The 125314-nt window shown below is 41.8% G+C and overlaps 2 protein-coding genes and 1 long non-coding RNA gene across 9 annotated transcripts; 2 read left to right on the top strand and 1 right to left on the bottom strand.

The window, feature by feature from the left end:
• The first annotated feature begins 26838 nt into the window (after positions 1-26838).
• On the top strand, positions 26839-52008 carry Gbp6 (guanylate binding protein 6). 7 transcript variants are annotated; one of them, XM_006534687.3, is made up of 11 exons: positions 26840-27096; positions 31684-31873; positions 33656-33783; positions 42146-42255; positions 42439-42635; positions 44768-45013; positions 45803-46083; positions 46751-46957; positions 47899-48001; positions 48330-48523; positions 49423-52008. In XM_006534687.3, the coding sequence occupies exons 2-11, from the start codon at positions 31690-31692 to the stop codon at positions 49606-49608; spliced, it is 1836 nt and encodes a 611-aa protein (XP_006534750.1). In that variant the 5' UTR covers positions 26840-27096; positions 31684-31689; the 3' UTR covers positions 49609-52008. The 7 variants fall into 7 exon arrangements, with proteins under 7 accessions (XP_006534751.1, XP_006534750.1, XP_006534753.2 ...); XM_011249385.3 differs by lacking the exon at positions 26840-27096 and adding an exon at positions 28824-29084 and having other exon boundaries at positions 31666-31873; NM_194336.2 differs by lacking the exon at positions 26840-27096 and adding an exon at positions 29011-29084.
• A 31168-nt stretch (positions 52009-83176) lies between these two features.
• Gbp10 (guanylate-binding protein 10) lies at positions 83177-107011 on the top strand. Its single transcript, NM_001039646.2, has 11 exons — positions 83177-83238; positions 86552-86759; positions 88612-88739; positions 97947-98056; positions 98240-98436; positions 100565-100810; positions 101604-101884; positions 102551-102757; positions 103699-103801; positions 104130-104323; positions 105220-107011. Exons 2-11 carry the CDS (start codon positions 86576-86578, stop codon positions 105403-105405), a joined length of 1836 nt encoding a protein of 611 aa, NP_001034735.2. The 5' UTR covers positions 83177-83238; positions 86552-86575; the 3' UTR covers positions 105406-107011.
• Gm31785 lies at positions 104789-124279 on the bottom strand. The gene is made up of 3 exons (XR_389448.2): positions 124214-124279; positions 121439-121646; positions 104789-104900 (listed from the first exon to the last, which is right to left on the bottom strand). It is a non-coding gene; the product is annotated as a predicted gene, 31785 (long non-coding RNA).
• Between the last annotated feature and the right edge of the window lie 1035 nt (positions 124280-125314).

The following is a 125314-nucleotide window of genomic DNA, read 5'->3' as shown; positions in this document are numbered from 1 at the left end:
ACCAGGAAACAACATTTATAGATTAATGATGTTTTCTTTGAGGCTTTGCTTTTTTAAAAATAATTTAAATAATGCATTTTATGTAAACCAATATATCAAAATATTATTTCCACAGGCGGTCAATACAATTTATGCATGCTGTTTTTATATCATATTTATTTATTTGTAAAGTAGCAGGGAAACTGTATTAAAAGAGAAATGATTGTATAGAGTATAAGAGAGTCCATGGGGCACATGGGAGGTGGACAGCTCAGAGATGGCTCAGTGGTCAAGAATGCACAATGCTCATCCAGGGTAGCTCGGTTCCTGGGGCAGGTAACAACTACCTGTGAATGCAACTCCAAGGGATCTGACTTCCTTTTCTCAAACCCAAGGACCCCTGGTGCTTCCATCACATATCCCAAGGTTATATGTATACATACTTATAAAGAAGATTAAAAGGAATACACTGTTAACATTGATAATGGGCCGTATGAATAAAGAGACCCAAGAACCCCTATTAGTGCATTAATGAATATAATATATTTAGAGTATACCCACCCCCAGCTCCTCTAAGTCACCCTCAAATTCCCCTCCCATCTGCATGTCTCCCCCTCCCCTACCTCTTCCTCTTTCTTCTTACTGTGACTAAATTAATCCTGGCCTCATGTCCCTGGGCATTAGACACCATCTACCAGACCATGGACAATTGATCATGACCAATACCCCCATAGAAAACACACTCTCCCTCTCCTAGTGACCAGATATCAACTGCTAGTAGTTCCTCAGCTAGGGGTAGGGTCTCATGAGCTCACTGCCTCTCCACAGTGGATGTTGACTGGCTTGATCGTGTGTAAATTGTGCCAACAACCATAGCTACTGTCATAGCCCCGTCATATCCAGAAAATATTGTTTTAGAACAATATGATCTGTTTTTAAAAGTACTTACATTTATTATTTCAAAATTAAAGTATAGACATTCCTATGATTTCTAGAATCTTGGAGAAGCTTACTTTCTCTCTCTTCATGTCTTATAAGATGTCATGTTCAAAAAAATGAACTGTGTAAAGGAGACATCTTGGTGCTGTTTTATTGGGAGCCATTTTGTTTGCTTCAGTAAAAGCCTGCCTGCCAGGCACAGTCAAGGCAGGTCAGGGTCTACTGGCAGATTTCTTGGCTTGCTGACTCATGGAACAATAAGAGGAAATACACATGGGGTTAAAGGCAAGGGGATGAACATTCTATGAATCTTGGAGTAAGGAACAGGAAAGCCTCTGGATGGGAAGAGATATCCTGTTTGTACATCACCCATTGTTTCTGCTACCTTGCGACTTTGTTTCCCACAGCACTGAGAGATATAAGAAGGCTAATAAAATAAAGTCGAGGCTGATGTGGTATTCACCTTCAGGCTTCCCAATTCTAATTCTTGTCTCTGAGTCTTCTTTCTGACTTTCCTATAATCATCCTCACTCCCCATTCAGAGGCTGCTTGACTTTGGGTTGAGGGGACAGGCACAGCCATTAATTTTGGTAGTGACTTTGTCGAGGTGGCCAGAAACATGTCCTGTCAAAAGTAGATCTGTGATGGGGAAGGAGAGTTGCAGACACAGGAACATTCAGGAAAAGAAAAAATAAAACTTCAAAAAAACATTGACCAAGTATAATGTCAGATGTGGTCCTCACTAACACAAAATTAAACATCAGGCCTTGTTAATATTTTAGATTTTAGTCTGGTGCCTCAAAATGGTTTTGAAAGAGTGAAACTGCAAGAGCTGAAACAGTGTGCTAGGTTCGTCAGAAGGTATCAGCTTCTGGGACAGGCAGGAGCCACAGAGCTTCTGAGGCAGCGCCCTTTTCAGGCTCCAGACATCTGGCCACCTTCCCGGCCAGAGTATAGGTGTCCACCCAGCCCTGGAGGGCTTTGCCTCAGCATTGGCAGAAGACATCTTGGTTCCAAGACTCTGCCGAAAGTAGTCTGCACAGGTGAGAGTGTGGACTACAGAAGCTATCCGCTTCTGTGACAGGCCAAAGCAACACAGCTTCTGGGATAGGTCCTGTTTTGAGCCTTCATCTTCGGCCAGGAGGGAGGTCCGAACGCCAGATATCTGTGCACCTTCCCTGTAAGAGGAGAGCTTGCCTGCAGAGAGTGCTCTGACTACTGAAACTCAGAGGAGAGAGCTAGTCGCCCACGTCTGCTGATAGAGACTAACAGAATCAAGAGAGGAACAATCTCTAACCAGAGACAACTACAACAACTGACTCCAGAGATTACCAGATGGCAAAAGGTAAACGTAAGAATTTTATTAACGGAAACCAAGACCACTCACCATCATCAGAACCCAGCACTCCCACTTCGCCCAGTCCAGGGCACCCAACACACCCGAAAAGCTAGACCCGGATTTAAAAGCATATCTCATGATGATGGTAGAGGACATCAAGAAGTTTAATAATTCACTTAAAGAAATACAGGAGAACACTGCTAAATAGGTAGAAGACATTAAAGAGGAAGCACAAAAATCCCTTAAAGAATTGCAGGAAAACACAACCAAACAGGTGATGGAATTGAATAAAACCATCCAAGACCTAAAAAGGGAAGTAGACACAATAAAGAAAACCCAAAGTGAGGCAAAGCTGGAGATAGAAACCCTAGGAAAGAAATCTGGAACCAATAGATGTGAGCATCAGCAACAGAATACAAGAGATGGAAGAGAGAATCTCAGGTGGAGAAGATTCCATAGGGAACATCAGCACAACAATCAAAGAAAATGGAAAATGCAAAAAGATCCTAATTCAAAACATCCAGGAAATCCAGGACACAATGAGAAGACCAAACCTACAGATAATAGAAGTAGATGAGAATGAAGATTTTCAACTCAAAGGACCAGCAAACATCTTCAACAAAAGTATAGAAGAAAACTTCCCAAACCTAAAGAAAGAGATGCCCATGAACATAAAGAAGCCTACAGAACTCCAAATAGACTGGACCAGAAAAGAAATTCCTCCCAACACATAATAATCAGAATAACAAATGCACTAAATAAAGAGAGAATACTAAAAGCAGTAAGGGAAAAAGGTTAAGTAACATATAAAGGCAAGCCTATCAGAATTACACCAGATTTTTCACCAGAGACTATGAAAGCCAGAAGAGCCTGAACAGATGTTATACAGACACTAGGAGAACACAAATTTCAGCCCAGGCTACTATACCCAGCCAAAGTCTCAATTACCATAGACGGAGAAACCAAAGTATTCCACGACAAAGCCAAATTCACACATTATCTTTCCACAAATCCAGCCCTTCAAAGGATAATAACAGAAAAAAACCAATACAAGGACGGAAATCACATCCTAGAAAAAGCAAGAAGGTAATCCCTCAACAAACCTAAAAGAAGACAGCCACAAGAACAGAATGCCAACTTTAACAACAAAAATAATAGGAAGCAACAGTACTTTTCCTTAATATCTCTTAATATCTGTGGACTCAACTCCCTAATAAAAAGACATAGACTAAGAGATTGGCTATACAAACAGGACCCAACATTTTGCTCCTTACAGGAAACTCATCTCAGAGAAAAAGATAGACACTACTTCAGAATGAAAGGCTGGAAAATAATTTTCCAAGCAAATGGTATGAAGAAACAAGCTGGAGTAGCCATTCTAATATCGAATAAAATTGACTTCCAACCCAAAGTCATCAAAAAAGATAAGGAGGGGCACTTCATACTCATCAAAAGTAAAATCCTCCAAGAGGAAATATCAATTCTGAATATCTATGCTCCAAATACAAGGGCAGCCACATTCATTAAAGAAACTTTAGTAAAACTCAAAGCACACATTGCACCTCACACAATAATAGTGGGAGACTTCAACACACAACTTTCACCAATGGACAGATCATGGAAACAGAAACTAAACAGGGACACAGTGAAACGAACAGAAGTTATGAAACGAATGGATCTAACAGATATCTACAGAACATTTTATCCTAAAACAAAAGGATATACCTTCTTCTCAGCACCTCATGGTACCTTCTTCAAAATTGACCATGTAATTGGTCACAAAACAAGCCTCAACATATACAAAAATATTGAAATTGTCTAATGTATCATATCAGATCACGATGGACTAAGGCTGATCATCAATAACAAAATAAATAATAGAAAGTCAAGATTCACGTGGAAACTGAACAACACTCTTCTCAATGATACCTTGGTCAAGGAAGGAATAAAGAAAGAAATTAAGGACTTTTTGGAGTTTAATGAAAATGAAGCCACAACATACCCAAACTTATGGGACATAATGAAAGCATTTCTAAGAGGGAAACTCATAGCTCTGAGTGCCTCCAAGAAGAAACAGGAGAGAGCACATACTAGCAGCTTGACAACACAGCTAAAAGCTCTAGAAAAAAAGGAAGCAAATTCACCCAAGAGGAGTAGATGGCAGGAAATAATCAAACTCAGGGGCAAAATCAACCAAGTGGAAACAATAAGAACTATTCAAAGAATCAACCAAACAAGGAGCTGGTTCTTTAATAAAATAAGCATGATAGATAAACCCTTAGCCAAACTCACTAGAGGGCACAGGGAAAGCATCCTAATTAACAAAATCAGAAATGAAAAGGGAGACATAACAACAGATCCTGAAGAAATCCAAAACCCCATCAGATCCTTCTACAAAAGGCTATACTCAACAAAACTGGAGAACCTGGATGAAATGGACAAGTTTCTAGACAGATACCAGGTATCAAAGTTAAATCAAGATCAGGTTAATGTTCTAAACAGTCCTATATCCCTTAAAGAAATAGAAGCAGTCATTAATAGTCTCCCAACCAAAAAAACCCAGGACCAGATGGGTTTAGTGCAGTGTTCTATCAGACCTTCAAAGAAGATCTAATCCAAGTTCTTCACAAACTATTCCACAAAATAGAACAGAAGGTACTCTACCTAACTCACTCTATGAAGCCACAATTACTCTGAAACCTAAACCACAAAAAGACCCAAGAAAGATAGAGAACTTCAGACCAATTTCCCTTATGAATATCGATGCAAAAATCCTCAATAAATTTCTCACTAACCAAATCCAAGAACACATCAAAACAATCATCCATACTGACCAATTTGGTTTCATCCCAGGGATGCAGGGATGGTTCAATATACGGAAATCCATCATCGTAATCCAGTATATAAACAAACTCAAAGACAAAAACCACATGATCATCTCGTTAGATGCAGAAAAAGCATTTGACAAGATCCAACACCCATTCATGATAAAAGTCTTGGAAAGATCAGGAATTCAAGGCCCATACCTAAACATGATAAAAGCAATCTACAAACCAGTAGCCAACATCAAAGTAAATGGTGAGAAGCTGGAAGCAATCCCACTAAAATCAGGGACTAGACAAGGCTGTCCACTCTCTCCCTACCTATTCAACATTGTACTTGAAGTCCTAGCCAGAGAAATTATACAACAAAAAGAGATCAAGGAGCTACAAATTGGAAAAGAAGAAGTCAAAATATCACTTTTTGCAGATGATATGACAGTATATATAAGTGACCCCAAAATTCCACCAGAACTCCTAAACCTGATAAACAGCTTCAATGAAGTAGCTGGATTTAAAATTAATTCAAACAAGTCAATGGCCTTTCTCTACACAAAGGATAAACAGGCTGAGAAAGAAATGAGGGAAACAACACTCTTCTCAATAGTCACAAATAATATAAAATATCTTGGCATGACTCTAACTAAGGAAGTGAAAGATCTGTATGATAAGAACTTCAAGTCTCTGAAGAAAGAAATTAAAGACGATCTCAGAAGATGGAAAGATCTCCCATGCTCATGGATTGGCAGGATCAACATTGTAAAAATGGCTATCTTGCCAAAAGCAATCTACAGATTCAATGCAATCCCCATCAAAATTCCAACTCAATTCTTCAACGAATTAGAAAGGGCAACTGGCAGATTCATCTGGAATAACAAAAAACCTAGGATAGGAAAAATTCTTCTCAAGGATAAAAGAACCTCTGGTGGAATCACATATCTGACCTAAAGCTGTACTACAGAGCAATTGTGATAAAAACTGCATGGTACTGGTATAGCGACAGATAAGTAGACCAATGGAACAGAATTGAAGACTCAGAAGGAACCCACACACCTATGGTCACTTCATCTTTGACAAGGGAGCTAAAACCATCCAGTGGAAATAGACAGCATTTTCAACAAATGGTGCTGGCACAACTGGCGGTTCTCATGTAGAAGAATGCGAATTGATCCATTCCTATCTCCTTGTACTAAGGTCAAATCTAAGTGGATTAAGGAACTCCACATAAAACCAGAGACACTGAAACTTATAGAGGAGAAAGTAGGGAAAAGCCTCGAAGATATGGGCACAGGGGAAAAATTCCTGACTAGAACAGCAATGGCTTGTGCTGTAAGATCAAGAATCGGTAAATGGGACCTCATAAAATTGCAAAGCTTCTGCAAGGCAAAAGACACCATCAATAAGACAAAAAGACCACCAACAGATTGGGAAAGGATCTTTACCTATCCTAAATCAGATAGGGGACTAATATCCAATATATATAAAGAACTCAAGAAGGTGGACTCCAGAAAATCAAATAACCCCATTAAAAAATGGGGCTCAGAGCTGAACAAAGAATTCTCACCTGAGGAATACTGAATGGCAGAGAAGCAAATGAAAAAATGTTCAACATCCTTAATCATCAGGGAAATGCAAATCAAAACAACCCTGAGATTCCATCTCACACCAGTCAGAATGGCTAAGATCAAAAATTCAGGTGACAGCTGATGCTGGCGAGGATGTGGAGAAAGAGGAACACTCCTCCATTGTTGGTGGGATTGCAAGCTTGTATAACCACTCTGGAAATCAGTCTGGCGGTTCCTCACAAAATTGGACATAGTACTACAGCAGGATACCGCAATACCTCTCTTGGGCATATATCCAGAAGATGTCCCAACCGGTAAGAAGGACACATGCTCCACTATGTTCATAGCAGCCTTATTTATAATAGCCAGAAGTTGGAAAGAACCCAGATGCCCCTCAACAGAGAAATGGATACAGAAAATGTGGTACATTTACAAAATGGAGTACTACTCAGCTATTAAAAAGAGTGAATTTATGAAATTTCTAGGCAAATGGATGGATGTGGAGGGCATCATCCTGAGTGAGGTAACTCAATCACAAAAGAACTCAAATGATATGTACTCACTGATAAGTGGATATTAGCCCAGAAACTTAGGATACCCAAGATATAAGATACAATTTGCTAAACGCATGAAACTCAAGAAGAATGTAGACCAAAGTGTGGACACTTTGCCCCTTCTTAGAATTGGGAAGAAAACACCCATGGGAGGAGTTACAGAGACAAAGTTTGGAGCTGTGACGAAAGGATGGACCATCTAGAGACTGCCATATCCGGGGATCCATCCCATAATCAGCTTCCAAAAGCTGACACCATTGCATACACTAGCAAGATTTTGCTGAAAGGATCCAGATATAGCTGTCTCTTGTGAGACTATGCTGGGGCCTAGCAAACACAGAAGTGGATGCTCACAGTCAGCTATTGGATGGATCATAGGGCCCCAATGGAGGAGCTAGAGAAAATACCCAAAGAGCTAAAGGGATCTGCAACCCTATAGGTGGAACAACAGTATGAACTAACCAGTACCCCGGAGCTCTTGACTCTAGCTGCATATGTATCAAAAGATGGCCTAGTTGGCCATCACTGGAAAAAGAGGCCCCTTGGTCTTGCAAACTTTATATGCCCCAGTACAGGGGAACGCCAGGGCCAAAATGTGGGAGTGGGTGGGTAGAGGAGTGGGGGGGAGGGTATGGGGGAGATTTGGGATAGCATTGGAAATGTAAATGAGGAAAATATCTAATAAAAATATTTAAAAAAACATAGGTAGTTGACTCATTGTGAACCCCAGTGTATCTACTGAGATGTCACCAGTTCTTTAATATATACACTTCACATCTCAGTCAGGCGTGTGCACTCACACACACACACACACACACACACACACACACAAACACACACCATTTCTGACTTGCTGGTGTGGTAAGCAGAGAATATCTCCAACTGGGTCTCAGCAGACTTCTCCAAGAATCAGGTAGGCAGATATTAAGCAAATTTTACTTTTTGTTACTATTCAGTGGACATTAGGTCCAATTAAATATCTGTTACCACCTCCAGACATAAGTGCTAATTATAGCAGTTGAGGACATCCTACCTGGCCTGTGATTACGGAGAACATAGCTATATGTATATATTAAACTGAGTTATGTTACAGGGGATGATAGTGTCCCCACCTCAAGACTTGTAGTCTAACAAAGGTGTTTGTTTACTAATTCAGGTTTAACAACTTTAAATGGAATAAAACTGATTGCCACAGGCATCCAACAATTCATTGGGAGTGGATTTGAACTCTTGAGAGTCATGTCTGTTAGCAGAGATATAGTGCCACTCTGAGAAGTGTGATGCCATCCCTGGTCTCTGATGCAGGAGGTCTGGATCTTTCAGTGAGTTCTTGTCTGTCGACAACAGGAATAGAAGCAGAGGCTGAGGCAAGAGCCTGTGCCCAGGTGTTCAATTATGAGACAAATGCTGAAGCTCCAGTGAGCTCTAGCTAGTGGGAGAAGCCTGAGGCTCTCCCTTCTCTCAGATTTAGTTACTTTTTCTCAGGTTTAGTCTGTGCCTGGTCAGTCTTTTTTTTTTCCTGAAAAGTTCTATGTATTCGTTCATTTTTGTGCATGCACGTGTATACACATGCCACAGTGTATGCTGTTCCAGTCAGAAGACAGATTTAAGGATCACTTGGGTCCAGATTGTCTGAATGTGAACATATAAAGAAAGTAAGACCAGGCAGGGAAGACTGTCCCAGCCTAAGCCCTCTGCAGATGCTTGTCACAGGTTTCTAGGAGTTCTGGGTGCTACTGTGGTCTTTGCAGCCTGCTGCCTGTTGCTTCCTTCTGTAGTGCAGGATTTTGCTCAGCCTGGGCTTTTGTTTCTTTTGATATGGCTACTGCTACTGCACAAAGGATGCTCTGTGGTTGGTTTGTGGAGCTCCAGCCTACCTCCCAGCTCTCAGAAAGGTGTTAGAAAGCTCAGGGTAGGGCTACTGACTGCCTTTTTCCATGGCAGTGTACATATCACTATGGGAGGAAATCCTCAGAGGGTAGGCTGCGACATTAGGGGAATTTCCCAAGCACTCCACCTAGATGAAGATCTATAGGCAATCAATGCTGCTGAGAGGGAGAATCTGTGTTCTCCAAGTAGGAGTCCCCTGTTAGATTATCCAGTCATAAGTGGTCAGCCCTAAATACATACACATATAGCAATACCAAATAGACTCGATACATCACATGCCCATGTGCACATGCACACAGATGTGTCCTTACATCCCTCAGAGAAAGACATCCTGTCATGTAGCTATGGAAACTACTCATAGTCAGTCCTTGCAAATTTCTGAGGGAAAACTGGCTTAAAGTCCCAAAGTATGTGATTTTTTTTTTTTGACAGCATGCCTCAGTGATCAAAGAACGACATAACCAGAATATAATTTCCTCCATTACTTGTTGATGTTTAGCAGCTATGCTGACCTCTCTTGGACTGACGTTTTGAATACAGTGGGTTAGTCTTCAAGATAAGTCAGTAAATTCTTAGCAACAAGAATGAATCAGTTCTCTAGTCATTAGACACCGCACATGGCTTCAATTATATTTCCACCAGAGTTTCTTCATAATAATTGTACCAAAGTATCAGCTCATCAACCCATTTCAAGTAATGCCCAGTGTGCACAAAGTCACCTTCAGTATCATAGATACAGCCACTTCAGACCTATGTCTTACTTATATGCTACTAGGGGTCTTATATGGCTGAATCTACATTCATTTTCTCTGGAATAGTTACTCCAGATTTTCAATTTATCTTCAGTGTATTCTGCTGACTTTCCCTGTGAAAATATGAAGGTACCTGAAATGGAAGAGCATGCAAATCCAGCTGAGACAGAAAGTGGAAGTGTCTAGAGCCATTTGCCCTAGAGGCTGACTCATAAGTTGATATTTGTTCTGCCCAAACAAAACTGAAGTCCATAGTGGCCTCCGTAAAACCCTTTCATATCATGAAACCAATGTCCCAACATCACTTCTGTGGGTGCTGTTGGATCATATTCTCCCTCAGGCATCTTTCAGTATCTCATGGACCCCCAAATACTTGCTGGCTGTCTTAGGGTTTTACTGCTGTGAACAGACACCATGATCAAGATAAGTCCTATAAAGGACACCATATATTTGGGTCTGGCTTACAGGTTCAGAGGTTTAGTCCATTATCATCCAGATGGGAGCATGGCAGCATCCAGGCAAGCATGGTACAGGATGAGCTGATAGTTCTACATCTTCATCTGAAGGCTGTTAGCAGAATACTGACTTCCTGAATGCTAGAATGAGGGTCTTAAAGTCCACACCCACAGTGAGACACCTACTCCAACAAGGCCACACCTCCTAACAGTACATTCTCTGGGCCTATCATATACAAACCATCATACTGGTAATGGCAGTGTTCACTTGGTTAGGAATGAAGAAAAAGAAGCCTTTAACACTGCAACACTGCTCAGTGTAACTCCCTTTCCCTCCTCCTCAGGAGGCAACCCCAGAGCTGAAAGCTTCAACATGTCCACAGAGAATACATTTTTACTCTCCAGATTGGCAAGTTCTGTCTTTCACCATCCAGTATTTTAAAAAATATATTCTATGGCGTAGTTATCTGAAAACAATCATGATACAAACATTTACAGCAATCCAATGTTTTCTGCTCTTACATCTTCACTAGCACAAGGCTCAGGATGGGGAGTCAAGGTCACAGGATTTGTGAGCCTCCTTTTAAAATCTTACTTCTGTGTGGTGCTCTGCATTGAGTATTTCATTGTAGTACATTATTCAGTACTCTGGTTTCATTCTATACAGAAATATTTGATAATATTCATGTCTTAGTAACTTTTCTAGTATTGTACTAAGGTACCATGACCAAGGCAATGTACAGAAGAAAGAATTTATTTGAAGCTCATTGTTTCAGAAGGTGATTCTGTGACCATGATGGCAGGGAACATGTGCACAGGTGAGCAGTAGCTGAGGTCTTACTTTCCTCTCATGCACAAGCACAAGGCAGAGAGAAAGAGCTATATGGGAATTTGAGTCTTTTGAAATCTCAAAGTCCACCCCAGTGACACCAATTCCAACAAGGACACACCCCCCAATCCTTCCCAATCAGTTCTATCAACTGTAGACCAAGCATTCAAATCCATTATTCTAAGGATAAAATCACTACATTGTTATGCCATACTGAAGTATCTGTTCATGCTTACAACTTCTCAGAATGTTGCTCGCATCATGTATCTCCACATGTATGACAGTCCCCATCTTTAATGAAATAGCATTAACTCAAAAAATATCAGAACACATTTTTTCTTCAGTGAAGTTACACAAGTGATTTCTTTTTACAACATTATTTAGATTTGCTTTTTATTTTTTGTATATGGGGACTTTTCCTGCATTGCCTTTGGAGTCCAGTAGAGGGCTGCAGACGTCCTGAAATTGGAATTAGAGATGGTTGTAAGCCTCCATGTGTGTGCTGGGAAGAGAGTCCATGTCCTCTGCCAGAGACAGTGTTTTTAACCTTTGACCATCTCTGTCTTTCTAATAGAGAAGTTATTTCTTAAGAAGACCACTGGGAGTTCTAACCATGCCAGAGGAAGTGTCAACTTACAAGGTCCTAAAAATATTCATATGCTTCATGACTTTAAATGAACACAGTGTGGCTTCACCTGCCAACTCTGTCTTATCCCCTCAAATTTTATGTTAATATGGAAGTATTTTTTTGTGGACAACTTGATGATTTTAGAAAGTTGATAATTTATTTTCTATCAGTGTTGGGAACTAAAGGGGGGGCGGTCCAGGGGAGAGGGGGACGGGGAAGACCCACACCCCGCCAGAGTTTTACCTGTTTATTCTCTGGTCTTTCGGGCATTGGAGGGCTGCTTTCTACCTTCCACTCATCCACGGGTGGGCATCTAAGCCTCTGACCCACTCTTCAGGGGGTGGCAAGGGGCAGCCCTACCTGGGATTCCCAGAGCTACTTTGCTAAAGCCATCAGGCTTATGGGAGAGAGGGATGAGGGAAGAGAGGTTCCCATCACCTGCGAGAGTGAGGGCAGCAGATCTTGACTGGAGCACAGGAAGGCCTTCTACCAGGAGATTAGAAACGGCTCATTGTGAGAAAGCCTGTCCCATCCTCCAAGCACAGTGGGCCTTGATGAGCAGAGACATTCTATGGTTTTAGAGCTTTATCATAGAAAGGCAGGGAGAAAGGGAGAAGGTAGAAAGGGGGGGGCTAGAGAGTAAGAGAGAGGAGAGAAGACAAAGAGAAAGGAGAGAGGGGGTGAGAGTGGGGGGAAGAGGGAGATAAGAGAGTAAGAAGTAAGAGAGTGAGGTGGGGCTGAACAGCCCTTTTAATGGTCTTTACTGTTTCTAGGTAACTGGGGAAAAGTTTAGCCTAAAGGTCAGAAGCTAGGGCCATTGCCTATGTGACTTCTAGCCATGCTTCTCTTGTGGGGGCTGTTGGGGGTGGTAACTTAGGCAGGAGCCAGAGTTCCAGGAGCATGAGGGAATGCCTACCATGTCATGAAGGTGAATTATCACCCTTCGGGGTTCAGACCTTAGCTCAACTGGAGACCAGCCTGCAATTCCCCACACTATCAGTTCATCAGTTCTCTGAAAATTTCACACAATTGATTTTGATCCCATCTCCACTGACATTCCTTCCTTCTCCACCCACCCAACTTCCTATCTTTTCTCTCAGTCCCATTAAGGACAGATTGTGCTGCCCATATACTCTTCAGGGGGTTCATCCCACCAGAGGCTACAACATTAAAGAATAAAAATATGACTCTTTTCCCCAGTAATTATGACTCCTTAGCTAGGGATGAAACTGTGTGTCCCTGTTTCCTCCCCACACTGGATTTCCTTCTGGCCTGGACCAACAGACATGATAACTGATGTTTAATGATAGAATCCATGGAAGAGTGCAATGAAGTGTAAACCTGAACATGCAGGCTCTGACAGAATAAGTATAGACATGCATGTTTTCGTGTCTTTTGGAGCTAGGATTAAATAAAACCCACAAACAAAGAGGATACATGTAAAAATAACAGAAAATTGTTTCATAGCTTTGGACCCTGGGACTTCAAAATCAGAGTGCCAGCATGCTGGTGTCTGGGGAGCTGTCATTTAGGTCAATGAGCACTGACTTATGGTGTCTCCTCACACTATGGGAGGGCCAGTGAGTTGTCTGGGGAGATTTTGTAAGAACAGCAGTTACAGCCACAAGACCTCTGCACTTCCCACTTAAACATCTCATGAAAGGCTCCACATCCTGTGGAGTTGAGTGTAAGTACTGAATTTTTGAGTAAGGCAAACGTTTACTCCATTTCAGTGAGTGTTTGTGATCTTAGACTCAAGCTCAGAGCCATGGATCTTACTGAGTTGGAGATTTGATATTTACCCATCTTTTCACAAAATTCACAAAGGATTTGAGGACTCAGGTGACCACCTAGGTGGATGCCATTAACAATTTAGCAGTTGTAATAGAAAAGTTATTTCTGTCACAGAAGTGGTAGAAATACTATCACTGTTGTTGGTCCTGGCTAGATGGAAGGGGACACAGAACTCCACTTCTAGCTAAGGAATCATAGCTACTGGTCGGGGTTGGGAAGTCATGTTTTTATTTTTTAGTGTTGCAGCCCCTGGTGGGATGACCACCATCCAGTGAATGTTATACACCCAAGAGTGTATGGGCTGCCCAAACTATACTTAGTGCCTTGTCTGGGGACAACTCTAGTCCTGCATGAGAACTCAGTAGCTGTGGAGAAGGCACAGTGACTGAGGCTCCCCTCAGACATGCTCCAGAGGCTGCTCATGGTCACACAGCCTGTGAGAAGGAAGTCATTGTTGTCTTTTCAGTTGTGAGTAAGTCACATTTTTGATTCTTGACTTATTCCAAGTCTTAATACACCAGAAACTGTTTCTCATGAGAGGTAGTCAAACTGACTTTTTTACTCGGTTCTTTGAAAGTTCCTTTCTGTTTTTTATTTCCATTTGGTCACATCTTGTACATTTTTTCTTGTAGGAAACAGTAGCATATAAGGTGGGGCATTGTTTAAAATAATGAAGAAACATCTGTGAACACCGAGGGAGAGCTGGATCTGCTTTAAAGGGCTCTCACAGAGAGAATTCAGCCCCTAAGGTTTCAGTGTCTGGAGGTCATGAGGGAGAAGTCTGAGCATGACTATTGGAGGTTGTTCAAGAAAGGAGTGAAGGTAGGGAGGTGGGAGCATGAAAGAGGAGTAAAGGTGAGGAACAGGGAGCCCAGGAGAGGAGTGAGGGTGAGGAGCAGGGAGCACGGTAGAGGAGTGAGAGTAAAGAGTAGGGAGCATGAAGAGGCATGAGTGTGAGGAACAAGAAGCATGGCGGAGGAGTAAGGGTGAGGAACAGGGAACACAGGAGAGGAGTGAGGGTGAGGAGCAGGGAGCACGGAAGCTATGAGGTGAGCATGAGGAGGTGTCTGATGGTGTTGACACACTACAGCTCCTGAAAAACCTGAGAAAACAAAGCACCTTACCCTCTTTTCAGCCTTGGGAACCAAACTCAGGGACCTGAATGATGACCTATTTATTATACCACCCAAGATCATGTATGTGCATGTGTGTACATGTATGTGTCGGTGTGGGTATGCATTTCTGTGCACTGTGTTATGTGTGTATGTATGTGTGCGTGTGCATGTGTTTGTGTGTGTGTGCATGTCTGTACACTGTAATATATGTGCATATGTGTGCACGTGTGTGTGCCTGTTCATGCTCATGTATGCAGCAGGCCTGTCTACATGCAGTTGAAATATAGAAAGATTTTAAGTGTGTCATACATACACCTGCCATGAAATCGTGTGTCTGGGGTTTGACCTTTGAGAATTTACCATCCAAACTGAATGCACTTTCAGCTTAGCAGGGTTGCTGTGCAGCCAGAGAGACAACCCTGACACAGCTCAGCCCCTGAAAGGAATTTCCTGGAACATGATTCTCATTGAAACTGAAAGGAACTGAGCTCTTCTGTAATCTGCTGCAGACTGGCCTCAGTTGTCCCCCTTCAATTCATGGGAAAAAAATCAGGGACCTGGTTACAGGCAAGCAAGGAGTTGGTGTGGATGGGTGACAAACAGACACGGACAAAGAGAGTGTATCTGAATGTATTTTTGTCAAAGTGAGCATCAGCCTTTTATATTACAGGAGACAAAGAAGTTAATTGATACATTAAGGCCATTCAAGGTACATTGAAATTATCTGATGCAAAATTACTTTTACAACAAAACAGAGGAATGCATACTTAAAAGCTAACAGGAACCAACTGGGATAAAATCAATGTTAACAACTGGGATCAAAAGCAGTCCCACCTAAGGCCAGCTTAATCTTAAAAGCCAGGGGTAGGGGCTTCATGCCCTTGCCATAGTTCAAATTCTAGTCTATTGTATAGTCCACCTTCCCTCTAGGCCATTGCAAATTCCTGTGTATGGGAGTGGCTCAGCTATCTATAGTTCTAAATATTTACTCTAGTTCCTTCTTAAACCACAACCTTCCTTCTTCCTAGATAATGCCTGATTTCTTTCAATATCTCTCTCACAATACTAGAGCTAAATCTGAATGTAACTGTATAGGTAACATTCTTACTGAATTCCAAGCCCAGGGTCAGCTCAAGGACTGCCTAGGTAGGACATTAGAACACTGGTGGAGGCTAGCCTAACTTAGCTATATGTCAAAATCAGTCCTTAGAGGCACTTAAAATAAAGCAATATTGAGGGAAAGCACACAGATCTGTTCACCGACTAAAGAAAGGACAGATTTGGAGCATTCGTTATTACAGGATGCCACGGGTCAGGAGACTAAATTTCCTTGAATTTTTCTTTTCTTTTTCTTTCTTTCTTTCTTTTTTTAGTATTCAGAATCCTTCCCTTGTTTTTATTTTATTTATTGAAAATTTCTTATATTTCAATGTTGGATTATATAAGACAAAGAAATAAAAGTGTTCTTTGATTGCAAATTAGTCCATAGGCTATGATGAAACTACTACCCACAATTCTGTTATGATGATTCATCCCCAAAGCATTAGTCACCCTACTTCAAAGGATGTCTCTGCAAACAGAAGCTCACTTTAGTATTATTAGGTTTTTTTGTTTTGTTTTGTTTTTTTGATATTTTCTTTATTTACATTTCAAATGTTATTCCTAAAGTTCCCTATACACTACCCCTGCCCTGCTCTCCTACCCACCCACTCCCACTTCTTGGTATCATTGGGAAGAGAGGCCCCTTGGTATTTAACTTTTCACCTTGGGACTGCGTCCAGGCTTTTGGGCCTGTCACATGAGTCACTACTGGAGTGGATGTGGTAACTGAGGCATTTCTAGAAACTCAGTTGATTTTTGTGTCAGCAAAATAGGAAAGTGATTTTTTTGAAGGCTCCACCAAGGTAGCCAACTACAAAATTAAAGTACAAAGGTTATTAAATTTCTTACTCCTGTGGTATTTTTCTTGTTTTTAAAAAGTCTCTGTGTCTTTCTCTTTCTCTGTTCTGTCTCTCAGTTTCTTTCTTACTGACTCTGTCTCTATGTGTGTGTGCATGCTGTGTGCACAACACATTTGTATGAATGCGTGCATGTTCATGTGTGCCACACTGTGGTGGAGCTCCTTGCTCTCCATGCTGTGTGAGGCAGGGCACCTCTTTTGTTTCTCAGTATCTTCTGCCGCTGTCACGTGCCTTGCCACACTAGCACTGAGGTTGCATCTGCACACTGCAGCCTCACATGGCCTCACATGGGATCTAATCTCAGGTCCTCAGGCTTGAATGGCCAGGGATCTACAAACTAAGCCATGTGTCCACACCCCGGGCACTTCTGCAGAGTGCTTGTAGACACTGCATTTTACACTGTCATACCTGTGTCACATCTAGAAAGGCTTCCTGGCATGGGTGGTGGTTTGGGTTGAAAACTTTACTGAAGTCTCAGAACTGTCATTGTGACTCTTCAGTGTCTGCTGTTTCCCTGCCCTCCACAGTTAAAGCCTCCCACAGGGCTTCCAAAGTCAGTGTGGCTGTGTGATTTTCAGCTGTTTGTGTTTGTGCACAGTCTTCCTGTCATCTGTCAGAGAATAGCTACTGAGAAAACATAGTAAAAATGCAATATCAGAAGTTTGTTATTTTAAGACTCTATGAAAATTCTTGATGAAAATGTTTATAAAAAGATTTATAAAATCTCTCGACATACCTTCAGAGCAGGGCAGGGGCATAAAGAAGAATATGAACACCAGAAGAGACCTGAACAACGAAAGAGTGACACTACAGTCCCATTAGAGAATGTCTTCATGGTCAGCAAGAGTGGAAGTGTAAGGTAAAGGAGAGTGTGTAGCCAAGTGTAAGGGGTTGAGAGCCTGTGGGTTCCCTCACTTGTGACAGTTAGCATCTTTAGAAAAATGGCATTCCAGATCTTCAGTGAGATTCTCACACTAGTCTTTGAGTTTTGGGGTCTCCCATTTGGAAGTGAGGTTCTCACAAATAATGAACCCAGTTCTGTGTCAGCTGATGCCACTGTTTCCAAGCCCAGGGCCACACTCCTGAGCACAACATCTTTTCTGCTGCAACAGGCTTCAGATCTGGACCCAGCAGCTTCTGAGTCAGCCTTTGAGCTCACTCAAGTACCACAGGAAAATGGAGGAGTCTTCGATTTGCCTTTGCTTTGCTGGGCATGTACTTAGAGACTGCATGTTCAAGTTAGAAACAACTTGGACTCAGTAGATGAGATAGTCCTTGGGAAACAAGATGTTAGTGTAGTTCTGAGAGCAACATCCCAGGAAGGGGAGGATAAGCCCATCACAGGGATGCTAACTCTGCCTGAAATTGGCTGTACATGTGGGGTAAAATTACCTGTTGTGGAAAAAAGTGCTTTGTTGGTCTCCTTGTGTTCTCACAGAATCTTTGGAAACAAAACAGAATAAAGAAAGAAAAAAATTAAATAAAATATAAGAAAAGAAAACACGCTACCCCCACACCATAAAAATGAAACCAAACAAAAACAAAGCAACTTGAGGTAAAATGTCTACACAAATACCATTGATCTCCTTTTGTGTTAGCTATCATATGCTGGGCATGGGTTCTACCTGTAAGTGTGGTTAATTACCCACTGAGTACTTTGGAGAAAACAGATGTTTCCTTTGCAAACAGTTGTCAGTTGGAGATATCTTCTTGGTTAGGCATAAAGCCTGTGTTCAGGACCCATCTCAGCACTGGGATCCCCTCTGACTTACACCTGTGCAGGTCCTGTGCATGCTTCAACTGTCTCTGTGAATTTATATGTGTGTCAGTCTTGTGTCTGAAAGACATTCATTTCCTGTTGTCTTCCATCACCTCTGGATCTCACAATCTTTCTGCCTCTTCTTCCAAGTAGTTCCCAGAACCCAGAGAAGAGCATTGTGATGAATTTGTCCCAGTTAAGACTGAGAGTTCCAAACTCTCTCCCTGTCTGCACATTGACCAGTTGTAGGTCTCTGTGCTGATTTCTATCTACTGCAAGAGAAAGCATCTCTGAAGTGGACTGAACGAGGCTAGGGTACCCCATGGGACCTTACTCCATGGTCAAAGTAGTATGTCTTAAGGAGTCACTTTATTGCTGTAGTCTTCTGTAGGAACATCAGTATTTGATTCTACCCTAGACCTATGGCATAAGAATTCAGGTTCGGGTCTCTTTAGTAATGCCATGTGTAGGCTCCATGTCATGGAGTGGCCTTGAATCCAATGAGAAAGTGAATGGTTACTCCTAAGTGCACAATCTACAGTATTGTAATCATGGTTGTTATAATTAACTCAACAGGAATACAGAAAAACCTAGTGATGTGCTGAATGCTGAATGTGCTCCATCTCCTTCCCAGCTGGGAGGTAGTGCTCCGTACCACCTGGCACACAATGAATAGAAACAATTGTATCATTTTTACTTACTGAATATAGGGTTAGGAATCACTTTACTCAGACATAAGGAGGTTTTGGAGAACTGAGAATGGACTGTCCAATAACCAGCTTTGGGACTCCTCTCTCTCATTTTAAGGAAGGGTGTGATTGCCTCCTGCTCCCACATATCTGTTTAGAATTTGAAATACGATGAGAACTGAGGAAAGTATCACAGTTTCCCCATAAGAACTTCAAACCCCAGGGCAGGGAGAGAAGGAGCAGCATGATTAACCTTACACATGATGAAATTATCTCAGGAAAGGGAGGCAGATGTGGAAGTGGCAGGAGTAGAGGAAGAAAGTGTGGAAGAGGCAGGTATGGAAGAGGCAGGTGTAATACAAAAACATGCTATTGTTCCTGTCTTTAAGAGTTTTTCTAAATGAGCCTATCTAACTACCTGGACAAGAAAATATCGCTCAAAAAGTTGTCAATTAAAACACATATTATACTCAAACATAATTATAGATGGTACTATTAGTGTAGTTGTTAGTCAACCCTCAGTTAGAATGTGTAACTCTTTCTTTTCTTTCTTTGTTTTTTCAGAGGGAGGAGGTACCAGTCCAAATCCATAGCCTGCTGTCCTGATGTGAGGCAGTGGGCATGCTCATTCTCTCTCTCTCTCAAAAAACATCCCTCCCCCATTTTCACTTAGCAACTCCCACTGTTGGTCTTCCCTGCTTTCTTGGTCTACAACCAGAAAGCATGACCCACTCTCCTTCCTCTTGGTCTGCTCCCCCTCTTCTGTGTAGCTGATGAGGTTTGCAGCCTGTTTGCCCCCTTGCTCTGGAACACCAATAAAATTGTCTCTCTGTTTGTTCCTAGGCCCATTCTTGATTTCCTTTATGTGAGGAATTTAAGAACCCACGAAAGGGACCCTATGTGCCCTGGCCACTCTACTAACAAGGTAATAAATTTTATTCCATGTGAATGCAGCCTCAGTTGGTATCTGTTTGCACTCCTATGCTGGGCTCATCATGGGACCACTGAGCCCCTCCCACTGCTACATAATGTAGTCTATAAATCAGATCCTTGGCTTTATAAAGCACCTCATTTGGTGCTGAAACTTGAATTTACAAATGGGTGGTTCCCATTTCCCACCACTTGCACATGGATTTTCCAACCATTGGATTGCTAGACTAATCACTGGCAGATCGGTAAGCTCCTCTCACCTCTAGTCAGCTTAAATGGCTCATGGTCTCAAAGGAGGGCCATTGAATTCATAGCAACCTTCTGGTGCCCTGATGGAGGTGTTCACAGTCATGACTGGCCTTCCTGATGACTCATCAACTTTTCCCTTGGCTGAGATGTTTTTCTCTCCTTGAGATGGTTTCGCTGCTGTAAAATCCTAGGCCTAGGTAAAGCGTTCTCCTTCCACTGTGGTGCTGGCCCAGAGTTCAGTCTCTAGTTTCACTTCATGAAGGCCTGATGATCTGGCCTCGATGCCTGCTCCTAGTTATTAATTTACCTTCAGGACTGGGAGGGATAATGGCTAACTTCTATTCTCACTCAAAAGGGAAAGTCTTTCTTGTTACTTCCAGACTCCCTACTGAGATACCTCCCAGTCTTAAAGGCCTCTGAATTCTCAGACTAAATTAGCCTCTAATACCCACTAAGTGAAAACTCTAAATGGTTGCGTTATGGGCTTAAAAAGTAAAAAACTTTTACAATCCTCAGCAGTGATCCAGAAAATGAAAAGATTTCTATGTCCATGCTTCTCCCCACCTGTGCTCCAATTAACTTGCTTTCTGCCCCTCCCCTCCTGCTCTCTTGCTCCCTGCCCTAACGAGCAGCTACAGTCTGCCACCACCGCTGCCAGCTCTTGCTCCAGTCTTAGATTTCTACTTCCTGGGAAAGTTTATCTCTGGTTTCTTTCCATTCTGGCCCTTGACAGCTGTGACTAAAGAAGAAGCAACCAAGCTGCACTGTGTACCACTGAGCCCCACCTCTCTGCCACTCCAAGCACAGTGGCAGGGGCTGCCTGCAGTGACAGGGAGAGGCTGCCTCACATGCACAAGTTGCCCTGTCCAGTAGAGACAATGTGTCTATTTGTCCCTGCTGATACATGGCCACACTTCTGCCATTCTATTTTAAGGTATGACAGACACAAGATTTTCCCCTGACAGGCAGAACTATCATGTTAGTGCTATCTTATCTAATGCAGTCACATGGATAGCTGTAGTTCACTGCCATTCTTTGTTAAAAGCAGTCACATGGCTATCTGCCATCTTTGGTATGGGTAGTTCTTCACTGTCTTCTTATTTTAGAACAGCCTGATTTAAGGTCTCCAAAGACACATTTCAATTAAGATAAAGTTTTCATAGAATTATTATCCTGGGAAAAAGGAAAAAGCCTTTCTTCCTTCTTCGGCTCCACTAAAGTTTCTTGTCTTCCCTAAGCTCACCTTAAAAACTGTTCATGCTCTTAACAAATTTCTCTTTTACAAACTTATAAGCTCCAAGAAATGCACACCTCTACCTCTCGTGGACCAAACAGACTCCATCTGGATAAATATACCTGCTAATCAATAGCCTAAGTTTCTAACTGTTACCTATTCCAGAGGGTGGGATTCCTCCCCTGTTCCCTGGTTTTGGGCCTCCCCTTACTTCAACCACAAGACCTAAGGGTCTCAAACATACACCTAAGAAAAGTCTTTCCTCCAAACCTACTAAACTTTATTTTCTATATATATATGGGTGTGTGTGGGGGTGTTTGTTCCAGGACAACTCCAGAGAAGCAACCCAGAAACACTCGAATCTACTCTCACAGACACAGACACTTCTACTGGACCTGCTCCTTCCTATCCACAGATGGTTCCACAGACCCTGGAAAAGCAAAGAAACAGCTAACTCTGAGACTGGACCTACATTCTCACCCCCATTTTCTTAGATTTCCCAGAGACACATTGCCCAAAGTCAGCAGAAAACAACTAAAGATCAGGACGACCTTATTCCTGCTTCACCAGAACCTCTCTCTAGTTTCTCCTTTTTTGATGTCAAACCAAAACGGAGGAATGTTGGCATATCTTCTAGGCTCTGCCCAACAGTTACCTAGCAACAGCCAGGTAGGCCTAGCTTGCTATAAAAGAGACTGTTGGCATCTCTGACTCTCTCTGACTCTCTGATCTCCTTTTGCTCTCCCTAACCCCTTTCTCCCTCTCTGCCCTTCCCCTTCCCCTCTCTCTCCACATGTCCTCCTCCTCTTCCTCCTCTTCCTCCTCCTCCTCCTCCTCCTCCTCCTCCTCCTCTTCCTCCTCCTCCTCCTCCTCCGCTTCCGCTTCTTCACTCTCTGTCTCTATGTTTGTGTGCAGGTGTGTGAGTTTGTGTGTATCTTTGTCTCCTCACTTTTCCTGTCTCTAATCCACTCTCAACTCTCCTTCCCATGGCCCAGTATATACTCTATTCTACACTAGACTCCTTCTATGGCTGGTAACTGGGGAATGGGCAGGGATGCCTGAGCTTGGGCCTGCTGAGGTACCCTCTTCCCACCACACCATACAGCGCTCTATAAAACATATCCTTGGCTTTATAAGACACATCAGTATTTGCTTTCAAACCAAAGAAAATACCACCCTATTTCACAAGAGATAAAATAAACTATGCCAAAAACAATTTTTAAATAATAGTAAAAAAATTCTCTTTCTGCAACTATGGGCTACTTCTGTGAAAGCCTGGCAGTGACTTCCAAATCTTCCATCTGACAACCTTGTGGAAATCGCCTTAACTGTGTAGGCTCAATTTATTTTGTAGTCTCTGTTTGCTTTGTAGTTTAGAAAGTCCTGTTGGCTTCCATGGTTAAGGTTCTCTGAATATGAGAGAGCTGGGAGGAGAAGGGAGTTTCCAGTATTTATCAGAAACAAACACAGCTCAGTATGGGAATAACGGTTGGCACCCTTGCCAAGCCCTCTTCAAAGAAAACTTGCCTTCGCTTTAAAAAAAACACCCGTAAAACAGTTGATTACTGCTGAAACTGCTTTTACACATTATGCATACAAACTCATAACCTAGTGGAGATATACTTTTCTCTTACGTAAGTATGTCTGAGAGAAATGGGTCGGGCTATTGTGAAAAAAAAATCCCCAGTTAATGAAAATACATTATTTCTCAAATATAATAAACACTGATTGCAGTTTCCCCTCCCCATTCTCCTCCCTATCTCCCCTCTCATTAGAAAACAAACAGGCTTCTAGGAACAATAATAAAATAAAGTAAGAGAAAGCAAAAACTAACACATCAGAATAGAACAAAACAAACAGAAGGGAAAAGATACCAAGAGAAGGTACAGGAAACAGACCCACTCCTTCACACACCCAGGGACCCCAGGAGAGCAGCTTTCTTGCCAGCTTTGCACTCTGCCTGTGAAGTAAAAGTCCTAGGTGGGAAGAGACCGTTGCGATTTAGTCTTACCATATTCTATCCAGGTTAGAAGGCAGCCAGACCTGGGATGTGCAGTCCTTGTTACAAGTTACATTTTGTCATTATCAGAGAAGCAGGGTTGCTCATCCAGATAAGGATTGGGAGAGTTCATTCATTGTCTGGTTATTGTTAGTACCAGGACACTCCAAGCCCTGGCCTAACTATGTGACCCTTGACTGTGTTGCCAAAGCAATGACCCTCAATCCCACAACCCATTTGGCTCAGTTCCCACCCTCACTGGTGTGATGTCATTTCTGTATAAATTAGGAAGTCACCCCCTCCTCCTTCTCTTTTTCCTCTTCTATGCCCTTCTACCTGCTTCGCCGCCCCCTCCCCCATCCCTGCGCAATAAACCTCTCCCATGTGGCATCACCTTGGCCTGGTCTGCTGCTTGGTTTATCCGCTCAAAATGTATAGATTAATATTATCTGATATTAATTAACATATCAGTTATATTTGCTTCCTGAGGGTGAGAGGCCAGCATAGGTAGGGTCTAATTCAGAGGTTAAAATACCTCCCAACTCCTTTTCTCATGTTGCTGTATTTGAACCCCCTGGTGTCCCTGATTGCTGCTCAGTTTACCCCTTTCTTTGTAAAATCTGAAGGAGCCTTTCTGGGTTGTGGCCTGAAGGGTTTAAGAGTGATGCTGGTACCATTTGCCTGAGGAAGAGTGAGGAATGAGCTGCAGTGTAAGAGCTAGCATTGATGAATTCAGGACAAACGTGAGACAAGGAAAAGGTGACAGGTCAGCCCCTAAGAGAAGCTTCCCGAGGTGGGGTGGACTGTGAGGTGCAGTGCACCCTGAGGGAGTGTGGGTCTCCTTAGAGACTGTCCTCACTCCCTCTGTGCTTTTCTGTGGTGGCACTTTATGGTTTTCACTCCTTTCACATTGGGTTCTGTCTCTGATTTCTTAACAGCCTTAGCAGGTGGGTCATTCTTACAAATTTCCACTGAGCTACTCAAAAACATTTTATTCCTCTGCTTTTTCTAATCACACACCCAAAGTGGTACAAATTAAGGGAAGCCCAAGTAAGAATAACGAATGTATACAGCCTAAAGCTTCGCTTAGAAGGTTGGCTTTCTTCCAGAAACCCCATCCCAGCATCTCAGCATCTTCTCTCCCATTTCTTGGTGCTTTTCTTCACAATAGTGTTCCCAAGCCGCCCCCTGAAAGTTCAATCATTTTCTTTGAAAAAATACTTTATATTATTTGTGGGTGCATGCCTGAGTGTATGTATGTGTACTACATGGGTACGGGTGTCCACAGAGGTGAGGAGTGGGTATCACAGCCATTGGAAATGGGGTGTAGGCATTGAGAGCCACCAGATGTAGGTGCCTGAGAACCAAACTCAGGCCTTTTACAAGAGCAGCAAGTGTTTTTAAACTGTGAACCTGCTCTCCACACAAGCCCTGCCCCCTTTTTCATGCCAGTAGTTGCGCTGATGTAAACACATATTTATTTATTTACTCCTGACATGTAAGAAGCAGGCTGGCAGAGCTGAGTTTTGTCATAACATGATTTTCCTGTGTCTATCTATAAAGTATTTAAAAGGCTACAGGGTCAAAAATATGGTGGGACTACTGTCATTTGCTATTTCATACATACATATATGTGTGTGTGTGTGTGTGCATATACATAGATATAGGTATGCAGATATAGATATCTATAATTATCAGAAAAGTTAGCAATACTAAGGGGTCACTTGTTACCAGGTTCAGTCAGTAAAATATCTTTCCCTATATTTTAGCAATTCCAGGCCATACCACCTCTTCCCCTATAGATAAAGTAACATCATAGACATGGCCCCAGAGATCCATATGGAAGAACCCACAAGTATCATCCTTAACAACTAGGAACGGCTAGTGGCCAGTCTGAAAAAAACTGGAGATCTTGTCTGCCATTATGCAGTCACTGGTGGTGGTGGAATTGTGAACCTCTATCACACGGGCAAATCTTACTGGAGGACCAAGCTAACTGGGAAGACAAATGGTTAGTACCACCAGGCAGGCCTTCCTGAGTCCCATCTCCCTAGCCACAAGGCAAGCCTGGAGTGTGAGGAGAGATAGATTCGGCAAGCCTGGAAAGTCAGAGCTGGCCTTTGTGCCTCAGCTGCTGTTCATGTTTCTTGGTAGATAAAGGGACTTTTTCTAAGACTCCATATCTGCTTATTCCTTAACATCTTCCTGGAAAAGGCCAAACATGTTCCCCTGATAAGGAGTAGGACAAGGGTGAAATAATTTCATGCATTAACTATTAAACTTTTAGTGGTGTGATGTTGTTGCTTGTGTCCTGGACTACCCACTGCTGGATCCTATCTGCTCTTGGGGGGTAGGAGGTGAGATGGCATGGGCGTCAACAACACAGACTCCAGGAGCAAGTGAGAAACTGCACAAGCTTTTTTAATACCTTCCTCCTGAGCCACATTGGTCCCAAGCAAGCATCTCTTCTACACAGCAGCTCCCAATTGGCTGGCATTGTCTGCACCAGCAATCCTTGGCCCCTCAGGCAGTCTTCAATTAGGTCCTCCTGTAGGAGATGCTTTTGTGATTGTTTGAGGCTCCCAGCATTACACAGAGGTGGCCCAGGTTTCCCGCTACAGTGTGATATGCTATTTTTAAAAGAAACATTAAACCTGACTTTCCATGCTTAGTATTTGCCCATCCCTCTTTTGCTGGTTCGGTTATTACTTATGGCTCCTACTGCCTCCATCTTGTCTCCCTCATCAGCTTAGTTATCAAGGGAATAGTGGATTCCAGACCCCTCCTTCATTGCTACTGTTCTGCTTTTCAGGTTGTTGTTTAATCTGCAGTGCAGTTTCACAGCAGAGGCATCCACACAGCATCTTTGTATACAATACCATGGGCATAACTGGTCAGAGGGCTATTCAGCTATGACGCTAATTCTAATTGGCCAGGAGACTGTACACCTACTACGTGTCGTTTTGTGGTCCAGGATGGCACCACACTAAGGAGAGCAAGCAGCTTGTGTGTCTATGACACCTTGTGGATTCATAAAAATTCAAATTAAGGGCCTAAGGAGATGCCTTATTCCGTGAAGGGTCTGTTATGCAAGCATGGGGATGTTAATTTGGATCTGCAGTGAAAAGCTGGGTATGGCAGTGTGTGCCTGTAATCCCAAGGCTGGGGTGGGGTCAGAGACAGCAAGGCCCTGAGGCTCAGCAATCAGCTAGTATGGCAAAGCAGAGAGGTCCTGATTCTGTGAGAGGCACTGTTTCAAAACCTCAGCAAATATGTACATTGGCACGCCTGTGCTTGAGCACACACACACGTGCACACACAAATACACACACACACAGCGTCTCTCTCTCTCTTTCAATATAATAGAGGCAGCCTCCCTCCTGCTGTTCCTTGCAATCCTGTCTCAGCAGTGCCACTCAACTGACAGAAGTTGGACACATCCCTGCTTTGCTCCAGACCAGGGACTCCTCTGGCCTTCTTGGAATTCAAGAACCTGCTGACATGAACTTCTTCCCAGTCCTGGTGTGGACTCTGTGAGCGTTCTACCTGGGCCTGCAGATGGGTGGCCGTGCTGACACATCAGATGAATAGCCAGAGTTCACTGAAGTTGAAACAAGGTAAGAGTTTATCTCCATGCCACTGACCTGCTCCTTTGTCCCTTCATCACTCTGAGCTCTGCACCTAATGTCTAGGAGAATAAATTAAGGACCTTGAAGCTAGGTGCCTGGATATGGCCCAGTCTGATGAGTTAGAATGCCGGGTCTAGTCTCTACAGCACACTAGGCCAAGGCAGTTCCATGTGGAAGAGGTTTTATTGTAAGGGAGAGACAAGGTAGTGGCAGAAAGAGAAGGGTGAGAGAGAGTGAGGAAGGGGCGTTCTCCTCATTTATATGGAAAATGATGTAACACAGGTGAGTCAAGTGGATGTTGGGAATATGGTGCCTGTTGTCTTGGCAACCAGTCAGAAGGTAGCAGGTCATGCTGTCGCCTATGTGATGTCACAGGTTTGGGATGTCCTGATGCCAACACCGCCTCTAAGGGGTACTCCCTTGTTTAATCCTTCCTGTGAAATCACAATGGATCACTCTACAGCTCCCCCCTGCTTTGTGTTTCATCCTTTACAAATGGTGTTCAATCTCCCATCAGGGACAAAGTTCAGACCCCAGTCTGCCTCCCTAAGGGCTCAGAAATTAAAGCTTTCATTTTTCAGCTTCCATCTCTGAAGTTTTCTTAGCTTCTATATTGAACACAACTCCTACTTACTATTCTTTAATTGCTTCTTTTAAAATCAGGTTTTAAAATTGACTGTTGTGTTTTATGAAAAGAAAAAGAAGTCAGGTATATGTTTGGTGGCTGTCTGGTGTCTTAGTTAGGGTTTTACTGCTGTGAACAGACACCATGACCAAGGCAAGTCTTATAAAAAAACAACATTTAATTGGGGCTGGGTTACAGGTTCAGAGGTTCAGTCCATTATCATCAAGGTGGGAGCATGGCAGCATCCAGGCAGGCGTGGCACAGGCAGAGATGAGAGTTCTATGTCTTCATCCAAAGGCTGCTAGTGGAAGACTGACTTCCAGGCAACTAGAGTGAGGATCTTAAGCCCACAACCACAGTGACACACCTATTCCAACCAGGTCACACCTATTCCAACAAGGCCACATCTCCAAATGGTGCCACCCTCTGGTCCAAGAATATACAAACGTCATACCTGGTATGTTGAGGTGAAAAGGGGTACCTCTGAGGGCCAGTGTTGAAGCATTACCTTCTTCCTGAGGTACCAGCCACACAATTGTATAGTATAGAATACAGTTTATTTAAGACATGGAGAGGGGAGTTGAGGGGTTAGTAGAGACAAAGAAAGAGGGATAGAGAGGGGAGGAAGGAGGAGGAGGGACAGAGAAGAAAGAGGGTAAAAAAGGAAGAGAGGACAATTGAGCAAGAGAGGGGGGTATGTGAGGGTACAAGCAGCCCCTTTTATAGTGAGTCATGCCCACCTGGCTGTTGCCAGGTAATTGTGGGGCAGCCCAGAAGAAATGGCAACAGGGATGGTTCCTGCTTTAGAAAACACATGTTTAAAACATTAAACATGTTTGATCAGAAAGCACTGGGAATTTCCCCTGAGAGAAGCACACTTGCAATACTCCCGGATTTTGTAATTTCCACTGATGGCTGCCTGGGTTTTACTGTGCTTTATCTGTGCCAAGAAGGCTGGAGGAAACTGGAAATGGGTTCCAAGGAAAGAGAAGGTAAACAGATTCCACAGTGGAGGCCTGCTGTCCCTTGGCTGCAACAGAGTATCACACTGGCTTTTCGGGATAGACAGGAACCTCTGACCTCCCTTTCCAGTCTTGGCCAAGTTAACATGGCCTATTTTATTTTACTTTCAGTTTTGTTTCTGCTGCAGCATGTGATTTCTTTTAACTCCTTCTCTCTCTCTCTCTCTCTCTCTCTCTCTCTCTCTCTCTCTCTCTCTCTCTCTGTGTGTGTGTGTGTGGTCAGCTTACATAAAAGAGGAGCAAAGAGAGCAGGAGGGAGGAGAGCAGAAGGGAGCCTGAGGAGGCAGCAGCAGCTGAGAACTGCACTTGGACCTGTGCTGTGGGACCAGGTATATTTACTTTTCCTTTCTTTAAGGAGCAACTTAGTCTGGACCTCAGCTTGATTTCCAAGTCAAAGGGGCAACTGAGGGAGGGGGAAGGGAGGCAGATTATGAGCTCTCTGGTCTGCAGGGGGCTGTGGCTGGCTTTAGGTCTAGGAGGTCAGTTTCTTTCCTCTGATAAAGGACAGATACAAAGTGGCAGCCTGACACTGCTGGCTGCCCTGCTCTGTTAGACAAACTATGGGAAGAGCCCTGGTCCTGCCTCAGCTGGGACCACAACAGCTCCTGCCCTGGTTCACAGGCAACTGTAGGCAGAGGAAAGTCTCTGTGGAGGAACCGTGTGAGGAAAACTCAGCACAAGAGCTTGGCAAACATCTATCTGGAAATAACTTAGTTCCTACCTCACTGACTTTGAATTAAGTGTAAGAAGATAATCCAGTTCTATATTGATGTTTATGTTGTATGTGAGATGTAGAGATTACGTAGTGCTATGTGCATTTTGTTTGGGCTGCTAGTCTTATTTCATACATGGAACTAAGCTGCAGAGAGCCTGGTTTCTGGAGTTAAGTGACGTCACCTGTATCTAACTTCTGGAGATTCTGCACATTCTCCTTCCTTGGCATAATGTCCTCATGCTCATCTGGGACTGAGGGCAGGGCAGGGGAGGCAGGTTATGTGTTGTCTGACCTGTAGGAGTCTGTGTCTAGCCTAAGTCTATTAAGGTCTACAAAGTTGTGTACAGTAGTTAATTTTATTCCCTTCTTTGGCTGAATAATATTCTATTGTGCACATTGTCAGACTGTGTTAATGTATGCATCTGTTGGTGATCTGTTGGTGGGAGTCTGGGCTGTCTCCACAATGTGGGTATTGTGAACACAGCTGCCATGATCACTACAGCTCAAAGGTCCATCCAAGTCCTTCTTTGCTATTTTGTTTGTGTTGTAATCAAAGAAGAGCTGTTAGATCAGACATAAGTATTGATTTTCTCAAAAGCGAGGACTGTTTCCCATGAGGTAATATTCTGTATTCTTAGCCACAGAGTACAGACACCTGAGTTGTCTAAATTCTGGGTTACATGGATTTGTTTTTGCTTTGTGTGGTAGCTGTCCTTGTGTGTATGGTTTGATTGGCACTTCCTCAATATTTGTCAAAGACATGTTATAAGAAACAATGGGTCTATAGAATTGTTGTGCAACAAAAACAAGTAGTTCTTAAAAATAACAGCATTCATGCTTAAACTGTAAACATCAGCAAAACTAAGTAAACAATTTCAAATAAATATGTATGTTAACCCAAAGCAAGCTTCAGCCTCAGTAAGCTCTAAGAAGCCAAATCACACATGATCATGTGACTCTAGACTCTTACACCATGTCCCTCAGCATGGCAAAACAGAAATAGTGTAACGGAAAGTTTCTTCATTTTGCATCCATGTTTCCCTAATAAAACCTGATTGCCATTCTGTCCTGGGAACAGAGACACTTCACCTTTCACTCTGGTACATCCCAATTTGGACATTACATCTTTTTCAAGTAAGTTTATTTAAAAATTTTATAGTTTTCTCATACAAGGTGATTTGCAATATTGAGTACTATCTTGTGTGCTCATGGACATTTGTAAGCCTTCTCTGAAGAAATTTCAACCCAGTGCTTTTCTCAGTTTAGAACTGAGGTGTCTGTGATGAATTGTAGAGCCACTTTGTTTCAGATAGTAACCCTTTATCACACATGTGATTTACTACAGGTCTTCGTCACCCATTCTTGGGTTGCCTTTTTACACGCTGTATAGAATGCTCTGGTGCACGAATTTCTTAACTTTACAGAGTGGATTTTTTTCTATTTATTTGCTCATGTTGAGATTTTGTTTTCATGTTCAAGAAATAATCCCTACTTGAAACACAAGTTAGGTAAGACTGAAACCAGGTTAGCCCCAGGTTAGCCTGCTGTAGTTAAGGTCTGCATTGCTTCCTGCAGTCAGAACCTGTGTCAGGTGGGGTGCAGGTAGGCAGTAAAAAGTCAAACAAGGACTCATGTAAGTCCCACCCTTTAGTCAGCTGCACATCTCAGTGTTCATGTAATTCATGGGAACTGTTCACAGTTTCTACATATTTTTAGCCATCTTAAAATCTATTCATGGAGATACCAAGGGCCTAGAGCTCACGAGGCTGCCATTTTGCTGTGCTATTCTGGTTTTGGCAACTTGCTTTTCTCATTAGCAGCATGGTAGAATAATCCATAACATGTAAGGACTTTAAGGTTTTTGAGGTCACATACTAAGGGTGCTCATTACAGGGCTTAGCATATAGCATGCAGTGACCTTGCTTAAGGCCATTATTTTTTGGATTTTATTCCACTGAAGCAAAACTTTATAGATGAGAGCAGCCCATGTGTTATTAAAGCTTCTTTAGAACTTTGAAGAATAATGAAGAAAGAGAAGCAGGCCCTCTGTACTGCAGATTCGAGGTTACATGCTGCCATTTGAGGCTATGCGCTGCCAACAGGAAACCTACAAAGGTCACCAACTGGTCTTAGCTGCTGAGCCATTGGGTGTCTGTGAGGCAGAGAATGACTTTAAACTCTTTCTCCTATCATGGATTCATCTACGTTGGCAGGTTGCTATGACCCAACCACAAATGGCTCCCATTTGCCTTGTGGAAAACCACAATGAACAGCTGTCAGTGAACCAGGAAGCCATAGAGATTCTGGACAAGATTTCTCAGCCAGTGGTAGTCGTGGCTATTGTTGGATTGTACCGTACAGGGAAGTCCTATTTGATGAACTGTTTGGCGGGACAGAATCACGGTGAGTGGCATGCTGCCTACCAGCCAAAGGTTTGACTGTCTCTATCACTTTTCCTTAATTTGTATTCCCAATTATAACAATGGACAGTAGAACTCCTTTTTAGCAAAGCCACCCCCCCATGCTAAATTGAATCCCTTCATTGCTGCTCCCCAATAATCTCTCCTGTGCTCTTCCCTTCCATTCTGTTAAAGAAAATCTCCCTTCTGAGTGCTCAAGATGAGGCCTTTTCTGATGCCCAGAACAATGGGATCCTGCGCCTCAGTCCCCTGTTTCCTACAGCAGGTTCTCCTTTCTAAATAAGATATTTCCATCAGGATAGAAAGTCTTTGAATACTTACGACTTAAAAATTTTCTGATAGGTAGAGATGGAGAGTTGGTCCAGTGGCTAAGAGCTCTGATTGCTCATGCAGGCAAGGTTTGGGTCTGCACACCCACATGGTGACTTATATTTTTTTAGAAAGTCCAACCTGAGAGGAACTGATGCTCTTTTTTTGGCTACAATAGGCACCAGGCATGCTCGCGGTACACTCATATACACATTGGCAAAATTCTCATATTCATTAAATGAAATTTGTAAATCTTACGAATACTTTTCTTAGAAATAAATAAGTCTTGAAAAAACTTCAAAAATGACTTTATACCCTTTATAGCAGCACACTTCTGTCTTAATCATTTTGGGTGCAAAAACTATCAAAACTATTTCCTTTTTCTATTTTTTGTATGTGTCTTTGTCTTGGAGCCCATGCCGGTTTCCCAACATTTGCAAAAATACCTTTGGGTTTTTTGTTATTGTTGTGTGTGTGTGTGTGTGTGTGTGTGTGTGTGTGTGTGTGTGTGTTTTGTTGCTATTGTTGTTGTTCGCTTTCTCTTCCCTTCTCTTCTTTCCCCTTCCCTTCTCTCCCCTCCCCTGCCCTCCCCCTTCCCTTTTCCTTCTTTCCTTCTTTCCTTCTTCCCTTCTTCCCTTCTTCCCTTCTTCCCTTCTTCCCTTCTTCCCTTCTCTTCTTTCCTTCCTTCCTTCCTTCCTTCCTTCCTTCCTTCCTTCCTTCCTTCCTTCCTTCCTTCCTTCCTTCCTTTTTTGAAAAGTCTTGTTGGTCATCTTGGCTCTATTCATGGGGTCCTAGTGGCTTCAAACTACTGGCAACCTTCCCATGTGTGTCTCCTGCCTATTGGAATTGCAGGTGTGTAAAACCATGGCTGCTCCAAACACTCCGTGCAGTTGCCAGAAAGCTCCATGTTTTCTGCCTTGTGGGTGCCTCTTTGTTAACATCTGGAGTCCTTGTGTGCCTTTGTTTCCTTATTAAATGTTGCATATAGCTTGGAATTGATGACTTATAAAGGAAGGGACTCTCAAGGGGAGATGGGGCACCATTTCAAGTGCTGAGGTATTCACAACACTCCTTCCATTCTGCTGCTAGAACCAATTTTCATGGGCATAGCTCCCTCTTTGTACGTTTTCAAGGCTGTGACCAAAACACTCAAGAAGAAACCTTAATGAGGAGGCACTTATCCTGACTTAGATTTTACTCCATAGTTCTTGGTTCATTGATCTTGGGACTGGCTTCACAAAAGAGACAGGCAGAAACTGAGGGAGGAAATGGAGACTGAGTTATAACCTTCAAAATCCCTTCTCTAGTTACCTGCATCCTCCACTGGGCTTCAAGTCCTAAAACCTTCAGAATCCCTCACAATAATGCTGGCAGCTACGCACTGAGGTTTTAGCACACAAGGCTACCTGTGCAGGACATTCACATCCTGACTTTCCTCCTCCTCTCTTCCCTTCAGGCTTTCCTCTGGGCTCCACCGTGCAGTCTCAGACCAAGGGCATCTGGATGTGGTGCATGCCACACCCCACCAAGCCAGAGCACACCCTGGTCCTCCTGGACACTGAGGGCCTGGGGGATGTGGAAAAGGTAGGATGAGGCTCAGGCTGGCCCTTCTGTGCCCTTGTTATCGAACTATGATCTATGTGTGAATTCTGACTGAACTGCAACCAGTGTTATAAAGAGTGTTTTATTTTGTGTTCACTCTCAGATAAAGTTATGTGTATCTTAATAGGCAAAACATGCTTTTATTTCTTGCCATTTGGGCAAATGATTTGATTGAGATTGGTAGAAGTTTATTCAACAGTTAAAATTCCTGGGTTCCAGGCATAGTAGTTAGATTTTAGTGGACAAAATAAAGGTTCTTCCTTCTAATTCGTGTTTTGTCCAATAGAGTGCAGGGTCTGTTTTTAAACTCCCTTCATCAAAACTTGTTATCTATTGTTTTTTAGTGGCAGGTGCCCTAAGATGGTGATGATGCCCTTCTCAGTTTGACTCCATTCCCCTGAGCATCAATGATGTTCACTGTCTGTTCGTAAACTTATCAACCACTTGTGTGCTTTCATTTCAGAAACATATGTTCAAAGTCTTCCTCATATTTAGTAGGTGTATTGGATTTGTTTTGTTGTTTGGTTGCATGTTACCTTTATATGTTTAGAATGTCCCCTGGAGGACATGTGGTTTGCAAACATTGCTTTCCTGTTCTGTTGTGTATTTTTGATTGGTTATTTTGTTTTCTGGCAAGAAGCTTTTTGGTCAGGTTCTGCCTCACTTGTCAAATTTTGAGTTTGTTTCTCCTACTTTTTGCATCATAGCTAACATTGCTGTTATCCATATTAATGATGAGAAACCCAATTTTCCTTCTCGGTGTTTCATGTTTTCTGTTAACTTTATTATGTAACTGAAATTTTATAGATTTTTGTCTAGTTTCTTCTGTAGTGCTACCCTTCTCAGGACACTGGGAACCAGCACTGTGTTCTTTCTATTCAACTTTTTAAGATTTGTATGTGAGTTGGGTCTTGTGGCATTTGTTTCTCTATGCCTGGTCATTCTATTTTCCTAGATGCATGCTATACTCATTCACACATTTATACCACAGGATTCCTTCCATCCTTTTTTCCTTCCTTCTTTCTTTCCTTCATGCTGACCTGTCTCTTCTCTCTTTCTTCCTGTCTGTCTTCTTTCTTCTTCCTTTCTTTCTTCCTTCCTTTCTCCCTCCTCTCTCTCTCTCTCTCTCTCTCTCTCTCTCTCTCTCTCCCTTCATCCCTCCTTCCCTCTCTCCCTCCCTCCCTCCTTCCTTCCTTCCTTCCTTCCTTCCTTCCTTCCTTCCTTCCTTCCTTCCTTCCTTCCTTCCTTCCTTCCTGTGTCTGTGTCAGAGGCCATTCCACATGTGTGATATATTTTCTCTATCCTCACCTACTTCATGATGAGTCCACGCCTTGGCGGTTGAGCACTGCAGCTGTGCTGTTGGGTGCTACTTTCACTGCCTTTGCATCTACACACTGCTGAGGTTGCTGTACAAAATCGCACATCTTGCTTTTAACTCTCTATTTTTGCTGACTTGGGTATATGTGCATAGGATCTAATTTTGCTGTCTGCATATAGATGCCCTCTTTCCCCAGCACTCTTTGTTGAAGACACCGTCTTCCTGCATTGTGTGTTCCTGACACCCCTGCAAAGATCATTTGACAGTTAACTTGTGGGTTTATTTTGGAGCCTTTTATTCTGCTCCATTAGTGCATATCCTTGTTTTTGTTATTATCATACTTTAAGAATAGTCAATGATACATGGGTACATGTTAATTGTACAAGGTAATGGGATTCACTATGATATTCCAAGACAGACAGTGTCCACTGCTATCTCCTTATCTGTTAACAGCACTTGGGCTGAGCAGTGGTGGTGCATGCTTTTAATCCCAGCATTTGGTAGGCAGAAGCAGGCAGACTTCTGAGTTTGAGGCCAGCCTGGTCTGCAGAGTGAGTTCCAGGACAGCCAGGACTACACAGAGAAACTGTGTCTCGAAATAAAAATAAAAAATTTAAATTAAAAAAAATAAGGAAAGAAAAAGATTTTCATATAAACCATACTGTTCTGATTAATATAGCCTGATGACTTGTTTTAAATCAGAATGTGTGTTTCTGTTCTTGGAAGCTTAATTTTGTTAAAAGTGGTGTGTAATCTAGGGGACCAGCTGTGGTCCATGCCCTCCAATTTATCGTTCTCAGGGTGTCCAGACTTGCACACTGGGCAGGAAATTTCAAGGGGAGTCCAGAATGGGTGGAGCTCTGCAGGATCCTGTTCTGGCTGGGAGTAAGGGTGTGGGAAGAGAAGGCCTTCTCCAAGGATCTTAGTGTTAGAGCTCTTTTAGGTGAAGGCCTTCTCTGATAATCTTCAATGAAATACCTCTTAGGCAAGTTTAGCTTGTACACATACTTTTATTTGGAGTTGGGGATGGGCTTGAAAGCATACACTTTATTCAGGGTGAACCAGGGGCTATATATGGATTTTATAGACTGGGGAGGAGTTTTCAGGGCAAATGAAAATCATTGGCTATGGTTTAAAGTTCTTTGTGTACCTCATTTGCATGGAGAAGCAGTCTAGGAATCCCAGGTACTTGCTTGGTGAGTTCTGATGGGAGAGTGGAAGGTGAGGAAATTTGTAGTTCTGCCAAGGGCTGCTCAACCTTTTCCTCTCCCTACCCCACCTACAGGGATGTGGGGAGTAGGGATCCCCAGACAAGGTCAGAGAAGGGAAAGACCTGCTGGTAAAAGAAGTCCTCCATTTTGTACCAGACTCTAGAAGTCCTCCATTTTGCACCAGACTCCAGTAATCTATACTAAGGAATTCCCCTGTTCCTAAATCCTTATTGATGGAATAACTTGGACACAAATGTTCATAGGTCTTGGACTTTAAGGGTCTTATATGTTGTATCTGGACCACAGTCCTGGTTTTCAGTCCTGGGCCATATGCTCAATAAACTATCCTGTCAGACTGAGACCAGTGTTCATGTGGTTTGTCAGACGATTCCATGGACATCAGCATTTTCTAATTCCATTCATTTGACTGCAATTTCATGATGCCTTGTTTTTAATAGCTGAATTGTATTTCATTTTATAAACCAACCACAGTTTATTTGTCTATTCTTTTTTTTTTTTTTTTTTTTTTTGAGGAACATCTAGGTGGTTTACAGTCTCTGACTATTCTGAATAAATCTGCTATGAACATAGTCAAGCAAAGGTCCTTGTGGTATAGTGGAGCATTGTTTCAGTATATGCCCACGAGGGGTATAGCTGAGTCTTGAAGTAGAACTATTCCCAGTTTTCTGAGCAACCACTATATTGATTTCCAAAGTGGTTGTACATTTTTATACTCCAACCAGCAATGAAGGAGTGTCCTCTTGGTCTATGTCCTCACCAGCTTGTACTGTACCTTGAATTTTTTATCTTAGCCATTCTGACAGGTATAATATGGAATCTCAGAGTCATGTTGATATACATTTCTTGATGACTAGGGACATTGAACATTTCTTTGAGTGCTTATTGGCCATTAGACATTCCTCTGTTTCGAGGAATTTTCTATTTAGATATGTACCCCATAATAAAATTAGGTTATTTGGTTTGTTCATGTATAATTTCTTGAGTTCTTGGTATATTTTGAATATTAACTTTCTGTCAGATATAGGGCTGGTGAAGATCTTTTCCCATTCTATAGGTTGCCATATTGTCCTATTGATGGTGTCCTTTGCCTTGCAGAAGATTTTGAATTTCATGAGGTCACATTTATTGATTGTTGGCCTTCCTGCCTGAATTGTGGGTGTTCTGTTTAGGAAGTTGTCTCCTGAACCAACTGGTTCAAGGATATTTTCTATTTTCTCTCCTATTAGATTTGGTGTATCTAGTTTTATGTTGAGGTCTTTGACCCATTTGGTTTTGAGTTTTGTGCACTATTTGCATTCTTCTAAATGCACCATTTGTTGAAGATGCTTTCATTTTTTCCATTGTATGGTTTTGGTTTTCTTTTCAAAAACCAAGTGTCTGTAGGTATGTGGGTCTTTGATTCTATTTCACTGATCAATCTGTTTTTATGGCAATACCATGTGGTTTTTATTACTATTGCTCTGTAATAAAAGCAATGGCTTGAAATCAGGATTGGTGATACATCCACAAGTTCTTTTATTATACAGAACTGTTTTCTCTATCTTTAGTTTTTTGTTTTTCCAAATGAATTTGAGAATTTCTCTTTAAAGGTTTGGAAAGAATTGTGTTGGAATTTTGATGAGAACTGCATTAAATCTGTAGATTGCTTTTCAGAAGATGGCCATCAACATATAAACAAACTAAAAGAAAAAACTGTGCTATCATATCATTAGATGTTGGAAACCCTATCAATCCATGAGCATGAGAGATTTTTCTATCTTCTGATACCTTCTACAGTTTCTTTCTTCAAAGAATTGACATTTGTGCCATACAGGTCTTTCACTTGCTTGGTTAGTGTTACACCAAGATATTTTAAATTATGTAAGACTATTGTAAAAGGTAGTGTTTTCCTGTTTCTTTTCTCAGTCTCTCATTTGTATTTAAGAGGGCTACTGATTTATTGTAGTTAACCTTGTGCCCATCCACTTCACTGGAAGTGCTTATCAGCTGTCTAGCTTCCCTAGTGGAATTTTTTAGAGCCACTCATGTATATTATCATATCATCTACAAATAATGGTGTTTTGATATCTCCCTTTTCAATTTGTATCCCCTTAATCTCCTTTAGTTTTCTTGTTGGTCTAGGCAGAACTCCAGGTAGTATATTGAATAGATATGGAGAGAGTAGACAGCTTTGTCTTGTTCCTTATTTTACTAGAATTGCTTTAACTTTGTCTCCATTTAATTTGATGTTGGTTATTGGCTTGCTGTATATTATGTTTAGGTATGGAAATTTTACCCCTGATATCTCCAAGACTTTTATCATGAAGTTATGTTGGCTTTTGTCAAAGGCTATTTCCAACATCTAATGATATGATAGCATAGTTTTTTCTTTTAGTTTGTTTATATGTTGTATTACATTGATGGAATTTTGTATGTTAAGACATCCCTGTATCTCTGGATGAAGCCTACTTGATTATGGTGGATGATAATTTTGATGTATTCTTTCATTTGGTTTGTGAGTATTTTATTGATTATTTTTGCATCAATGTTATTAAGGGAAATTGATCTGAAATTCTTACCTTGGTGAGTGTTTCTGTGGATTTAGGTATCATGGTGACAGTGATCTTTTAGAATGAGTTTAGCAATGTTCCATCTGTTTTCATTTTGTGGAAGTTCGAGGAGTGTAGGTATTAGCTCATCTTTGAGAGTTTGGTAGAATTCTGCACTAAAACCATCTGGACCATTGATGAATCAGTTTCTTCAATTTTATCTTCTATATTTGGTGTGTGGATCTATCTCTGAGTCATTGATTCTATTCCACTGTTCAATTTGTCTGTTTTTATTGCAATATAGTATGTTTTTTATTATTTTTCCTCTGCAGTACAGCTTGAAATCAGGAATGGTGATACTTCTAAAAGTTTTTTGATTGTACTGAACTCTTTTCATTATCTTGGGATTTTTATTTTTCCATATGAATTTGAGAATTGTTCTTTAAAGGTTTGGAAAGAACTGTGTCAGAATTTTGTTGTGAACTGCATTGAATCTGTAGATAGCTTTTGGTAAGATGGCCATTTTCACTTCATTAACCCTACCTATCCATGTGCATTGGAGGTCTTTCTATTCTCTAATACCTTCTTCAATTTCTTTTTTCAAAGACTTGTCATTTTTGTCACACAGGTCTTTTACATGCTTGGTTAGAGTTACACTGCGATATTATGTAAGGCTATTGTGAAAGATAGTGTTTTCCTGTTTCTTTTCTCAGTCTGTCATTTGTATATAGGAGAGCTACTGATTTGTTGTAGTTAACCTTGTTCCCATCCACTTCAGTAAAAGTGATTAACAGCTGTATTTGTTCCCTAGTGGAATTTTTAGAACCACTTATGTATACTATCATTTCTTCTACAAATAATGGTGTTTTGACATCATCCTTTTCAATTTGTATTCCCTTGATCTCCTTTAGTTTTCTTATTGCTTTAGGTAGAAATCCAGACACTATATTGAATATATATCCATATTTTAGTAGAGTTGTTATAAGTTTGTCTTCATTTAATTTGATGTTGGCTTTTTGCTTGCTGTATTTTCTGTTTGTCTATGCGCCTCATATCCCTGATATATCCAAGACTTTTATCATGAAGTGATGTTGGATTTTGTCAAAGGCTATTTTCAGAATCTAACGATGTGATAATATGGCTTTTTCTCCCAGTTGGTTTATATGTTGTGTCACATTCATAGATTTTTGTATGTTGAGACATTCCTGCATGTCAGGGATGAAGCCTACTTGATCATGGTGGATGATATTTTTGATTGTTCTTGGATTAGGTTTTCAAGTATTTTATTGATTATTTTTGCATCAATGTTCTGAAATTCTTACTTTTATGAGTCTTTGTATTTTATGTATCTGGGTGAAACTGACCTCATAGAATGATTTTGACAATGTTTTTTCTGTTTTCATTTTGTGGAATAGTTTGAGGAGTGTTGGTATTAACTCATCTTTGAAAGTTATAGAATTCTGCACTAAAACTATCTGGCCCGGTGATGTATTCATTTCTTTTATTGTATCTTCTATTCCTGAGATTCCTTCTTCCATCTCTTGTACTCTTTGGGTGATGCTTGCATCTTTTGCTCCTGATCTCTTCCCTATGTTTTCCATCTCCCAGATTCCCTCAGTTTGTGTTTCCTTTATTGTTTCTATGTACATTTCCAGGTCTTGAACAGTTTTATGCATTTCCTGTTTGATTGTATTTCCCTGTATTTCTTTAATGGATTTATTCATTTCCTCTTTAAAGGCCTCTAAATTCTTTTATAAGATTGGGTTTACAGTTATCTTCTTGTGCTTTGGCTATATTAGGATATCCAGGGCTTGCTGTGGTAAAATAGCTGGGCCCTGGTGGTGCTATATTGCCCAGGCTCTTTCTGGTTGTGTCCTCATGCTATAGCTATCTGGTTGGTACTGGTGTTAGCTGGATGTTCCTGCTGCTGACAGGACTCCTCAGGGAGGCATGCAGAGCCTTTGGACTGACAGTGGAGCTCAGGAAACAGTGTGCAGCTCACCTATGCTGGCTGTGTCCCAGTTGGACACCAGAGAGGCTCGCCTTTTATTTGTTCCTTGGCCACATGTGTCTCATTGTTTCAGAACTCTTCTATATTTACTTCTATCACTAATTTTAAATTGGGACATTTATTTTTATTTATTTTCTTAATATTCAGTTTTTTTATTGGATTTTTTTCTATTTACAATTCAAATGTTATCCCCTTTCTCGGTCTCCCCCCCCCCAGCCTCCCTGAAACTCCCTCCCACCCTCCCCCTCCTCCTGCTTCTATGAGGGTGCTCCCCACCCTCCTACCCACTCCTGCCTACCCACCTTTGAATTCTCCTACTCTGGAGCATGGAGCCTTCACAGGACCAAGGACCTCTTCTCCCACTGATGCAAGATAAAGCAATCTGCTACATTTGTGGCTAGAGCCATGGGTGACTCCATGTGTACTTTTTAGTTGGTGGTTTAGTCCCAGGGAGCTCTGGAGGTTCTGGTTGGTTGATGTTTTCCTTCTTCCTATGGGGTTGCTAACCCCTTCAGCTCCTTCAGTTCTTTCTCTAACTCCTCCATTGGGGAACCTGTGCACAGTCCCATGGTTAGCTGAGAGCATCCAACACTGTACTTGTTAGGCTCTGGCAGCGCCTCTCAGGAGACAGCTGTATCAGGCTTAGAAGGAGTAACAAAATATGAGAACAGATAGGGAGAAAAATTATGGAACGGAGACTAAAGGAAATGCCATAAAGAGCCTGCCCCTCCTGTGGATCCATCCCACATACAGTCACCAAATGCAGACAGTATTGTGGATGCCAAGAAGTGCATGCTGTCAGTTTTGTTTTTGTTTTGTTTTGTTTTTTCAAGTTCTGTATATGTTCTGGGTAGTAACCATCTATGAGAAATATAGATGTTAAATACCTTTTCCTATTCACAAAGCATTATTTATTTATTCTTGTCTTTAGCATCTGTGTGATCTGTGTCCTGTTAAGAAAGTCTTCCTGTGCCAATGATTTTAAGTTTATTCTCCTCCCCTTGCCTATGAAATTCAGTGTGCCTGATCAAACATTGAGATGCTTGCTCCAGTTGACATTTTTGTTCTATGCAGGGTAATATAGGTTCTACTAAGTTTCTCAGGTTGACTTCACATTCTTTCTTTAACCAGGTAAAGGGCTTTTGCTCCTCCTGCTTTGGCCCCCAGAGTACCTGGAGTAATAAGGCCACAGGACCAGCCCAAGTCCCTTCTGAGGAGTGCTCTGCTCAGACCTCTTCCTTCACATATTTTCTAGGGTGATCCTAAGAACGACTTGTGGATCTTTGCCCTCAGCGTGCTTCTGAGCAGCACCTTCATCTACAACAGCATGATCACCATCAACCACCAGGCCCTGGAGCAGCTGCAGTATCCTTCTGGGATCTGAGCCACCATTTTTCATTGAGTGCTCTGGAATGAATATGAACTCACTGCCCTGCCCTGTCACTCTCTGGCTTTTGTTGGGGCAAAGCAGTGTTTAGAATGATTTATTTTAATAAGAGAACCATGAGAGTGTGTGCATGATGTCCCTTTTCCTTAGCCAAGTGCCAGTTATGTCACAGAACTCACAGAGCTGATCAGAGCAAAGTCTTCCCCAAATCCTGCTGGAATAAAGAATTCCACAGAGTTTGTGAGTTTCTTTCCAGACTTTGTCTGGACTGTTCGGGATTTCATGCTGGAGCTGAAGTTAAATGGGGAAGACATCACAAGTGATGACTACCTGGAGAATGCCTTGAAGCTGATCCCAGGTACAGGAGGGCTGTGGTGGGAAGGCTGGGGAGTTTTGTCATTTGCTGAGTGCCTCCCATCCTTGGTGGAGTCTTCCCAATGGGATGGAGTTCTGCAGAAGTGATGCTAGGTCATTGGTTGATATTGTTTGGATGTGGTGTTTAATTTTATTTGGAAAGAGTAGAGCCCAAAGCTCAGCAAAGTTATTCAAGGTGACATTCTTTTCAGTTTTTTTCATGCATCTAGAGACAATGCATGCTCAAGTGCAGATATTTGTACTGTCTGTTTTTGTGTTGTCCTTCCTTTAAGAAACTTTTGGCTGCCTAATTCTTTTTCATGAATTTATTGTATGTGCCCATCTTAAAATACATTTCACAGAGATATACATTGTTCTCCTTATAGATGAACATAGGTTTTTAATGCTGCCTTGATTTTCTTGTCTGCAAAAGCAGCTGCAAGACATGTGTCTTCTTACGTTATGCCTTCTCCAGTCAGTATAGTTTATCCTGAGTCTATTTGACTGTCATAGCTACCCATTTTATTCATGCCACAGTGTCAGGATCAGGTATATTCATGGTCTGTAAACCATTAGCATGGGCTTTGTCAGCCCAAGTGTGAAGTTGATAGAGCCTTGTGAGTCACACCAATTCTGGAATGCTCACTGCTCTCATTTTCTGTCTGCTTTCTCTAAATATTGGACATGTAGTTGGTAGAGGGCTGCCCATGAAATCAGTGCAATTATTCATCTCAGAGAATTTCTGGAGTAGGCACAGTCTTACAATTTAGATCTTCAAATATTGTTTAATTTTAAACAGGATGTTACTGTGTTGCCCTAACTGGTTGGTTATTGCTATGTAGACCAGATGGGCTGGCCCGGAGCTCACAGCATATCTCTTGCCTCTTTCTCCTATCTATCAGTATTAAAGATGTGTGCCACAACCTACTAGTCCGCCCTTCCTTCCTTCCTTCCTTCCTTCCTTCCTTCCTTCCTTCCTTCCTTCCTCCCTCCCTTCCTTCCCTCCTTCCTTACTTTCTTTTTGGAAGACATGATCTCATAGTGTAGACTTTGCTATCTTGGAATACCCTGTGCAGACCATAGTAACCTCAAACTCATGGATAGCCTCATAATTTTTGATGAAAAAGGTTAACAGCGCTGTATACAATTTTCTTCCTTGTTGACCTTGAGCTTTGTAACTAAATACTATAGAACACATGTAGGTACTAAGGCAGTGGTTACTCAGTAGAACAGATGATACATCTATCACCTCACATTGCTAACTTTCCATGAACAAGTAAAATTGTTTCAGGAAAAATCCCAAATATATGGGCCAGTAGGTGACTCCATACTTGAAGCACAGTCACCCAGGTGTGAGGACTGGAGGTGAGATTTCCAGAATTATATTAATTCTGGGTGGATATGATAGTCTACCTTCAATCCAGTGCACAGGCTGAGGACACAGGAAAGCTCTGGAGCATGATGGGTAGCCAGACTGGCTGTATTAGAGAGTTCCACTTCACCTGAGAGACCCTTTGCCAGTAAGGTGGAGAATGACTCTTTCCACATGCACCCACAGACAAGCAGACATGCATACATACACAAGACATACATACACAACACATACATTCACATTTTCATGACTTTCTGTCTTAGTTTACATATAGCTCTTTGAGTGTATATTTGACTTTTACAAAAATGAGTTCTGTGTAGCCTCAAAGTAGTTCTAGTTCTGTAACTATGGAGTCAATCTTAGATTTGCCAATGTTCCTATTTTTAATACATGGTTACCTTTTATTTTGGCTCTGATTTTTCTTGTCCTATAACTCTTTTTCTGCAAGGAGTGATTAGGCCAGAAATCACTTTTAGCCTCTTGTTGTTCAGTCACCAGGACACCACAGCTACAGTATGCTTGATGCCATGTTCAGGTCTGTGGATTTCAGCCATAGGCTTCTCCACTGAAGTCAAATAACTCCTGAAATATTTCATGAGACTTCTATCAAGTACAAACTTGTTATACCTTTGACATGCAAAGAAATGTTGCAGGATATGGTAAAGAGTCTGTAAGTGCAGAACATTTCAAGTAGATCAGGGCCTCCTTCATCTTTTCTCTGTGCTTAGGTGACTCCTGTAATTTTGTGTTTCCTCCAACACTAGGTGACAAACCCAGAATGCAAGCATCCAATTCATGCAGGGAATGCATCAGACTTTTCTTTCCTAACCGGAAGTGTTTTGTCTTTGACCGGCCAACGCATGACAAAGAACTTTTACAAAAACTTGATTCTATCACAGAAGACCAACTGGATCCTAAGTTCCAGGAAGTAACAAAGGCTTTTGTTTCTTACATCTTCACTTATGCCAAGATCAAGACCCTAAAAGAGGGAATTAAGGTCACTGGGAATAGTGAGTTTTTTTGTTTTCTGTTTTGTCTTCAAATCACACTTCTTTAGAGAGTAATATATGTTGAACTTATTAGCATGTAAGTTTTTAATTTTATATACTATGGTAGTATGCATGTATCCCAATTCTAAAAAGTATATATTTTATAACTGTAGATTAGAAACCCTTCTTTAAAAATGCAGACGACATCATTAGTATTTACAGTTGCAACATACCTGTATAAAATTCTCAACTGATAATGAAATCACCAGTGAAAAGGTCCTTAATATATTATAGAATTAGTGTTTAAACCACTAAAGCTGATCCCTTCTGCTTTTACAGGGGATAACTTGTATGTTATATTTTAGAATGACTAAGTGAAATATAATTTGGATATTTAAATAGCTCCAATATAAATAGTAGTATTTAAACAAACCTATATTTTTATAATAGCCACAGAAATAATGTGACATACCTTTCCTTGTTAGTTCATGCATTTGTATTCCTTCAAAGTATTAAATGCAAAATTATATTTTCATAGACAGTTGAATTTATTAGGCGAAGATGGATATTAATTTTTTTAACATCCTGAACTAGAAAACCAAAGAAATGAAGTAAGAATAGGACAAAGAAAATGATAGCTTGCTGAAGGAGGTTTTGTGTGTGTGTGTGTATGTGTGTGTGTATGTGTGTGTGTGTGTGCATGTGTGTGTATTTGTGCGTGAATGAGTTGTGAGAAATTTTGAAATATAGTTTTAACATCTTGGATCCCATGCACTATTATTTATCCCTTAAAATTCCCAATTCACAAAGGACTAGGGATTCTGGTGACAACCTATGTGAATGCCATCAACAGTGGAGCAGTGCCTTGTCTGGATGATGCTGTGACAACTCTGGCCCAGCGTGAGAACTCAGTAGCTGTGCAGAAAGCAGCCGACCACTATAGTGAGCAGATGGCCCAGCGACTGAGGCTTCCTACAGAAACGCTCCAGGAGCTGCTGGATGTGCATGCAGCCTGCGAGAAGGAAGCCATGGCTGTCTTCATGGAGCATTCCTTCAAGGACGAAAATCAGCAATTCCTGAAGAAGCTGGTGGTAATCTGTTGATGGCATTAACTGTCATGGTGCTACCTTTTCAAGATGGTAGTGTTGATGAGCCTTCATTTGCCATATGTGCATTTATTATTCAAAGATATGTGTTTCAGAGTATCATGAAGAATACAGTTATGAATGATTGCATGTCCCCTTCCCAAATTTCCAGTATTTTTATTCTAGTAATGTCTAACAGATGGAATAATGAGTATATAGTGTCCTAAGTCCTTTACCCAGTTAATGTTTGTGGACTGTGATCCTGCTCAGGACATCTATAGTACATCCTTGAACCTGCTATAATCTTCTGTTCCTAAGAAACTGTTTCTCACTGGAGTCTCTGTAGACCACACCGTTCTTCTGTGGTTCCTTGTTATATCATTGTGTCCTTGAAGATAGAATTTCAGGATGTGACACCCACAAGGAACCAGAGTTTATAGGATGGTCTTTTCAGAAGGTTTTGAGGACCAGGAACCTAAAGAACATTTAGTTTAGGCTTCCACATCTTTTTGAGCATCTGAGTTCAGGTTTTAGCACTTCACATTCCGTGAGGTCTTATTACCCTGGAATGCTTTCTCATTGGAAATAAGTTGGCTCTTCTATGATGTTTCTTGGAATTTTTTTCCCTTCTATTCCTTCAATTTTGTCAGATCTCTGTACATGTCCCTTATAGGAATTAATAGGAGAGAACAAAGAGCTTTTCCTGTCGAAGAATGAAGAGGCATCAAATAAATACTGTCAAGAAGAACTGGATCGACTTTCAAAGGATTTTATGGAAAATATTTCAACATTTTTTGTTCCTTGTGGACACAAGCTTTACATGGACAAGAGGGAGAAGATTGAACATGACTACTGGCAGGTTCCCAGGAAAGGGGTGAAGGTAAGGAGCAGGGAGCATAGGAAAGGGGTGAAGGTGAGGAGCAGGGAGCATAGGAAAGGGGTGAAGGGGAGGAGCAGGGAACATTTCCAGGCTGTGAATGGGTTGAAGATAAGCAGGAAACATGGAAACTTGATGAAGATGAGGAGCAGGGAGCATGGGAGTTTAGTGCAGAGGGAAGGGCATGTCATAAAACATGAACACATAACACTGCTTAAGAGGAGTCAGAATACATGAAGACTGACTGGTACCTTTAGCTTTATGTTGGTGTTGGTGACCAAAGTCAGGGCTTTGCAAGGCAAGGCAAGTGCTTTACCTTGACCATGCTTGGTGCAAAGTGGCTCCTATTTAGTAAGAATTCTTAGAAATATTCTCACAAAGCATTCTGAGTGATAACTCTATAAGTCTGTCAGGATGATCTACCTATGCAGTAGTGAGTGTAATAACATAGCTAAAATATTTCTCTGTTATTGTCAGTGATACCATTGTAAGTACTTTCTTGAGGCCTTTCTTTAGTTATTTAAATGCACTGAGCAGTGTCCCTACTACTGTGCACAGTCACACATCTCTACCACAAGGCTTGGGCAGGTAAAGTGATTTGAATACCCTATGAATACACCCAGCAAGAGAGAAGGAAGTGGCTTATACACAATCATGTAGTATTTTACAGTGGAATACAATATCCAAAGGCATGATAGGTTGCAGCATGCACAGCTGCACATGGCATGGACAGGCTGCATCTGAGCGGATGCAGGCATCTCTAGTAGAGGTTACTGGACTAAGTCACAGAGCAGGAAGTATCCAGGGTCACTGAAGAGCTTGGGCCATCTGCAGGCTTCACTGTGTCATTTAACAATGAGGCACAGTGAGGACTCTGTTGAGTCTCATGGGTCCTCACTCTCTCAGGATATTTCAGGGTTCTTTGCTCTCTCTTGGTCCTACAGGCAAGTGAAGTCTTCCAGAGCTTTCTGCAGTCACAGGCCTTCATCGAGAGTTCCATCTTGCAGGCAGATACAGCGCTCACTGCTGGGGAGAAGGCCATTGCAGGTACAGGAACATGTCTCTTGGCTCTCAGGAGAGGTCAGATTCCTACCATGGCTTTCTGATGGAAGCCATAGTAAATCCATGCCAGATCAGTCGCTTTCTATCTTTCTGTGAATGCCCAATCTGTATGCCACAGGCAGTCTTGGCTTTGTTTCAGTCACATGGTCAGGGTTTCTCCATCAATGTCAGAAACATGCTCTCCAGGTGAGGACCAAGGGGCAGTCTGGTTTCCTATGCTCCCTTTGAGATTTGAATTGTTCTTTGGGTTCTGGAATATTGACATTTTACTTGACCCGTCACTTTCTTCTCTCCTGGAATCTTCCTGGAGCAGAGGAGCGTGCCCAGAAGGTGGCGGCAGAGAAGGAGCAAGAGCTGCTAAGACAGAAGCAGAAGGAGCAGCAGGAGTATATGGAGGCTCAAGAGAAAAGTCACAAGGAAAACCTAGAGCAACTGAGAAGGAAGCTGGAGCAGGAGAGAGAGCAGGACATCAAAGACCATGATATGATGCTGAAGAAGCTAATGAAGGTGGGGGTCTTCATCCTCATGGTGGTTCTTGTACCCCAGGCAGTGGGAGAAAGTTGTCAGCCAGGCCATATGAAGAACACAATCATAATATATTATTGCTAAGCAGTACCCCCCCCCCCCGATTGTTATATAGCCTTTGAATTTTGCTCTTTATGTAGACTCTGGGGACATCAGGTTTTCTTTTGCTCCTTCAGGGTTTTAATGACTACAGTGGTTTGGCTTACAGACTTGTAATATTTAAAAATAATCTTATAAGGGTTCACTAAATAAACTTCCCAAGCAGGTAGTGTATTAATGCCAGCAACTGGTCTGGGTTGTCCAGGTCATCAGGCACCTGTCTGTTCCCCACAACCATACCCATCCAACCCCATCCTGCCCAGGATGATCTATGTTGACATTAAACTGAAGAAATGTCCAGCCTCAAAGGCACAGTGAACCGGCAGCTTCTGCAGGTTATGTAGCTTTCCCTGGGGTAGAGAGCCTCCTGGAAGAAGCGTTTGACATTGGAGCGATTTCCATTGTCCATCTGCAAGTGAGATGGTAATCGGCTTCTTCAGTATCCAGTGAGTTATCCCCCGTCTGTAAGATATAGTTATCACACAGTGTAAGTGGGTTGAGTGCTGTGCAATCAGGCCAGTGGCATTTTTTGGGCATGAACATAAGCCCATCTTCACAGCTCTGCTAGCATTGCAGCTGGAACAAACATGGTGGATCAAGATTAGTAAAATTTCAACCCTACTTCCTCATAATGTGTAGGTCTATCTTTCGTGCATCTTCTTCATGGTAAGGGAAAGTTTTTAGGAATGCACTAAGGACTGCTTGCTAAAGTTTTGAAACTTTAAGTCATACAATGTTGGGACTTGGCACTATTTACTTCTTTGTCATGTTCACTGTTTTAGGATCAAAAGGCTTTCCTTGAGGAAGGATTTAAGAAGAAAGCTGAAGAAATGAACAAAGAGATACAGCAACTGAGAGATGTCATCAAGGATAAGAAAAGAAACACTGATCGAATTAAGGAGGCTCTCTTAAATGGATTTTCTACAGTTCTTTTTCATTACCTTGTCCGTTATCTAAAGCATTTATGATTGAGTCCTTCACATTTGTGGAAATGATAGACTGTGAAATACACTTTGTTTCATACATGCCTGCAAAGACAATGTTAGCCTTTAGAGGACACATTTTTGAAATGAGTCCTATGGAAGCTATGCAAGTAGTAATTACATGTGATTACTGTTGGCCAATTTGACTGCATAGAGAATCAGCAAGGAGACAAGGTTTTCTGTACTCCTATGAGGACCATGTAGCCCAGGTTAGCTTGTGGGGGACTGTCTCAGGTTAATATTGTAGGAAACACATCCTACGGGTGGGCAGCACTGTTCCTGTGGACTGAAGAAACAGAGAAAGATGAAAACAAATGGCCCTACCACTTGTGGCTTCCTGACTGTGGATGCTATACAACAAGCCAGGCTCAACTTCTCTCAGAATGCATTCTCCAGCCTTGACACAATGTATCATCATGATTCATAGACCCCAACAAACCCTTTCTTAAGTTGGTTTTGTGAGGGTATTTCATCTCAGCAAGAGGAAAAGTCATTGATATCATAATCGTGATAATCCTGGAAACTACTTAAACATCACTTGTTAGATTGGCAATGAAATTTAATATGACTTGATCTTGGCGTACTATATAGTCAAGAAACAAATGTCAGTCAAGCTATCTGTAAAATGATCTGAATTGTACTAAAATGTACCCAAAAGATAAAGTCAAAACACCATACAACTGTGTGATTATTATTAGAAATGCTACTATCCCATGCAAACATACAAGAACACAAATGAAATGCCCTCTGGAAGATTAGTAAAAAGCCTGGTCTACTGGCTTCATCTAGAGAGATTAAGTTGGAGCCAAAAGTTGAAGGGATGTGTGCATTCCATGACGTTCTCAGTCTTACACATTTCATGAAGAGTGCTGGGAAAGTGACAGTGATAGTGACAATAAGTTAAAACTCACCACTGCATGATGAAACATCTGCTTCTAGAAATGGTATAAGCCACTAGAAGTCACCCAAGAACAAGACTTGAGTACCAGGAAGCATAACATTTGCAGCTTAATGATGTTTTCCTTTAAGGCTTTCCATTTTTAAAAGTAATTTAAATAGTGCATTTTTTTGTAAAACCACATATCAAAATGTTATTTCAACAGGCAATCAAAATAATTTATGCATGCTTTTTACATCAAATTTATTTATTTGCAAAGTAACAGGGAAACTGTATTAAGAGCCATATGATAATATAGAGTATAAGAGAATACATGGGGCACATGGGAGGTGGAGAGCTCAGAGATGGCTCTGGGTCAAGAATGCACAATGCTTATCCAGGGTAGCTCAGTTCCTGGGGCAGGTAACAACTACCTGTAAATCTAACTCCAAGGGACCTGACTTCCTTTTCTCAAACCCAAGGGTCACTGTTACTTCCATCACATATCCTCAGCTTACACATATACATACTTACAAGTAAGATTTAAAGGAATATACTGTTAACATTGATAATGGACCATATGAGTAAAGACACAAGGACACTTATTAGTGCATTAATGAATATGATTTATTTAAGGTGTACCCACCCCAGCTCCTCTAAGACATCCTCAAATTACCCTCGCACCTTCATGTCTTCTCTTCCCCCACCTCTTCCTCTTTCCTCATACCCTGAATAAATTAATGCTGCCCTCATGTCCCTGGGCATTAGACACCATCTACCAGACCATGGACAATTGATCATGACCCAAACCCTCATAGAAAACACACTCCCTCTCCCAGTCACCAGATATCAACTGCTAGTAGTTCCTCAGCTAGGGGTGGGGTCTCATGAGCTCACTGCCTCTCCACACTGGATGTTGACTGGCTTCATAGTATGTATCTTGTTTCAACAAATATCACTATTGTCGTAGCCCCATCATATCCAGAAAATATTATTTTAGAACAGTATGGTCTTATTTTTATGCTTAAATTAATTATTTCAAAATTAAAATGTAGACATTCTTAAGATTTCTGGAATCTTGGAGAAGCCTACTTCGTCTCTATTAATGCCTGTGAAATGTCAAGTTCAAAAGAATGAACTGTGTAAAGGAGAGAGAGAGATCTTGGTGCTGTTTTATTGGGAGCCATTTTGTTTGCTTCAGTGAAAGCTGACCTGCCAGGCACAATCAAGTCAGGTTAGGGTCTGCTGGCAGATTTCCTGGCCTACTGACTCATGGAACTACAAGAGGAAATACACTTGAGGCTCAAGGCAAGGGGGTGAAAGTTCAATTCATCTTGGTGGTTGGAACAGGAAATCCTCTGGATAAGAAAAGATGTCCTGTGTGTACATTAGCCATTATTTCTGCTACCTTGTGACATTGTTTCTCATGATACTGAGAGATATAATAAAGCTAAGAAAAATAAACTTGAGGTTGATGTGGTATTCACCTGCAACCTTCCCAATTCTAATTCTTTTCTCTGAGTCTTCTTTCTGTCTTTTTTTTATAATCATCCTCACTCCCCCTTCCAAGACTGCTTGACTTTGTACCTTTGGGACATCCACACTCTAATTTAGGTAGTCACTTTGCTGAGGTGGCCAGAATTATATCTTTTCAGAACTAGATTTTTTGATACGGAATGAGAGTTGCAGGAATATTCAGAAAAGGAAAAAATGTTTTGATCAAGTATAATATCAGATGCGGTCCTGACAATTTAATGCATAAAAGTAAACATCAAGCTTGTTAATATTTGGTATTTCAATCTAGTGCCTAAAAATGGTTTTGGAAGAATGAAACTATAAGGGCTGAGATGACAGAGTGCTGGGTTGGTCAGTACTTGGACATTGAAGGCCTGGTAAGTGGCAATAATAGTTATGGTAAGAAAAGTAGGACAAGTCTAACATTAATCACCAATGTGGAATGGAAGAACAGTGTCTTTACTGAGGATAATATGAGAAAGGAGAATGGATATCTACCATCACTGAGATACTTCCAGGGAGAGAGAAGAAGAGGTGTGAACTGAGACAGCAGATCAGGGGGCTCCTACCATGTGTTTAGATGGAAGGAAGGTAGAATTTCCAGGGTCTGTTTTAGATAACTTTCAGAAAGCAAAACCATCAAAGGACCAAGAAGTTTCTATCGTGCCCAAGTCTACAAGAAAGAGGTGTGCTGGTGATGAGTATTTTCCCAAAGGCGCAGAGAAGACAATTGTGAAGATCTATCCTGACTACATACATACCAGTCTCTAAAAACACAGGAGGTGGACACATTGTGAACCCAAGTGCATTCACTGATATGTCACCAGGTCTTAAACATATATTCTCCACATCTAAGTCAGTCAGTCAGTCAGTCAGTCAGTCAGTCAGTCAGTCAGTCAGTCAGGCACACACACACACAACACACACACCTTTCCTGAGCTGCGGATGTGGTATGCAGAGAGTACCTCCCACTGGAGTATCTCAGCAGCCTTCCCTAATAATGAGGTAGTCAGCAAAGCAAATTTTACTGTATTTTGTTACTATTTAGTGGACATTAAATTCAATTAAAATCTGTTGCCACCTTAAGATTGCAGTTGAGGACATCCTACCTGGCCAGTTAATGTGGAGATCATGGGATATATGTATATATTAAACTGAGTTATGCTACATGGCATGATAATGCCCTCACCTGAAGACTCATAGACAGTCTAACAAAGGTGTTTGATTACTAACTCATGTTTAACAACTTTAATGGAATAAAACTAATTGCCACAGGGATTCAACAATTCATTTGGAGTGGATTTGAACTCTTGGGAGTCGTGGCTGTCAGCAGAGATCCAGTGCCACTCTGAGAAGTGTGATGGCATCTCTGATCTCTGATGCAGGAGGTCTGGATCTTTAAGTGAGTTCTTGTCAGTAGACAACAGGAATAGCAGCAGAGGCTGAGGCAAGAACCTGTCCTCTGGTCTGCAATGTAGGATAAGTGCTGAAGCTCCAGTGAGCTCTAGCTAGAGGGAGAAGTCCTAGGCTCAGGGGTCCTTTTTCTCAGGTTTAGTCTGTGCCTGGTCAGTCTTTTCTCCTGAAAAAAAGTTCTATGTATTCGTTTATTTGTGTGCATGCGTGTGTATACATAAGCCACGGAATATGATGTTCCAGTCAGAAGACAGATTTCAGGATCACTTGGGTCCAGATTGTCTGAATGTGAACATACAAAGAAAGTAAGACTAAGCAGGCAAGACTGTCCCAGCCTAAGCCCACTGCAGATGCTTGTCACAGGATTCTAGCAGTTCTGGGTGCTGCTGTGGTCCTTGCAGGCTGCTGCTGCTGCTTTCTTCTGTAGTGTAGGAGTTTTGCTCAGCCTGGGCTCTTTCTTCTGATATGGCTGCTTCTACTGTACAAATGATGCTGTGTGAATGGTTTGAGGAGCTCCAGCCTGCCTTCCACCTGTCAGAAAGATGTTAGCAAGCTCTGGGTTGGACTGATTTTATCCCTGGCAGTGTATGTAGCACTATGGGAGGAAATCCTCAGTTGGGAGGCTGGCGCATTAGGGGAATTTCGTAAGGCCTTCACCTAGATCAATATCTATAGGCAATCAATGCTGCTGAGCGGGAGAATCAGTGTTCTCCAAGTAGGATCCCCCTTTTAGATTATTCAGTTATTAATTGTTAGCTCTAAATAAATATACATACAAATCACCTTGATAGGTCACATGTTCATGTGCACATGCACACAGATGTGTGTTTACAACCCTTCAGAGAAAGATATCCTGTCGAGTACCTATGAAAACTACTTCTAGTCATTCGGTGAAATTTTCTGAGGGGAAATTTGCTAAAAGGCCCAAACTATGGAACATTTTTTTTTTGACAACATGCATCAGTGATCAAATTTTGACTTAACAAGATTATAACTTTCTCTCTTACTTGTTGGTGTTTAGCAGCTATGTCCCCCTTGGCTGAAGTTTTGAATAGAGTGGGTTAGTCTTCAGTATAAATCAGAAATTTCTTTTCAACAGGAATGGGTGAGTTCTCAGTCATTAGAAATAGCACGTGACTTCAATTATATTTCAACCACTTAGATTCTTCTTATCAATTTTACCAAAATATCAGCTCAGTACTTCCCGAGTTGAGCCAAACTCTTGTGGCAGGTAATTCTACCCATGTCAACAATGCCCAGTGTGCACATGGTCACCTTCAGTATCATAGATACAGCCACACCAGAGCTATGTCTCATTTATATACTACTAAGGGTCATGAATGGCTGAATCTACATTCATTTTCTCTGGCATAGTTACTCCACATTTCCTGCTTTATCTTCAGTGTACTCTGCTGACTTTCCATGTGAAAATATGAAGGTACGGAAATGGAAGAGCATGCAGCTCAGACAGAAACTGGAAGTGTCAAGAGCCATTTGCCCAAGAGGTAGACTCCTAAGTTGATATTTGTTCTCCCCAAACAAAACCAAAGTCCATAGCAGACTCTGGAAAACCCTTTTATATCATGAAACCAATGACCTGACATCACTTCTGTGGGTGCAGTTGGATCACATTCTCCCTTGGGGATTGTTCAGTATCTCATGGACCATAAACACTTCCAAGCTGCTGTATTTTACTGCTGTGAACAGACACCATGACCAAGGTAAGTCTTATAAAGGACAACATATATTTAGGGGTAGCTTACAGATTAAGAGGTTCAGTCCACTATTGCCGAGGTAGGAGCATGGGATTATCCAGGCAGGCATGGTGCAGGAGGATCTGAGAGCTCTACATCATCATCTGGAGGCTGCTAGAGAATACTGACTTCCAGGCAGCTAGGATGAGGCTCATAAAGCCCACATCCACAGTGACTCACTCACTTCATCAAAGCCACCCCTATCCCTTCAAGGCCACACTCACTCCAACAAGGCCACACCCACCACAAAAAGCCACACCCAGTGCAACAAGGCCACAACCACATTGAACACATACTCCAAAAAGACAACACCTCCTAACAGTACCAATCTGTGGGCTTAGCACAAATAAACCATCACAATGGTAGAGGCAGTCTCTACCTGGTTAGGGATTATGAAAAGGAGGCCTATAACACTGCAAGACTGCTCAGTGTAACTCCCTCTCCCTCATCCTCAGGAGGCAACCCCAGAGCGGAAAGCTTCAACATGTCCACAGACAATACAGTTTTACTCTCCAGAGTGGAAAGTTCTGTCTTTGACCACCCAGTATTTTTTTAAAAAAATATTCTATGGCATAGTTTTCTGAAAACAATCATGATACAATCATTCTAGAGCAATCCAGTCATTTCTGTTCTTACATCATCACTAGCCAAGGCTCAGGACCGGGAATCAGAGTCACAAGGATTTCTGAGCTTCCTTTTTAAATCATATTTCTTTGATGTACTATGTGTTGAGTATTTCATTATAGCACATTATTTAGTACTTTGTTTTCTTTCTATACGGAAAAAGGTATTTGATAATATTCATGTCTTAGTAACTTTTCTAGTATACACTATTAAGGTATCATGACTGAGGCAATGTACAGAAGAAAGAATTTATTGGAGGCTTATAGTTTTAGAGGGTGATTCCATGACCATGATGGCAGGAAACATGTGCACAGGCGAGCAGGCATGCCCTGGAGCAGTAACTGAGATCTCACTCATCTCTGATCTAAAAGCACAAGGCAGACAGAAAGAGCTATATGGGAATGTGAGTCTTTTGAAATCTCTAAGCCCACCCCAATGACACCAACTCCAACAAGGACACACCCCCTAATCCTTCCCAACCAGTTCTACCAACTGGGAACCAAGGATTTAAATCCATTATCCTAAGGATAAAATCACCACATTGGTATGCCATATTGAAATATCTGTTCATGCTTACAACTTCTCAGAATGTTGGTCGCATCATGTATCTCCACATGTATGAAGGTCCCCATCTTTAATGAAATAGCATTAACTCAAAAAATATCAGAACACATTTTTTTCTTCAGTGAAGTCACACAAGTGATTTCTTTTTAAAACATTATTTAGATTTTTTTTATTTTATGCATATGGAGACTTTTCCTGCATTGCCTTTGGAATTCAGTAGAGGGCTTCAGATGTCCTGGAATTGGAATTAGAGATGGTTGTAAGCCTCCATGTGTGTGCTGGGGACAGAGTCCATGTCCTTTGCCGGAGCCAGTGCTCTTAACCTTTGACCATCTCTGTACCTCTAATAGAGAAATTATTTCTTAAGAAGACCTTTGGGAGTTCTAACCATGCCAAACCCGTACCAACTTACAAGGTTCTGAAAATATTCATATGCTTTATGTATTTAAATGAACTTCATGTGGCTTAGCCTCTCAACTTTGTCTTTTCCCTTCAAATTTCATGTTAATGTGGAAGTGTTTTTTGTGAACTACTATTATTATTTTCAAAAGTAGATAATTTGTTTTCTACCAGTGTATTAGTTCTCTGAGAATTTTATACAATTGATTTTCATCCCATATCAACTCACCTTCATCCTTTCCCCACCCACCCAACTTCTTGTCTTTTCTCTCCATCCCATGAAGGACAGGTTGTGCTGTCCATATACTCCAGGGTGCATTTTATTCTCTAGAGTGTGATCAACCCACCAGAGGCTGCAACATTAAAGAATAAAAATCTGACTCTTTTCCCCAGTTACCATGACTCCTTAGCTAGGGGTGAAACATTGTGTCCCTGTTTCCTCTCCACACTGGATTTCCTTCTGGCCTGGACCAACAGAGGTAATAACCTATGTTTAATGTTAGAGTCCAGGGAAGAGTGGAATTAAGTGTAAACCTGAACATGCAGGCTCTGACAGTCAGAGTAAGTAGAGCTATACATGTGTTCATGTCTTTTGGTGTTAGGATTAAAAATTACCAGAAACAAAGAGGGTGAACTTAAAACTAAAAGAAAATTGTTTCTTAGCTTTGGACTCTGGGACTTCAAAATCAGAGTACCAACATGCTGGTGTCTGGGGAGTTGTCATTTAGGTCAATGACCACTGACTTATGGTGTCTCCTCACACTATGGGAGGGCCAGTGAGTTGTCTTAGAAGCTTTTGTAAGAACAGCAATTCCAGCCACAAAACCTCTGCACCTGCCACTTAAACATCTCATGAAAAGCTCCACATCCTGTGGAGTTGAGTCCAAGGACTGAATTTCTGAGGAAGACATATTTTTATTCCATTTCAGTGAGTGTTTGTGATCTTAGACTCAATCTCAGAGCCATGGATCTTACTGAGTTGGAGGTTTGATATTTATATATCTTTTCACAAAGTTCACAGAGGATTTGAGGACTCAGGTGACCACCTAGGTGGATGCCATCAACAGTGGAACAGTTGTAATGGAAAAGTTATTTCTGTCACAGAAGTGATAGAAATACTATTGCTGTTGTTCCAGGACAGATGGAAAGGGACATAGAGTTCCACTTCTAGCTAAGGAGTCATAGCTACTGGCAGGGGTGGAGTGTGGGGATGGAATCGGTCTTTTATTTTTTAATGTTGCAGCCCCTGGTTGGATGACCACCCTCCAGTGTGAATGTTATAGTACCAAGACTGTATGGGCTTCACAAACTATACTTAGTGCCTTGTCTGGGGACAACTCTAGTCCTGCATGAGAACTCAGTAGCTGTGCAGAAGGCAGCTGACCACTACAGTGGGCAGAAGGCCCAGTGACTGAGGCTCCACTCAGACATGCTCCAGAGGCTGCTGATGCTCACACAGCCTATGAGAAGGAAGTAATTGCTGTCTCCTTATTTGAGAATAAGCCACATTTTTGATTCTTGACTTATTCCAAATCTTAATATACTAGATTATGCTTCTCACAAGTGGTAGTCAAACTGACTTTTCTACTGGTTTCTTTGAAAGTTCCTTTCTGTTTTTTCCACTTGGTCACATCTCTGTACATTTTCCTTGTAGAAATCAGTAGCAGATAAGGAGGTGATTTGTACAGAAGAATGAAGAGACATCTGTGATCACTGAGGGAGAGCTGGTCAGTTTCACTGCTCTCACAGAGAGTATTTGGTCCTCATGGTTTCAATGTCTAGAGGTCATGAGGGAAAAGATTGAGCGTGACTATTGGAGGCTGTTCAAGAAAGAGTGAAGGTAAAGAGCTGGGAGCATGGGGGAGGAATAAAAGTGAGGAGCAGGGAGCACGGGAGAAGAGTTAGAGTGAGGAGCAGGGTGGACTGGAAAGGAGTGAGAATTAGGAGGGCAGATCCTGGCAGAGGAGTGAAGGTGAGGAGCAGGGAGCACGGAGGTCATGAGATGAGCATGAGGAAGTTTCTGATGGCGTTGGAATACTGCAGCACTTCAAATACCTGAGGAAACAAGGTACCTTAGCTTCTTTTCAGGGTTGGGAATCTAACTCAGGGACCTGCAATGATGGCCTATTACACCACCCTAGATCATGTATGTGCATGTGTGAATGTGCATGTCTATGCACTGTAATGTATGATCTTGTGTGCACCTGTGTGTTTGCATGTATGTATGTGCATGTTCCTGCTTGTGTGTGCTGCAGGCCATTATATATGCTGTTGAAATATAGAAAGACTTTTAGAGTACATACATACACCTGTCCTGAATCGTAGGTCTGGGGGTTTGACCAATGAGGATTCACCCTCCAAACTGAATGCACTTCCAGCTTAGCAGAGTTGCTGGGCAGCCAGAGAGACAACCCTGACAAAGCTCAGCCCCTGAAAGGCATTTCCTGGAACATGATTCTTATGGAAATTGAAAGCAACTGGGCTCTTCTATAACTGAGGCATTTCTAGGAACTCAGTTGCCTTCTGTGTCAGCAAAATAGTAAAGTGATTATTTAAAAGAGGTATCCAACTACAAAATTAAAGTACAAAGACAATTGAGCTATTTACTCCTGTGGCATTTTTCTTATTTTTTAAAAAGTCTTTCTCTCTTTCTCTGTTCTGTCTCTCAGTTTCTTTCTTCCTGACACATGTTTGTATGAATGAGTGCATATTCACGTGTGCCTCACTGTGGTGGAGGTCCTTGCTCTCCATGCTGTGTGAGGCAGGACACCTCTTTTGTTTCTCAGTATTTTTTTTCCTCTGTCACGTGCCTTGCCACACTAGCACTGAGGTTGCATATGCACCTTGCAGCACATGGCCTTCACATGGGTATCTAAACTCAGGTCCTCAGGATTGAATGGCCAGTGATCTACAAACTAAGCCATGTGTCCACACCCCAGATATTTCTGCAGAGTGCTTGTAGACACTGCATTTTCCCATTGTCATACCTATGTGTCACATCTAGAAAGGCTTCCTGGCATGGGTGGTGGTTTTGGCTGAAAACTTCACCGAAGTCTCAGAACTGTCATTGTGACTCTTCAGTGTCTGCTGTCTCCCTGACCTCTACAGTTAAAGCCTCCCACAGGGTGTCCAAAGTTACTGTGGCTGTGTGATTCTCAGCTGTCTGTGTTCTCTCACAGTCTCCCTGTCATCTGTCAGAGAATAGCTACTGAGAAAACATAGTAAAAAGGCAAAAGCAGAGGTTTAATATTTTAAGACATAATGAAAATTCTTGTTAAAAAGGGTTGTAAAAAGAAATTTTTAAAATCTCTTCACATAACTTCAGAGCAGGGCAGGGGCATAAATAAGAATATAAACACCATAAGAAACCTGAACAATGAAAGAGTGACACCACAGTCCCATTAGAGAATGTTTTCATGGTTTCCAAGAGTGGGAGAATAAGGTAAAGGAGAGTGTGCAGCAAAGTGTAAGGGGATGAGAGCCTGTGGGTTCCCTCAATTGTGACAGTCAGAGTCTTTAGAATAAATGGCATTCCAGACCTGCAGTGAGATTCCCACATGAGTTTTGGGGTCTCCCATTCAGAAGTGAAGTTCCCACAAAGCACTGAACCAAGCTCTGTGTCAGGTGACACTACTATTTCCAAGCCCATGCCACACTCCTTAGCACAGCATCTTGTCTGCTGCAGCAGGCTTCAGATCTGGACCTAGCAGCTTCTGAGTCAGCCTTTGAGCTCACTCTGACACCACAAGAAAATGGAGGAGCCTTTGATTTGCCTTGGCTTTGGTGGGCATGGACTTCGAGACTGCATGTTCAAGTTAGAACAGTGGATGAGAAAGTCTCTGGGAAACAAATGTGTTAGTGTTGCTCTGAGAGCAACATTCCAGGAAGGGGAGGGTAAGCCCATCACAGGGATGCTAACTTGGCTTGGAACTGGCTGCATACAGGGGCTGAAATTGCCTGTTGGGAAAAAAAGTGCTTTGCTGGTCTCATTGTGTTCTCACTGAGGCCCCTGGAAGGAAACTAGAATAGAAAAAGAGAGAAAAAAAAGAAAAAAGAAGAGAAGAATAGAAAAAGCACCACATTACACACACACACACACACACACACACACTGACACCACATTATACACACACACACACACACACACACACACAGACACCACATCATAAACATACACATATAGAGACACCATATCATACACACACCACACACACACAGACACTACATCATATACACACACACACACACACTGACACCACATCACACACATACACAGACACCACACACACACACTCACACACATACACACAGAAACCATATCATAAACATACACACACAGAGACACAACATCATAACACACACACAGATACCACATCATACACACACACATACACAGACACCACACCATACACACACACACACATACTGACACCACATCATACACACACACAGACACCACACACACACATACACACACACACACACAGACACCACACCATACACACACACACATACACTGACACCACATCATACACACACACACAGACACCACACACACACACACACACTCACACACACACACACAGACACCACATCATAAACACACACACACACACACAGAGACACCACATCATAAACACACACACACACAGACACCACATCATACACACACACACACACACACACAGCCACCACATCATAAACACACACACACAGACACTACATCATACACACACACACACACACACACACACACACACTGACACCTCATCATACACACACAGACACTACACACACACACACACAGACACCACATCATACACACACACACACACACACACACATAGATACTACATCATATAGTCCCCCACACCACACCTCACATCAACCCCATAAAACATAAACAAACAAACTAACGAACAAAATAACATGAGGTAAAATGTCTATACAAATAGCACTGATCTGCTTTTGTATTAGCCATCATATGCTGGGCATGTGTTTTACCCATAAGTGTGGTTTATTACCCACTGACTCCTTTGGAAAGAACAGATGTTTCCTCTGCAAGCAAATGTCAGTTAGCGATACCTTCTTGGTTAGGCATAGAGCCTGCTTTCACATCTCATCTCAGCACTGGGATCCCCTCTGATGTACACCTGTGCACGTCCTGTGCATGCTTCAACCATCTCTGTGAGTTTATATGTGTGTCAGTTTTGTGTCTGAAAGACATTCATTTCCTGTTGTCTTCCATCACCTCTGGATCTCCCAATCTTTATGCCTTATCTTCCACATAGTTCCCAGAAACCTGAGGTGAACAGTTTGATAACTATGTCCCAGTTAAGATGAGAGTTCTGGGCTGGGTGTGGTGGCACACGCCTTTAATCCCAGCACTCGGGAGGCAGAGGCAGACAGATTTCTGAGTTCGAGGCCAGCCTGGTCTGCAAAGTGAGTGCCAGGACAGCCAGGGCTATATAGAGAAACCCTGTCTCAAAAAACCAAAAAAAGTGTCTCCTTGTCTGCACATTAACCAGTTGTAGATCTCTGTGTCAATTTTCATCTACTGTAAGAGGTTGTCTGTCTCTTTGTTGATTTCTATCTACTGCAAGAGGAAGCATCTCTGAAGTGGACTGAACGAGGTCAAAAGTACCCCATGGGACTTTACTCCATGGGCAAAGTAGTATGTCACAAGGAGTCACTTTATTGCTGTGGTCTTCTGTCAGAGCATCAGAATTTGATTCTCTCCTAGGCCGATAGCATAACAATTCAGGTTCAGGGTCTCTTTAGTAATGCCATGTGTAGTCTCCATCTCATGGAGTAGACCTTAAATTGAATGGAGAACTGAGAATGGACTGTCCAATAACCAGCTTTGGGACTTCTCTCTCTCGCTTTGTGGAAGGGTGTGATTGCCTCCTGTTCACACATGTCTGTTTAGAATTTGAAATGCCATGAGAACTGAGGGAAAGTATCACAGTTTCCCCCATAAGAACTTCAAACCCCAGGGCAGGAAGGGAAGAAGCAGCATGATTAACAGTACTTATGCTGAAAATATCTTAGCATATTTTCAAGCTTCTGGGACAGGCAGAAGTGACTCAGCTTCTGGGACAGACCTCGTTTCAGGCTCCAGACATCCAGGCACCTTCCCCGCCAGAGAAGAGTTGTCCTCCCCACCTGGGAGGGCTCTGCCAGAGCACTTGGGGGAGCCATCTTGGGTTCCGGATCCCTCAGAGACTAGTCTGCGCAGGTGAGAGTGTGGACTACAGAAGGTACACAGCTTCTGGGACAGGCCCTGTTTCCGGCCTTCATCTTCAGCCAGGAGGCAAGTCCAAACGCTACATATCTGTGCACCTTCCTGCAAGAGGAGAGCTTGCCTGCAGAGAGTACTCTGACCACTGAGACTCAGGAGAGATCTAGACTCTCAGGTCTGCTGACAGAGGCTAACAGAATTACAGGAGGAACAATCTCCAACCAGAGACAACTATAACAACTAACCCCAGAAATTACCAGATAGCGAAAAGCAAACATAAGAATCTTACTAACAGAAACCAAGACCACTCACCATCATCAGCACTCCCACCTCAGTCAGTTCTGGATACCCCAACACACCTGAAAAGCAAAACTCAGATTTAAAATCATATCTCATGATGCTGGTAGAGGACATCAAGAAGCACTTTAATAACTCACTTAAAGAAATACAGGAGAACACTGCTAAAGAGATAGAAGTCCTTAAAGAAATACAGGAAAACACAACCAAACAGGTGATGGAATTGAACAAAACCATCCAAGACCTAAAAAGGGAAGTAGAAACAATAAAGAATACCCAAAGTGAGACAATTCTGGAGATAGAAACCCTAGGAAAGAAATCTGGAATTATAGATGCGAGCATCAGCAACAGAATACAAGAGATGGAAGAGAGAATCTCAGGTGCAGAAGATTCCATAGAGAACCTGGGCACAACAAATAAAGAAAATGCAAAATGCAAAAAGATCCTAACTCAAAACATCCAGGAAATCCAGGACACAATGAGAAGACCAAAACCTACGGATAATTGGAGTAGAGGAGAATGAAGATTTTCAACTTAAAGGGCCAGCAAATATCTTTAACAAAATTACAGAAGAAAACTTTCCAAGCCTAAAGAAATAAACATGAACATACAAGAAGCCTACAGAACTCCAAATAGACTGGACCAGAAAATATATTCCTCCTGACACGTAAGAATCAGAACAATAAATGCACTAAATAAAGATAGACTATTAAAAGCAGTAGAGGAAAAAGGTCAAGTAACATAAAGGCAGGCCTATTAGAATTACACCAGACTTCTCACCAGTGACTATGCAAGCCAGAAGATCCTGGACAGATGTTATGCAGACACTAAGAGAACACAAATGCCTGCCCAGGCTACTATACCCAGCAAAACTCTCAATTACCATAGATGGAGAAACCAAAGTATTCCATGATAAAACCAAATTCACACAATATCTTTTCACGAATCCAGCCCTTCAAAGGATAACAAAGGGAAAACACCAACACAAGGAAGGAAACTACACCCTAGAAAAAGCAAGAAATTAATCCTTCAACAAACCAAAAAGAAAAAAGGAACAAGAACAGAATCCCAACTTTAACAACAAAAATAACAGGAAGCAACAATTACTTTTCTTTAATTTCTCTTAACATCAATGGACTCAATTCCCCAATAAAAAGACATAGACTAATAGACTGGCTACACAAACATGACCCAACATTTTGTTGCTTACAGGAAACCCACCTCAGGGAAAAGGACAGACACTACCTCAGAGTGAAAGGCTGGAAAACAATTTTCCAAGCAAATGGTCCGAAGAAACAAGCTGGAGTAGCCATACTAATATTGAATAAAATTGACTTCCAACCCAATGTTATCAAAAAAGACAAGGAGGGGCACTTCATACTCATCAAAGGTAAAATCTACCAAGATGAACTCTCAATTCTGAATATCTATGCTCCAAATACAAGGGCAGCCACATTCATTAAAGAAACTTTCGTAAAGCTCAAAGCACACATTACATCTCACACAATAATAGTGGTAGACTTCAACACCCCACTCTCACCAATGGACAGATCCTGGAAACAGAAACTAAACAGAGACACATGGACACTAAAAGAAGTTATGTAACAAATGGATTTAATTGATATCTACAGAACATTTTATCCTAAAACAAAAGGATATACCTTCTTCTCAGTGCCACATGGTACCTCCTCCAAAATTGACCATATAATTGGTCACAAAACAGGCCTCAACAGATACAAAAATATTGAAATTATCCCATGCATGATATCTGATCACCACGGACTAAGGCTGATCTTCAATAACAGCATAAATAATGGAAAGCCAACATTTGCGTGAAAACTCAACACTCTACTCAATAATTCCTTAGTCAAGGATGAAATAAAGAAATTAAAGAATTTTTAGAGTTTAATGAAAATGAAGCCACAACATACCCAAACTTATGGGACACAATGAAGGCAGTCCTAAGAGGAAAACTCATAGCCCTAAGTGCCTCCAAAAAGAAACTAGAGAGAACATACACTAGCAGCCTGACAGCACACCTAGAAGTTTTAGAACTAAAGGAAGCAAATTCACCCAAGAGGAGTAGACAGCAGGAAATAATCAAACTCAGGGGTGAAATCAACCAAGTGGAAACAAAAAGAACTATTCAAAAAATCAACCAAACCAGGAGCTGGTTCTTTGAGAAAATAAACAAGATAGATAAATCCTTAGCCAGACTAACTAGAGGGCACAGGGTCAGTATCCTAATTAACAAAATCAAAAATGAAAAAGGAGACATAACAACAGAACCTGAGGAAATCCAAAACATCATCAGATCCTACTACAAAAGGCTGTACTCAACAATACTGAAAAACCTGGATGAAATGTACAACTTCCTATATAGATACCAGGTACTAAAGCTAATCAGGATCAGATTAATGATCTTAACAGTCCCATTTCCCCTAAAGAAATAGAAGTCATCATCAATAGTCTCCCAACCAAAAAAAGCCCAGGACCAGATGGGTTTAGTGCAGAGTTCTATCAGACCTTCAAAGAAGACCTAATTCCAACTCTTCTCAAACTATTCCACAAAATAGAAACAGAAGGTACTCTACCCAATTCATTCTATGAAGCCACAATTACTCTGATGCCTAAACCACACAAAGATCCAACTAAGAAAGAGAACTTCAGACCAATTTCCCTTATGAACATGGATGCAAAAATACTCAATAAAATCCTCCAACCAAATCCAAGAACACATCAAAACGATCATCCATCATGACCAAGTAGGCTTCATCCCAGGGACGCAGGGATGGTTTAATATATGGAAATCCATTGTATAAACAAACTCAAAGACAAAAACCACATGATCATCTTGTTAGATGCTGAGAAAGCATTTGACAAAATACAACACCCCTTTATGATAAAAATTTCGGAAAGATCAGGAATTCAAGGCCCATACCTAAACATGATAAAAGCAATTTAGAGCAAAGCAGTAGCCAACATCAAACTAAATGGAGAGAAACTCGAAGCAATCCCACTAAAATCAGGGACTAGACAAGGCTGCCCACTTTCTCCCTACCTATTCAATATAGTCCTTGAAGTTCTAGCCAGAGAAATTCGACAACAAAAGGAGATCAAGGGGATTCAAATTGGAAAGGAAGAAGTCAAAATATCATTATTTGCAGATGATATGATAGTCTATATAAGTGACCCTAAAAATTCCACCAGAGAACTCCTAAACCTGACAGCTTCAGCGCAGTAGCTGGATATAAAATTAACTCAAATAAATCAATGGCCTTTCTCTACACAATGATAAATGGACTGAGAAAGAAATTAGGGAAACAACACCCTTCACAATAGTCACATTATTATAATATAAAATACCTTGGTGTGACTCTAACTAAGGAAGTGAAAGATCTGTATGATAAGAACTTCAAGTCTCTGAACAAAGAAGTTGAAGAAGATCTCAGAAGATGGAAAGATCTCCCATGCTCATGCATTGGCAGGATTAATATAGTAAAAAATGGCTATCCTGCCGATAGCAAGCTACGGATTCAATGCAATCCCCATCAAAATCCCAACTCAATTCTTCACTGAGATAGAAAGGGCAATTTGCACATTCACCTGGAAAAATAAAAAATCTAGGATAGCAAAAACTATTCTCAACAATAATAGAACTTCTGGTGGAATCACCATGCCTGACATTAAGCTGTACTACAGAGCAATTGTGATAAAAACTGCATGGTACTGGTACAGTGACAGACAGGTAGATCAATGGAATAGAATTGAAGACCCAGAAATGAATCCACACACCTATGGTCACTTGATCTTTGACAAGGGAGCTAAAATCATCTAGTGGAAAAAAGACAGCATTTTCAACAAATGGTGCTGGCACAACTGGCGGTTATCATGTAGAAGAATGCAAATTGATCCATTCCTATCTCCTTGTACAAAGCTCAAGTCGAAGTGAATCAAAGACCTCCACATAAGACCAGAGAAACTGAAACTTATAGAGGAGAAAGTGGAGGAAAGCCTCAAAGATATGTGCATAGGGGAAAAAATTTCTAAACAGAATAGCAATGGCTTGTGCTGTAAGATCAAGACTTGACAAATGGGACCTCATAAAATTGCAAAGCTTCTGTAAGGCAAAAGACACTGTCAATAAGACAAAAAGGCCACCAACAGATTGGGAAAGGATCTTTACCAATCCTAAATCTGATAGGGGACTAATATCCAATATATACAAAGAGCTCAAGAATCTGGACACCAGAAATTCAAATAACCCCATTAAAAATGGGGTTAAGAGCTAAACAAAGAATTCTCAACTGAGGAAAACTGAATGGCTGATAAGCACCTGAAAAAATGTTCAACATCCTTAATCATTAGGGAAATGCAAATCAAAACAACCCTGAGATTCCACCTCACACCAGTCAGGATGGCTAAGATCAAAAATTCTGGTGACAGCAGATGCTGGTGAGAATGTGGAGAAAGAGGAACACTCCTTCACTGCTGGTGGGATTGCAAGCTTGTACAACCACTCTGGAAGTCAGTCTGGAGGTTCCTCAGAAAATTGGATATAATACTATCGGAAGATCCAGCAATACCTCTCCTGGGCATATGCCCAGAAGAAGTTCCAACTGGTAATAAGAACACATGCTCCACTATGTTCATAGCAGCCTTATTTATAATAGCCAGAAGCTGGAAAGAACCCAGATGCCCCTCAACAGAAGAATGGATACAGAAAATGTGGTACATTTATACAATGGAGTACTACTCAACTATTAAAAGCAATGGATTTATGAAATTCTTGGACAAATGGATGCATCTGGAGTTTATCATCTTTAGTGAGGTAACCCAATCACAAAAGAAGTCATTAAATATGCACTCACTGAGAAGTGGATTTAGCCCAGAAATATAGAACACCCAAGATACAATTTCAAAACACAAGAAAATCAAGAAGAGGGAATATCAATGGGTGGATACTTCATTCCTTCTTAGAATAGGGAACAAAATAGCCATGAAAGGAGTTACAGAGACAAAGTTTGGAACTAAGATGAAAGGATGGACTATCCAGAGACGACCCCACCCAGGGATCCATCCCATAATCAGCCACCAAACCCAGACACTATTGAATATGCCAGAAAGATTTTGCTGAAGGGACCCTGTTATAGCTGTCTCATATGAGGCTATGCCAGTGCCTGGCAAATACAGAAGTGGATGCTCACAGTCATCTATAAGATAGAACAAGGGCCCCCAATGGAGAAGCTAGAGAAAGCACCCAAGGAGCTGAAGGAGTCTGCAGTCCTATAGGTGGAACAACAATATGAACTAAGCAGTACCCCCAGAGCTCCTGTCTCTAGCTGCATATGTAGCAGGAGATGGCCTAGTCAGACATCACTGGGAAGAGAGGCCCCTTGGTATTGCAAACTTTATATGCCCCAGTACAGGGGAATGCCAGGGCCAAGAAGCACGAGTGGTTGGGTTGGGGAGCAGGGTGGAGGGAGGGTATAGGGAACTTTTGGGATAGCATTTGAAATGTATATAAAGAAAATATCTAATTAAAAAAATAAGAATAAAATTTTAAAGACCATTGCCTTCAAGATATGTTTAGCCTTGTTCTGCTATTTCCATTAAGGTACAATGTACTCTTTTTGTTTGCTAGATACATTCTAGAACAAATAATTATAAACAATCACAGATTGTTTCACTCAGATATGCTTAATAGATAGAAGGATAGAAGGCAGGGAGAACTGGGATATGCAGTCGTTGTCACAAGTTACATTTTGACATTATCAGAGAAGCAGGGTTGCTCATCCAGATAAAGATTCGGAGTTTTCATTCACTGACTGGTTATATTTGCTTCCTGAGGGTGAGAGGCCAGCATAGGTAGGGTCTAATTCAGAAGTTAAAATACCTCCCAACTCCTTTTCTCATGTTGCTGTATTTGAACCCCCTGGTTCCCTGATTGCTGCTCAGTTTACCCCTTTCTTTGTAAAATCTGAAGGAGCCTTTCTGGGTTGTGGCCTGAAGGGTTTAAGAGTGATGCTGTTATCATTTGCCTGAGGGAGAGTGAGGAATGAGCTGCAGTGTCAGAGCTAACATTGATGAATTCAGGACAAATGTGAGACAAGGAAAAGCTGACAGGTCAGCCCCTAAGAGAAGCTTCCCGAGGTGGGGTGGACTGTGAGGTGCAGTGCACCCTGAGGGAGTGTGGGTGTCCTTAGAGACTGTCCTCACTCCCTCTGCTTTTCCATGGCAGCACTTTCTGGTTTTCACCCCTTTCACAATCAGTTCTGTCTTTGATTTCTTAACAGCCTTAGCAGATGGGTCATTCTTACAGATTTCCACTGAGCTTCTCAGAAACATTTAATTCCCCTGCTTTTTCTAAAAACACACCCAAAGTGGTACAAAATAATGGAAGCCCAAGTAAAAATAATGAATGCAAACAGCTTAAAGATTCGCTTAAAAAGGTTGGCTTTCTTCCAGAAACCCCATCCCAGCATCTCAGCATCTTCTCTCCCATTTCTGGTGCTTTTTGTCACAAAAGTGTCCCCCCACCTACCCCTGTGAAAATTCAATCATTTTCTTTGAAAAAATATTTTATATTTTTTTTATGAGTCTGTGTCTCAGTGTATGTTTGTGTATTACATGGGTATGGGTGTCCACAGAGGTGAGGAGTGGGTATCACAGCCATTGGAAATAGGGTGTAAGGCAGTTGACAGCCACCAGATGTAGCTGCTGGGAACCATACTCAGGTCTTTTACAAGAGCAGCAAGTGTTTTTAATCTCTGAGCCCTCTCTCCAGACTAGCCTGCCCCCTTTTTCAGTCCAGTAGTTGTGCTGATATAAACACATATTTATTTATTTACTCCTGACATGTAAGAAGCAGACTTGGAGAGCTGACTTTTGTCTTAACATGATGTTCCTCTATCTATCTATCTATCTATCTATCTATCTATCTATCTATCTATCTATCAAGTATTTAAAAGGCTATAATGTCTAATATGGGATGGGACTACTGTCATTTGCAATTTCAGATAGATAGATAGATAGATAGATAGATAGATAGATAGATAGATGATAGATAGATAGATAGATAGATAGATAGATAGATGATAGATGATAGATAGATAGATAGATAGATAGATAGATGATAGATGATAGATGATAGATAGATAGATAGATGATAGATGATAGATAGATAGATAGATAGATAGATAGATAGAGAATTTTCAGAAACTTCAGCAATAGTAAGAGGTCACATGTTACCAGGATCAGTCAGTAAAAGATATTTCCCTATATTTTAGCATTTCCAGGCCATACCACACTTTCCCCTAAAGATAAAGTAACATCTTAGACATGGCCCCAGAGATCCATATGGAAGAACCCACAAGTGCGACAAGGGTGAAATAATTCCATGCACTAACTATTAAACTTTTAATAGTGTGTTGTTGTTGCCTGTGCCCTGGACTACCTACTGCTGGATTCTACCTGTTCTTGGGGGTAGGATTTGAAGTGGCACAGAGTCAACAACAAAGACTCCAGGAGCAAGTGAGAAACTGCAGCAAGCTCCTTTAATACCCTCCTCCTGAGCCCCATTGTTCCCAAGAAAGCATCTCTTCTAAACAGTAGCTCCCAATTGGCTGGCATTGTCTGCACCAGCAATCCTTGTTCCCTCAGGCAGTCTTCAAATAGGTCCTCCTGTAAGACATGCTTTTGTGATTGTTTGAGGCTCCCAGCATTACACAGAGGCCCAGCTTTCCTGCTACAGTGTGATATGCTATTTTTAAAAGGAACATTAAACCTGACTTTCCACATTTAGTATTTGCCCATCCCTTTTTTGCTAGTTCAGTTATTACTGCCTCCATCTTGTCTCCCACATCAGCTTAGTTATCAAGGGAGTAGTGGATTCCTGACCCCTCCTTCATCGCTACTGTTTGGCTTTACAGTTTTTCGTTTAAGCTGCAGTGCTGTCTCACAGCAGAGGTATCCACACAGCACCTTTGTATACAATACCACAGACATAACTGGTCAGAGGGCTATTCAGCTATGATGCTCTTCTACTTGGCCAGGAGACTGTACACCTACTCCATTGTCCTTTTGTGGTCCAGCATAGCACCACACTGGAGAGAGCAAGCTGCCTGTTCATCTAAGACAGGACTGTGCATCTATCTTGTGGAGTCATAAAAATTCAAATTCAGGGCTTAAGGAGATGACTTATTCAGTGAAGGGTTTGTTATGCAAGCATGGGGAAGTCAATTTGGATCTAGAGAGAAAAGCTGGGCATGGCAGTGTGTGCCTGTCATCCCAAAGCTGGGGTGGGGTCAGAGACAGCAAGGCCCTGAGGCTCACTAGTCAGCTAGTATAGCAAAGCAGTGAGGTCCTGATTCTGTAAGAGGCACTTTTTCAAAACCTCAGCAAATATGTGCATTTGCACACCTGTGCTCAAGCACACACACAGACACAGACACACACACATATGCACACACACACATATGCACACACAAATAAACACAAATACACACACACACACACACACACACACACACACACCCCTCTCTCTTTCTCTCTCAACATAATACAGAAGAGAAACACAGGGAAAGAAACATGCAGGTGAATCCTGATATGTTGTAGATTCAGTTGAGTGCTGAAGTAAATAAAAGCCTTAAGCAAGTGTTAGAGGCAGCCCTGTTCCTGCTGTTCCCCTCATTCCTGTCTCAGCAGTGCCAATCAACTGACCGGAGTTGGACACATCCCTGCTTTGTTCCAGACCAGAGACTCCCCTGGCTTTAGTGGAATCCAAGAAACTGCTGACATGAACTTCTTCCCAGTCCTGGTGTGAACTCTGTGTGTGTTCTACCTGGACCTGCAAATGGGTGGCCATGTGGACCCACCAGATTAATAGGGGGAGACTTTACTGAAGTTGAAATAAGGTAACAGTTTACCTCCATGCAACTGACCTGCTCCTTTGTCCCCTTATCACTCTGAGTTCTGCACGTAATGTCTAGGAGAATATATTAAGGACCTTGAAAGTAGGTGCCTGGATATGGCCCAGTCTGATGTGTTAGAATGGTGGGTCACATCTCAACAGCACACTAGACCAAGGCATCTACATGTGGAAGAGGTTTTATTGGAAGGGAGAGACAAAGTAGTGGCAGAAAGAGAAGAGGGGGAGAGAGAGTGAGGAAGGGGCATTTTCCTTATTTACATGGAAAATGACATAACATAGGTAAAGGTGGGAGGTGAGCCAAGTGGATGTTGGGAATATGGTGCATGTCTTGGCAACTGGTCTGCAGGTTGCAGGTCTTGCTGTCGCCTATGTTATGTCATAGGTTTAGGATATCCTGATGCCAACATACCTCCATTCTTGTTATTATAAAGAAAAGTGAAGGAAAAGGGAGGGGGAAGCCGATGATGAAAAGGGAACGAGGGTGTCATGTCTCTTAAGCTGCTTCCTGTTGTCTAGGGGCGTCATCAATTTTGGGTGTAGTTGGCTTTCACCATCGGGATCCACTTGATAATTGTCTGAATCATGTTCCTCTGTGGACAGAGGCTCTTCCGTGGGCAGCACCTGGTAATCCTGAAATAGGAGCTGATTAATAGTTTGGTTAGAAATTTTTTGTATTTGTCTTTGAAAGAATGTAGAAACAAGATTAATGAGGCAAGAAGCAAAAAATATCTCCAGGAAGATGAGTAGGAAAGGTGTTATAAAAGGGAGTATCCAATTCCATATAGGATTTTCGAAAGTCCCAGAACTTGAGGTCTCACAGTCACTGAAGTTCTTTATGTCTGACTGTAGCTCCTGGATTTTATTTCTCACTATCCTGGATTGGTTGATATAGAAACAGCATTCTTCTTGGAGGAACAGGCAAAGACCACCTTCTTTAGCTGTCAGGACATCTGCCCCCCATCAGTTATGAAGCACCACGGCTGCCAAAGAATTGATCTGTTTCTGGATAGTAAGCACAGTTTTAGTCATTTCTTGAAGATTGCTTTTAAACGGGAAAGTGAATGTATTATATTGGGTCATGGAAGTCTTATCCCTGCAATTCCAGTACCAGCACCAATGGCTAGTCCTGTAGTGACCAAGAGTGGCATGACCTGAACTGCTCTTTTACATTGGGCAGCTATCATATCTACAACTGTGATTGGCAGGGGCTTGTTTCCCTGCATTACTCCCAGTTCAGGGAAAAGGAATGCCAAAGTGCAAACTCCTGACCAGCTGGCTGGTAGGTGATGATATGCCTGAGTGCCACAAAGAATTGACGTGTTCTGGACTGCAGAGCATTGTGGCAGAGATGATATATCGAGGGTTATGGTTCTATTGCAGTCTAGGGAGCTCAGTGTTCCTACAGGATGAGTCCTGGAGGTCTTAAAACTGTTTGCTACACCAAAGAGAGGTAGAGAAGTAAGGTATAGACTCATGGCAACACTGGAGTCAGGGCAGCTGAGAAAGGATGAGATAAGATTATTTGGCACTATCACTGGAGACACTGTAAGTGACAATTGTGAGTTAGTTCCGGGGGTTACACATAATCAGCAATCTTGAAAGCATCCAGGCCTGGTGACATTAATGAGTTGGTAGACTGAGGTCAAGGTCTAAGCAAAAGGGGCAATTACAGGTTAGTACCATTTATGATGGGTGATGTCAAAGAGGTAAAGACCTCAGAGCAGTGTTTTGATTATCTCTCCTACTTTTCCTATATCCAGGGGTTGGGCGATTAAGACACATTTTCCCTGGATATGAATGGTACTTACTGGGAAACTGGGCTGATTTTTACAGTAGAGCTTACCAACAACTTCTGTTTCCCACCTGGAATCCTGTGCATCTTGTATGTAGAAAAAAGTGTCTTGTGGTGTTGATAGAAGAAATGATTGGTCCATGATTCTAGCATATGTATGTCATAAGACCAATATGGGCAGCCCCCATATTTGTCTGGCCATTTTCTACAATAATTTTTTTGTCTGGTCAAAGAAAAAGCAAGTATAGAGATCATAATATTTAGATGGGATAACAGATATGACCCGTCCAGCAGGTCCAGTTATTTGAGAGTCTCGAGGGGACCTTCCCCTAAGAACCAAATGGGGGGAAAAGAGAGATGAGAACCTTTCCGAATAACGACATGGAAATGTTCTGAGTTGCATCAAGGCCCCAATGTATTAGCCAGGTCCAAGGTTTAAATGCACAAGCAAAGGGGGAAGTACAGGTACTTATCAATGGGAGGGGTGGGGCAATAGAATTGCACAAGCAAAAGGAGAAGTGCTTATCAGTGGGAGGGGGCAATAGAAATTCTTTCTTTTGGCAGCTACACAGGGAAGCAGGAACTTAGTGGTATCAGGGTGTGGTCAGGACATCTGGCGCTGACTTAGGGCTGGAACAACCTGTGGTTGTGTCATGGCCCGATTTTGACTCCCTTTTCTTCTGGGGGGGGGGGCGGAGGAGAGGCCCAATTCAGAGATCAGGACAATAACATTGTCTTAATAGCTCCCAACACAGATACAGGGATAATAGCAATTTGTACTGGTGGTTCCTGGCATCTGGCTATGGAGCAGTTTCCTGACCCTATTTAGAAAGACTGTTTGTTATCTGTGGGGGTTTCCTGGACTTTGAATCTCCAGATGTGAGGGCTACCCTGGATGGAAATGAAGAGCAGGGTGAGGACAAGAAACCCGTGTCTAAGCCAACAAGGTCAAGCTCAGCTGCTCGAGTGGAGTCTCATTTTCTGGGATTGGGGACAAGACGGGTGGCCTCAATGTCTTCAGGTACTTAACAGAAAATGGTCCTGTTAGGGTCGCTGTGTATAAAGAAGGGTCATCTTTAGGTGGAGGAATCAAAGGTTTAAGGTGACAAAGATGGACCCAATGAGAGAGTTCCTTGGGTTTAGCAGCTGTAGGGGCTACAAGGATTACCTTAAAAGGGCCCTGCCATTTGGGAGAGAGTGGTGAGGCCTGATGATTTGGAGGAGAGAAAAGGACTTGGTCTCCAATGTTGACAGGCAGTGGACAGGAGACAGAATGTGGCCGAGGTAGGTGGTGGTCAGCAAAGTTCCATAGGAGAGAACGGAGATGGCAAAGTAATGGGGTAAGTAAATGGTGTGTATGGGGGCGGGGGGCACTTAGGTGAAAGACCAGGAGTTAGGACCAGACATCCATCCATACATGAAGTCAAAGGGCAAGATGAGGAGAGGTTGCTTAGGGAGAGCTCATAGCCTGAAAAGAGCCAGAGGTAGGCGTTTTACCCAACCAAGTTGAAGTACTTGTGGCATCTTAACAAGAGTGGGTTTCAAACAGGAGTTAGTTCCTTTTACCTTCCCTGAAGACCAAGGGTGGAAGGGAATATGAAGGTGCCAGGGGATTTCTAGGGCTTTAGATAGGATTTGAGAAATTGGGAAGTAAATTAGGGAGCATTGTATGATTGGAGAGAGGCTGGGAAACCAAACTGGGGGATGATCTGTCCGAGGAGGAGATCAGAGACTGAGATCTTTTGTTAGTTGTGGGAAATACCTCTATCCACCCTGAGAAGGTGTCCACCAAGAGCAGGAGGTACTTGGCACATCTGGAAGTAGGCATGTGGGTAAAGTCAAGTTGCCAGTCAATTCCAGGAAGAGAACCTCTAGCTTGATGGGTAGGAAAAGGGGTGCTATGATACCTTGAGTTGGAATTAGACGTCTGGCAGATTTTGCAAGAAGCAGTGATAGATCTTAAAAAGCAAAGTCTTCAGGAGTAGGCTGTAGGTGAGTCTTAACAAAAGAAGACAATGCTTGGCTGTTAGGATGAAAGAGTTGGTGAAGATAGGACATAGTTTGTCAGGTGTCAGTGGGTGAACGTGGAGATGTAGGTTGTAGTGTAATAATGTCCTGGGGAGGATGAGACAAGTCTAGGTCCCTAAGGTCTGCAGTTCTAGCTGCCTCGTCAGCTCGGTTGTTCCCCTTGAAGTTCTGGTGGGATCTGCAGTGGGCAATTCCAATAGATGTGGGGAGATGGGAGGCCTTTAGCATGGTCATAATTTGGTTTGCATTAGTTACTGATCCTCCTTTTGTGGTAAGTAACCCACATTCCTTCCAGATGGCAACATGGGACAGGAGGATATGAGAAGCATATTTGAAATCTTTGTAGATGTTGAGGGATTTTCCATGTGCCAGTTGAAAGACACAGGTAAGGGCTATTAGTTCAGCCTGTTGATTGGTGGTATGAGCAGGAATAGCCTATGCCTCCTGCACCTCAGTGTCTGATACTATGGCATAGCCAGTTCTTCTGGTACCTTCATGTAAAAAGGAGCTGCCATCTGTATACCAGGAATGGATGGACTGAGGCAATGTGCCCTTCTGTATGTGTGAAGGATGAGGTAATATTTCCTCTAAACTTTCAGTGCAGGAGTGAGATAGGGAGTGGTCAGTATTTGGTCGAGGAAGAAGATTGGAAATATTAAGAGGGAGGCATGATTGGAAGGTGGTGTGATGTCTTCTATTAGAGCTACCTGAAGAGAAAGAACCCCTATAGTAAGGTAGAATCTGTAAGCCTTTATACATTAGGAGATGTGACAAGTTATAAGAAGAGAAGACAGTTATAGGCAATCCAAAGTTTAGGGGTTTTTTCCTTGAATAAGGAGTTCAGCAGCTGCTAAGGTCTGGATACCAGGTGTCCTGCCCTGGATGGTTAGATCTAGTGTTTTTGACAACTATGCTATGGGTGCAAAACAAGGTCCCAGTTGATGACCTAAGACTCCAAGGGTGAATCCCTCTTTTCCAGTTATGCAGAGGGAAAAAGGATGAGTCAGGTCAGGGAGACATAAAGCTATGGCCTTATGGAGAGCCTGTTGGAGCCTTTGAAAGGGCTTGATAATAGGTTTGAGAAGAGGTTCTTGTGTGGGGCCTAATTGTGCTTCGTATAAGGGATGAGAAAGGAGAAAAATGAAGGAACCCCCAAACATAAAAACTGGATGATGTTAAAATCTCTTCTTTTGTAGAAGAACAGTTAGAGACTGAATCAGATTATTTCTATCTAAGGTAATAGCCTTGTGGGTCTGGGTAATTGTTAGTCCTAAATAGGTGACTGAGGGGTGAACAGTTGGACTTTAGGAGGTGATACCCTGTAGCCTTGACTGGAGAGGAAATTTAGATGAGCAGAGGTTTCAGCTTGGCTAATCTCTTGAGAGGATCTACAGAGAAGGATATCATCTACCTAAAGTTTGGTCTTAGATTTAGGGAGAGACAGAGATAGTAAGACAGAAGCCAAGGCCTGACCAAATAGGTGTGGGCTGTCCCAGAATCCCCGAGGTAGAACCCCGAGGTTCTTGTGTGGGGTAGGTTGGGTAGAAAAGTGGGTATCAGGATCTGTCCAGGTAAAGGCAAATATGTTCTGTGACTGGGCACCTAAAGGGATAGCAAAAAATGCATCCTTGAGGTCAAGTACTGAGAAACGGGAAGTTCCCCAGGGGGTAGTACAAAGAAGTGTGTAAGGGTTAGTTAGCCACAACAGGATGGAGAGGAACCACTGCATAATTAATGTGCCTGTGGTTTTGAACAAGGCACTAGGTACCATAAAGTTTCTTATCTGCTGGTATAGGGGTGATAAAGAGGGAGGAGGTAGGGTAAAGGATGTTTTTTCTTAAGAGGTCAGAAATGATAGGCTTAAGTCCCCTGAGGCTCTGTAGAGAGACGGTATTGAGCTTGGGTTATGTACCCGATAGAGTCCAGTAATTGGATGACAATAGGAGAATGGTGTTTAGCAACAGAGGGTTTCTGGCTGTCCCAGACTCGGGGATCTACCTGAGAAGCTGGTAAAAGAAATAACATGGTATTGTTAGTAGGTTGTCTGGCTAAAAGAAGGAGCAGAGGAACTGCTGGCAAGCTTGGGTTTAGGTGAATGGGGGGAACAAAGGCAATAGAGGCTCCCAGCCTAGCTAGAAAATGCCTTCCCAATAAGGGGACAGGACATGTTGGCACTACCAAAAGGAATGGGTGATAGGAACACCTCAAAAAATGCAGCTAAGTGGTGGGGTCTAGTGAGGGAAATAAGGCTGTCCTCCTACTCCGACCATAGGAAAGCGAGAAGGATAAGTGGGTCCCCCAAACTCTGTCAGGGCCAAGTAAGTGGCTCCAGTGTCCAAAAGGAAGGAGATGGGCTGCTCACATACCAATGATACCTACCCGGGGTTCCCTGCTAATGATGGCAGTTGTCGGGTCTGGGGAGCTCAGGCCTTATCACTGGGTCGGAGTCAAGCCTAAGAGATCAGTTAGAGGGTTGTCTGGGGGTGATGTCCCTCTGTTCTGTGTAATATGCATGCAATCAACCTCCCAATGTCCCTCTTGATGGCACCTAGGGCATGGCCCCCTTGGCTTGCAGAAGTTGGGGTAGGCTTTTGCCCAATGACCTTGCTGACCACATTTGTAGCAGGTACCTGGTTGTCTCTGAGTCTTAGAAGACTGTGAGTCTGGCCGGGGCAGGGGCTGGGGTTGGTCGGACAGCCTTTGCCAGCATATGGTATTTTTGTTTGTGGACTTTCTCATCTCTCCCATGGTACACTTTGTAGTCCAGTGCTAAGACTTCTCCCTGTGTAGTAAGGGGTCCCCTCTCCAGCTTTTTAAGTTTAGCTCTTATGTTGGGGGTAGCCCTGGGAAAAGAAGTAGGTCATCAGGAGTTGCTTACTTTCTGGGCTTTCAGGGTCCAGATTATTATATTGCAATAAAGCCTTTGTGGGGTGTTCTGAAAATCGAGATGGATTTTCTTGCTTGTCCTGGACAACCTCTTGGAGCTTTTCAAAATTTACCAGCTTTAAGGCTGCCTTTCTTAGGCCTACCAAAAGGCATGTTATAAATCCTGTCTCTGGATAAAATAGCACCTGCAAAATTATAATCCCATCGAGGATCTTGGTCAGGCACTGCCCCTGATCCAATTGGTTACCCTCTATCTGTTTGATGAATTTCATCTGCATGTGTTCTCACTTGCTCCCAAACTTGCCTGAATTCCTCAGGAAGCAATTTATTAGTAAGTATCATATGTATATCATGGAAAATCAAGCTGTAAGATTGAGTAATAAATTTAAACTCTTTAATAAAGGCTGAGGAGTTAGAGGTATAAGAACCTAGCCTCTTTCCTATCTGAGGAAGTTCACTCAGTGAGAAAGGAACATGTACTCTGACAAGGCCTTCTACCCCAGCAACTTCTCTTAGAGGAAGAACTGTTGTTGGGTCAGATGTCCCTGGTGGGGAAGGACTTGGGGGTTTGACTATGGCCTTAGAGTGAGTGATAGGCAGGTGAAGTTAGGTTCCGATGTAGAATGTTTGGAGGGACCTGCAGCTGATACAGAAGAAGGGGAGTTAGAGGTAGCATGCTCTGGGGTATCTAGGTGAAGAGAAACTTAAGTAGCACTTTGGGTTTTCGGTGGCATGGAAAGAAGTCTGCTGAGGAAAGGAGGTGGTTCATTAGCTGGATCTAACATCGTGGTGTCATCTGGCAGAGGTTGTGTAGGTTTCATGGCTAAGAGGAGTTGGATTGGAGAACAAGGAGAACACATAGAAGGACTGGAGTGAATACAGATGAAGGCTTTAATATAGATAACCTTTTTCATTTGCCAGTTTGCTGACAGAATATATTAATATCCCTTTAAAAGTGAGATCTAGGGTACCATTAAGTGGCCATTTGGAACCATTATCTAGTGGGTACTGAATCCAGATGTTATTGCACAGGTATATTAATTTTGATACCTTCAAGTGGAGAGTTAGCTTCAAAGTTTTGAGATTTTCCAGGATGCTACACCCACTCCAGTGAAGTCTGCCTGATAGGCCCAGAGGCCTGGAAGCAGCACTCACAAGGCAAAGAGTTTCAAGGAAACTCAGCCTCCTGGAACCTTGGCATTCTCATAACCCATATACTCAAACTCTATCCCTGTGTTACTATGGTGTATGCTCTCTTTCAGTATTGTTTTATTATAAGATCCTTCAAAGATTGAATTTTAACATAGGTGAGCCTCCATCAGAGTTCCAATGTCCTAGAAAATCCTTGAAGCCAATGAGCTTGGAATTCAGCAGGAATTCAGTAAGAATGTTACCTATTCAGTAACATTTAAATTTATTTCTAGTAGAGATGGTGAAACTAATTAGGCATTACAAAGAACGGAGCTAGAATAGTTCAGGGCTAGTCTGCAGAGTGATTACTTATGACAGTAGCCAGTCTCACCCAAACAAGGGAATACACAATGGCCTAGTGAATAGGTGGGTTTACCATGAAAGAGTTAGGGAATCCCCCTGAGACAGGTTTCCTCACCAGGCCCAAAGAAACAGCATAAATCAGGCATTTACTAAGAACCTCTGGTGGTGGGCTTAACAATAGTCTAGCATTACAGTTGGCTCCCACCTTAGTGGTAAAGGCGACCTTGTCCCTGCCATCTTTTGATGTATACATTCCTTTTGTATTGTGTCACTGTAACTCAGTGGATGTGTCTCACCTGGTTTCTTGTTACTCTTCTGTATAAAAAGTTTGATGATTGATTTGAAAAATTACACTCAAATTCAACATGCTCTCTCCTGTCTTATTGTTTGTCATTCGCCAACTCCTTTGCCCATCTGCAACTAGAGACCCGTTCTGCGCAGATAGGAGACCCAAGAAAGATCGGGATAGTCTGCAGCACCAGGAGACATCCCAGTGGGGTTCCTGCGGGTACATTTGAAGACATCTTATTATGCATTTGGGGGTTACTGGAGTATTCCTACCAGTGTCCCGAGAACAATCCAGAAACCAAAAAAGAAATCAGCCAGGCTAGATGTCCAAGTTGTAATGGGGGCTTCTAATAGCCCTGGGCTTACTGTGGAAAGTGCCCTACTCTGGATCCAGGGATTTTAAGCGGCTGCAAGAGCCCCGGGGGGGGGGGGTTGGGGGGTGGGGGGTGGGTGAGGAGGATGAGAGCAGCTTTTTGGGGGGGGTGGTTGGTCACCCAAACAGTTGATGTCTTAACTTGTATGTCAGCTGGAGGCGTGACTGTAAAATGCCAACCTCTTAGTTCCCAGAAAAGGCTGGTGAGGCCCTATCTGAGAAATTAGAGGCCCTCCAGCCAAGCGATCCTACCAATTAATATGCCAGTGTCTGTGAGAATTTTAGCGAACTGGTAATTAGAAGTGTGGAAGCCAGGCCTGCAAGATGAACCAGGAGGGCACAGCTTTCATGGTTGAAGTACCAGCAGATATCGTGTTGGAAGAGGCAGTGTTGGCAGCTGGGCTCAGCAGGGGGTAGAATTCTGGCTCAGTCCACTGCTGGTGGTCACAGCTGCTCTGAGCATTGAGGCTCTTACAGCAACCTCAGCCAGCTGCCATTTGCTGGCCCACTTGGCCATGGTCCAACACCTCCACCAGGGTCCTCCTGCTGCTGTGCTCTGCAGCGGATGTTCCCTTAACCTCTGAGTTTTCCCAGGTTTTGGCACCAAATGATGTGTTAGAATGGCGGGTCTCATCTCAACAGCACACTAGGCCAAGGCAGTTCAACGTGGAAGTGGTTGTATTGGAAGGGGGAGACAAGGTCGTGTCAGAAGGAGAAAAGGGGGAGAGAGAGTGAGGAAGGGCCGTTCTCCCTCATTTATATGGAAAATGATTTAACACAGGTAAAGGTGGGAGTTAGCCAAGTGGATGCTGGGAATATGGTGCCTGTTGTCTTGGCAAATAGTCTGCAGGTTGCAGGTCTTGCTGTCATCTATGTGATGTCATAGTTTTGGGATGTTCTGATGCCAATACAGTCTCCAAGGGACCTCCCTTGTTTAATCCTTCAGGTGAAAACACAATGGCTAACTTGCAGCTCCCCTTGCACTTTGTGTTTCATGCTTTACAAATGGTGTTCAATCTCCCATCTGGAACAAAGTTCAGATCCCAAACTGGCTGCCTCCCTAAGGGCTCAGAAAATAAAGCTTTCATTTTTAAGGTCCCATCTCTGAAGTGAGTTTTCTTAGCTTCTATCTTGAACACAATTCCTACTTACTATTCTTAAATTACTTCTTTGAAAAAACAGTTTTTAGATTGACTGCTGTGTTTTTTGAATAAAAAAAAAGAAGTCAGGGACATGTGTGGTAGAGGCGTGGTATGGTGAAGTGGAAGGGGGTGCCTCAGAGGGCCAGTGCTGAAGCATCCCTTCCTCCTCCTGAGGTACCAGCCACACAGTTGTATAGTATAGAATAGAGTGTATTTAAGATCTGGAGAGGGGAGTTGAGGGGGTTGTAGATACAGAGAAAGAGGGACAGAGAGTGGGGGAGGAAGGAGAAGGAGGGAATGAGAAGAAAGAGGGTAAGAAAGTAAGAGAGGACTATTAGAGAGAAAGAGTGGAGGGGGGGGATGGACAAGCAGTCCCTTTTATTGTAAGTCAGACCCACCTGGCTGTTGCCAGGTAACTGTGGGGCAGCCCAGAAGAAATGGCAACAGTGATGGTTCCTGTTTTAGAAAACACATGGTTCAAACATTAAAGCTCTTTGATCAGGAAGCACCAGGGATTTCCCCTGAGAGAAGCACACTTGCAATCCTCCCAGATTGTGTCATTTCCACTGATGGGGACCTGGGTTTACTGTGCTTTATCTGTGCCAAGAAGGCTGGAGGAAACTGGAGATGGGTTCAAAGGAAAGAGAAAGTAAACACTGTCCACAGTGGAGGCCTGCTGTCTTTTGGCTGCAACAGAGTATCACACTGACTTTTCTGACAGCCAGGAACCTCTGACCTCCCTCTCAACCCCCCAGCCTTGGCTAAGTTACCATTGGCCTTATTCTACTTTATTTTCAGTTTTGTTTCTGCTGCAGCATGTGATTTCTTTCCACTGTGTGTGTGTGTGTGTGTGTGTGTGTGTGTGTGTGTGTGTGTGTGTGTGTGTGTGCTCACATAAAAGAGGAGCAAAGAGAGCAGGAGGGAGGAGAGCAGAGGTGATTCCTAGGAGAGAGAAGCAGCTGAAAACTGCACTTGGACCTGTACTGTGGGGACCAGGTATATTTTAGGAGCAACTTAGTCTGGATCTCAGGTTGATTTCCAATTCAAAGTGGCACCTGGGGGAAGGGGAAGGGAGGTAGGTTCTGTGCTCTCTGGTCTACAGGGGGCTGAGGCTGGCTTTAGGTCTAGGAGGTCAGTTTCTTTCCTCTGATAAAGGACAGATACAAAGTTGTAGCCTGACACTGCTGGCTGCCCTGCTCTGTTGGTGAAGCTGTGGGAAGTGCCCTGGTCCTGCCTCAGCTGGGACCACAGCAACAGCTCCTTCCCTGGTTCACAGGCAGCTGTAGGCAGAGGAAAGTCTTTCTGTGGAGGAACCGTGTGAGGAAGATTCAGCACAAGAGCTTGGCAAACCTCTATCTGGAAATAACTTAGTTCCTACCTCACTGACTTCGTATTAAGTGTAAGAAGATAGTCCAGTTCTCTCTTGATGTTTATGTTGTATGTGAGATGTAGAGATCACGTAGTGCTATGTGCATTTTGTTTGGGCTGCTAGTATTATCTCATACATGGAACTAAGTTGCAGAGAGCCTGGTTTCTGGAGTTAAGTGACATCACCTGTATCTAACTTCTTAGGATTCTGCACATTCTCCTTCCTTGGCATAATGTCCTCATGCTCATCTGGGACTGAGGGCAGGGCAGGGGAGGTAGGTTATGTGTTGTCTGGTCTGCAGGGATTCATGGATAGCCTCAAGTCTATGAAGTTCTATAAAGAAGTGTGCAGTAGAATTGTATTCCTTTTTCTTGCTGAATAATATTCTAATTTGCATGCTATCAGACTGTGTTAATGTATGCATCTGTTGGTGATCTGTTGGTGGGAGACTGGGCTGTGTCCACATTGTGGGTATTGTAAATACAGCTACCATGATCAATACAGCTCAAAGGTTCATCCAAGTCCTTGTTTTCTAGTTTGTTTGTGTTGTAATCAAAGGAGAGCTTTTAGGTCAAACATAACTATATATTTTCTCAGAAGCCAGGACTGTTTCCTGTGAGGTAATATTTTGTGTTCTTAGCTGCGGAGTATAGACATATGAGATGTTTAAATTCCAGGTTACATGTATTTGTTTTTGCCTTGTGTGGTAGCTGTCCTTGTGTGTATGAAGTGATGCCTTGTGGTTTGATTGGCACTTCCCAACTGTTTTTCAAAGCCACGTTATAATGAACACTGGGTCTGAAGAATTATTGAGCAACAAAACCAAGTAGCTCTTAAAATAACTTCATTTATGCTTAAACTGCAAACATCAGCAAGACTAAGCAAACAATTTCAAATAAATATGTATGTTAACCCAAAGCAAGCCTCATCCTCAGTGAGCTCTAAGAAGCCAAATCACACATGATCATGTGACTCTAGACTCTTACACCATGTCCCTCAGCATGGCAAAACAGAAATAGTGTAACGAAAAGTTTCTTCATTTTGCATCCATGTTTCCCTAATAAAACCTGATTGCCATTCTGTCCTGGGAACAGAGACATTTCACCTTTCACTCTGGTACATCCCAATTTGGACATTACATCTTTTTCAAGTAAGTTTATTTAAAAATTTTATAGTTTTCTCATACAAGGTGATTTGTAATATTGAGTACTATCTTGTGTGCTCATGGACATTTGTAAGCCTTCTCTGCAGAAATTTCAACCCAGTGCTTTTCTCAGTTTAGAACTGAGGTGTCTGTGATGAATTGTAGAGCCACTTTGTTTCAGATAGTAACCCTTTATCACACATGTGATTTACTACAGGTCTTCGTCACCCATTCTTGGGTTGCCTTTTTACACGCTGTATAGAATGCTCTGGTGCACGAATTTCTTTTTTTTTTTTTTCCATTTTTTATTAGGTATTTAGCTCATTTACATTTCCAATGCTATACCAAAACTCCCCCTTACCCACCCACCCCCACTCCCCTACCCACCCACTCCCCCCCTTTGGCCCTGGCGTTCCCCTGTACCGGGGCACACAAAGTCTGCGTGTCCAATGGGCCTCTCTTTCCAGTGATGGCCGACTAGGCCATCTTTTGATACATATGCAGCTAGAGTCAAGAGCTCAGGGGTACTGGTTAGTTCATAATGTTGTTCCACCTATAGGGTTGAAGATCCCTTTAGCTCCTTGGGTACTTTCTCTAGCTCCTCCATTGGGAGCCCTGTGATCCATCCATTAGCTGACTGTGAGCATCCACTTCTGTGTTTGCTAGGCCCCGGCATAGTCTCACAAGAGACAGCTACATCTGGGTCCTTTCAGTAAAATCTTGCTAGTGTATGCAATGGTGTCAGCATTTGGAAGCTGATTATGGGGTGGATCCCTGGATATGGCAGTCTCTACATGGTCCATCCTTTCATCTCAGCTCCATACTTTGTTTCTGTAACTCCTTCCATGGGTGTTTTGTTCCCACTTCTAAGGAGGGGCATAGTGTCCACACTTCAGTCTTCATTTTTCTTGAGTTTCATGTGTTTAGGAAATTGTATCTTATATCGTGGGTATCCTAGGTTTTGGGCTAGTATCCACTTATCAGTGAGTACATATTGTGGGTGCACGAATTTCTTAACTTTACAAAGTGGATTTTTTTCTATTTATTTGCTCATGTTGAGATTTTGTTTTCATGTTCAAGAAATAATCCCTACTTGAAACACAAGTTAGGTAAGACTGAAACCAGGTTAGCCCCAGGTTAGCCTGCTGTAGTTAAGGTCTGCATTGCTTCCTGCAGTCAGAACCTGTGTCAGGTGGGGTGCAGGTAGGCAGTAAAAAGTCAAACAAGGACTCATGTAATTCCCACCCTTTAGTCAGCTGCACATCTCAGTGTTCATGTAATTCTTGGGAACTGTTCACAGTTTCTACATATTTTTAGCCATCTTAAAATCTATTCATGGAGATACCAAGGGCCTAGAGCTAACTAGGCTGCCATTTTGCTGTGCTGTTCTGGTTTTGACAACTTGCTTTTCTCATTAGCAGCATGGTAGAATAATCCATAACATGTAAGGACTTAAAGGTTTTTGAGGTCACATACTAAGGGTGCTCATTACAGGGCTTAGCATATAGCATGCAGTGACCTTGCTTAAGGTCATTATTTTTTGGATTTTATTCCATTGAAGCAAAACTTTATAGATGAGAGCAGCCCATGTGTTATTAAAGCTTCTTTAGAACTTTGAAGAATAATGAAGAAAGAGAAGCAGGCCCTCTGTACTGCAGATTCGAGGTTACATGCTGCCATTTGAGGCTACGCACTGCCAACAGGAAACCTACAAAGGTCACCAACTGGTCTTAGCTGCTGAGCCATTGGGTGTCAGTGAGGCAGAGAATGACTTTACTCTCTTTCTCCTATTATAGATTCATCTACGTTGGCAGGTTGCTATGACCCAACCACAAATGGCTCCCATTTGCCTTGTGGAAAACCACAATGAACAGCTGTCAGTGAACCAGGAAGCCATAGAGATTCTGGACAAGATTTCTCAGCCAGTGGTAGTCGTGGCTATTGTTGGATGGTCCCGTACTGGGAAGTCCTATTTGATGAACTGTCTGGCGGGACAGAATCACGGTGAGTGGCATGCTGCCTACCAGCCAAAGGTTTGACTGTGTCTATCACTTTTCCTTAATTTGTATTCCCAATTATAACAATGGACAGCAGAACTTCTTTTTAGCAAAGCCACCCTCTCATGCTAAATTGAATCCCTTTATTGCTGCTCCCCAATAATCTCTCCTGTGCTCTTCCCTTCCATTCTGTTGAAGAAAATCTCCCCTCTGAGTGCTCAAGATGAGGCCTTTTCTGATGCCCAGAACAATGGGATCCTGCGCCTCAGTCCCCTGTCTCCTACAGCAGGCTCTCCTTTCTCAGTAAGATATTTACATCAGGATAGAAAGTCCTTGAATACTTACGACTTTAAAAATCTCTGACAGGTAGAGATGGAGAGTTGGTCCAGTGGCTAAGAGCTCTGATTGCTCATGCAGGCAAGGTTTGGGTCTGCACACCCACATGGTGACTTATATTTTTTTAGAAAGTCCAACCTGAGAGGAACTGATGCTCTTTTTTTGGCTACAATAGGCACCAGCCATGCTCACGGTACACTCATATACACACTGGCAAAATTCTCATATTCATTAAATGAAATTTGTAAATCTTACGAATACTTTTCTTAGAAATAAATAAGTCTTGAAAAAACTTCAAAAAGGACTTTATACCCTTTATAGCAGCACACTTCTGTCTTAATCATTCTGGGTGCAAAAACTATCAAAACTATTTCCTTTTTCTATTTTTTGTATGTGTCTTTGTCTTGGAGCCCATGCTGGTTTCCCAACATTTGCAAAAATACCTTTGGGTTTTTTGTTATTGTTGTGTGTGTGTGTGTGTTTTGTTGCTGTTGTTGTTGTTGTTCGCTTTCTCTTCCCTTCTCTTCTTTCCCCTTCCCTTCTCTCCCCTCCCCTGCCCTCCCCCTTCCCTTTTCCTTCTTTTCTTCTTTTCTTCTTTTCTTCTTTCCTTCTTTCCTTCTTCCCTTCTTCCCTTCTTCCCTTCTTCCCTTCTTCCCTTCTTCCCTTCTTCCCTTCTTCCCTTCTTCCCTTCTTCCCTTCTTCCCTTCTTCCCTTCTTCCCTTCTTCCCTTCTTCCCTTCCTTCCTTCCTTCCTTCCTTCCTTCCTTCCTTCCTTCCTTCCTTCCTTTCTTCCTTCCTTCCTTCCTTCCTTCCTTTTTTGAAAAGTCTTGTTGGTCATCTTGGCTCTATTCATGGGGTCCTAGTGGCTTCAAATTACTGGCAACCTTCCCATGTGTGTGTCCTGCCTATTGGAATTGCAGGCGTGTAAAACCATGGCTGCTCCAAACACTCTGTGCAGTTGCCAGAAAGCTCCATGTTTTCTGCCTTGTGGGTGCCTCTTTGTTAACATCTGGAATCCTTGTGTGCCTTTGTTTTCTTATTAAATGTTGCATATAGCTTGGAATTGATGACTTATAAAGGAAGGGACTCTCAAGGGGAGATGGGGCACCATTTCAAGTGCTGAGGTATTCACAACACTCCTTCCATTCTGCTGCTAGAGCCAATTTTCTTGGGCATAGCTCCCTCTTTGTACTTTTTCAAGGCTGTGACCAAAACCCTCAAGAAGAAACCTTAATGAGGAGGCACTTATCCTGACTTAGATTTTACTCCATAGTTCTTGGTTCATTGATCTTGGGACTGGCTTCACAAAAGAGGCAGGCAGAAACTGAGGGAGGAAATGGAGACTGAGTTATAACCTTCAAAATCCCTTCTCTAGTTACCTGCATCCTCCACTGGGCTTCAAGTCCTAAAACCTTCAGAATCCCTCACAATAATGCTGGCAGCTACGCACTGAGGTTTTAGCACACAAGGCAGCCTGTGCAGGACACTCACATCCTGACTTTCCTCCTCCTCTCTTCCATTCAGGCTTCCCTCTGGGCTCCACTGTGCAGTCTCAAACCAAGGGCATCTGGATGTGGTGCATGCCACACCCCACCAAGCCAGAGCACACCCTGGTCCTCCTGGACACCGAGGGCCTGGGGGATGTGGAAAAGGTAGGATGAGGCTCAGGCTGGCCCTTCTGTGCCCTTGTTATCGAACTATGATCTATGTGTGAATTCTGACTGAACTGCAACCAGTGTTATAAAGAGTGTTTTATTTTGTGTTCACTCTCAGATAAAGTTATGTGTATCTTAATAGGCAAAACATGCTTTTATTTCTTGCCATTTGGGCAAATGATTTGATTGAGTTTGGTAGAAGTTTATTCAACAGTTAAAATTCCTGGGTTCCAGGCATAGTAGTTAGATTTTAGTGAACAAAATAAAGGTTCTTCCTTCTAATTCGTGTTTTGTCCAAAAGAGTGCAGGGTCTGTTTTTAAATTCCCTTCATCAAAACTTGTTATCTATTGTTTTTTAGTGGCAGGTGCCCTAAGATGGTGATGATGCCCTTCTCAGTTTGACTCCATTCCCCTGAGCATCGATGATGTTCACTGTCTGTTCGTAAACTTATCAACCACTTGTGTGCTTTCATTTCAGAAACATATGTTCAAAGTCTTCCTCATATTTAGTAGGTGTATTGGATTTGTTTTGTTGTTTGGTTGCATGCTACCTTTATATGTTTAGAATGTCCCCTGGAGGACATGTGGTTTGCAAACATTGCTTTCCTGTTCTGTTGTGTATTTTTGATTGGTTATTTTGTTTTCTGGCAAGAAGCTTTTTGGTCAGGTTCTGCCTCACTTGTCAAATTTTGAGTTTGTTTCTCCTACTTTTTGCATCATAGCTAACATTGCTGTTATCCATATTAATGATGAGAAACCCAATTTTTCTTCTAGGTGTTTCATGTTTTCTGTTAACTTTATTATGTAACTGAAATTTTATAGATTTTTGTCTAGTTTCTTCTGTAGTGCTACTGTTCTCAGGACACTGGGAACCAGCACTGTGTTCTTTCTATTCAACTTTTTAAGATTTGTATGTGAGTTGGGTCTTGTGGCATTTGTTTCTCTATGCCTGGTCATTCTATTTTCCTAGATGCATGCTATACTCATTCACACATTTATACCACAGGATTCCTTCCATCCTTTTTTCCTTCCTTCTTTCTTTCCTTCATGCTGACCTGTCTCTTCTCTCTTTCTTCCTGTCTGTCTTCTTTCTTCTTCCTTTCTTTCTTCCTTCCTTTCTCCCTCCTCTCTCTCTCTCTCTCTCTCTCTCTCTCTCTCTTTCTCTCTCTCTCTCTCTCTCTCTCTTTCTCTCTCTCTCTCCCTTCATCCCTCCCTCCCTCTCTCCCTCCCTCCCATCCTCCCTCCCTCCTTTCCTTCCTTCCTTCCTTCCTTCCTTCCTTCCTTCCTTCCTTCCTTCCTGTGTCTGTGTCAGAGGCCATTCCACATGTGTGATATATTTTCTCTATCCTCACCTACTTCATGATGAGTCCACACCTTGGCGGTTGAGCACTGCAGCTGTGCTGTTGGGTGCTACTTTCACTGCCTTTGCATCTACACACTGCTGAGGTTGCTGTACAAAATTGCACGTCTTGCTTTTAACTCTCTATTTTTGCTGACTTGGGTATATGTGCATAGGATCTAATTTTGCTGTCTGCGTATAGATGCCCTCTTTCCCCAGCACTCTTTGTTGAAGACACCGTCTTCCTGCATTGTGTGTTCCTGACACCCCTGCAAAGATCATTTGACAGTTAACTCGTGGGTTTATTTTGGAGCCTTTTATTCTGCTCCATTAGTGCATATCCTTGTCTTTGTTATTATCATACTTTAAGAATAGTCAATGACACATGGGTACATGTTAATTGTACAAGGTAATGGGATTCACTATGATATTCCAAGACAGACAGTGTCCACTGCTATCTCCTTATCTGTTAACAGCACTTGGGCTGAGCAGTGGTGGTGCATGCTTTTAATCCCAGCATTTGGTAGGCAGAAGCAGGCAGACTTCTGAGTTTGAGGCCAGCCTGGTCTGCAGAGTGAGTTCCAGGACAGCCAGGACTACACAGAGAAACTGTGTCTCGAAATAAAAAAAAAAATTTAAATTAAAAAAAATAAGGAAAGAAAAAGATTTTCATATAAACCATACTGTTCTGATTAATATAGCCTGATGACTTGTTTTAAATCAGAATGTGTGTTTCTGTTCTTGGAAGCTTAATTTTGTTAAAAGTGGTGTGTAATCTAGGGGACCAGCTGTGGTCCATGCCCTCCAATTTATCGTTCTCAGGGTGTCCAGACTTGCACACTGGGCGGGAAATTTCAAGGGGAGTCCAGAATGGGTGGAGCTCTGCAGCATCCTGGTCTGGCTGGGAGTAAGGGTGTGGGAAGAGAAGGCCTTCTCCAAGGATCTTAGTGTTAGAGCTCTTTTAGGTGAAGGCCTTCTCTGATAATCTTCAATGAAATACCTCTTAGGCAAGTTTAGCTTGTACACATACTTTTATTTGGAGTTGGGGATGGGCTTGAAAGCATACACTTTATTCAGGGTGAACCAGGGGCTATATATGGATTTTATAGACTGGGGAGGAGTTTTCAGGGCAAATGAAAATCATTGGCTATGGTTTAAAGTTCTTTGTGTACCTCATTTGCATGGAGACGCAGTCTAGGAATCCCAGGTACTTGCTTGGTGAGTTCTGATGGGAGAGTGGAAGGTGAGGAAATTTGTAGTTCTGCCAAGGGCTGCTCAATCTTTTCCTCTCCCTATCCCACCTGCAGGGATGTGGGGAGTAGGGATCCCCAGACAAGGTCAGAGAAGGGAAAGACCTGCTGGTAAAAGAAGTCCTCCATTTTGTACCAGACTCTAGAAGTCCTCCATTTTGCACCAGACTCCAGTAATCTATACTAAGGAATTCCCCTGTTCCTAAATCCTTATTGATGGAATAACTTGGACACAAATGTTCATAGGTCTTGGACTTTAAGGGTCCTATATGTTGTATCTGGACCACAGTCCTGGTTTTCAGTCCTGGGCCATATGCTCAATAAACTATCCTGTCAGACTGAGACCAGTGTTCATGTGGTTTGTCAGACGATTCCATGGACATCAGCATTTTTTAATTCCATTCATTTGACTGCAATTTCATGATGCCTTGTTTTGTTTGTTTGTTTGTTTGTTTGTTTGTTTGTTTTTCCTCTTTTTTCTTTTTTCTTTCCATTTTTTATTAGGTATTTAGCTCATTTACATTTCCAATGCTATACCAAAGATCCCTCATACCCACCCACCCCCACTCCCCTACACACCCACTCCCCCTTTTTGGCCCTGGCGTTCCCCTGTACTAGTGCATATAAAGTTTGCGTGTCCAATGGGCCTCTCTTTCCAGTGATGGCCGACTAGGCCATCTTTTGATACATATGCAGCTAAAAGCTCTAGAATAAAAGGAAGCAAATTCACCCAAGAGGAGTAGACGGCAGGAAATAATCAAACTCAGGGGTGAAATCAACCAAGTGGAAACAAGAAGAACTATTCAAAGAATTAACCAAATGAGGAGTTGGTTCTTTGAGAAAATCAACAAGATAGATAAACCCTTAGCTAGACTCACTAGAGGGCACAGGGACAAAATTCTAATTAACAAAATCAGAAATGAAAAGGGAGACATAACAACAGATCCTGAAGAAATCCAAAACACCATCAGATCCTTCTACAAAAGGCTATACTCAACAAAACTGGAAAACCTGGACGAAATGGACAAATTTCTGGACAGATACCAGGTACCAAAGTTGAATCAGGATCAAGTTGACCATCTAAACAGTCCCATATCCCCTAAAGAAATAGAAGCAGTTATTAATAGTCTCCCAGCCAAAAAAAGCCCAGGACCAGACGGGTTTAGTGCAGAGTTCTATCAGACCTTCAAAGAAGATCTAATTCCAGTTCTGCACAAACTATTTCACAAAATAGAAGTAGAAGGTCTCTACCCAACTCATTTTATGAAGCCTTGTTTTTAATAGCTGAATTGTATTTCATTTTATAAGCCAACCACAGTTTCTTTGTCTATTCTTTTTTTTTTTTTTTTTGAGGAACATCTAGGTGGTTTACAGTCTCTGACTATTCTGAATAAATCTGCTATGAACATAGTCAAGCAAAGGTCCTTGTGGTATAGTGGAGCATTGTTTCAGTATATGCCCACGAGGGGTATAGCTGAGTCTTGAAGTAGAACTGTTCCCAGTTTTCTGAGCAACCACCATATTGATTTCCAAAGTGGTTGTACATTTTTATACTCCAACCAGCAATGAAGGAGTGTCCTCTTGGTCTATGTCCTCACCAGCTTGTACTGTACCTTGAATTTTTTTATCTTAGCCATTCTGACAGGTATAAGATGGAATCTCAGAGTCATGTTGATATACATTTCTTTATGACTAGGGACATTGAACATTTCTTTGAGTGCTTATTGGCCATTAGATATTCTTCTGTTTAGAGGAATTTTCTATTTAGATATGTACCCCATAATAAAATTAGGTTATTTGGTTTGTTCATGTATAATTTCTTGAGTTCTTGGTATATTTTGAATATTAACTTTCTGTCAGATATAGGGCTGGTGAAGATCTTTTCCCATTCTATAGGTTGCCATATTGTCCTATTGATGGTGTCCTTTGCCTTGCAGAAGATTTTGAATTTCATGAGGTCACATTTATTGATTGTTGGCCTTCGTGCCTGAATTGTGGGTGTTCTGTTTAGGAAGTTGTCTCCTGAACCAACTGGTTCAAGGATATTTCCTATTTTCTCTCCTATTAGATTTGGTGTATCTAGTTTTATGTTGAGGTCTTTGACCCATTTGGTTTTGAGTTTTGTGCACTATTTGCATTCTTCTAAATGCACCATTTGTTGAAGATGCATTCATTTTTTCCATTGTATGGTTTTGGTTTTCTTGTCAAAAACCAAGTGTCTGTAGGTATGTGGATCTATCTTGGGTCTTTGATTCTATTTCACTGATCAATCTGTTTTTATGGCAATACCATGTGGTTTTTATTACTATTGCTCTGTAATAAAAGCAATGGCTTGAAATCAGGAATGGTGATACATCCACAAGTTCTTTTATTATACAGAACTCTTTTCTCTGTCTTTAGTTTTTTGTTTTTCCAAATGAATTTGAGAATTTCTCTTAAAGTTTTGGAAAGAATTGTGTTGGAATTTTGATGAGAACTGCATTAAATCTGTAGATTGCTTTTCAGAAGATGGCCATTTTCACTTTGTTAACCCTATCAATCCATGAGCATGAGAGACTTTTCTATCTTCTGATACCTTCTACAGTTTCTGTCTTCAAAGAGTTGACATTTGTGCCATACAGGTCTTTCACTTGCTTGGTTAGTGTTACACCAAGATATTTTAAATTATGTAAGACTATTGTAAAAGGTAGTGTTTTCCTGTTTCTTTTCTCAGTCTCTCATTTGTATTTAAGAGGGCTACTGATTTATTGTAGTTAACCTTGTGCCCATCCACTTCACTGGAAGTGCTTATCAGCTGTCTAGGTTCCCTAGTGGAATTTTTTAGAGCCACTCATGTATATCATCATATCATCTACAAATAATGGTGTTTTGATATCTCCCTTTTCAATTGGTATCCCCTTGATCTCCTTTAGTTTTCTTGTTGGTCTAGGCAGAACTCCAGGTAGTATATTGAATAGATATGGAGAGAGTAGACAGCTTTGTCTTGTTCCTTATTTTACTAGAATTGCTTTAACTTTGTCTCCATTTAATTGATGTTGGTTATTGGCTTGCTGTATATTATGTTTAGGTATGGAAATTTTACCCCTGATATCTCCAAGATTTTTATCATGAAGTTATGTTGGCTTTTGTCAAAGGCTATTTCCAACATCTAATGATATGATAGCATAGTTTTTTCTTTTAGTTTGTTTATATGTTGTATTACATTGATGGAATTTTGTATGTTAAGACATCCCTGTATCTCTGGGATGAAGCCTACTTGATTATGGTGGATGATAATTTTGATGTATTCTTTCATTTGGTTTGTGAGTATTTTATTGATTATTTTTGCATCAATGTTATTAAGGGAAATTGGTCTGAAATTCTTACTTTGGTGAGTGTTTCTGTGGATTTAGGTATCATGGTGACAGTGATCTTTTAGAATGAGTTTAGCAATGTTCCATCTGTTTTCATTTTGTGGAAGTTTGAGGAGTGTAGGTATTAGCTCATCTTTGAGAGTTTGGTAGAATTCTGCACTAAAACCATCTGGTCCATTGATGAATCAGTTTCTTCAATTTTATCTTCTATATTTGGTGTGTGGATCTATCTCTGAGTCATTGATTCTATTCCACTGTTCAATTTGTCTGTTTTTATTGCAATATAGTATGTTTTTTATTATTTTTCCTCTGCAGTACAGCTTGAAATCAGGAATGGTGATACTTCTAAAAGTTTTTTGATTGTACTGAACTCTTTTCATTATCTTGGGATTTTTATTTTTCCATATGAATTTGAGAATTGTTCTTTAAAGGTTTGGAAAGAACTGTGTCAGAATTTTGTTGTGAACTGCATTGAATCTGTAGATAGCTTTTGGTAAGATGGCCATTTTCACTTCATTAACCCTACCTATCCATGTGCATTGGAGGTCTTTCTATTCTCTAATACCTTCTTCAATTTCTTTTTTCAAAGACTTGTCATTTTTGTCACACAGGTCTTTTACATGCTTGGTTAGAGTTACACTGCGATATTATGTAAGGCTATTGTGAAAGATAGTGTTTTCCTGTTTCTTTTCTCAGTCTGTCATTTGTATATAGGAGAGCTACTGATTTGTTGTAGTAACCTTGTTCCCATCCACTTCAGTAAAAGTGCTTAACAGCTGTATTTGTTCCCTAGTGGAATTTTTAGAACCACTTATGTATACTATCATTTCTTCTACAAATAATGGTGTTTTGACATCATCCTTTTCAATTTGTATTCTCTTGATCGCCTTTAGTTTTCTTATTGCTTTAGGTAGAAATCCAGACACTGTATTGAATATATATCCATATTTTAGTAGAGTTGTTATAAGTTTGTCTTCATTTAATTTGATGTTGGCTTTTTGCTTGCTGTATTTTCTGTTTGTCTATGCACCTCATACCCCTGATATATCCAAGACTTTTATCATGAAGTGATGTTGGATTTTGTCAAAGGCTATTTTCAGAATCTAACAATGTGATAATATGGCTTTTTCTCCCAGTTGGTTCATATGTTGTGTCACATTCATAGATTTTTGTATGTTGAGACATTCCTGCATGTCAGGGATGAAGCCTACTTGATCATGGTGGATGATATATTTGATTTTTCTTGGATTAGGTTTTCAAGTATTTTATTGATTATTTTTGCATCAATGTTCTGAAATTCTTACTTTTATGAGTCTTTGTATTTTATGTATCTGGGTGAAACTGACCTCATAGAATGATTTTGACAATGTTTTTTGTGTTTTCATTTTGTGGAATAGTTTGAGGAGTGTTGGTATTAGCTCATCTTTGAAAGTTATAGAATTCTGCACTAAAACTATCTGGCCCGGTGATGTATTCATTTCTTTTATTGTATCTTCTATTCCTGAGATTCCTTCTTCCATCTCTTGTACTCTTTGGGTGATGCTTGCATCTTTTGCTCCTGATCTCTTCCCTATGTTTTCCATCTCCCAGATTCCCTCAGTTTGTGTTTCCTTTATTGTTTCTATGTACATTTCCAGGTCTTGAACAGTTTTATGCATTTCCTGTTTGATTGTTTTTCCCTGTATTTCTTTAAGGGATTTATTCATTTCCTCTTTAAAGGCCTCTAAATTCTTTATAAGTTTGGGTTTACAGTCATCTTCTTGTGCTTTGGCTATGTTAGGATATCCAGGGCTTGCTGTGGTAAAATAGCTGGGCCCTGGTGGTGCTATATTGCCCAGGCTCTTTCTGGTTGTGTCCTCATGCTATAGCTATCTGGTTGGTACTGGTGTTAGCTGGATGTTCCTGCTGCTGACAGGACTCCTCAGGGAGGCATGCAGAGCCTTTGGCCTGACAGTGGAGCTCAGGAAACAGTGTGCAGCTCACCTATGCTGGCTGTGTCCCAGTTGGACACCAGAGAGGCTCGCCTTTTATTTGCTCCTTGGCCACATGTGTCTCATTGTTTCAGAACTCTTCTATGTTTACTTCTATCACTAATTTTAAATTGGGACATTTATTTTTATTTATTTTCTTAATATTCAGTTTTTATTGGATTTTTTTCTATTTACAATTCAAATGTTATCCCCTTTCCTGGTCTCCACCCCCCCCCCCCCAGCCTCCCTGAAACTCCCTCCCACCCTCCCCCTCCTCCTGCTTCTATGAGGGTGCTCTCCAACCTCCTACCTACTCCTGCCTACCCACCTTTGAATTCTCCTACTCTGGAGCATGGAGCCTTCACAGGACCAAGGACCTCTTCTCCCACTGATGCAAGATAAAGCAATCTCTGCTACATTTGTGGCTAGAGCCATGGGTGACTCCATGTGTACTTTTTAGTTGGTGGTTTAGTCCCAGGGAGCTCTGGAGGTTCTGGTTGGTTGATGTTTTCCTTCTTCCTATGGGGTTGCTAACCCCTTCAGCTCCTTCAGTCCTTTCTCTAACTCCTCCATTGGGGAACCTGTGCACAGTCCCATGGTTATCTGAGAGCATCCAACTCTGTATTTGTTAGGCTCTGGCAGCGCCTCTCAGGAGACAGCTGTATCAGGCTTAGAAGGAGTAACAAAATATGAGAACAGATAAGGAGAAAAAATTATGGAACAGAGACTGAAGGAAATGCCATAAAGAGCCTTCCCCTCCTGTAGATCCATCCCACATACAGTCACCAAATGCAGACAGTATTGTGGATGCCAAGAAGTGCATGCTGTCAGTTTTGTTTTTGTTTTTTGTTTTGTTTTGTTTTTTCAAGTTCTGTATATGTTCTGGATAGTAACCATCTATGAGAAATATAGATGTTAAATACCTTTTCCTATTCACAAAGCATTATTTATTTATTCTTGTCTTTAGCATCTGTGTGATCTGTGTCCTGTTAAGAAAGTCTTCCTGTGCCAATGATTTTAAGTTTATTCTCCCTCCCCTTGCCTATGAAATTCAGTGTGCCTGATCAAACATTGAGATGCTTGCTCCAGTTGACATTTTTGTTCTATGCAGGGTAATATAGGTTCTACTAAGTTTCTCAGGTTGACTTCACATTCTTTCTTTAACCAAGTAAAGGGCTTTTGCTCCTCCTGCTTTGGCCCCCAGAGTACCTGGAGTAACAAGGCCACAGGACCAGCCCAAGTCCCTTCTGAGGAGTGCTCTGCTCAGACCTCTTCTTTCACATATTTTCTAGGGTGATCCTAAGAACGACTTGTGGATCTTTGCCCTCAGTGTGCTTCTGAGCAGCACCTTCATCTACAACAGCATGATCACCATCAACCACCAGGCCCTGGAGCAGCTGCAGTATCCTTCTGGGACCTGAGCCACCATGTTTCATTGAGTGCTATGGAATGAATATGAACTCACTGCCCTGCCCTGTCACTATGTGGCTTTTGTTGGGGCAAAGCAGTGTTTAGAATGATTTATTTTAATAAGAGAACCATGAGAGCATGTGCATGATGTCCCTTTTCCTTAGCCAAGTGCCAGTTATGTCACAGAACTCACAGAGCTGATCAGAGCAAAGTCTTCCCCAAATCCTGCTGGAATAAAGAATTCCACAGAGTTTGTGAGTTTCTTTCCAGACTTTGTCTGGATTGTTCGGGATTTCATGCTGGAGCTGAAGTTAAATGGGGAAGACATCACAAGTGATGACTACCTGGAGAATGCCTTGAAGCTGATCCCAGGTACAGGAGGGCTGTGGTGGGAAGGCTGGGGAGGGTTGTCATTTGCTGAGTGCCTCCCATCCTTGGTGGAGTCTTCCCAATGGGATGGAGTTCTGCAGAAGTGTTGCTAGGTCATTGGTTGATATTGTTTGGATGTGGTGTTTAATTTTATTTGGAAAGAGTAGAGCCCAAAGCACAGCAAAGTTATTCAAGGTGACATTCTTTTCAGTTTTTTTCATGCATCTAGAGACAATGCATGCTCAAGTGCAGATATTTGTACTGTCTGTTTTTGTGTTGTCCTTCCTTTAAGAAACTTTTGGCTGCCTAATTCTATTTCATGAATTTATTGTATGTGCCCATCTTAAAATACATTTCACAGAGATATACATTGTTCTCCTTATAGATGAACATAGGTTTTTAATGCTGCCTTGATTTTCTTGTCTGCAAAAGCAGCTGCAAGACATGTGTCTTCTTACGTTATGCCTTCTCCAGTCAGTATAGTTTATCCTGAGTCTATTTGACTGTCATAGCTACCCATTTTATTCATGCCACAGTGTCAGGATCAGGTATATTCATGGTCTGTAAACCATTAGCATGGGCTTTGTCAGCCCAAGTGTGAAGTTGATAGAGCCTTGTGAGTCACACCAATTCTGAAATGCTCACTGCTCTCATTTTCTGTCTGCTTTCTCTAAATATTGGACATGTAGTTGGTAGAGGGCTGCCCATGAAATCAGTGCAATTATTCATCTCAGAGAATTTCTGGAGTAGGCACAGTCTTACAATTTAGATCTTCAAATATTGTTTAATTTTAAACAGGATGTTACTGTGTTGCCCTAACTGGTTGGTTATTGCTATGTAGACCAGATGGGCTGGCCCGGAGCTCACAGCATATCTCTTGCCTCTTTCTCCTATCTATCAGTATTAAAGATGTGTGCCACAACCTACTAGTCTGCCCTTCCTTCCTTCCTTCCTTCCTTCCTTCCTTCCTTCCTTCCTTCCTTCCTCCCTTCCTTCCCTCCTTCCTTACTTTCTTTTTGGAAGACATGATCTCATAGTGTAGACTTTGCTATCTTGGAATACCCTGTGCAGACCATAGTAGCCTCAAACTCATGGATATCCTCATAATTTTTGATGAAAAAGGTTAACAGCGCTGTATACAATTTTCTTCCTTGTTGACCTTGAGCTTTGTAACTAAATACTATAGAACACATGTAGGTACTAAGGCAGTGGTTACTCAGTAGAACAGATGATACATCTATCACCTCACATTGCTAACTTTCCATGAACAAGTAAAATTGTTTCAGGAAAAATCCGAAATATATGGGCCAGTAGGTGACTCCATACTTGAAGCACAGTCACCCAGGTGTGAGGACTGGAGGTGAGATTTCCACAATTATATTAATTCTGAGTGGATATGATAGTCTACCTTCAATCCAGTGCACAGGCTGAGGACACAGGAGAGCTCTGGAGCATGATGGCTAGCCAGACTGGCTGTATTAGAGAGTTCCACTTCACCTGAGAGACCCTTTGCCAGTAAGGTGGAGAATGACTCTTTCCACATGCACCCACAGACAAGCAGACATGCATACATACACAAGACATACATATACAACACGTACATTCACATTTTCATGACTTTCTGTCTTAGTTTACATATAGCTCTTTGAGTGTATATTTGACTTTTAAAAAAATGAGTTCTGTGTAGCCTCAAAGTAGTTCTAGTTCTGTAACTATGGAGTCAATCTTAGATTTGCCAATGTTCCTATTTTTAATACATGGTTACCTTTTATTTTGGCTCTGATTTTTCTTGTCCTATAACTCTTTTTATGCAAGGAGTTATTAGGCCAGAAATCACTTTTAGCCTCTTGTTGTTCTGTCACCAGGACACCACAGCTACAGTATGCTTGATGCCATGTTCAGGTCTGTGGATTTCAGCCATAGGTTTCTCCACTGAAGTCAAATAACTCCTGAAATATTTCATGAGACTTCTATCAAGTACAAACTTGTTATACTTTTGACATGCAAAGAAATGTTGCAGGATATGGTAAAGAGTCTGTAAGTGCAGAACATTTCAAGTAGATCAGGGCCTCCTCCATCTTTTCTCTGTGCTTAGGTGACTCCTGTAATTTTGTGTTTCCTCCAACACTAGGTGACAAACCCAGAATGCAAGCATCCAATTCATGCAGGGAATGCATCAGACTTTTCTTTCCTAACCGGAAGTGTTTTGTCTTTGACCGGCCAACGCATGACAAAGAACTTTTACAAAAACTTGATTCTATCACAGAAGACCAACTGGATCCTAAGTTCCAGGAAGTAACAAAGGCTTTTGTTTCTTACATCTTCACTTATGCCAAGATCAAGACCCTAAAAGAGGGAATTAAGGTCACTGGGAATAGTGAGTTTTTTTGTTTTCTGTTTTGTCTTCAAATCACACTTCTTTAGAGAGTAGTATATGTTGAATTTATTAGCATGTAAGTTTTTAATTTTATATACTATGGTAGTATGCATGTATCCCAATTCTAAAAAGTATATATTTTATAACTGTAGATTAGAAACCCTTCTTTAAAAATGCAGACGACATCATTAGTATTTACAGTTGCAACATACCTGTATAAAATTCTCAACTGATAATGAAATCACCAGTGAAAAGGTCCTTAATATATTATAGAATTAGTGTTTAAACCACTAAAGCTGATCCCTTCTGCTTTTACAGGGGATATCTTGTATGTTATATTTTAGAATGACTAAGTGAAATATAATTTGGATATTTAAATAGCTCCAATATAAATAGTAGTATTTAAACAAACCTATATTTTTATAATAGCCACAGAAATAATGTGACATACCTTTCCTTCTTAGTTCATGCATTTGTATTCCTTCAAAGTATTAAATGCAAAATTATATTTTCATATACAGTTGAATTTATTAGGCGAAGATGGATATTAATTTTTTTAACATCCTGAACTAGAAAACCAAAGAAATGAAGTGAGAATAGGACAAAGAAACTGATAGCTTGCTGAAGGAGGTTTTGTGTGTGTGTGTGTATGTGTGTGTGTGTATGTGTGTGTGTGTGTGTGCATGTTTGTGTATTTGTGCGCGAATGAGTTGTGAGAAATTTTGAAATATAGTTTTAACATCTTGGATCCCATGCACTATTATTTATCCCTTAAAATTCCCAATTCACAAAGAACTAGGGATTCTGGTGACAACCTATGTGGATGCCATCAACAGTGGAGCAGTGCCTTGTCTGGATGATGCTGTGACAACTCTGGCCCAGCGTGAGAACTCAGTAGCTGTGCAGAAAGCAGCCGACCACTATAGTGAGCAGATGGCCCAGCGACTGAGGCTTCCTACAGAAACGCTCCAGGAGCTGCTGGATGTGCATGCAGCCTGCGAGAAGGAAGCCATGGCTGTCTTCATGGAGCATTCCTTCAAGGACGAAAATCAGCAATTCCTGAAGAAGCTGGTGGTAATCTGTTGATGGCATTAACTGTCATGGTGCTACCTTTTCAAGATGGTAGTGTTGATGAGCCTTCATTTGCCATATGTGCATTTATTATTCAAAGATATGTGTTTCAGAGTATCATGAAGAATACAGTTATGAATGATTGCATGTCCCCTTCCCAAATTTCCAGTATTTTTATTCTAGTAATGTCTAACAGATGGAATAATGAGTATATAGTGTCCTAAGTCCTTTACCCAGTTAATGTTTGTGGACTGTGATCCTGCTCAGGACATCTATAGTACATCCTTGAACCTGCTATAATCTTCTGTTCCTAAGAAACTGTTTCTCACTGGAGTCTCTGTAGACCACACCGTTCTTCTGTGGTTCCTTGTTATATCATTGTGTCCTTGAAGATAGAATTTCAGGATGTGACACCCACAAGGAACCAGAGATTATAGGATGGTCTTTTCAGAAGGTCTTGAGGACCAGGAACCTAAAGAACATTTAGTTTAGGCTTCCACATCTTTTTGAGCATCTGAGTTCAGGTTTTAGCACTTCACATTCTGTGAGGTCTTATTACGCTGGAATGCTTTCTCATTGGAAATAAGTTGGCTCTTCTATGATGTTTCTCGGAATTTTTTCCCTTCTATTCCTTCAATTTTGTCAGATCTCTGTACATGTCCCTTATAGGAATTAATAGGAGAGAACAAAGAGCTTTTCCTGTCGAAGAATGAAGAGGCATCAAATAAATACTGTCAAGAAGAACTGGATCGACTTTCAAAGGATTTTATGGAAAATATTTCAACATTTTTTGTTCCTTGTGGACACAAGCTTTACATGGACAAGAGGGAGAAGATTGAGCATGACTACTGGCAGGTTCCCAGGAAAGGGGTGAAGGTGAGGAGCAGGGAACTTAGGAAAGGGGTGAAGGGGAGGAGCAGGGAGCATAGGAAAGGGGTGAAGGCGAGGAGCAGGGAACATTCCCAGGCTGTGAATGGGGTGAAGATAAGCAGGAAACATGGAAACTTGATGAAGATGAGGAGCAGGGAGCATGGGAGTTTAGTGCAGAGGGAAGGGCATGTCATAAAACATGAACACATAACACTCCTTAAGAGGAGTCAGAATACATGAAGACTGTATGATACATGAAGACTTTATGTTGATATTGGTGACCAAAGTCAGGGCTTTGCATGGCAAGGCAAGTGCTTTACCTTGACCATGCTTGGTGCAAAGTGGCTCCTATTTAGTAAGAATTCTTAGAAATATTCTCACAAAGCATTCTGAGTGATAACTCTATAAGTCTGTCAGGATGATCTACCTATGCAGTAGTGAGTGTAATAACATAGCTAAAATATTTCTCTGTTATTGTCAGTGATACCCTTGTAAGTACTTTCTTGAGACCTTTCTTTAGTTATTTAAATGCACTGAGCAATGTCCCTACTACTGTGCACAGTCACACATCTCTACCACAAGGCTTGGGCAGGTAAAGTGATTTGAATACCCTATGAATACACCCAGCAAGAGAGAAGGAAGTGGCTTATACACAATCATGTAGTATTTTACAGTGGAATACAATATCCAAAGGCATGATAGGTTGCAGCATGCACAGCTGCACATGGCATGGACAGGCTGCATCTGAGCGGATGCAGGCATCACTAGTAGAGGTTACTGGACTAAGCCACAGAGCAGGAAGTATCCAGGTCACTGAAGAGCTTGAGCCATCTGCAGGCTTCACTGTGTCATTTAACAATGAGGCACAGTGAGGACTCTGTTGAGTCTCATGGGTCCTTACTCTCTCAGGATATTTCAGGGTTCTTTGCTCCCTTTTGGTCCTACAGGCAAGTGAAGTCTTCCAGAGCTTTCTGCAGTCACAGGCCTTCATCGAGAGTTCCATCTTGCAGGCAGATACAGCGCTCACTGCTGGGAAGAAGGCCATTGCAGGTACAGGAACATGTCTCTTGGCTCTCAGGAGAGGTCAGATTCCTACCATGGCTTTCTGATGGAAGCCATAGTAAATCCATGCCAGATCAGTCGCTTTCTATCTTTCTGTGAATGCCCAATCTGTATGCCACAGGCAGTCTTGGCTTTGTTTCAGTCACATGGGCAGGGTTTCTCCATCAATGTCAGAAACATGCTCTCCAGGTGAGGACCAAGGGGCAGTCTGGTTTCCTATGCTCCCTTTGAGATTTGAATTGTTCTTTGGGTTCTGGAATATTGACATTTTACTTGACCCGTCACTTTCTTCTCTCCTGGAATCTTCCTGGAGCAGAGGAGCGTGCCCAGAAGGTGGCGGCAGAGAAGGAGCAGGATCTGCTAAGACAGAAGCAGAAGGAGCAGCAGGAGTATATGGAGGCTCAAGAGAAAAGTCACAAGGAAAACATAGAGCAACTGAGGAGAAAGCTGATGCAGGAGAGAGAGCAGCTCATCAAAGACCATAACATGATGCTGAAGAAGCAGCTGAAGGTGGGGCTCTTCATCCTCATGGTGGTTCTTGTAACCCAGGCAGTGGGAGAAAGTTGTCAGCCAGGCCATATGAAGAACACAATCATAATATATTATTGCTAAGCAGTACCCCCCCCCCGATTGTTATATAGCCTTTGAATTTTGCTCTTTATGTAGACTCTGGGGACATCAGGTTTTCTTTTGCTCCTTCAGGGTTTTAATGACTACAGTGGTTTGGCTTACAGACTTGTAATATTTAAAAATAATCTTATAAGGGTTCACTAAATAAACTTCCCAAACAGGCAGTGTATTAATGCCAGCAACTGGTCTGGGTTGTCCAGGTCATCAGGCACCTGCCTGTTCCCCACAACCATACCCATCCAACCCCAACCTGCCCAGGATGATCTATGTTGACATTAAACTGAAGAAATGTCCAGCCTCAAAGGCACAGTGAACCGGCAGCTTCTGCAGGTTATGTAGCTTTCCCTGGGGTAGAGAGCCTGCTGGAAGAAGCGCTTGACATTGGAGCGATTTCCATTGTCCATCTGCAAGTGAGATGGTAATCGGCTTCTTCAGTATCCAGTGAGTTATCCCCCATCTGTAAGATAGAGTTATCACACAGTGTAAGTGGGTTGAGTGCTGTGCAATCAGGCCAGTGGCATTTTTTGGGCATGAACATAAGCACATCTTCACAGCTCTGCTAGCATCGCAGCTGGAACAAACATGGTGGATCAAGATTAGTAAAATTTCAACTCTACTTCCTCATAATGTGTAGGTCTATCTTTCGTGCATCTTCTTCATGGTAAGGGAAAGTTTTTAGGAATGCACTAAGGACTGCTTGCTAAAGTTTTAAACTTTAAGTCATACAATGTTGTGACTTGGCACTATTTACTTCTTTGTCATGTTCACTGTTTTAGGATCAAAAGGCTTTCCTTGAGGAAGGATTTAAGAAGAAAGCTGAGGAAATGAACAAAGAGATACAGCAACTGAGAGATGTCATCAAGGATAAGAAAAGAAACACTGATCGAATTAAGGATGCTCTCTTAAATGGATTTTCTACAGTTCTTTTTCATTACCTTGTCCGTTATCTAAAGCATTTATGATTGAGTCCTTCACATTTGTGGAAATGATAGACTGTGAAATACACTTTGTTTCATACATGCCTGCAAAGACAATGTTAGCCTTTAGAGGACACATTTTTGAAATGAGCCCTATGGAAGCTATGCAAGTAGTAATTACATGTGATTACTGTTGGCCAATTTGACTGCATAGAGAATCAGCAAGGAGACAAGGTTTTCTGTACTCCTATGAGGACCATGTAGCCCAGGTTAGCTTGTGGGGGACTGTCTCAGGTTAATATTGTAGGAAACACATCCTACGGGTAGGCAGCACTGTTCCTGTGGACTGAAGAAACAGAGAAAGATGAAAACAAATGACCCTACCACTTGTGGCTTCCTGACTGTGGATGCTATACAACAAGCCAGGCTCAACTTCTCTCAGAATGCATTCTCCAGCCTTGACACAATGTATCATCATGATTCATAGACCCCAACAAACCCTTTCTTAAGTTGGTTTTGTGAGGGTATTTCATCTCAGCAAGAGGAAAAGTCATTGATATCATAATCGTGATAATCCTGGAAACTACTTAAACATCACTTGTTAGATTGGCAATGAAATTTAATATGACTTGATCTTGGCGTACTATATAGTCAAGAAACAAATGTCAGTCAAGCTATCTGTAAAATGATCTGAATTGTACTAAAATGTACCCAAAAGATAAAGTCAAAACACCATACAACTGTGTGATTATTATTAGAAATGCTACTATCCCATGCAAACATACAAGAACACAAATGAAATGCCCTCTGGAAGATTAGTAAAAAGCCTGGTCTACTGGCTTCATCTAGAGAGATTAAGTTGGAGCCAAAAGTTGAAGGGATGTGTGCATTCCATGACGTTCTCAGTCTTACACATTTCATGAAGAGTGCTGGGAAAGTGACAGTGATAGTGACAATAAGTTAAAACTCACCACTGCATGATGAAACATCTGCTTCTAGAAATGGTATAAGCCACTAGAAGTCACCCAAGAACAAGACTTGAGTACCAGGAAGCATAACATTTGCAGCTTAATGATGTTTTCCTTTAAGGCTTTCCATTTTTAAAAGTAATTTAAATAGTGCATTTTTTTGTAAAACCACATATCAAAATGTTATTTCAACAGGCAATCAAAATAATTTATGCATGCTTTTTACATCAAATTTATTTATTTGCAAAGTAACAGGGAAACTGTATTAAGAGCCATATGATAATATAGAATATAAGAGAATACATGGGGCACATGGGAGGTGGAGAGCTCAGAGATGGCTCTGGGTCAAGAATGCACAATGCTTATCCAGGGTAGCTCAGTTCCTGGGGCAGGTAACAACTACCTGTAAATCTAACTCCAAGGGACCTGACTTCCTTTTCTCAAACCCAAGGGTCACTGTTACTTCCATCACATATCCTCAGCTTACACATATACATACTTACAAGTAAGATTTAAAGGAATATACTGTTAACATTGATAATGGACCATATGAGTAAAGACACAAGGACACTTATTAGTGCATTAATGAATATGATTTATTTAAGGTGTACCCACCCCAGCTCCTCTAAGACATCCTCAAATTACCCTCGCACCTTCATGTCTTCTCTTCCCCCACCTCTTCCTCTTTCCTCATACCCTGAATAAATTAATGCTGCCCTCATGTCCCTGGGCATTAGACACCATCTACCAGACCATGGACAATTGATCATGACCCAAACCCTCATAGAAAACACACTCCCTCTCCCAGTCACCAGATATCAACTGCTAGTAGTTCCTCAGCTAGGGGTGGGGTCTCATGAGCTCACTGCCTCTCCACACTGGATGTTGACTGGCTTCATAGTATGTATCTTGTTTCAACAAATATCACTATTGTCGTAGCCCCATCATATCCAGAAAATATTATTTTAGAACAGTATGGTCTTATTTTTATGCTTAAATTAATTATTTCAAAATTAAAATGTAGACATTCTTAAGATTTCTGGAATCTTGGAGAAGCCTACTTCGTCTCTATTAATGCCTGTGAAATGTCAAGTTCAAAAGAATGAACTGTGTAAAGGAGAGAGAGAGATCTTGGTGCTGTTTTATTGGGAGCCATTTTGTTTGCTTCAGTGAAAGCTGACCTGCCAGGCACAATCAAGTCAGGTTAGGGTCTGCTGGCAGATTTCCTGGCCTACTGACTCATGGAACTACAAGAGGAAATACACTTGAGGCTCAAGGCAAGGGGGTGAAAGTTCAATTCATCTTGGTGGTTGGAACAGGAAATCCTCTGGATAAGAAAAGATGTCCTGTGTGTACATTAGCCATTATTTCTGCTACCTTGTGACATTGTTTCTCATGATACTGAGAGATATAATAAAGCTAAGAAAAATAAACTTGAGGTTGATGTGGTATTCACCTGCAACCTTCCCAATTCTAATTCTTTTCTCTGAGTCTTCTTTCTGTCTTTTTTTATAATCATCCTCACTACCCCTTCCAAGGCTGCTTGACTTTGTACCTTTGGGACATCCACACTCTAATTTAGGTAGTCACTTTGCTGAGGTGGCCAGAACTATATCTTTTCAGAACTAGATTTTTTGATACGGAATGAGAGTTGCAGGAATATTCAGAAAAGGAAAAAATGTTTTGACCAAGTATAATATCAGATGCGGTCCTGACAATTTAATGCATAAAAGTAAACATCAAGCTTGTTAATATTTGGTATTTCAATCTAGTGCCTAAAAATGGTTTTGGAAGAATGAAACTATAAGGGCTGAGATGACAGCGTGCTGGGTTGGTCAGTACTTGGACATTGAAGGCCTGGTAAGTGGCAATAATAGAAAAATAGGACAAGTCTAACATTAATCACCAATGTGGAATGGAAGAACAGTGTCTTTACTGAGGATAATATGAGAAAGGAGAATGGATATCTACCATCACTGAGATACTTCCAGGGAGAGAGAAGAAGAGGTGTGAACTGAGACAGCAGATCAGGGGGCTCCTACCATGTGTTTAGATGGAAGGAAGGTAGAATTTCCAGGGTCTGTTTTAGATAACTTTCAGAAAGCAAAACCATCAAAGGACCAAGAAGTTTCTATCGTGCCCAAGTCTACAAGAAAGAGGTGTGCTGGTGATGAGTATTTTCCCAAAGGCGCAGAGAAGACAATTGTGAAGATCTATCCTGACTACATACATACCAGTCTCTAAAAACACAGGAGGTGGACACATTGTGAACCCAAGTGCATTAACTGATATGTCACCAGGTCTTAAACATATATTCTCCACATCTAAGTCAGTCAGTCAGTCAGTCAGTCAGTCAGTCAGTCAGTCAGGCACACACACACACACACACACACACACACACACACACACACACACAAACACACACACATACAACACACACACCTTTCCTGAGCTGCGGATGTGGTATGCAGAGAGTACCTCCCACTGGAGTATCTCAGCAGCCTTCCCTAATAATGAGGTAGTCAGCAAAGCAAATTTTACTGTATTTTGTTATTATTTAGTGGACATTAAATTCAATTAAAATCTGTTGCCACCTTAAGATTGCAGTTGAGGACATCCTACCTGGCCAGTTAATGTGGAGATCATGGGATATATGTATATATTAAACTGAGTTATGCTACATGGCATGATAATGCCCTCACCTGAAGACTCATAGACAGTCTAACAAAGGTGTTTGATTACTAACTCATGTTTAACAACTTTAATGGAATAAAACTAATTGCCACATGGATTCAACAATTCATTTGGAGTGGATTTGAACTCTTGGGAGTCGTGGCTGTCAGCAGAGATCCAGTGCCACTCTGAGAAGTGTGATGGCATCTCTGATCTCTGATGCAGGAGGTCTGGATCTTTAAGTGAGTTCTTGTCAGTAGACAACAGGAATAGCAGCAGAGGCTGAGGCAAGAACCTGTCCTCTGGTCTGCAATGTAGGATAAGTGCTGAAGCTCCAGTGAGCTCTAGCTAGAGGGAGAAGTCCTAGTCTCAGGGGTCCTTTTTCTCAGGTTTAGTCTCTGCCTGGTCAGTCTTTTCTCCTGAAAAAAAGTTCTATGTATTCATTTATTTGTGTGCATGCATGTGTATACATATGCCACGGAATATGATGTTCCAGTCAGAAGACAGATTTCAGGATCACTTGGGTCCAGATTGTCTGAATGTGAACATATAAAGAAAGCAGGCAAGACTGTCCCAGCCTAAGCCCTCTGCAGATGCTTGTCACAGGTTTCTAGCAGTTCTGGGTGCTGCTGTGGTCCTTGCAGGCTGCTGCTGCTGCTTTCTTCTCTAGTGTAGGAGTTTTGCTCAGCCTGGGCTTTTTCTTCTGATATGGCTGCTTCTACTGTACAAATGATGCTGTGTGAATGGTTTGAGGAGCTCCAGCCTGCCTTCCACCTGTCAGAAAGATGTTAGCAAGCTCTGGGTTGGACTGATTTTATCCCTGGCAGTGTACATAGCACTATGGGGAGGAAATCCTCAGTTGGGAGGATGGCACATTAGGGGAATTTCGTAAGGCCTTCACCTAGATCAATATCTATAGGCAATCAATGCTGCTGAGCGGGAGAATCAGTGTTCTCCAAGTAGGATCCCCCTTTTAGATTATTCAGTTATTAATTGTTAGCTCTAAATAAATATACATACCAAATCACCTTGATAGGTCACATGTTAATGTGCACATGCACACAGATGTGTGTTTACAACCCTTCAGAGAAAGATATCCTGTCGAGTACCTATGAAAACTACTTCTAGTCATTCGGTGAAAATTTCTGAGGGGAAATTTGCTAAAAGGCCCAAACTATGGAACATTTTTTTTTTTGACAACATGCCTCAGTGATCAAATTTTGACTTAACAAGATTATAATTTTCTCTCTTACTTGTTGGTGTTTAGCAGCTATGTCCCCCTTGGCTGAAGTTTTGAATAGAGTGGGTTAGTCTTCAGTATAAATCAGAAATTTCTTTTCAACAGGAATGGGTGAGTTCTTAGTCATTAGAAATAGCACGTGACTTCAATTATATTTCAACCACTTAGATTCTTCTTATCAATTTTACCAAAATATCAGCTCAGTACTTCCCGAATTGAGCCAAACTCTTGTGGCAGGTAATTCTACCCATGTCAACAATGCCCAGTGTGCACATGGTCACCTTCAGTATCATAGATACAGCCACACCAGAGCTATGTCTCATTTATATACTACTAAGGGTCATGAATGGCTGAATCTACATTCATTTTCTCTGGCATAGTTACTCCACATTTCCTGCTTTATCTTCAGTGTACTCTGCTGACTTTCCATGTGAAAATATGAAGGTGCGGAAATGGAAGAGCATGCAGCTCAGACAGAAACTGGAAGTGTCAAGAGCCATTTGCCCAAGAGGTAGACTCCTAAGTTGATATTTGTTCTCACCAAACAAAACCAAAGTCCATAGCAGACTCTGGAAAACCCTTTTATATCATGAAACCAATGACCTGACATCACTTCTGTGGGTGCAGTTGGATCACATTCTCCCTTGGGGATTGTTCAGTATCTCATGGACCATAAACACTTCCAAGCTGCTGTATTTTACTGCTGTGAACAGACACCATGACCAAGGTAAGTCTTATAAAGGACAACATATATTTAGGGGTGGCTTACAGATTAAGAGGTTCAGTCCACTATTACCGAGGTAGGAGCATGGGATTATCCAGGCAGGCATGGTGCAGGAGGATCTGAGAGCTCTACATTGTCATCTGGTGGCTGCTAGAGAATACTGACTTCCAGGCAGCTAGGATGAGGCTCATAAAGCCCACATCCACAGTGACTCACCCACTCCATCAAAGCCACCCCTATCCCTTCAAGGCCACACTCACTCCAACAAGGCCACACCCACCACAAAAAGCCACACCCAGTGCAACAAGGCCACAACCACATTGAACACATACTCCAAAAAGACAACACCTCCTAACAGTACCAATCTGTGGGCTTAGCACATATAAACCATCACAATGGTAGAGGCAGTCTCTACCTGGTTAGGGAATTATGAAAAGGAGGCCTATAACACTGCAAGACTGCTCAGTGTAACTCCCTCTCCCTTATCCTCAGGAAGCAACCCCGGAGAGGAAAGCTTCAACATGTCCACAGACAATACAGTTTTACTCTCCAGAGTGAAAAGTTCTGTCTTTGACCACCCAGTATTTTTTTAAAAAAATATTCTATGGCATAGTTTTCTGAAAACAATCATGATACAATCATTCTAGAGCAATCCAGTCATTTCTTTTCTTACATCATCACTAGCCAAGACTCAGGACCGGGAATCAGAGTCACAAGGATTTGTGAGCTTCCTTTTTAAATCATATTTCTTTGTTGTACTATGTGTTGAGTATTTCATTTTAGCACATTATTTAGTTCTTTGTTTTCTTTCTATACAGAAAAAGGTATTTGATAATATTCATGTCTTAGTAACTTTTCTAGTATACACTATTAAAGTATCATGACTGAGGCAATGTACAGAAGAAAGAATTTATTGGAGGCTTATAGTTTTAGAGGGTGATTCCATGACCATGATGGCAGGAAACATGTGCACAGGCGAGCAGGCATGCCCTGGAGCAGTAACTGAGATCTCACTCATCTCTGATCTAAAAGCACAAGGCAGACAGAAAGAGCTATATGGGAATGTGAGTCTTTTGAAATCTCAAAGCCCACCCCAGTGACACCAACTCCAACAAGGACACACCCCCTAATCCTTCCCAACCAGTTCTACCAACTGGGAACCAAGCATTCAAATCCATTAGCCTAAGGATAAAATCACCACAATTGGTATGCCATATTGAAATATCTGTTCATGCTTACAACTTCTCAGAATGTTGGTCGCATCCTGTATCTCCACATGTATGAAGGTCCCCATCTTTAATGAAATAGCATTAACTCAAAAAATATCAGAACACATTTTTTCTTCAGTGAAGTCACACAAGTGATTTCTTTTTAAAACATTATTTAGATTTTTTTTTATTTTATGCATATGGAGACTTTTCCTGCATTGCCTTTGGAATTCAGTAGAGGGCTTCAGATGTCCTGGAATTGGAATTAGAGATGGTTGTAATCCTCCATGTGTGTGCTGGGGACAGAGTCCATGTCCTTTGCCGGAGCCAGTGCTCTTAACCTTTGACCATTTCTGTACCTCTAATAGAGAAATTATTTCTTAAGAAGACCTTTGGGAGTTCTAACCATGCCAAACCCGTACGAACTTACAAGGTTCTGAAAATATTCATATGCTTTATGTATTTAAATGAACTTCGTGTGGCTTAGCCTCTCAACTTTGTCTTTTCCCTTCAAATTTTATGTTAATGTGGAAGTGTTTTTTGTGAACTACTATTATTATTTTCAAAAGTAGATAATTTGTTTTCTACCAGTGTATTAGTTCTCTGAGAATTTTATACAATTGATTTTCATCCCATATCAACTCACCTTCATCCTTTCCCCACCCACCCAACTTCTTGTCTTTTCTCTCCATCCCATGAAGGACAGGTTGTGTTGTCCATATACTCCAGGGTGCATTTTATTCTCTAGAGTGTGATCAACCCACCAGAGACTGCAACATTAAAGAATAAAAATCTGACTCTTTTCCCCAGTTACCATGACTCCTTAGCTAGGGGTGAAACATTGTGTCCAGACAGATACCACGTCATAAACACACACACATAGAGACACCACATCATACACACACACATACACACACACACACACACACTCACACACACACACAGACACCACATCATAAACACACACACACACACACAGAGACACCACATCATAAACACACACACACAGACACTACATCATACACACACACACACACACACACACACACACACACACACACACACACTGACACCTCATCATACACACACAGACACTACACACACACAGACACCACATCATACACACACACACACACACACACATAGATACTACATCATATAGTCCCCCACACCACACCTCACATCAACCCCATAAAACATAAACAAACAAACTAACGAACAAAATAACATGAGGTAAAATGTCTATACAAATAGCACTGATCTGCTTTTGTATTAGCCATCATATGCTGGGCATGTGTTTTACCCATAAGTGTGGTTTATTACCCACTGACTCCTTTGGAAAGAACAGATGTTTCCTCTGCAAGCAAATGTCAGTTAGCGATACCTTCTTGGTTAGGCATAGAGCCTGCTTTCACATCTCATCTCAGCACTGGGATCCCCTCTGATGTACACCTGTGCACGTCCTGTGCATGCTTCAACCATCTCTGTGAGTTTATATGTGTGTCAGTTTTGTGTCTGAAAGACATTCATTTCCTGTTGTCTTCCATCACCTCTGGATCTCCCAATCTTTATGCCTTATCTTCCACATAGTTCCCAGAAACCTGAGGTGAACAGTTTGATAACGATGTCCCAGTTAAGATGAGAGTCCTGGGCTGGGCGTGGTGGCACACGCCTTTATTCCCAGCACTCGGGAGGCAGAGGCAGGCAGATTTCTGAGTTCGAGGCCAGCCTGGTCTACAAAGTGAGTTCTAGGACAGCCAGGGCTATACAGAGAAACCCTGTCTCAAAAAACCAAAAAAGGTGTCTCCTTGTCTGCAAATTAACCAGTTGTAGGTCTCTGTGTTAATTTTCATCTACTGCAAGAGGTTGTCTGTCTCTTTGTTGATTTCTATCTACTGCAAGAGGAAGCATCTCTGAAGTGGACTGAACAAGGTCAAAAGTACCCCATGGGACTTTACTCCATGGGCAAAGTAGTATGTCATAAGGAGTCACTTTATTACTGTGGTCTTCTGTCAGAGCATCAGAATTTGATTCTCTCCTAGGCCGATAGCATACCAATTCAGGTTCAGGGTCTCTTTAGTAATGCCATGTGTAGCCTCCATCTCATGGAGTAGGCCTTAAATTGAATGGAGAACTGAGAATGGACTGTCCAATAACCAGCTTTGGGACTCCTCTCTCTCATTTTAAGGAAGGGTATGATTGCCTCCTGCTCCCACATGTCTGTTTAGAATTTGAAATACCATGAGAACTGAGGGAAAGTATCACAGTTTCCCCCATAAGAACTTCAAACCCCAGGGCAGGGAGGGAAGAAGCAGCATGATTAACAGTACTTATGCTGAATATATCTTAGGATATTTTCAAGCTTCTGGGACAGGCAGTAGTGACACAGCTTCTAGGACAGACCCCGTTTCAGGCTCCAGACATCCGGGCACCTTCCCCGCCAGAGAAGAGGTGACCACCCCACCCGGGAGAGCTCTGCCAGAGCACTTGGGGGAACCATCTTGGGTTCCGGATCCCTTAGAGACTTGCCCAGGTGAGGGTGTAGACTACAGAAGCTACACAGCTTCTGGGACAGGCCCTGTTTCCAGCCTTCATCTTAAGCCAGGAGGCAGGTCCAAACACCAAATATCTGTGCACCTTGCTCCAAGAGGAGAGCTTGCCTGCAGAGAGTACTCGGACCACTGAGACTCAGGAAAGAGCTAGATTCTCAGGTCTGCTGACAAGGGCTAACAGTATCACAAGAGGAACAGCTCCAACCAGAGACAACTATAACAACTAACCCCAGAGATTACCAGGTGGCGAAAAGCAAACATAAGAATCTTATTAACAGAAACCAAGACCACTCACCATCATCAGCACTCCCACCTCAGTCAGTTCTGGATACCCCAACACACCCGAAAAGCAAAACTGAGATTTAAAATCATATCTCATGATGCTGGTAGAGGACATCAAGAAGGACTTTAATAACTCACTTAAAGAAATACAGGAGAACACTGCTAAAGAGGTAAAAGTCCTTAAAGAAATACAGGAAAACACAACCAGACAGGTGATGGAATTGAACAAAACCATCCAAGACCTAAAAAGGGAAGTAGAAACAATAAAGAAAACCCAAAGTGAGGCAACACTGGAGATAGAAATCCTAGGAAAGAGATCTGGAACCATAGATGCGAGCATCAGCAACAGAATACAAGAGATGGAAGAGAGAATCTCAGATGCAGAAGATTCCATAGAGAATATGGGAACAAAAAATAAAGAAAATGTAACATGCAAAAAGATCCTAACTCAAAGCATCCAGGAAGTCCAGGACACAATGAGAAGACCAAACCTACAGATAATTGGAGTAGATGAGAATGAAGATTTTCAACTTAAAGGGCGAGCAAATATCTTCAACAAAATTATAGAAGAAAACTTCCCAGGCCTAAAGAAAGAGATGCCCATGAACATACAAGAAGCCTACAGAACTCCAAATAGACTGGACCAGAAAACAAATTCCTCCCAACACATAAGAATCAGAACAATAAATGCACTAAGTAAAGATAGACTATTAAAAGCAGTAAGGGAAAAAGGTCAAGTAACATAAAGGCAGGCTTATTAGAATTACACCAGACTTCTCACCAGTGACTATACAAGCCAGACGATCCTGGACAGATGTTATACAGACACTAAGAGAACACAAATGCCAGCCCAGGCTACTATACCCAGCAAAAGTCTCAAATACCGTAGATGGAGAAATCAAAGTATTCCATGATAAAACCAAATTCACCCAATATCTTTTCACGAATCCAGCCCTTCAAAGGATAATAAAGGGAAAACACCAACACAAGGAAGGAAACTACACCCTAGAAAAAGCAAGAAAATAATCCTTCAACAAACTTAAAAGAAGACAGTCACAAGAACAGAATCCCAACTTTAACAACAAAAATAACAGGAAGCAACAATTACTTTTCTTTAATTTCTCTTAACATCAATGGACTCAATTCCCCAATAAAAAGACATAGACTAATACACTGGCTACACAAACATGACCCAACATTTTGTTGCTTACAGGAAACCCACCTCAGGGAAAAGAACAGATACTACAACAGATACAAAAATATTGAAATTATCCCATGCATCCTATCTGATAGCCACAGACTAAGGCTGATCTTCAATAACAACATAAATAATGGAAAGACAACATTTGCGTGAAAACTGAACAACTCTCTACTCAATAATTCCTTAGTCAAGGATGAAATAAAGAAAGAAATTTAAGAATTTTTAGAGTTTAATGAAAATGAAGCCACAACATACCCATACTTATGGGCCACAATGAAGCCAGTCCTAAAAGGAAAACTCATAGCCCTGAGTGCTTCCAAAAAGAAACTAGAGAGAACATACACTAGCTGCATGACAGCACACCTAGAAGCTCTAGAACTAAAGGAAGCAAATTCGCCTAAGAGGAGTAGACAGCAGGAAATAATCAAACTCAGGGCTGAAATCAACCAAGTGGAAACAAAAAGAACTATTCAAAGAATCAACCAAACCAGGAGCTAGTTCTTTGAGAAAATCAATAAGATAGATAAACCCTTGGGCAGACTAACTAGAGGGCACAGGGACATTATCCTAATTAACAAAATCAAAAATGAAAAAGGAGACATAAAAACAGAACCTGAGGAAATCCAAAACATCATCAGATCCTACTACAGAAGGCTATACTCAACAATACTGAAAAACCTGGATGAAATGAACATCTTCCTATATAGATACCAGGTACCAAAGTTAAATCAGGATCAGATTAACAATCTTAACAGTCCCATTTCCCCTAAAGAAATAGAAGCCGTCATCAATCATCTCCCAACCAAAAAAAGGCCAGGACCCGGTGGGTTTAGTGCAGAGTTCTATCAGACCTTCGAAGAAGACCTAATTCCAACTCTTCTCAAACTATTCCACAAAATAGAAACAGAAGGTACTCTACCCAATTCATTCTATGAAGCCACAATACTCTGATGCCTAAACCACACAAAGATTGAACAAAGAAAGAGAGCTTCAGACCAATTTCCCTTATGAACATCGATGCAAAATTACTCAATAAAATCCTCCAAACCAAATCTAAGAACATATCAAAACGATCATCCATCATGACCAAGTAGGCTTCATCCATCAACGTAATCCACTGTATAAACAAACTCAAAGACAAAACCACATGATCATCTCGTTCGATGCTGAGAAAGCATTCGACAAAATCCAACACCCCTTCATGATAAAAGTTTTGGAAAGATCAGGAATTCAAGGCCCATACTTAAACATGATAAAAGCAATTTAGAGCAAGCTAGTAGCCAACATCAAACTAAATGGAAAGAAACTCAAAGCAATCCCACTAAAATCAGGGACTAGACAAGGCTGCCCACTTTCTCCCTGCCTATTCAATATAGTCCTTGAAGTTCTAGCCAGAGCAATTCGACAACAAAAGGACATCAAGGGGATCCAAATTGGAAAGGAAGAAGTCAAAATATCACTATTTGCAGATGATATGATAGTATATATAAGTGACCCCAAAAATTCCACCAGAGAACTCCTAAACCTGAAACAGCTTCAGTACACTAGCTGGATATAAAATTGACTCAAATAAATCAATGGCCTTTCTCTACAAAAATGATAAATGGACTGAGAAAGAAATTAGGGAAACAACACCCTTCACAATAGTCACAAATAGTATAAAATACCTTGGTGTGACTCTAACTAAGGAAGCGAAAGATCTGTATGATAAGAACTTCAAGTCTCTGAAGAAAGAAGTTGAAGAAGATCTCAGAAGATGGAAAGACCTCCCATGCTCATGCATTGGCAGGATTAATATAGTAAAAATGGCTCTCCTGCCGATAGCAATCTACAGATTCAACGCAATCTCCAACAAAATTCCAAATCAATTCTTCACTGAGATAGAAAGGACAATTTGCACATTCACCTGGAAAAATAAAAAATCTAGGATAGCAAAACTTATTCTCAGCAATAAAAGAACCTCTGGTGGAATCACCATGCCTGACATTAAGCTGTACTACAGAGCAATTGTGATAAAAACTGCATGGTACTGGTATAGTGACAGACAGGTAGATCAATGGAGTAGAATTGAAGATCCAGAAATGAATCCACACACCTATGGTCACTTGATCTTTGACAAGGGAGCTAAAATCATCTAGTGGAAAAAAGACAGCATTTTCAACAAATGATGCTGGCACAACTGGAGGTTTTCATGTAGAAGTACGAGAATTGTTCCTTTCTTATCTCCTTGTACAAAGCTCAAGTCGAAGTGGATCAAAGACCTCCACATAAGACCAGAGACACTGAAACTTATAGAGGAGAAAGTGGGGGAAAGCCTCCAAGATATGGGCACAGGGGAAAAATTTCTAAACAGAACAGCAATGGCTTGTGCTGTAAGATCAAGAATTGACAAATGGGACCTCATGAAATTGCAAAGCTTCTGTAAGGCAAAAGACACTGTCAATAAGACAAAAAGGCCACCAACAGATTGGGAAAGGATCTTTACCTATCTCAAATCAGATAGGGGACTAATATCCAATATATACAAAGAGCTCAAGAAGCTGGACTCCAGGAATTCAAATAACCCCATTAAAAATGGGGTTCAGAGCTAAACAAAGAATTCTCAACTGAGGAATACAGAATGGCTGAGAAGCACCTGAAAAAAATGTTCAACATCCTTAATCATCAGGGAAATGCAATTCAAAACAACCTTGACATTCACCCTCACACCAGTCAGAATGGCTAAGGTCAAAAATTCTGGTGACAGCAGATGGTGGTGGGGATGTGGAGAAAGATGAACAGTCCTTCACTGCTGGTGGGATTGCAAGCTTGTACAACCACTCTGGAAGTCAGTGTGGAGGTTCCTCAGAAAATTGGAGATAATACTACAGGAAGATCCAGCAATACCTATCCTGGGCATATACCCAGAAGAAGTTCCAACTAGTAATAAGAACACATGCTCCACTATGTTCATAGCAACCATATTTATAATAGCCAGAAGCTGGAAAGAACCCAGATGTTCCTCAACAGAAGAATGGATACAGAAAATATGGTACATTTATACAATGGAGTACTACTCAGCCATTAAAAACAATGGATTTATAATATTCTTGGACAAATGGATGCATCTGGAGTTTATCATCTTTAGTGAGGTAGCCCAATCACAAAAGAAGTCATTAGATATGCACTCACTGCTATGTGGATTTAGCCCAGAAACATAGAACACCCTAGATACAATTTGCAAAACACAAGAAAATCAAGAAGAGGGAAGATCAATGGGTGGATACTTCATTCCTTCATAGAATAGGGAACAAAATACCCATGAAAGGAGTTACAGAAACAAAGTTTGGAGCTAAGATAAAAGGATGGACTATCCAGAGACTACCCCACCCGAGGATCCATCCCATAATCAGCCACTGAAAGACCCACAACATGAGGACTCCCCCACATTCTGACTCAGGAGAGGCGACTCCCCAAATCACTCACAAGAAACGGTCTTGCTGCAAACTGCAAGAGGATTTTTATTAAAGAGCGCTCTCGGGCACATGCTCATATACCATGCAGGGGTAGAGTAGCTGGGTAAGGGGGTATTTAAAGGAAGAAACCACAACTCAAGGAAGTGGGGAGGACGTTGTTGGAAAATACCAAAGATACCAGTTAAGAGTCCCAAGGAAGTGCAAAGTCACAAGAGTCGCAAGGAATACCTGGTAATTGTGCAGGTTCTCTCTCAAGACAGTTTCTTTTTTTTTTTTTTTCCATTTTTTTATTAGGTATTTAGCTCATTTACATTTCCAATGCTATACCAAAAGTCCCCCATATCCACCCACCCCCACTGCCCTGCCCACCCACTCCCCCTTTTTGGCCCTGGTGTTCCCCTGTACTGGGGCATATAAAGTTTGCAAGTCCAATGGGCCTCTCTTTCCAGTGATGGCCAACTAGGCCATCTTTTGATATATATGCAGCTAGAGTCAAGAGCTCCAGGGTACTGGTTAGTTCATAATGTTGTTCCACCTATAGGGTTGCAGATCCCTTTAGCTCCTTGGGTACTTTCTCTAGCTCCTCCATTGGGAGCCCTATGATCCATCCATTAGCTGACTGTGAGCATCCACTTCTGTGTTTGCTAGGCCCCGGCATAGTCTCACAAGAGACAGCTACATCTGGGTCCTTTCGATAAAATCTTGCTAGTGTATGCAATGGTGTCAGCGTTTGGATGCTGATTATGGGGTGGATCCCTGGATATGGCAGTCTCTACATGGTCCATCCTTTCATCTCAGCTCCAAACTTTGTCTCTGTAACTCCTTCCATGGGTGTTTTGTTCCCAAATCTAAGGAGGGGCATAGTGTCCACACTTCAGTCTTCATTCTTCTTGAGTTTCATGTGTTTAGCAACTTATATCTTATATCTTGGGTATCCTAGGTTTGGGGCTAATATCCACTTATCAGTGAGTACATATTGTGTGAGTTTCTTTGTGAATGTGTTACCTCACTTAGGATGATGCCCTCCAGGTCCATCCATTTGGCTAGGAATTTCATAAATTCATTCTTTTTAATAGCTGGTTTCAATAGTTTTTGCACCCAGAATGATTAAAGACAGAAGTGTGCTGCTATAAAATTGTATAAAGTCCTTTTTTAAGTTTTTTCAAGACTTATTTATTTCTATGTAAACTATTCATAAAATTACATATTTCATTTAATGAATATGAGAATTTTGCTAGTGTGTATATGAGTGCACTGTGAGCATGCCTGGTGCCTATTGTAGCCAAAAAATGAGCATCAGTTCCTCCCAGGTTGTACTTTCAAAAAATATAAGTCACCATGCGGGTGTGCAGACCCAAACCTTGCCTGCCTGAGCAACCAGAGCTCTTAGCCACTGAGCCAACTCTCCATCTCTACCTATCAGAGATTTTTAAAGTCGTAAGTATTCAAAGACTTTCTATCCTGAAGGAAATATCTTATTGAGAAAGGAGAGCCTGCTGTAGGAGACAGGGGACTGAGGTGTAGGATCCCATTGTTCTGGGCATCAGAAAAGGCCTCATCTTGAGCATTCAGAGGGGAGATTTTCTTTAACAGAATGGAAGGGAAGAGCACAGGAGAGATTATTGGGGAGCAGCAATGAAGGGATTCAATTTAGCATGCGAGGGTGGCTTTGCTAAAAAGGAGTTCTGCTGTCTATTGTTATAATTGGGAATAAGAATTAAGGAAATGTGACAGAGACAGTCAAACCTTTGGCTGGTAAGCAGCATGCCACTCACCGTGATTCTGTCCCGCCAGACAATTCATCAAATAGGACTTCCCTGTACGGTACAATCCAACAATAGCCACAACTACCACTGGCTGAGAAATCTTGTCCAGAATCTCTATGGCTTCCTGGTTCACCAACAGCTGTTCATTGTGGTTTTCCACAAGACAAATGGGAGCCATTTGTGGTTGGGTCATAGCAATCTGCCAATGTAGATGAATCTATAATAGGAGAAAGAGTCTAAAGTCATTCTCTGCCTCAGACACCCAATGGCTCAGCAGCTAAGACCAGTTAGTGACCTTTCTAGGTTTCCTCTTTGCAGGGTGTAGCCTCCCATGACAATGTGTAACCATGAGTCTGCAGTGGCCTCCTTCTCTTTCTTCATTATTCTTCAATGTTCTAAAGAAGATTTGGTAACACATGGGCTGCTCTCATGTATAAAGTTTTAATTCAATGAAATAAAAGCCAAACAATAGCGACCTTCATCAAGGTAAACTACATGCTCTATGATAAGCTCTGGAATGTGCACCTTTCTTTCATACGTGACCTCAAAAGCCTGAAAATACTTACTTGTTACAGATTATTCCAACCATGCTGCTAATGAGAAAAGCAAGTTTCCAAAACATAACAACCCAGCAAAATGGCAGACTGGTGGGCTCTAGGCCGTTGGTATCTCCATGGATAGATTTTAAATGGCTAAAAATATGTAGAAACTGTGAACAATTCCCATGAATTACACAAACACTGAGATGTGCAGCTGAATAAAGGGTGGGAATTACAAGAGTCCTTTTTTGTCTTTTTACTGCCTACCTCTGCCCTACCTGGCAAAAGTTCTGTCTGCAAGAAGCAACAGAGAGCTTAACTGCAACAGGCTAACCTGGGGCTACCCTGATCTCACTTTCACCTAACTTGTGTTTCAAGTAGGGATTATTTCTTGAACATAAAAACAAAATCTCAACATGAACAAAGAAATAGAAACAATCAGACTTTGTAAGACTAAGGACTTTTGTGCACCAGAGCATTCTATAAAGAGTGTAAAAAGGCAACCCAAGAATGGGTGAAGACGACCTGTAGTAAATCACATGTGTGATAAAGGGTTACTATTTTAAACAAAGTAGGAATACATTTCAGTATAGACAACTCAGTTCTAAACTGAGAAAAGCACTGGGTTGAAATTTCTTCAGAGGTTTACAAATGTCCATGAGCACACTATGAGGATAGTGCTCAATATTGGAAATCACTTTTAATAAAATTTTAAAAGTATATTTATTTGAAAAAGATGTAATTACAAACTGGGAAGTACCAGGATGAAAGGTGAAGTGTCTCTGTTCCTAGGACAGAATGGCAATCAGGTTTTATTAGGGAAACATGGATGCAAAATGAAGAAACTTTTCGTTACACTATTTCTGTTTTGCCATGCTGAGGGACATGGTGTAAGACTCTAGAGTCACATGATCATGTGTGATTTGGCTTCTTAGAGCTCACTGAGACTGAGGCTTGCTTTGGGTTAACATACATATTTATTTGAAATTGTTTGCTTAGTTTTGCTGATGTTTGCAGTTTAAGCATAAATGAAGTTATTTTAAGAGCTACTTGGTTTTGTTGCTCAACAATTCTTCAGACCCAGTGTTCATTAAAACACGGCTTTGAAAAACAGTGAGGAAGTGCCAATCAAATCACAAGGCATCACTTCATACCCACAAGGACAGCTACCATACAAGGCAAAAACAAATACATGTCACCTGGAATTTAAACAACTCAGGTGTCTGTACTCTGCAGCCTAGAACACAGAATATTACCTCACAGGAAACAGTCCTGGCTTCTGAGAAAATATATAGTTATGTTTGACCTAAAAGCTCTCCTTTGATTACAACACAAACAAACTAGAAAACAAGGACTTGGATGAACCTTTGAGCTGTATTGATCATGGCAGCTGTATTTACAATACCCACAATGTGGACACAGCCCAGTCTCCCACCAACACATCACCAACAGATGCATACATTAACACAGTCTGATAGCGTGCACAATAGAATATTATTCAGCAAGAAAAAGGAATAAAATTCTATTGCACACTTCTTTATAGAACTTCATAGACTTGAGGCTCTCCATGAATCCCTGCAGACCAGACAACACATAACCTGCCTCCCCTGCCCTGCCCTCAGTCCCAGATGAGCATGAGGACATTATGCCAAGGAAGGAGAATGTGCAGAATCCTAAAAAGTTAGATAGAGGTGACGTCACTTAACTCCAGAAACCAGGATCTCTGCAGCTTAGTCCCATGTATGAGATAAGACTAACAGCCCAAACAAAATGCACATAGCATTACGTGATATCTACATCTCACATACAACCTAAACATCAAGAGAGAACTGGACTATTTTCTTACACTTAATACAAAGTCAGTGAGGTAGGAACTAAGTTATTTCCAGATAGATGTTTGCCAAGCTCTTGTGCTGAATTTTCCTCACAAGGTTCCTCCACAGAAAGACTTTCCTCTGATTACAGTTGCCTGTGAACCAGGGCAGGAGCTGTAGCTGTGGTCCCAGCTGAGGCAGGACCAAGGCTCTTCCCACAGCTTCACCAACAGAGCAGGGCAGCCAGCAGTATCAGGCTGCCACTTTGTAGCTGTCTTCAGAGGAAAGAAACTGACCCCCTAGACCTAAAGCTAGCCTCAGCCCCCTGCAGACCAGAGAGCACAGAACCTACCTCCCTTCCCCTTCCCCCAGGTGCCACTTTGAATTGGAAATCAAGCTGAGATCCAGACTAAGTTGCTCCTTAAATATACCTGGCCCCCACAGTACAAGTCCAAGTGCAGTTTGCAGCTGCTTCTCTCTCCTAGGAATCACCTCTGCTCTCCTCCCTCCTGCTCTCTTTGCTCCTCTTTTATGTGAGCCAAGGCTGGGGGGTTGGGAGGGAGGTCAGAGGTTCCTGGCTGTCAGAAAAGTCAGTGTGATACTCTGTTGCAGCCAAGGGACAGCAGGCCTCCACTGTGGACAGTGTCTACTTTCTCTTTCCTTTGAACCCATCTCCAGTTTCCTCCAGCCTTCTTGGCACAGATAAAGCACAGTAAACCCAGGTCCCCATCAGTGGAAATGACACAATCTGGGAGGACTGCAAGTGTGCTTCTCTCAGGGGAAATCCCTGGTGCTTCCTGATCAAAGAGCTTTAATGTTTGAACCATGTGTTTTCTAAAACAGGAACCATCACTGTTGCCATTTCTTCTGGGCTGCCCCACAGTTACCTGGCAACAGCCAGGTGGGTCTGACTTACAATAAAAGGGACTGCTTGTCCATTCCCCCCCTCCACTCTTTCTCTCTAATAGTCCTCTCTTACTTTCTTACCCTCTTTCTTCTCATTCCCTCCTTCTCTTTCCTCCCCCACTCTCTGTCCCTCTTTCTCTGTATCTACAACCCCCTCAACTCCCCTCTCCAGGTCTTAAATACACTCTATTCTATACTATACAACTGTGTGGCTGGTACCTCAGGAGGAGGAAGGGATGCTTCAGCACTGGCCCTCTGAGGCACCCCCTTCCACTTCACCATACCCCGCCTCTACCACACATGTCCCTGACTTCTTTTTTTATTCAAAAAACACAGCAGTCAATCTAAAAACTGTTTTTTAAAAGAAGTAATTTAAGAATAGTAAGTAGGAATTGTGTTCAAGATAGAAGCTAAGAAAACTCACTTCAGAGATGGGAGCTTAAAAATGAAAGCTTTATTTTCTGAGCCCTTAGGGAGGCAGCCAGTTTGGGATCTGAACTTTGTTCCAGATGGGAAATTGAACAGCATTTGTAAAGCATGAAACACAAAGTGCGAGGGGAGCTGCAAGTTAGCCATTGTGTTTTCACCTGAAGGATTAAACAAGGGAGGTCCCTTGGAGACTATAT

The sequence above is a fragment of the Mus musculus genome, chromosome 5, assembly GCF_000001635.26.
Source record: "Mus musculus strain C57BL/6J chromosome 5, GRCm38.p6 C57BL/6J".
NCBI lineage: Eukaryota > Metazoa > Chordata > Mammalia > Rodentia > Muridae > Mus > Mus musculus.
Note: the sequence above shows the minus strand (reverse complement) of the source record. Positions and strands in the feature narration are given on the sequence as shown.

Excerpts from the sequence above, each read along its gene's own strand:
- Gbp6 (XM_011249385.3), top strand. The coding sequence starts at position 28,842 with ATGGCCTATTTTATTTTACTTTCAGTTTTGTTTCTGCTGCAGCATGTG. Across the intron at positions 29,085-31,665 it reads GACCTGTGCTGTGGGACCAG|ATTCATCTACGTTGGCAGGT; the intron begins GTATATTTACTT and ends CTCCTATCATGG. Across the intron at positions 45,014-45,802 it reads AATTAAGGTCACTGGGAATA|GACTAGGGATTCTGGTGACA; the intron begins GTGAGTTTTTTT and ends CAATTCACAAAG.
- Gbp10 (NM_001039646.2), top strand. The coding sequence starts at position 86,576 with ATGACCCAACCACAAATGGCTCCCATTTGCCTTGTGGAAAACCACAAT. Across the intron at positions 86,760-88,611 it reads TCTGGCGGGACAGAATCACG|GCTTCCCTCTGGGCTCCACT; the intron begins GTGAGTGGCATG and ends TCTTCCATTCAG. Across the intron at positions 102,758-103,698 it reads TTCCCAGGAAAGGGGTGAAG|GCAAGTGAAGTCTTCCAGAG; the intron begins GTGAGGAGCAGG and ends TTGGTCCTACAG.